Source organism: Saccostrea echinata, unplaced genomic scaffold (genome assembly GCF_033153115.1).
Source record: "Saccostrea echinata isolate AGI-Se365-2 ecotype Australia unplaced genomic scaffold, CSIRO_AGI_Sech_v1 ptg000009l, whole genome shotgun sequence".
NCBI classification, from domain to species: domain Eukaryota; kingdom Metazoa; phylum Mollusca; class Bivalvia; order Ostreida; family Ostreidae; genus Saccostrea; species Saccostrea echinata.
Genome location: NW_026889758.1, coordinates 16748825 through 16850000, shown reverse-complemented (window position 1 = coordinate 16850000; position 101176 = coordinate 16748825). Strand labels below are relative to the sequence as shown.

Genomic DNA, 101176 nt, shown 5'->3' with positions numbered 1-101176 from the left:
CCGGACTGTGGACATTCCGTTCCAAGAGAGGGTTGTTTTTCATACATGATCCAGCTGAAAATTTGTTTTCACTTTTGGGTGTAAATACACCAAGGGTTGTTAAACAGTGATCCAATTCGTGGTATAACACTTCTGAAGTCTAAATGAAAATTATCGACAAACTATCTTGACCCAGGGTAAATATACCTGGAACATTGGAGGTATAAGATAACGCCCCCTTTATGCAAATTCAGACATGTCCTGTATAACGATTATGACGGTGCTCGCCAGGCCCCGCCTACTATCGACCGGAAATGAAAAGTCTATCCTTTCTTGATTGAGCGCCAGTGTCGATCACGTTCCAGTACAAACAAACCCCTTCTATTTAGACCTAAAGCAAATACCATTACGGCGAAATTGAGCTTGGTTTTCTCATTCAAAAACTTTGAAAATAAACAAATTTCTACTACAGGTCCTACTACTGATGTCAACTGTCGCATTAACGGTATTCTGGCTACTTCTAGCTTCGGACACATCTAAATTTCAAATGTTGCAAAATATCCTTAATGTTAAATGACACTATTTATGAAAGTAAATTTTATCCCACTGGTTTAAAAAAAATCTTAAAGGCGAATGTCTAAAAGGAAAGCGTGAGATTTTTATCTGTAGAACCTTGCACTTTTCTGCGGGTGAAAGGGACAGGGTTGAAGTTTTATATTACATTGGTGTCGTTCTTCTGATTCAAAGGATCTGATTTGTAAATCCGGAATGAAAAATCCAAATCTGATCACTGTGTAAAATATAATTAAAAAGTTTGTACCATGTATATGTTGGTGGTTCATTCATTTTCATGGATGCGCGGGTCTAGCAAATAACGTCTTACAGTCAAAAACATAAATATTTAACAACAAATGCCCATATCAAGTATCAATTTATTGTATTTATTTATCGAGTGTGTATCTTAAATTAATAAAAGTGTGAATGAATATGTGCAGAGCTATCGTTTTATGCCAATATTTGAGTTTATTTTTACAGTTGAGTTATCTGTGACAAAATTTGTTTTTACTATCTCAAAATATTTACCGCGCTTAATATTTACTCTCCGATATTAACGTGTTAAATAACTGTCCTACAGATAACGGTATAAATGGCCGATCTTGTTTGGTAAATATTCTGTGTTTGTCTAGCATTAAAAACGACTCTCCATCTTAGCCTTACATATCTGTTTTTGCACAATTTTGAACGGTAATACCAGCATACAAGATCTTTGTACTGAATTTAAATGGCATGGAAAAGTGTCCGATTAGCGATAAGATTTAATCTAAGGTACAATACGGAACCGTCAGAGGGGCTTAATTGTTCCCGAGTTTTTACTGATTTATTTTGATGATATTCCTAATAATTAAAGAACGATTAAGAAGTGGTTCAGGGACTAAACATTAAAGAAAAAATATCTAGTCTGATGTTCTTTAAAGTTTAAATGAATGTTGTATATAAAAATAACTAAAGTAAAATTGACTAATTTTGTTTTTTTTCCTTTAAATTACACATTTTTTTTTCGATATGTATATATTTTAAATTTGCATTACATTTGTTCGATTTTTTTTTACTATACATTTCCTCGTACAGTTTTCATTCCCAGATATTTGTATCTTTGAAAATGCTTTACAAGGAAACATTTCAATGTATCGAAGATCACTTTTTGAAACCAGTTATAACATTTTATCTTACAGTCAATGCGGCGGCTCATTATCCACTCATTTTTCAGGTGGTATTGACAAACTGCAGCATTACTAATTCTGGTACATCGAACAGTTTAGATTTCTACTGTAATTCGCCAGATCACGATTCTCAGAAATTTTTTTTTTTTTAAACATGATAGTCACAATGTAACCGATATTTATATATTCCTACTGATTGTATCAAATTACCAAGACTTTTAATTAGCATACGCGTATTAACATTATAAACATGACAAAAGTCAATTCAGTGAAATTTATCTGCAAGTTGTAGAATCTATATATAACCATAAAAACCAGAGGAACCGTAATAACTGTAGAAGGTTGGGGAAAATTGAATTTATTACAGAATAATATCAGACTTGGGACCCGCTAACGGGCTAAGTACGAGCGATTGGTGGGACTAGTTCTGTGATAGGCGATCGGTCTTATCGTTTTATCTTGTCATTTTTTGTAGAGCACATTGGAAAATCGATGCAAATCGCTCACCTTCGTTCGTAATTAGTTTTCGATGTCGTACAGGTGTGGTCCCTTACATGGTCTTGTCATTGCAATTTTGATTAAATTAAAAGAAATCAAATTCAATTCGGGCAACGTCAAAGTCTTGTCATTTTTCTTCTTTTCTTTTTTGAACCCATTTATCGCTCTTAAGCGGAAAACCGTACCTGTCAAAAATATCTGAAAAAAGCGAACGAACCGGTGATTTTGTCCTCTCAATAACGTTAAATAGCCCAATGCTTTGTTAAACGCCAAATTGTAATCATTATTTTGATAAACCATGAAAAGCCTTTTATTCCTATTAATAGTCTCCTTTTGGTTATGGAGAAGGACATTCAGGTGTTTAGAGAGATGTATTTTTAATTGAAAGATAAAATAGTTATTTTTGTGACCGTTACATACACAACCAGCCGGGGGGGGGGGGGGGAGGCGGTGACCTGCTGAGATGAGCGAAACGGTCATTGTAGAATGCCTTTACTCACCAGCAGAATGACACTTCCTACCCAGAAACACGTCCATCTAAACAAGGAATGCACATAGGCTGTACTTATTTTTTTTTTATTACGGTTCGCTTAATTAAAAAATTAACTGTAAACGAATTATATTTATTACTATTGAAATTTATTATTTTATAACTAAAAGACAAACAAACTTTGAAAAAAATAATATTACATTCAGGCACATTTTCAAACCGCAGAAGGACTATAACTCTACTGTATAAAATAGTAAAAAAAAAATGAAACATCAAATATAAGTACATCATTAGTTTAAACCATATTTTATTTGAAAATAACAAGCAGAAAATACAGACAAGAAAGTACATTATTGGAGAGGCACCCCAAATATCTGCGTTCTACTTCTAGTCGGTAGACTCCCACATCTCTACCTGCTAATTAGGACCACAACACGACTCTTAAACTCTATTAACATATCTAAGATTAAAATGCATAATGTTCCGAAGAAATCATTTCTCTGTTTTTTCAAGATGTTGGTTGAAAAGTTGTATAAACATTGCTGAAGTTATTCCATTGAGTTATAAACTGTATGAGTTTAAACATTTCACGCTTTCGTCACCTCGAGTTTCTGTTTGTACCATGTGTTAAGTAATGTAAAGGGATTAATCTTGCTGATAGAAATGAAATAAAAAGAATTGAACCTCTGTGTTTTTCTAATCATTATCAACATATATTTGAAAGATCTCTACAGAATAACTCGTCACACGAACCAACCCCCAAAAGTGGGGAGCACGCTTTTGATTACGGTGTTTCATTAATGCCTTGTTTCCGCCTAGTGGAGATAAATATCGCAGTTACCCGCAAAACTCTTACCTGACTTAATTAATTATCATTGCAAGGTTTCGACTCGAGCTTTTTATAAAATTTTTTTTATCGAAATACCTTCCTCATAATTTCATCTCTGGGGCCCATGTTTTGTACAATTAACGGTTATGTGACCAATAACTCGACAGAAAATGAAAAACGAAATTTAAAAGGGAAATTTCCCAAGGGGTTTTGTGGGACCGATGGTTTAACTTTGTTATTCTTTAATTCTAGGATGTAATAATCATTGCATTAAACACAAAGAAATCCAATCAAGATCGTAAAGCATCTAGACACGTTAGGTGACGTCTCTAGATAGAGTTTGAAAAGGGTGATAAAGAATAAACGTGATTCCTCTCGATTTGTGAAGTTAAATTGCGGATAGAAATTGTTGCTTGACATGAAATTGAACTGGTAAGCTACTACAGGTTTCAACAAACCAAAGTTCTTTCTCATAGCGACATAGCAAGCAAGCGAATAAACCTCTAAGAAAATATACACTTACAGAGGCGTAGTCACAAACTTAAAAGTGTGTGTGTGTGGGGGGGGGGGGGGCTCAAATCAAAGAAAGATCTAAAACGTAAAAAAAAAAAAAAAAGAAAAAAGAAAAAAAGGTCATCAGACGTTATTATTGAGGGGGCACAATGATATAGTAGCTATGTTTTCTATAGTATTCTATATATATATATATATATATATATATATATATATATATATATATATATATATATATATATATATATATATATATATATATATATATATATACATGTATATATATATATATATATATAAAATAATTATCGGAGGGCACGTATAAAGTATATTACATTACTATTACTTCAAGAGAAATGCTTACTCAGTTGTTGCTGGAAATAAAATAAATTTGCCATAAAATGAGGTTTACTATAATTTCAACATAGCTGTGATTTTGTTCTACATTAAGTGGGGGAGGGCACGGACATACTCTTGCCCCCCCCCATATCTGAAAGTGGGGGGCTAGTGCCCCCGCTGCCCCCCCCCCCTGTGACTACGCCTATGACATATTTTCTACACTTATCGGGTCAATTGTTTGCCTCAAACGAAAAAATCTCTGGCTTGTATAGAAGGGAAAATACTACAAGACAGTCGACTCACTAGAGACAAGAATTCAAACCTATAGATAGACTTAATAAAAGATTAGCAAAAATAACAGGAGTATAAAAAAGATGTAAACTTTCCCTCCACATATTTTACATTGATTTGTGAAAAAAAATATATTTACACCTGCTTAAACAAATATTTGGGAATACTGTAAGTAAAGTTAACACGTGCACATATTGTTTGTATCGATTATTAAACGAGTACCACATTTCAAAAAAAAAAATAAATTTCAGAGTATTTTGGATTTTGGGTAAAGGGACATTTTGATCTTGCATCCCGGGTTCTGCAGGTGTTTCTGTTCCGGTTAACTTAATCGCCATGGAAACGACAATCTGTGATAAGGAACGATAGCGGACGAGGATCAATCTTTTTCTCGGCGACTCTTAGACATTTTTTATATTCATCAACCAGGTGTATAACCTAGAGAATGTTTTGTGGTCAATTTGACCATTGCAAGAAAATCATCAAGTTCTTCAACCATTCATGAATTTGTAGTCTTCATCAATGAAGGGTTTCGTTTTCAGAAATTAAATTCGGATTTTTTAAACTTAATTTTAACTTTTTTTGAAGCACTCGTGACTCAAATCTGGTTGCAGAAAAAAAGTTATATTTCAAATGTTAAACTACATTATCCCATCGTTATAACAGTGTTATAATTGGTAATTTCTGGGTACGAAATTTGTAGTCAATTTATCCGTTTAAAAATTATTTATTCTGCATGATAAATAAGAGACAAGATTAGAATAATATAAGATCATAATGTGCTAATGTATGGAGAAAGCATATTTCAAAGTTGTGACAGCTTTGAGGTCCATGTTGTGAAAATAAACAGGAAGTTGCTACAAACTCGGATTCGGACAGTTAACGCCTCAGGTCTGTTTTCTCAAACTATTTCCGTCTTTTTCCGTGTAAGGTTGTAAAAATATCTAAAAAACGTGTCGTAATCAACATTTTTCCGGTATCGCTGTCAACACCTGTGTCTTCGGGTACAGCAGATTCAGCGTGTCGCTCACGGAAATGGCCCGTAAAAAGTGCTATCCATTGGAAAAGGGTTTACCTCAGTTGGTTGATCGTGATATCGTTCGGCTCTGTCATGTTATATGGGGGACTGTTTTAATGAAATTTTATCGTTTTTAATCAATATCTTATTAAATATTCACAACAGCATGTTTTATTTACTGATTATCGAACAGAAAAGGCAAATTATAGGAAAGTGAAATAAATAAGCTCTTTACATAATTTTTAATAATTAAGTTCCACTCAACAGTTGCGAGTTGCAAAAATCTATATATTTAAACAGATTTGTTTGAATGAATCTTTGGTATTTCTTTATATACAAACAATAGATTTTTAATTCATCTTTAGCTTGAATCAGAGAAGTAGATTGATTTAAAGGTGATGGAAGATTATTGATACCTGTCAGGTACATGAAACAGACAAGACAATAAAGAGTGCCAAAAGTCTAAGTGACCCTTTCAATGTCCGTTATCTATGGCGCTAAAATGTAACAGAATGACACGCGCAGTCGCTAAGTTAAAGTCGCGCGGTCGAACAATGGGGAGCAGAAATTGACCATCAATGTCCCGTCTTTAAAAAGTAAACAAGTAAATATTATGTGACAATGATGACACTGGATTTAATTGTGCCTAGATGACAGGGATTTCACAAGGGGTGTAAATGTTTGCTAAAAAGATTTTTGTTGACTTGTGATTGTTTGTGAAGGAGATGGACCGTGTGTGGGTAGTGTAATGGATCTTTCACCTTTATCATCCTACCTTACAATAGTGAAAGTTAATTTTAAAAAGATTGAATATCTAATGATTTGCAAATAAATCATCAACATATGTAATTATCATGTAATTTTACTTACTAGTTTGTAAAATATGAATTTTCGATAAGACTGTATACATATTTTGAAATGTATTTTGACCAATGTTATGAAATAGAACTGTTGTTTCTATCTAAGCTTAATATATGCATATGATTTAAATGTTTAGAAGTTTTACTAAATCTAAGAAGCGGAATAAGTTTATGTTATGCACTTTAAAGTATCGATTTGTAAATCTGTGATGGTTTTTTGGAGGGGGGGGGTGGTGGTGGTAAATAATTGAAGCATTGACAAATTATGACAATTTTAATCAAATTAGTACTATCGATTTAATTCATGTCTTTTTTTTAAAAGTAATTTTCTTTTATGTGAATCGCTATTTGTACACATTTATGTCAAGTCAATCGTGAAACGGTAAAAACATAGCGGAATTTTATTACAGTTACCAGACTCGTATATTGAGTTCATTTCATCTAATATATAAGAAGTCTTTATTTCCATCAAAGTAGAAAACAGAGAAAAATGACTCATAAGACAGTAATACCCGCACGGAAGTATTTGTCTCTGAAATTCCTGGGAAGAAGTGAAGAAGCAACTATGGTTATTCCATAATTTACGTAAAAATATATATTTCAAATTGAGCATGAATGACTAGGTGAATATGATCCCCATGGACCTCTTACTGGTATTTCATACAATAAATTCATAACCAGTGTGAAACTTAATTTAACGAAGCAAAAATTCTGTTTTAGAAGTAGTTTTGGAAGTTTTTTTCGTGAAAAAAAGAAATTTTCAAACCCCAATTATAGCCTCCTGGTTGTAAATGAAAATACGTAAACCTTACTGCATTTCTACAGGATACCATCAATCATATGAAAATGCCTAAACCTTTCTGAATTTCTACAGGACACCATCAGTCATATGAAAATTCTAAACCTAGCTGCATTTCTACAGGACACCAGCGATCATGTGAAAATGAAATGAAATATGAAATAAATCATATGAAAATACATAAACCTTTCTGAATTTCTATAGGACACCATCAATCATATGAAAATTCTAAACCTAACGGCATTTCTACAAGACACCATCAATCATATAAAAAGTTGATTTGACTTATGTGTAAAATGTACAAAGAGTTTTTTGGCCCCCATTTGGCCTTCTTTATAAAAATGAAAATTCCAAAACATTATAAATTGGACTCCATTTTGAAAATGTAAAAAATGTATATATATAAAAAATCTTATTGCATATCTACAGGGCACCACCAAACTGAGAGCGAAAATCATTTTTCGACCGTAAATTGGTCCCCTTGTTGAAAATGAAAATTCCAAAATCTTATTGCACATCTACAGAACTCCAAGAATCGTATTGCAAAAGTTGCATGGATTTGCTAAGCGAAAAAATTAAGAGGAGTTCTGGAAACCAGGTTTTGTTGAAAAATGTCGATTTTCGATACACCCTTTCCCTCTAGGATGAAAATTTATAAAATCTTTTCAGATCCAGAGGGTACCACCAATTAAATTCCATATGTTGTATCGCCTGCAAAATGTAAAAGGAGCTATGGGAAGCAGGTTGTTTTCGACCTCTAATTGGTTCCTAGTGTGAAAATCAAAAATTTTAAACCTCATTGGATATCTACAGGACACCTTCTATTATATTCCGAAAGATAAATTGGCTATTGTATTAATTGTAAGAGAAGTTTGAGAAAGAAGAAAGTATGAGAGACGGATGGACGGACCAGGATAACTAAAATGTACTCGAACTTTCCTTAAAACGTTCGGGTAATAATTACGGTATATTAATGTATTTCAATTTGTGTTAATTTCTTTTCTTCGGGAAAATCAAGTTATACTGACCTTTATTTTCTTTTTTTTTTTTTGCGGTCGTTTAACATTTCACATGAAAGAAAATATTTGGTGATTAAATATAATATCATGGTTATATTTTACATCTAATCTGGAATCCTTATTTATCATAATAAATATGTTGAAGTTTTATCTCTGTTGAGTGCCTCTCATTTGGTGTAGCACTTTTCTACTCTGATTTTACAAGCTACATCAATTTTCTCTAGAATATTGGAAATTTCTGATATCGTTAAGAGTAAAGTACCAATAATTTCTCATTTTGGCACACTTGGCTATCGCTTGGTCGCATGCCGCTAGGCCGAAAGTTCTTCACTAAACGGTAATTCCCTGCTTACTATCAGACTCGGCAACTGTTCGTGCCCACTCGCCTATTTTTACCTTTTTCCATTTTTTCTTCAGTTCTACTCATAAACAGATGGGACAAGGAGCTCTGATAGATTGAAGTGCATAAGAAGAAGTGTAAAAATGGATTAAGGAATGGGAGTTGAAATAAAGTGATTATATTAGAAACACAAAAGAGAAATTAATGTTTCAGTCGTCCATCTGTAGAGAATGATCGACAATAGAACTTCGTGTTTTATTCAAACCCTCCAAAGATTAACCGGCTTCTATTGTACCCCTATTTTAGAGATGGAATTCTAATTTATTTCTTGAAAAACTGCACTTTATTGTTCTTTTTGGCAAGTAAAAATGGACAAGAAAGAAACGTTTTCATTGCAGTTTGAGAAATTCTTTCACGAGCAGAGTGTGATGAAAACTCGCCAGCCCACACTCATCAGTTGACAAAAGAGCGAACTCTCGAGTTGCAAATTACATGCTCCATTTGACCAGGTGACACCCTCAATAGCAGGCTCTTTTGATATCTTTATAAAAGTGCTTGGTATGATTTGCCTGGGAATAGGTGTGCTCAATTGAGCGCATACATTGTCATATATAGCGTAAAATTTGATGCTCTCCCTGAAATGATGTACTGATACCCGATACCGATGCTCTCGTGTCTAAATTTTGTCAAATCTGTGCTCAGGTGCAAAGTATTTATTTATTCTGAAAAAAAAAATACAGTTATGTTTGCAATAACTGAAAGTAAAAGACAAGTGACTGTGAATTTACTACATTTTAAACTCGAATTAATTTGTGGAATATCTGTTTGACAGCAATTTTATCAAACCTAGAGAATGCATATGTACACTGATTTTTAAAATTAATTTTTGGAGGGGGGGATGAAGCTCATCAGATGATTAAGGTAGACTTGGAGTAATCCATTGATTTTTTGAAAAAAAGTTTCTACTTTTTGTGTTTAAAAAATGTTGAATTGATTAATGTATTAATAATAAAACTGTTTAATTTTCCAATAAAATCGAAACGGAATCTGACAAATAAGAAAAGAATTTTCATTTCAAACTGATGAAAATTTTATTTAAAAAAATTACGATACTATAAACAAACGCATGGGAAATGCTGTTATAATGGTTAACAAAAATGCATGTACAAACAAAGAATGGTATCAATATAATTACATACATGATCATTAAAAATGGACTAGGCTCTGTAATTGTTGTGACTGCGTAATGCAGACTTTTATTTCGATTTTCTTCATTTTTTCTTGTCATAATCTTGGCAGATCCTTTTTAAATTTTTAATAACAAAACCTGTTACTTTACAATATTATGCCTCAGTAACCACTAGCTCATTTCAATAAATATCTGTTACAGAGAGTGAAAACTGATGCCTGCGTCAATAATCAGTACATTCATAACATCAGAGTTTTTTTTCTACCATCCAGTATTCGGGGCCCATTTTCATTCTTGGTTTTTGCAGGTTCTGATTGACGTTACTATTGTGTGAGAGCGTTAGTGCAGAAAATCACTAGGACATTTTATGTACAAAGTTTTTCAGAAACATATTTGCCAACAACTCGCGCACAAAATAGAGGACAAACAACCTATGTTTGACTTGGTTAGCAAGCGAGAATGTTATAGTTAATCAAGAGATGCCGAAAACACTCTTTGCTGTTATTTTATTGTCAGGTTTTTGTCTGTGTAAATATTCGGGTTCATAGAATTGAATTCAACAAATTTACATGTCTGTAAAAAATGTCTTGAAGAAATGCCCATTGAGTCTAGCCGAGTGCTTTTTAAAACAACTTAATTTTTTTATGCACTATCTTTCTATCTATACTTGCTGTCAAAGACGCAAAGTGTATATTCATGAATCAATTATGTTTAATATTGCAGTATTTTTATGGTAGATTATTTCTAAGCATATTTGTTTTGGATAGTGCAAATAAAGTATTTTTTGCTGAGAAACAAACTAGGGAATTATAATAAATGGATAAATATAATAAATGCACGCAGAAAATACACACAAAAGTGAAACTGTGTTCACCAAGTGTGAACAAATCAAAGTCGATATTACATGTAGGTCAAAAAAAAAATTAACAGGGCATTATAAAGCCAAGGAAATCAACAGTCAACGAATAATAAATTTGTTGTTGTAAACATCTCTTATAAGTGAAATGTGTGTTTAATGTCATTCATATATCAATTCATTTTAATTCACTGTGCTAATTTCATTATTATTATTATTATTTTTTTTACAGAAAATAAAATTCGATAAAATCTTTTTTGGCAATTTTTTTTCCCAAAGATTTGCAAACAAAAAGTAAAAAGGGTGTTTTAATAGCAAATGAACAAATGAATAACACATGAATAAAGATTAAAAATCAAAACAAAGTCTTTGTAATTTAAATTTCTTTAAAGCTATAGAAATGTGATTGACTCTTTTTATCTTCAGACCAGACAGCACAAGATTGACAATTATGGGTATAAAATGTCTTGTGTCCACTGAAAAAATACTGATTATAGAGGAATAAGTCAGATTGATGTGTACGGATTTCCATAAGTTATCCAGAATTCAAATAAAAGAAAAAAAAATCCGGGGGAATTCTGCAGAGAAGATCAGCTGAGGGCATATACTTTACATGATCAATTCAGTCATTTCTGCAATATAAGAGGCTTAGTTTTCAAAGAAAAGGGGAAGGAATATTAAATTTTAATATGATTTTAAGATCTTGTAAATCTTTTTTATTAGTTTTTTTTAATTCATTCAGCGAAGTAGAATAAGTATTGGTTTATAAAAATTATTTCCGAATATTAACCTTTTTTTTTTTTATTTGTTTACTATCATAGAAATATAATAAATATCAATATAGATATCTTGATGATGTTTTTCTACTAATTAAATATTGTATATACAAAAGAACGAAGAACAAATTTTTTCAGCTTAAACTGAGTAGTTTTGATTTTTCAGAGAAGACAAAAAGGCCCTAAGTGAATCTTGTTCTTTGGCAATACAATTTTTCCTGGTCAAAAAAGAGGAATACGGGTTCATTTAACTGTCTTCAAAGAATTAAGATATGAGCCCAACTCTCGATCCAAAAAATAAGATATGGATTACAATCTTCTGAAACAGTTCATTCATTATATAATTGTACATTTTGGATCAATTTACAAGCCGATGTTCGTCATAGTTGATATATATTTATTTTTCAAAGGATATTTCAGAAACATTTTGATTTCAAGAATTTTAAAACTTAAGAATTTGACAATATGAGTATATTGACCTGATAGTATTTTCTTGAGTGCAAAAGCATTGCAATATCATATTTTTATATCTGGATTGATGGTGAATCTGTTTGAGAGAACAGTTAAAAAAATCTCTTGTGAAGTAAAATTAAACTAAGATTTTTTTTTTAAATATCTTTGCAACTAGAAAATAGCAGAAAAGCAGTACACCTTAAAATATTTTTAATAATCTATACAACTTACTACTATATACAGAGCCTTGGATATGATATCAGACAGATTGGAAAACATGAAAATTGTATAATCCTTTCATTTCGAAGCACAAAATATTGAGTTATTATGTATTACAAAAATGCACAAAATTTGACGTCATTAACTGACAATCATAGGGTTAGTTGCAATTATTTATCCTTGAAGAGCGTCCTGAGAGGATTATAAAAAAGGGACCATATATCTAGGTCACCAGAAAATTCATATTCAATAATTTCCTTGTAATATGCAGCACATCTCGAAGCAAAAAATAACTTGCTTTTTTCCGATGTAAAAAAAATTGTTTTTCAGCTGGTAATTATATAAAATGTCGTGAATATAGAGAGAGAGAGAGAGAGAGAGAGAGAGAGAGAGAGAGAGAGAGAGAGAGAGGATATTCAATGTTTTGTAGTTGGATGTGGAATTTATTTCACGAGTGGGACAGGATTTTTTGATATTTTGAAAATATCAAAAAATCCTGTCTCACGAGTGAAATAAATTCCATATCCAACTACAAAACATTGAATTTTCTGTTTATTACATTTTCTTTGATTTTCCCTTTGCCTCTGTCTTTCCTTAATATAGTGTCATTGGCTGTGACATCATAGTTGAGCAGTTGAGAGGTCATGGCTTAGTAGTTGTAATGCCCTGTTCACACGGAGAGTTTAATTCGAATTAAACGTAAGTTACTGCGAATTAAATTTGATCCGCGTTCACACGGAGAATTTAATGCGAATTAGTTTAATTCGAATTAGTTTACTGCGCATTAAAAATTTAATTCGCATTATGCCCTGTTCACACGGAGAGTTTAATTCGAATTAAACGTAAGTTACTGCGAATTAAATTTGATCCGCGTTCACACGGAGAATTTAATGCGAATTAGTTTAATTCGAATTAGTTTACTGCGCATTAAATTACTTCGCATTAGCTCCGTGTGAACGCTAAGCGAAGCTAATTCGAATTAAATTCTGACGCATGCGTAAGGGCAGAATTAAGTCACAGGCCACATGCCGATGGTCAAATATAGGTACTTGTGCTATTTTTGAGTGGAAAACAAAGGAAAATTATGTTAATCACTAAAATGTGTACAGACACTATGACATTATGTCAAATGTATACCTGCTCTGCACAATATGACGTGATTTGTAAATGACGTCATAATAGCCTCACCGAAAAGCCTTGTTGTAGAAATAAAATTATAATTCGCATTAGTTTACTTCGCATTAGCTGTCGTGTGAACGCAATTTAATTCGCATTAGTTTAATTCGCATCATTTTACTTCGCATTAATTTACTGCGAATTAAACTCTCCGTGTGAACAGGGCATAAGATTGAAAACATAACATGGATTTTAGCAACACATTTGGCAGTTTGGCAGTTTTAATCTCTATCAAGATGTTTTAGTTACTATCTCTATCTTATTACAGGCCAGAAATTATTTTTTCCTTACTTTGATATCCTTTCACACTGTAAGAGAATATCACTTTGGTATCCTTTCACACTGTGAGAGAACATCGCTTTTATTCAATAAATAAATCACAGTATTTCACTGTAGAAAATGTTATACATATATATATATATATATATATATATATATATATATATATATATATATATATATATATATATATATATATATATATATATCCCTTAGAGATTAATACTTTAAAAAACATTACTTATACATGTATATACACCGATTTTTTGTTCACATTGTCTTAATTTTGAATTACTGTTCTACTGTTCTTTGATATAATTAGCGTTCTAGTTGCTAGTCGGTGATAATTTATTTGTATTTGCTCAGATAGATGTGTGCTGTATTTTATTAGAAAGTATGTAATAAATATTATAATACACACCGTTCGGTCCTCTGGCCGATATTGATGTCTCAGAATGTGATATGGAAAAGGGTATGTATTATTCATTGAGAGTCTTAAGTTTTGTTATACATGTATATGTTATTATTATAAGCTATTTTTGTAAACTGATGGGCCGTATTGTCCAAAGTTATATCCCCAATAAATTTGAATTTATTCTCTCTCTCTCTCTCTGCAATTATATATATATATATATATATATATATATATATATATATATATATATATATATATATATATATATATATATATATATATATGCAATTTAATTACTTTTAAAATAGGCATTTCCAAACTAAATGAGAATTGTCAAGCATTATCTTGAATATCAAAAAGTTTAGAATTCACTTTTTTAATTTCTAGAGTATAGAGAATAAATACTCTCTCTCTCTCTCTCTCTCTCTCTCTCTCTCTCTCTCTCTCTGTTTAAAATGAATAAAAATGGTTTTATTAAAATCATAAAAGGTAACATTTTGGGGATAAGAAGGTACTGTCGGGGTGGGACACGTTTGAGAGCACATATTTTAGCTACAAAACCTCAAAGAACAAGAAAATATTAGTAAGCTTCTCTTAAATGACTCATTGAAAAGTGCATTTAGATGAGACGGGAACTTAAAGTCAGGGACTGGATTTCTTGTTCAGTAAATGAGTAAAACATGAAAGAAGCCAATCAACACTAGAACTAAAGTAACGGAATGTTTTCAATAAACTCCCATCAATTACTCCAAAATCAAAAACGACTTCTAGTAAAAAAAGAAATTTCATCGAGAAACTTGAAAGGTTTTCCTCCTAATTTATCCCAGCCTAATTTAAAAGTCCAATATAAAAATATGATAGGTAATTACAGATCCGTTTGATATCAAAGCAACACTGTGTAAAAAGACCTGAGAAAAGTAGACTTGCGGTAGGTCAAGACTAGTGGTACCTTTTGTGCATATTTTAAAAATTCCGACTCTTTTTGTAACTGACAACACTCTTTTCCTTTTCACTATGCCTATTGTGTATTACAATCCGCACTTAATGATACCTAGACCTTGCAATATGATAGCATACTTCTCATAAAAGACATGTAATATCAGCTACAAAAATCACCAACGACAAAAGTGCCGCGGCCCCTGATAGTTTTTTTGGTTCAAGAATGGATGAATTAATTCAACATCTTTCCAAGGAAAAAAATGCACTCAACGAAACCCGTCAAAATACATATTAGTATTGTAAAAAAAAAAAAAATATGGGCATGAAATCATTTGCATTATTTATTTCATTCCTTCAAAGTACTCCTCTTTAACGCATATGCATTTTTTCAGACGAGAAATCCACCCCTGAAATGCTTTTCTGTATTTCTCTTTAGGCAGACCCTTCACAACCAAATGAATTGCGGATCCAAGTAATGATCTGGGGTTATAGCGTCTTCATGTTTTCGGAAACGAAAAAGTCATAGGGGGAAAGATCTGGAGACTAAGTAGAGTGAGGGATGACAATGACCCCCTCTTTTCTAAAAATATCTGTGACTAATTTTGACTTTTGGGCTGGGGCATGCAATAAGAGACCATTGATACCAGTTTTTGGACGTCTGTTTTTGTATTGCTGTTTAGGTTTCTGCAACATTTTACATTTGTATATCTTTCCAGTAACACTCTTCTTCTTGGGAATAGGAAATTGCAATTTAACACAACACCCTCCTATCAAAGAAAATAGCACAGGGAATCTTTTTGTGCTCTGACAGCGTTTGGCTATAACTGGACGCTTTCCATGTGTTTTCATCCACACTTTATTATATTATTAAACTTTCTTTGCGGCTGAAAATAATGCACTTCTGTGTCATCCCCTGTTACTACATGTATGTCTGAAAAAAGTGTATTTTTCCTCTTTTTGAATACTTTAGTTAAACACGGTTAGCTTTCTGTTTCTCAGTAAATAGTAAATATGGCATCCATCTTGCAGAGATCCTCCTGTATCCGAGGTTTTTGTTAGAATTACTCCCATTATTATCCTTACCAGTGTACCTTTCTTCTCTCTCTACCAACTCTTTGATTTTCATCTTTTTTGGGGGGCATTACTAACCGTCTTTGATCTCCCAGATAGCGCATCATCTTAAACACTTTCTTTTCCATGTTTGATTTTTTCAAACACCTGGAAATTGTTCTATATCACGGTTGTTAGTCAACATATAAATTGTGTACTTCAAATGTTTCTTTTGCTTATTTTTTTTAGTCTAGCACAGGCTTTTATGTAGTTTCGCATTTCCACTGTTGTACTTACTTTCTTCTCCATGACAAAGCAACAGAGTATCACGTGTAGGGTATTTCAGAACTTCATGAATCTTCAAAAACTCAAACGATTCTTTTTCTGCAAGAACAATGTGGTAGATAAGGAATTAAATGAACCGTTACAAGTGTGTTTGAGGTAATCTACAGATAAGGAATTCAATGAACCATTACAAGTGTGTTTGAAGTGATCTACATTTAATTTTTGATGGAGGACTGGAGAGGACAAAACTATTTGAATGACCCTCGTATAGTGTGCGAGGGTGTGTGTGTGTACAACAACAATTTTACGTTGAATACATGAACATGCATAAATAATCTTGTTGAAAGTTTTCAGATAACCATGCAGTAAAAAAAGTAATGTAAAATAAAAGTAAATGGAACTTTTAATTCAATTTACATTCATATTAAATTCTTTTGTCATTTAAAAGGAGACCGTGGCTAAAGACTTAAGCCATCGTCGAGAATGGACCTTAACATATAAAAATTAAAATGTGACCATAACACACCAGCAGTCAGGACTAAGTATTTTAAATGTATACAAGTGTACAGGTCTTAATGCTGTTCCTTGATGTATTTCTTATGTATTTGAATAAATAACATGCCTGCAAAAACCCGTATAAAAAGAAGCAAACTTTGCTATGTGTTACATTACAAAATTAACGAAGAAACAAAATAGAACTCTGATCATTTGGTATCTATTTCTTTTATCAATAGGTTTCAAGACTTCGAGCATTTTTTATTTATTTATTTTTTAATTTTTTTTGAGAAATGACATTGTTAATAAATTAAATAACATTGGGTATTCTAAATAAAGTAATAAACAGAAAAAAATAAATTAAAAAAAAAAAGGGAGAGAGAGCAACAATCAAATCCAAACCTAAACTGAAAATGATAGCAATGATAATATCAAACATAAAGTATAGATTGGCAACTGTATTTGAAAAAAAAATTCGTTGGAAAAACTTTTTAGAAATTCTGATTGAAACAAAATTACATTCTTGTCGCCCTGTACAAAAATTGTAAAATAAAATATTATACATTCCATAGTGCAGAAATCGATCTTCTGATATATTGTTGTATACATACCAGTAGATGTATGCATAGTCTATACTAGTTTCTATTAAAAAAATCAAAAACAGATTATAGCATAAAACGGTAAAGATTTCCATGTAATGAAATGTTTCAGTGAATTAAAATTATTCATTCAAAGTTAGCAAACTATATTTTGAATTATGAATGTACAGATTTATGTACAAATTGTACATAAATACAATATACAAAATTTAAACTGTCCTAATGCTACAGAAAGAAAGCTATAACTCGATGTTTAATCACTTTATCTAATGAATGAAATTAACTCATGATATTTATCATGTTGTAAATGTCTAATGTACTGGGTGGAAGTAAAGGCAAAATTTATAACATGATAACATTTTGTATTTACCTCCACGCAATAAATTCAAAATTTACAACATAATAATATACATGAAATCTTTATTTAGGATGATTGACAACGAGAATATTATTTAAAATTGTAGAAAAATCTAGAATACATAAAGAATGATTTAAAAAATATTAATACATATTTTAAGATGACAGTTGAATATCTGTACTGGTACAGTCATAATGCTGATAATGTAAAGCAATTGCAATAAATAATTGAATAAATAAATAAATAAATTTAAAAAATTAAAATATTTATAAATAGTTGGAAGAAGACCTTCCAGTTTTATATGCCGACTTTTTACTTTTTTTTCAATTAAATACGTCCAATCCTCTAAGAAATACTAGTTTTCGTAATGTACTTATTTATTTCAACGTTGTGGATTTTTGACACCTCTTGGTATATACATACGAATTATGCATTGAAAAAAAACTAGTTTTCATAAGTTTTTATCCCATCTGTCGGTCATATTTATTTACTTGCCTATATTTAGAGAACTTCTATTTAATGAGGTGTGTAATATTATGTCAGAACTATTATTTTTAGAGATTCAAGAATCTAAAGTTTTCCGAAATATATAGTGTAAGAAGATTTTTGAAATATATTTTTGAATCTTTTTTTATTTGAAGAATTTTAATCATTAGAATAATAAAAATAGCATGAAAGTAAAAATAGCATGACAATAATAATAATAATAATAAAAACATGACAATTGCATATTTCCTCATATTTATTTCATCGGAAAATAATCATCTCTATTTATACTTAAGACGATAGCAAGAGAATGCCTCACTTTATAAACACTGACAAATGAAATTGTTTTGTTAAGACATGTAAAAAAAAATCTGTGCCCTTAATGAAAAAATTAAAAAAAAAAAACCCAAAAAGGTTTTATAATCTAATAAAAAAGTATTGGTAATTGTTTGAATATCAATGAAAATAAAGGTTCGTATTTCATTGTTCTATAAATTATGTTATTGGCACATGATCGTTTAAATATTTGATTTGTTAATCTTAGCAATGTTGATCTTTAAAATAACCCTTACAAATATGTGCGTGGTTTTCTGTTTTCCGTTTAAAAACTTAAAAAACCGTTAAAGGAGATTTTACTTTTTGTTTTATGATAGACGTATGCTAAACTTAGAATTGATTGCTTTTAGAATTGATCAATTTGATTTACAAAATTATATTATTCAATCATTAATGATAAACCTTCTTCTTTATATCCTAATGTTATACTCTAAATAAATAAAACAAAAAAAAAAATGCCAAATCGCAAAGCATATGTCCAAAATACTATCCCCCTTTTTAAAATTCAAACTTATAAATTTATTTAAGTTATTGGTGTAATTTTCTTTACGGTAATTTACATGCTAAACTTTAATGTTTGGACACCATCACATGTTCTCGGAGAAAAATGAGATCTAATCGACTCTCCGTGGTTTGCCCTTAATTGTAAATAATTTATTTTCTGATAATATAGACTGTAAATATTATTTACTGGAATACTTCGAGAAAGACTGTTTAATTTAGGAATGTAGAATTTCAATGCTTTCGTTTTTGTATATCATTATTTACGTGATCAAATACCTAAAAAATGGATAAATGAAATAGAAATATAAAAGGATTTATAGTTCTAAGTGGAACATCTTTGGAGTAGAGAGTAGCAGCTATTAGAGTCGATTTTGAGAGAATATTTTGCTAAAAAGAAGGGTTGTTTTTTTTTTATCTGAAGAGAATTTAGCTTTGTAATTGAAATTTGAATTTTGAAGCATGCATGTAATTTAATGAATATTTTATTCCACAGACCTGGAATGAACAGGAAATCCACCTATGAGAGTTCTCTTTTTTCATACCGTGCAAGGTCAGTTACATATTTAATTTGAAAAAAAAAATGGATTTGCACTATAAATATTATTTTACTTCTAGTATTATTTCAAAGTACTTATCCTATTAATAAATAACCAAAAGGAATATATAAAATGAATTTCCTTCAAAGAACTTTTTGACAATACCATCACCTTTTGTACATTCCTAAACATAAATAAAACATGCAAATCGAACCATTTCGATTAAAGTCTGCAAATTTGAAAGCAGAACAACTTAAGTAAAATAGTTTTTGTAGTACAGTGTGTACTTCTGGCATGCACTGGTTACCTTATCAATAATTATAATTACAGATCCATAATTCTTATTCATAAGCCCCAAATACCCATCACCTTCTGTTATTCAACCGATCTCACGTGTTCTGTTTCAATTAAAACTAAATATAGCATCCGTATTTAGGTCTAATTCAGCACGTAGGCCATATTCTTCAACTGCTTTGCCAGAAAACTTCCAAATGAGTCTCCGAAATTATCCACGAGTACAAGGGTTTTATCCACAAGTAAGAAATCTAAGGTGAAATGTAATAGAATCTCAAACTTCGTCCATATATCCACTTCCATTTTTGCTATAAATAGTTCTCCTCCCATAGCGCTGACTTAACAATCTTTTTTTCTGAATTAAAAGCAGCATATTCATATTTCGTCCTCTGTTTTTATAATTAGAAACCTGGAGGAACAGAACGAATTCATGCTGAGGCGAACTGAATGAAGAATAATGTAAAATAAATCTGTTTTATATTCTCAGAAAGTTTGATTTAGATGCAGTGTTGTTTGAAAAATGGAAGGGACAACTGCTCCTCAAAGCCAAAGTGGCAGCCGTTCAAATATTATAACAACAAAAACAAATAACAAACATTGAATTAGCAGACGTTTTCATTAAACAGGGTGAGGACAGACAATTTCGCGCTATTTGTTGTCAATATTTGAAGTAACATTACGTTCAACCATCTGAAATATATAAAAAGTACCGCAAGTGATAACTTAATTTCAGTTTAAATATATTTCTCAATACCTAATCGAGTTTTTATAGTTTGTTCAGTCATAAAGAAGATGAAAGATGTTTGTAGATCAAAGAGGAGTTCTCAAGAGAATTTTAAAATCGCTTTCTGTTTTGAATGATAGATTCTCTATGGTATATTTCAAAAATATAGGTTTATTCCTTTTCTTTCGTCAATTTTAAAAAGTGCTCTCAAGCAAAGGAAGGATTTCTCTCTTTACTCAATCAGTTTTCAAAAGTTGGAAAGGATTTTTTTTTCGTTTTTGTTTTGTACAGTATTTCATAGTCAGCGTCGAGGGAACAATAGGAAAAAGTATCGTCCTCTATAAATTGTGCCATCAACAAAATGCAGATATTGCTGCTATAGCTATGCTACCAGAATTTCATAAAAGGGTTCCCTGTTAGAATGTAAAAAGTGAAGATAATTCCACAATTCCAGTAAAGAATCGTGTCAGGGAAAAAAAAAAGGACCTCAGGCCCCAAGACCATAAACTGAGAACAGACCTAAGTCAAAATTTCAAATCACTTTAACTTTTTAATTAATTTTGATAATGATGAAATATTTTCAACATATGTATGAATTTGAATAATATACAAACCTGCAGATTTTTATGCAGATATGTTAAATAGAACTCAAGATATTCAAAATCGAAATTTTGACTTAAGTTTGTTTTCAGTTTATGGACTTGAGGCCAGGAAAAACCAGAGGTGGGATCAGGCGCCTAGGAGGAGTAAGCATCCCATGTCGACCGGCCACACCAGCCGTGAGCCATTTGTGTTGATCAGGTAAACGGAGTAATTCGTCGTCAAAGGGGAGTAAAAACAATCAACGATTCAACGATAGATTGTTTTTGCAAACAATGTCATTACAACGACCATAGAATGTGCGAAATTCTGACTCTAAAAGATGTAGTTGAAAGCCTTGTTACATCAACTTATTTGTCAGTAGCCTGTCTCTGTTTAAAATTGATCGTACTTAGAACATGTTCTTGATTATCAAATCAATTGGGAGACAAAAACACCATATAAAACGGGACTGTTGACGATGGAAAAGCTGATGTGATCCCCTTTATCAGTTTAGTTGTTGGTTGGTCATTAACGTCTATTGTAGGTACAGTATCCAAGTACGAAGTAGATGTGGCAGTTTTTTTTACTTCGAGTTCACTGAGATATATTGAGTTCATAACTATTGTTATTTGATAAAACGACGCTTATTCCTCCGGATTCTCGGCTCTTTATCCACCTCTGATGTTTCTCAGCAGTTTGTGTTTTTGCCCTGTTCACGATTTGTATTTGTTACTGGGTTTTTTTTTAGTTTGATCTTTGTTCTTTATCTTTACCTTCTTCATAAGTCTGTCTTTGCTTATTTAATCTAATAATACTCGAATAAACAAAAATATGAAATTATAAGTAATTTTGTAAAAGCATTCATTCTTTGGCGATGAGAAAGTATTGCTATTGGTGTAAACAAAAACTATTCTGTCTACTCCGAATTCTCAATCAATATATATCAATTAACGAATACAAAAAATTGCATGAAATCTGTGCACGTTAAACTTATCTGAATAAAGGCAAAATTACATTAACAAATACACCTCAGATTGTAAAAATCTAGAAACTGTAATATATTTTTACTTTGTCAATAAAATGTGGTGTTGAACGTACGTACAATTTGTAGAAAAGACAAAGAAAGGGGTAGGACTGAAGGTTCACGTGTGAGTGCTGAAAAGACTGATATTGACACAGCGGTGTTACTTTACAAATACTTTCAAATACTTCATTATATTTTTCGCATTTCGTTCGGGCACGAAGATCCATTGTCATTGGAGTTAGGGTCTGTTTGCTTATCTGTACGGATTGGGCATTTTCTTGTGTTCATCCGTTCATAGCCCTGTGCGGTGGTTCTCATTTTTGGAGACCAATCCAAATACTACCGAAAGCGACCTGAAACGGGATTCAAAAGAATTATATAAGACAATTTTGTACAAATATTTGTCTACTAAACAGTCGTGCAAAATTTAATGAACTAAGCCTTTAGGAATTGTTTGCTCAGGACTGACCGACGACATCCAATAGAAAGTCGGAAATTTGTTCTGTGTCCGAGATGTCGAAAAAGTCAAATATTTGCTTGTTGTCAGGGTTATTTTTCTCTAAATTCCGTTTTTACTATTCATATGAGTATGAGAATCTGTCCATTCGGGCCTATATTATTGTTTGTTTAACTTGTACGTATACACGGGAGAGCAAAACAAATAGATCCATGTCCGTAAACGTATTATTTCAAATTTCTCCAAACTGTCTCTGAAAGTGGACAGCATGGTAATTTTTCATATAAATCAATTCGAAGATTTTGCACTGTTTATTGTACATAAACAGAAAGATCCATTATTTAGCGGATAAACTCTGAAAGACCAGGGAGACCAGTAGCAATTTGTGTTTATTTCTAGGTACATAATTTGTATCAAGGGGGTAAAATTAAGGATCATCAAATTAAATTAAGCATTGCATTTACGATCTGCGCTTTTCTTCCCAATTATTACACTTTAAAGTAATTTAACTTTTAAGCTTACTGAATGATGATTAAAATATTGAAGGCTTAAAAGGCTTTTTGGACCAGTTCTCAAGGTGGTTTTGTTTGTCGCAAATATGCACTGAATTTTGATTTTTCTTTCGAAAATTTTAGGTTCGGATTGAAATACTAGTGTTAATGCTGAGTGGTTCTAATACGAACACTTCTTTATATTTACATCCACTAAATATTATTTCCTTTATTTCTTATAAAAATCATTGCCATTAATCAGTCAGTAAACAACACTAAGCAAGACAGATTTCTTAAGCAACGCTGTTCCATCAATTATGCATACAATGACATATACATCTATAATACAATATTTAACATATTTAATTTCCTTTGAATGTTTTTTTATTAAGATATAAATATAAACAATAAAATGTCTTTCTTTTTTTGTTAGTACGGGAATTAACGTCGCAGCAATTGCAGAAAAAATTCAGATAACCCGCTTACGCGGGTTATGTATTTTTTCTGCAACAGCTGCACCATTAATTCCCGAACTAACAACCGAAGAAAGCATTTTATTGTTTAAATGAATGGATATGATAGTCTTGCGTTTTCTATCTTAGAGCCTTTGGCGAGGGGATAGAAACACATAATGGGTTTGGTAAGCTTTTCTAGACGCTAAGAGTGAAGATTGAAAATAGTTTGAACAGTATTTAATGGAATTTATAAACCCAAACTTTTAGATTTTTTTGGTTAGATACAAACATATGAATTATTTATGCTGCATGCTTTAAGATATCATCTTGTCAAATCTTTTATCGAACCTGAAATTCTCACCAATTACCTTCCGACTAAAGAGTATTATTTTCAAGGTTACTGCACATGTTTTATCGGTTAAACAGCCAATCAGAAGGTGGACTCTCGCTGTATTCTTGTAAATGGTACTTTAGCTGCTTTGTCTCGGACAAATCATTACATGGTTTTAATTGAGGGTTAACTTTTCAGGAAAATTTGAATTTTACCCATGTTGCGCCTTATTTAAAAAAAGAAAGACATTTCTTGAAATAAATGCTACCACAGAGGTATCTCCAGGTATTTTTGCCGTCGGTCATTGGTGGCTTCACTGAACAAGACAAATAAATATGATGCGCCAAGTCAAAAGATACATTTTTTCTTGCACACTAAGAATATAATGTAATTAAAACAATTACAGTGTTTTACTGTACACACTATACGATTATAAATATCGATAAATTATGTTGTTCATGTAGAAAATCTCAAACCTTTAGGTACACATTATATAGATTATTAAAGTTTTCTTCGAAAACTTATGACAGACATTTTAAAGTTCTCAGCATCTGTATAATTTGTTTGTTTTCACTTATTTTTTTCATGCAAACTATATGGTGAAAAAGGGAAGTTCCTTATATATTATTTCCGAAAGGGCGAAAAAGTGTGTTGACTTAGTTTGATGTTCATGTACCATCATTAGATCTCAACATAATGTGTTAAATGCACCCCTTCTATACCCAAGCATTAAACGTCAGTTACACTAAAGGCATAAATATTTGAATCTGGCATTATGGTATGGAAGTTCTGTAAAATCATATACATTGTAGCAGTTTTAGATTTTTCAACATTCCCAGCAACCAAATTGAATATGAACTATATCTATACTGGATTCTAAAACTTCATAAGAATCCTTACAAACAAAGATACAAATAGGGAGGGGGGGGATCTAGTAAATGTTCTACCAAGCCTCTCTCTTTACTCTCTTACGAAAACATGAGCAGGTAGCAGTGAAGGGAGAACTTTAGAAGAACTTGTGAAACAACATATTCGAGAAGTGGAGTTAACTGAAAAACTCCAAAGAACTTTTAGAAAAAAATTGAAATCACAAAAATTAATTTTACCAAATTCAATGGCATCAAAACATATGTCTTTTCAATTCTCTATTCAACCATTCCGCACGATAAATCAAAGACTATATTTTTGGGCATTTAGAAAACTACATCTTTATAGAAATGGCACTAGAAAATTTTCATCTTTTGATTGGTCATCTACAAATTAACTTTGTTACAAATCATTCTGATACTACACACAAGTACTCTGAAATTGATATTTTATAATATGTTTGAGTTCCTATATCTATGTTTTCAGCCATCTGTTGAAATGCCCTCAGATACTAATTGAGCCCCTTTATTAGCAGATCTGTTTTTGTATTCTTATAAAGCAGAATTTCTTCAAAAAAGTGTACATGAAAAGACGAAGTCTATTGCCATAGCCTTCAATTCGACATTTAAGAAATACATATATCGGGATATGAATATGGGTTGGTAGCGTGATCAAATTCCATAAAGCCCGAATAAAAATATGTTAACTTGATAACAACCAACTTATCGAAATTATATTATAACGTTATGAAGGGGGAATACCATACTGGTTGTAAATACAGGGGGGTTAACTCTAGAGTAGGATTCCCTTCCCCTCTGGTTAAAATCCTACTCTATAGTAGAATTTGGGGGTGGAGGAATCCTACTTTGGGGGAAAACCTGAAAACACGGAACGTTTTATCTTCATGCATATGTTAATTCGATATATCCTAGTGAATTCGAAATAAAAGACACCGCAGAGTCTGACATATCTGTTTTCATGTTTGATTTTTTCAAAAGAAAAACATTGATGGAAAACTAAAAACTAAACATGATAAATGAGATGACTTCAACTTTTCTATCGTCAACTCCACCTCTGTATGGAGCAATATACCATTATCATCTGTGTATTGTGTTTATTTCCTCAGCTGATTCGATATGCAAGAACAACGTTAACTTATATATACGAACTATTTCTAACCCGAGGCAGACTACTGACAAATAAGTTGATAATATAAAGTATCGACAATCTCGTTTAAAGTCTAAATTTTATGGTCGTTTCAGTGACCTTGTTTGCAAAAACATTCTGCCGTTTGGTAGAATGTCGACTGACGTTATTGTGTATAGATTACTATTTTTACCCGATCAAAACAAAGGGCTCGCAGAGAGTGTGGCAGGTCGACAGGGGATGCTTACTCCTCCATGGCACCTGATCCCACCTCTGATGTTTTCAGGATTCGTGTCTGCTCTGCTGTCAATTTGCATTGTTTAATTTGACTTTTGAGCATGATTACTGATCGTTATCTTCCCATTTCATGTTTCCAACTTTAAAGTTGGTAACTCCAATTTGAGCTTTTCTAGCCCTTTTCCTTAGCTTTTTTCCTTTATCCAACTTTAAAGTTGGTAACTCCAATTTGAGCTTTTCTAGCCCTTTTCCTTAATTAGCTTTTTTCCTTTATCCAACTTTAAAGTTGGTAACTCCAATTTGAGCTTTTCTAGCCCTTTTCCTTAGCTTTTTTCCTTTATCCAACTTTAAAGTTGGTAACTCCAATATGAGCTTTTCTAGCCCTTTTCCTTAGCTTTTTTCCTTTATCCAACTTTAAAGTTGGTAACTCCAATTTGAGCTTTTCTAGCCCTTTTCCTTAGCTTTTTTCCTTTATCCAACTTTAAAGTTGGTAACTCCAATTTGAGCTTTTCTAGCCCTTTTCCTTAGCTTTTTTCCTTTATCCAACTTTAAAGTTGGTAACTTCAATATGAGCTTTTCTAGCCCTTTTCCCTAGCTTTTTTCCTTTATCCAACTTTAAAGTTGGTAACTCCAATTTGAGCTTTTCTAGCCCTTTTCCTTAACTTTTTTCCTTTATCCAACTTTAAAGTTGGTAACTCCAATTTGAGCTTTTCTAGCCCTTTTCCTTAGCTTTTTTCCTTTATTTTAAATTATTACCAACTTTATTAATGCAAAATTAATACACTGAAATAGACTGGTAAGCAATTAATCTGTCAATTATTTTTTACCTTGACCTTCCCCTATGACCTAACATATAACTTCCAACTTTATAAATCCTTATCCCTATCAAAAATTTACTTTCGTTAACTTTAGTAAAAACTTTAATACTTTGATTAACTTTGATGAAACTTTACTCTGGAACTTCTTTTGAGATTTCAAAGCTTAAAATCTCTTAAATTCGATAACAGTTATGTAAAATTTGGAAATATGTGATTGATTGATTGATTGATTGTGTGTTGTTTTACGTCCCGTTTGAGAATTTTTCAATCATTTAGAGAAGAGACGATATACCGGTGATGGGCTTCAAATTTATACCTTTACTCGGCACGCATGACAATTGAGCAGTGAGGGTTCTTTATCGTGCCAACGCCTACCGTGACACGGGGCCTTGGTTTTTAAGGTCCCATCCGAAAGACCCGCAACTTTCACCCCAAAGTGCCGAGCGCTTGGCGAAGGTTGCTACCTATTTTATATCGACTACAAATTTGTATGGTATGTCAAGGATTTTTTGAAAAGTATATTTTAGATATGTACATGTACTCCTATAGCATGAATCAAAATCGCAAAGAAAATTGGGGGTCAGTGTGCATCTTACTGAGCAACGGTACAATTAATTTGACATTTTTGCATTTGAATTATATCTCTTATGTTAATCACTTTAATCTTTATCATATTTTATCAGATGTTATTATGGCAATAAATATAATCCTGTGTTAGGATGCTACAAATACAACTGAACTAAAAGTATCAATTCTGTAAATGAAATTATAAAATTCCTTCTTTCATCATGATTTCATAATTAAATACACTGTAGTTTCTTTCCATATTTCATATGAATATTTTTTTTTTAAAAATATATTCATATTTCATTTGCAGAAATTTCTGTAAAAATATTGCACGTATCTATTTCATAGAAAGATTTTTTTGTAAAAATATTGCACGTATCTTTTTCATATGAAGAATTTTCTAACCCGAACTCTTGATTATGGAAAAATAATAACATTTTCAGAAAATTTTGATAAGTTTCAGAATATTTTTTTCTTCACTGGGTTTGGGGGGGGGGGGGGGGTGTTGTAGAATGAAAATGAAAGTCATGTTTATTAACGCGATGAGACAGTTTTGAGAAATAACTTTTTGTAATTCCATCCCTCCATTTTTTCTCTTTGCAGAAACAGAGGACAAACAGAAGCATTTTATTTTTCTAGGCGATGAACGCGTGATATTTCTCTATTCTTATATATAAATAGATTTTGAATAGATACAGTGGATCACGGATTTAATCTTTTTTAACATTTGTGAGAGAAGAGAGATAACCTCATATATGGTTGTACATTTTTGTAATTTTCATTGTTCGATTACTGAGGACCATCTATAAACATTAACATAGGGAAAATTATACTGCATAAAAGTGTAAATATTGAGCTTTATATCTATTTCACTTTCAATATAGGGTGCCTGGCATTTATCCCAGGTAACAAATGTTCGAATACTACGAAGTATTGATGAACAGACTGTTATTTACTTAAGTGGAAAAAACACATCCAAACAAAGTGTTCAGTCAATTTTATCTTAGCCTATTTAACTTGGACTATACTTGAATTGATTACATACTGAGTAATACATTGTAAATTTTATTTTATTTGATAGTAGATCTAAGGGCAGATTACTCTATAAATGCATAAAAATACCACAAAATCAGAACTCTTTAGTGAACAGTACTTTGAGTTGTTATTTGCATAATCCGTTACATTGATTTCTAAATATAAGACTTATTACGCTATAACAATAAAATATCCCATAATACCTACATGAAAAAAATAACTCCATACTCGTTATTCTAACGAGAGAGAGAGAGAGAGAGAGTCAATGACCATTAATTAATACAGAAAAGACATTCACATTTCATTCATATAAAATTCTTGTAATTAGTTTTTACAAAAATAAATGACATGTATATGTTGATCTTTTAACCCTACATGAACAAGACAACACGTGTACTATTCAAGGGTCTCTTTATCAGGAAAGAAAATTTCAGCTCTTCTATACATATGCAGATGACCTTGCTTTCAAATCTGACAACCAAATAGTAAGCTAAAGAACTATTATTCAAAAAAAGCATTGAAAGCCTCCTTCAAACTCCACAAAGTTATGAAATCATCATATTAGATTATCCATCTAATAAAGCTCAGCTACACCTATTTTGACCACTTAATCAAACCAATACATGTATCACTATACAGTTGGGAAGTTTTGGGCATGCTATCTAAATGCAACCTTGGAAAAAAAGAAAGACATATATGATATACATAAAGACTGGGATGTAGAGAAATTGAATAGCAAATAAATATTGGTTTGATTAAGTGATCGAATAACTAGGTGTCGGTAAAAGGAGTAGGTATGCATCTTTTGTAATTTAAATTAAACTGAGGATGAAAATGATTTCCTCACAATTTTTAATTACAAGATAGGGAAACTTTCTGCCAATTCCTAAGCGATACTAATAAAAATTTCACCACATTATCCAATGATAAAATTTTTTTTATGGATTATGACAAATGAAGATCCAAATCCTTCATTAAGAGAAAAAAAAGGAAAAATGTTAGAAAAATACATCCTCTTTTGATTCATGTCTCTACTACAATGTACATAAGTTTAAGAATTATTTATATCTATACTAAATAAGAAGCATTTAAAAGTTTTCAAGATGTACGCATTGTCATTGTGGTAATACCCCTTCCCACAATATATACAAGTGTCATATGTTTACATGTACATGTTTTATAGATATGTACATGTACGTAAATGCCTCTTTTCACCTATATTTTACTTTTAAATAGCCCTTTTCTTTCTTATGTTTGTTCTCTTTATGTCCTGAATCATTCGCGGATCTAGAGAGAGAGAGGGGGGGGGGTCCGAGTTATCTAAAGTATATACTGAAGCAAATGAAAAATGACTTTGGATCCCACCCCTTGAAAATGTGGACCCCACCATCACCACCACGAAAGAAGTGGGTTTTTTTTTTCACTTTTAGGAAATTGGTTTTAGATTTATTTTTTTTTCATTTTTCTTGTCAAAAAAAATTTTGAGTTGGAAATTTTTTTGACTAAGGTGCCCCCTCCCCTGGAAAAATTGATTTTTTGACTGGAGTCAGTGGAGTGGACCCCTCCCCCCCCCCCCCAGAAAAAAACCTGGATCCGCACCTATGAATCAGTATCTAAACTTATTTGTATTATCTTATCTATATCCGTACGAAAATCAAGTAAAATATTTCGTTAATGATAATCTAGAATTCTTAATTCAAACAGGTAGGTTTATCTTTTTGTAATTTCTTTCGAAACATAATATTGTTGTAAACTGGAATCCGGAAAATTATTTTCTTTCGCGCATTTTCTATATTCTAGTTTAAAGATGGCTGCACTTTCAGGATTTCTTCTGTTCGCTACATTTAGTTTTGCGTTTTCTGTTCCAGTGGACACTAAGCTGCAGGCTTTGACAGATACATTGTCAGCGATAGAACGCCTTGTTCGGTACTACAAGTCAACTTATCGTGAGCTCAACATTGATGGCCTCTATGGTCTCCGAGTTTTGGAAGGTAAGTGAAGCGATTGGTATTGGTACCACCTCAGCATGCAGTCTGCTCTCTGTAGAGTTAGGGCTTTGGGGAATCCGAGAAGTAAATATCAGGGTTCTCTGAATCTGTATTTCTTTTCGGGAAGCGGAATATTATTTCTGTGATGGAGACATATGTTTCTCTGCATTTTTCTTTTTTTTTTTTTTTTGGGGGGGGGGGGGTTATATATGTCTCCTGTTAAAATTATAATCTCAACATAGATCTGCAGCTAATCTTGGTAATAATTAGATAAATAAATATTATCATTATCATAATTATTATAAGATTCATGTTCCTATGGTTTGAATCACTAGAATTAAAATCAAATATACAGCTGTGCATGCATAAATCAGCAGTATGTACATAAACTGAAATATGAAAATGACCCACCTCAGGCCACCTGTTATAGTAAATGATATTGGAGATCAATAGTTTTCTGTATTTAAATGTATTTGTGATGAATGAATATGTACATGTCAACATGTTGCTTGTCATTATTATAAATCTTTGCAGGATTGAATTTTAATATTTTACAGTGATTCATTTTGAAAATGGTTATCATGGGTCCAAAGGACCCCTCTTAATGACAACAATGAGTCCCATGCCAAAACCAATGCGTCCAAATCCAAGGGTATTCATGGTACCATATATTAGATATTACAGAGGAAATTCTGGTGAAATAGAAAAGGGTTTTGTCCGAAAGTGCAATTGTTTTATTGAAGCTGTGAGTGGTTTATACTATAATTACTATCAATTGGAAGTAAGAATAAATAATTTTGTGGCATGTAAATAATATATTGTCAACTGTGCACCTTGGTTCTATTTTTAGATCGTACATACGATTTCACACATAATTTGTATCTGTCATAAAATGCACAGAAGCAGACCAGTTGTTCTACTGAATGAAGTAAATAAAGTTTTCTTAAAAAAAAAATATCCAGAAAGAAGAATGATCAAATACTTATTAGCTTTAAGGAAAAAATTAAAATGATTCAGGTTACAGCTCAAATACAAATGTATACGCTACAGAAATGTTCCCCAGCAGGCAAAATTGAACTTTCTTTTTCTGATAATTGTTTCATTGTTAACTGCAATGTAACAGTGAAGTGTGAAATCTGACCTGTTGTTGGCAACCTTGTGTTAAAATCGCTCATGCATATCGCTAAACACGTGGATATGATGCAATCAGCTAAGTTTTGAAGCATACTATACCGAAATAATTTAAAATGATAACTTTCACTTTATAAATTTAATGCGTCCATTGGGATGCACATTTATTGAAATAATGCGTCCTGAGCAAAATTCATGCGTAATTTACGCAGGACGCACACCAAAATGAATCACTGATTTTATAAATCAATATTACAGTTATAAAATTTTGAATAATTTTCTCATATTAGATCAAATCAATTAAAATTTTTTAAGGTCTTCCAATTTCCCTCATAAGACCTTGTTCATGTTTGGTTTCCTATTATTATTCCCACTTCATGCTACACCATACCTGTCAACATGGCCAAAACTTTTTGGGGGAGAAAACGCGTGACGACCTTTTGCAAATACAAAAAGTCACGCATTTCACTGTATTATAAAACAAAAATAAACAACTTACAAGATAAAACTTTTTTATTAATATTATTATTATCATTTATTCATAAAATTTACTTTTATTCATACATTGTTTAGAAACTTGTACAATGTGATTTTTGAAATTATTAAAATACATTTTCTTCAATGTATATTCTGCCTGTCCATAAGAGTGTCTTTTGAATAATATTCATGGCAAATGTCAAAGTTTAACTTGGCAATTAGAAAAATTAATAAGGTTCTGCAGACAGCCTGAGTTTCCAGCTTTTAATAGATGGATGAATGGATTTTTCTCACTAAGTCTTTATGTGATGCATCATTTTGATCATCTCTGAAAAAAAATATTGACATTAGTCCACGCATCCTTGAGAAATTTTTTTTACCATGACCTTTAATTTAACCTTGACCTCACTTTAAAAAAAAAATATGTATAGCTCAGTTTCAAATAAACTAATCAAGATATTTTATTAAACCTTTTATGCTGATAAATATTGGTGAGAGCAATTCAACTGCATCAACATTTTTTGACATTTTGAGAAAACATGTTTTCCATGTTTTCTCAAAAAGGACTCAAGATATAATCATTATAATAAATTATATTTTTAGAGATGATAGAATGTCTCATTGGGTTTTGTATTATGCCTTTTGTTTTTACGTCTGACACTTCAGGTTAGTTACCCAAAATTTTACTGAAATTTGTTTAAAAAAAATTTAAATGAATAACCACAGAACTGTTAAACAAGAACTTACTAACAAAAAAGAAGTAACAAATAAACATGACTTGAACAGTGAGGGGACATTAAACTGAGCATGGTGGGTAGATTGGTTATTTGAATTCTGATCATATTTTTGTCCACTTTATTTATGTATGATTTGAATTGTTGTAAAGCTGTATGCAATATTATTCCAGAAAGGTACTGTTTTGACTAATAACAAAAGTATCACAATATTGTACAGATGATACATTATATGTATCACTGGGACTCATGATCAGTCAATATGTCACTGTATCATAATAACATTACATCTATACCTCTATCACTTCTGGTTGAAGTTCCTGCATAGATGGGAAATATTTCCAGTTTGAACTAGAAGTTGTTGAAAATGAATCTATTAAGTTTTTTCTATGTACTTGTAGGTTTTAAGAATGACATTTGATTTTTTGAACATGAGAATGACATCTCTTAAAACATTATTTTCAGTGGCCCTCATCTAAGACCTATAATACTTGTTATTTTGCAATGAGCTTTGCTCTACCTTTTCAACTTATTGTTTTGATTTTAGCTTAAATGGTTTGATGAAATGAAGATTGCAGATATTTTTCAAAATTCTAGTTTAATTGGCAAATCTTTTGTATGAAATTTATAAAAAATGTTGCTTTGAAAAATCAAAGAATAAAAATTTACATGTAACTCTCACTCTAGGAGTCTATTTTTTATCAAGAAAGGGTAAAAGTAATAAACATACAAGTAGTAATAAAATTTGTAAATTATTATTATTAATAATTAATATAATAATATTAATATATTAATATAATTATTAATAATAATGTAATAAACATACAAGTATAGTCATAAAATTTGTAAATTATTAATTAATATAATAATATTAATATAATTGTAAAATTTGTCAATTAATATTATATGAAATTTGATTACAAAGAATAACTGATCTCCAAAAAAAAAAAAAAATAAAATAAATAAATAGAATAAAATAAAAATTGGGGCTATGGTGGGAGTCCATAAATTTATATAGAAACAGTAAAAAAATGAAACCATTGTAAAACTCTCAATAAAAACTGCATGTCTGAATAATACTTCTTTAAAACACTCATGCAGTATAGGTTCTTTTTCTAAATGGCCGATGATGGCTCACAGACAAGTATTGGGACCTTTGATATAAATTCCACACAAAAAGGGGATCCAAAGGTTTGTGTAAAATATGTTTGGAAAAATCTTTAAAAATCATCTTCAGAATTACAAGGGTACAGGCTATTCTTATGTGGTGAAGATTCAGGTTTTGTTATTTTTAGCAACATGATATCTGACGAACCTGTGAAATAAACAGAAACACTGAACAACCTTATTTTCAAAATTTTACTTGCTAGAGATACTGGATTTTGAGGGATCTTGTTTAAATAAAAATTGTTATGTATTAATTCCAGGTCAGTTGGGTGTTTTGCTGGAGGAGTTTAATAAAGCTGGAACTGACGGCCTTCCAAATGACATCACTGCGAGAATACGACACCTTCAGGTGGAAGCCACCAACATAAGCGAGGAGGCAGTGAGCTTTGTTAGGAAAGGAGATGAAGAATACTACAAGGCACTCCACTTTGTTGTTGGTCGACCTTGGAAACTTTGGAAAAATCAGAGGTCACTTAACTTCAGCAGTCAATGGAACCGTGGTGTTTATCTGAAAAATAAAGGTACCGTCAACTTGGGTATCACCAAGCAAATGTTCAGCTCCTTTACTTTAACAGACATAATATAGTGAGTAGCAAAGTTATTGAAATATGTATTATGCCAAAAGGCTATTTCATTTATCTTTCTATTTACGTCACCTGAGCCACTCAGATGAGCTATTGCTCTCTGTTTTGGCCGTCATTTGTCATCCATTGGTCGTAAACTTTTGAACATTTTCAGCTTCTTCTCATAACCCGCTGAACTAATTTCAATTAATATTAGTATAGAGCATCTTGGGGCAAAGGAGGGAAAAAAAATTCAAATTTCAGAGTCCCTGCCCTCTGGGACCTGAGGGAGGGGCAAAAACCATCAAAATTAATGCATTTTTCAAAAATCTTTTTTTAACTCCTGGACATCAAGCAGTTACACTGTTGGTGTGATAACAGCAAACAAAGAGTCCTTAACCAAAATTATGAAGTTCATGTCCATAGGGTCTGTTAGGAGTTAGGATGGGCTCTATTGATCATATAGTGAAAATGCACTGATTCTTTGAAAATCATCTTCTCTCACTGTGTATACATGTATTTAGGAGACAAACTACATGTAAGTGCATGGTTATGATGATTCCAAAATTGTGAATTTCATGGCCCATGGGTCAGGAGCTCTGATGGCTCTATTGATTATATAGTGAAAAAACATTAATTCTTTGAATATCTTCTTCTCTGATCCTGGGTATTAAGCAAACAAAGTTAGTGCATAGCTATGATGAACAAGGGTTCCTCTTCCCAAATTGTGAAATTCATGGCACAAGCATCGGGGTTTCTGTAGTTTGTGTTGGGCTCTATTTATTATACAGTAAAAATGCATTACTGCTTTGTAATTCTTCTCTGCTCTTGGGTATTTAGCAGATAAACTAAGTGTATAGCCATAATGAGCAAGGGTGCCTCTAAAATTGTGAAATTCATGACCCTTTCGTATCGGGTTCTGGTGTTTTGGTGGGACTTTATTGATTTTACAGTGAAAATGCATTATTTCTTTGAAAGTCTTCTTCTCTGCCCTTGGGTATTAATCATAAATAAAAATGCATCATTATGCTGAGCAAGAGTGCTTATTCTAAGATTGTGAATTTCATGGCTCCTGGATCATGGGCTCCTGTGTTAGAGCAGGACTCTGTTTATTTAGTGAAAATGCATTAATTCTTTGAAAATTTTCTCTGCTTCTAGGCATTTAGCAGAAAAACTAAGTGCATAGTTTTGATGAGCAAGGGTGTCTCTTCTAAATTGTGAATTATTTTCCAGATTTGTGAAATTCTGGGCCACTGAATCAAGTGTTCTGGTGCTGGGCAGGGCTCTATTGATCCTATAATTAAATTTGTACCCAAGTGATAGAAGTTACTCCCCTTTGCTATTTACTTATGAAAATTAATTGCTGTAATTAATGTATCTGATGGGTCAATTGAATAAAAGAATTATACAAGAATTTTTAATGTATAATACATTATGTACTTTTAGTTTTTAATGGTAAGACAGACTTGTTAATAATAGATTAATAACAAAAACACCTTTATCTTTATATTAAATATTCTTCAAAGATCTAGAGAGGCCAAGGTGAGAGGGATTGAGTTTAGTACAAGTGCTTAAGTACTTTAATTTTGTTTAGTCTTTATGATGATAGTGACAATTGGGAGTGTATTAGCACTGGTAAGTACAGGCAAGTAGATCTACTTTATGATTTGTTACTGAGTACTAGACTAATTATTTATTTTGTTGATCATCATATTTCTCTTGCTAATGGGTAACATATCTTCATCTTTCAGTTTTGTTTTATTTTTTTCTTCTATGGATCCTTTACAGTGTTGTATTTATACTCAGATGACCATTAAGGCCCTTGGGCCTCTTGTGGTATGTTGAAGGGGAATGAGGGATCCGGGTCATTCTATACTCTAAATTATCAGAACTTGATGTATCACATTATCACCAAAATCATCAATCTTGATGGAATTCAAAGCATTCATATATGTCATGACAATACTTTTTTTTTAAAAATGTACTCTGTGTACTCGCACAATGACTCAACCAGATACAGTTAAACTTTGGTATCTCAAACACTGACATCTCGAGTACCATAGATATGTCGTGTGTAAGTGATTTGGAAGTCCCAAGCACTTATTCTTTAACTATTTTACCCCTGATATATGGAATACTCGGATATCTCAGAAGTTTTTTCTCGGTCCTATTGAATTTGAGATAACAAGGTTTGAATGTATTTATAATTCATAACAAGCATGAACACCACAATTAAAGCCAATTTTTTTTTTTATAGTTTCTCTTATCATTATTTACATGTTGATGTCTTTTACAGAGAGATTAACAGAGAGCCGGTCTGATCGATGTATGACCCAGTTAACAGGGAGTTTGGGGAACAGATCAACATCATGTCAGGTTACTCAGGACTGTGTCCAACTCATGACAAGTCGGGGATTAACGGGGTACGGAATCACCCACCAGATTCTGTGGACAATGTTAGCTGAACAGGTAAGTGAAAATCTGTCTGATTAGGATTGCTATCTGAGCTGATGTCATACTTTTCTACATCAATTCTTTTGTACCATACAAATAGAGAATAATACATACCCTTTTCCAAATCACACCAAGTATCAGCCCGACACTAATAATTTAAACACTCTTGTTTAAAGGTTTAATCTACAAGGGCTGTAATATACATCCGTATCAGCCCTGGCTGTAATATACATCCGTATCAGCCCTGGAAGCTAGTATGACTATTGTGACATCAGGCATATTGCATACACAGAAAACCTGTATTCATTACAAAATATGTAATTAATCAGCATATAGAAGTAGAAATTAATTTAAACAGATGTCATTTCAAAGGATTACCAATATTTTGTCTGCAGGGAAAATTAAAACAACAAAAGTTTTCATGCATTGGTTGTTTGATACATGTAGCAGTTTTCTGAGAGAATCAAACAGTGTTTATATTATTCATATGGTCAGTGTAAGTGAGTAAAACCATTCTCTACACCTAACTATTTTGTAAAAAAAATGTACCATTACAATATATATTCAGGCTTACATTTGTAAATTCTGCAAGTACAGTGCTACCTCGGTATATTACCCTCCGTTATATTGCCACCCTTGCTTATTGCCAGGAATTCTCGAAGAACGGATTTCCCCCTGTGTTAATACACCCGTTATATTGCCACCCCCGCTTATTGCCATCCGCCACTGCTTTTGTGAAACAAAAGCTCAAATTAAATAAGGAAAACCCATGGTAACAATGCCAATTATCTAGCAGGTGTTGATAATTTGGACACCACACCCGTGCTTTGACAGTGGTTGTGGTGAAGTGTGACTGGCTGGACAAGGAATTCAACTAAATAAAAGATAATTGTTGTATAAAACTCAAAATTAGCAATGTCTTTGGTGTGTGTTTATAAGATAGAAGAATAATTTCGTCACAATAATGGAAACGTCAGACGAGAGAAACCGTACAAATTTAGATTATGAAAAAAAAAAGATCAACATTCGATCTATTTGATTGTAAATAGCCAATTATTGCTTATCATGGATATTGGCATAAAACCATAATAAATGCAAAAATTCATTTGTGTCCCCTTAGATTAAGAAGCCATTCTATCGATCAAAAAGGAAACCCCATATCTATTATTAGACTACTATAATTCTGCTGGTGAAAATATCAGGGATTCCGTTAGCCCTGAAATTTTCTTTAATTGTCGGGCATATATTGGTTTGATTGATAAATATCAAAACAGAATCGGAAGAGAAGTACACAGGTACTAGCAAACATAAGAAATATAACGGCCACTGACATCTTTGTCATCGGGTTATTAAATTCTTAGAGCATGACGAAAGGAAATTGGTGTGTTCAATATTCTGATATTTTATTTCTTTTCAGTCAAAATATTGTAAAACAAATATAAATAAAAAATATTATTATATAGTCTATTTATAGTCTCTATATAATCTATACAAACGCAAACAGTTCATAACAGTACATATTCACTGGTTTGAAACCGTATTCACCGGAGGGTCGGTGCGCATGCAGCGGCATTGTGACATCACAATCAACACCTCAAACAACGTTGTAAACAGTGGTTGCAACAGCCAGAGCCAGCTGTGTTTCTGAGCAGGAAAAACATTAGCCAAGCCTATCGCAGGGTTATCTTCTAAACATTACGATGTCTTACAAACAGCAAAAGGAAAATACAGAAGTTATAATTTGTAATCTGGAAATTGTTTTTTTTAATTTTTTCTACAACAGAAGTTTGTAAATGGAAGTGGTATCATCATGCAGCCTTCAATGTCTTATTTATTCAAATCTAGACTGTATAATAAAACAATTATGGACTCTTTCGGTGGTGAATATGGTTTGCTATTCACCAGAAAAATATCAATATTGACCTCGGCTTCGCCTCGGTCAATATTGATATTTTTCTGGTGAATAACAAACCATAATTCACCACCGAAAGAGTCCATAATTGTATAATAATGACTTTTTTTTTTCAAAAAGAAATGAGAGCTGTCCTTGTACACATGTGACATAAATAGATTGTAACTGAAATAAATAACGTATAATCTATTTATTTTGTTTTGATTACCCACTGAATTGTAATTTATGGCAGAATTCATAATAATTCAATTCACTTTATTGACAATTACCATGTCGGCATACAGTCATGACATAAAACGAATTAACAAGAATAATACATACATATACAAAATGACAAATGTGAGTTGAACAAAATAATGTAGAGTATATTCACATATTTCTAAGTATTCATTGCTGACTTTCTTTTCTGGTGTCAAAGCACTTTTTCAAAAAACAACATATCCTTCTAGCAGTTGTAATATTTGTAGGATTGACAATTTTTCTAATGGGATTATCACTAGTATATGTGTTTACATTAAATATATCAGTATAATTGCATCTAAATTGGTCATACTTTGAACAGTATAGAACAAAATGTTTTTCATCTTCAATAAATAATTTACATGAATAGCATAAACGTTTTTCTCTAGGAATAGGGGGTTTACAGTATCTGCCCGTTTCAATATACAATGGATGGGCACTGATCCTTAATTTTGTTAATACAGATCTAAAACTTTTCTTTAAAGGCAGCTTTAAATAACTTTGCAATTTGTATTCATTTTGAATTACAATTTTACTATAAAAAGCTAACTTTCCAGAGTTTGATTTGCTTATATTTTTCAGTTGTTCATGTATCTTGTTTTGGTAATGCTCTTGTAATTTGTTTTTCAAGGTTGTGTGAGAAATATCCAAAGAAGTGATATTTAATTTTTGTAGTAATGAAGACAGTTTTCTTTGCCAAGATATTCTAGATACAAGTTTTTTGTCTTCTTTAAATGCAGAAATCACTAAATAATTATTATAATCATGTTTGTTTTCCATTTCCTTAAGTCTCTTAAAATATTTAAACATATATTCATAACATAAATAGTACAAAGGAAAACGACCCAATTCACATAAAACAGCAATATTTGATGCCTTTCTATGTACCCCTAGTATGTCTTTAAATATTAAGTGTTGTGTTTTTTCAAAAGGAAATTGGTCTGAAGACATTAAATCACATTTGAAGTCAGTTATCCATACTTCAGATCCATATGTAATAATTGGTATTATCATTGACTGGTATAATTTTAACATAATTTCAGCTGAAAAATTAATATTTGCAGGAAAATTTGATTTAATAGCATAATATGCTTTCCTAGCACGTTCTGATAGTTGTTCAGCTGCAAATTTCATTTTTCCATCAGATCTGAACACAACACCCAAATATTTATATTCATTCGTTATGTTAATCATTTGGTGATTGTAATAAAATCTAAATGATGTTTCATCATCTGTTTTTCTTGAAAAAATCATAACATCTGTTTTATCCATATTAACACACAATTTCCAGTCTGAACAATATTTTCCTAAAACATCTATACAGTTTTGTAGACCAACTTCTGATTCTGATACAAGGACCAGATCATCAGCAAAAAACATATGATTTATTGGCATAGTATCTAGATATGCAGGATTTGTGCTTACATTTTTAAGATAATTCACAAAATCATCAACAAAGATATTGAAAAGTGTTGGACTTAAATTATCACTTTGTTTGACTCCTCTATTAGCTTTAAATTTTTCACTCATTTGATTGTCCTTTTTACAAGAATAGTATGTATTTGTATACATGTCTGTCAAAAGTTTGAGAAAGTTACCACCAATACCCTTTTTATTCAATTTGTATAAAAGTGCAGATCTCCACACAGTATCAAATGCTTTTGAAAAATCTACAAAGCACACATATAAATTCTGTTTCTTTGTATAAAGATATTTGTTTACAAGTGTTTTTAGTACAAATATATTGTCAGTGGTCCTATGACCTTTTCTAAATCCAGATTGATATTGACTTAGTAGGTTATTTGACTCAAGATAATTATCTAAGCGTTTCTGTAGAAGGCCTGTAAAAAGTTTTCCTAAACAACTTGTAACACTGAGACCCCTATAATTGTTTGTATTATTAGGATCACCATTTTTGTATAATGATGTTCCATTCTTTGGGCATTTTTCCATTTTTAAGTAGAATATTAAACAGTTTTGTAAGGACAGGTAAAAGGGTAGTATTGTTTGTTTTAATAAACTCATTTAAAATTAAGTCAGGCCCAGCACTTTTACCATTTTTCAGCTTTAAAATGCTTTGTTCTATTTCATCTTGAGTAAACAAAAAGTCTAATGGATTTGGTTCAGTATTTAGTTCAGTGTACTTGTATTTCAAGCTCTCTTCATCAGTATATTGAATGTTCAGTAAGGATTTGTAGTGGTCAACGAATTCTGAAATTCCAATTGTTTCTGCATTAGTTTTCTTTGATTTATTTTCTTTTATCTTATTCCAAAATTTACTGGAGTTTTGTGGCGAAAGTGTGTTAATTTGTTCTGCAATACTATTGTAAAAATTAGATTTAAGACTTTTTCGTAGTTTATTATAATCTTTTCTACATTTTGCAAAGGCATGTTTTAGTTCACAGTTGTTTGGATATTTGTGTACTTTCTTCCCTAAATTTCTAACTTCTTTTCGTAGGAGTAAGCAATCTGTAGTCATCCATTTTGGTCTTTGTTTATTTTTTCGTTGTGATTTTGTAAATTTTGCAGGTTTAAATGGAACACTTTTATAATATTGCCACTCTCGCTTTAATGCCAAAATGTGTCTTGGACAAAAGTTGGCAATATACCGAAGTAGCACTGTATAGTAGAAATAAAACACATGGCAAATATACTGTGTCTTTTTAATAAGAAAGAACTAGGTTCACTTTATCCATAAAATGGCCCTGTCCATATACCAATTACTACAGTAAAACTCAGTTATAACAAAGTTCTGGGGACCTGGTAATATACTTCGCTATATCCATAATTTGTTATTTCTGTATAACAAAATTCCTTCAAGTATATATAGCAAATTTTCAAGAAAGATTTTTTCATTCAAGTATGTCTATAAAGTATATTTAGGGAAGTTTAAGGTACAGAGTTTACCTTGGAGCTAGAGATGGGAAATTTGGAATTTTTCATATTAATGGATTATCGAATATAATCGAAAGTATATAATCGATTAAATAATCCAAAAGATTGAAAACTTCTTCATAATATAAATCATCTTTTTCTAAACAAAATCTGAGGTTGTTTAAAAAAAACTATTAATATTTTTTCAAACACAACTTGAAAACTGCGTAAGATATGTCTACATTTTCCTTTATTGCTTGGCCCTCCTTTTTTCTTAACAAACCCAAAATATTTCCTAATGTCAGTTCAATATTTTAAAAATTTTGATCTTTGAAAATTTGCTATAAAAGATGTATTTTTTAACTTTTAGGAACATAATATCAGTTCGCTATAACTGTAAATTCGCTATATCTGAGTTCGTTATTTCCATAAGTTTTTTCAAGGAATTGTTAAGCATTTAGTCAAGGATGGGGAAAAACTTTGCCATATCCGTAAATTCGCTATATCTGTCTGTACTAAACAAGTTTTACTGTAGTAACTTATCAAGTTCCAATGTCCCATTTCTGAATCAAATATCTATAAAAAGTAGTCTAGAGACTTGGTGCTTTTATTTCCTACAAAAAAGTTTCTTCCTGAGCATCCAGGTATTACAAAATGTGAAATTGCTTTGCGAAATTGCAGTGATCTTCAGTTTTTCAGAAAATGGGGTGTATTTGAGTACTTTTAACAAACAAATAAAATATGAGCCCACCCGTTGATCCAAAAAATAAATAATGCTTTATATCCTTCATTCATTACATAATTGCAGCTTTTTGGATCAGAGGTTGGGTTCCATGCAAAAAATTGAAAAACACCATAAACTTTTTGCCATTTTTGAAGAAATTTTCAGGACTTCAGGATTCATGACATCATAATAAATGAACCAGCAAGAAAATTACATCATTTTTAATAGATATTCAGCCACTAAGGGTTGAAGTGAAATTTAATGTCTTGTCAACTTAAACTAAGCAGTTTTGATTTTTCAGAAATTCACAGGGCCACAAAAGGCCCTGAGTAAACCTTGATCTTTTCAATGGGTTCCAAGTAGAGGAAATTAGTTACCCATATCGATTCACAGTATTTTTTATACTGTGCACCTTCAAGATACATTGATATACATGTACTCTAACTTGTAGCTTAGTTTCCTTTTGTTTTATAGGCAGGATGTACACACACAGTAAATGCTCTGTTTAAGAAGCAGGGCAGTTCACTAGAAGACTTCCAGACAGAGTTCTGTACCAATAACTTTCTGGAGATGATTCAGACAGTCCATGTAGTACTCAAAGAAAATATTCGCCCTCGATTTCAAGATCTCTTTCTGGAGCAACGTAGGTAGCTTTTTTGTGCATCTTTATTCTGTCAATAGAATCTATAATTTTATATCTGTACCAACATTTTAAACATAAATTGTAGAAATAAAACAGATTAAGAAATATTAAACATACATGTAAATTTAACTGAAAGGCAGAAAAAGAAAAGTCTTAATGAGTTCAGCTGCATTTCCTGCACACAGCAGCATTTTATGTCAGTAATGTTTCCTCATTTAAAGCCCTAATAAAAGTTTATCATTAATGTTTCTCCATTAAAGGCCTGATAAAAATTTTATCAGAAATGCTGTGTACTTTCAGAATTTGTCTGTCCAAACATTGGTTTCCATGAGTTCCTGTCAAGCACATACCTAAGACAGATCTTAAATTGGCAGAAAGAAAATGGCTGCTTTGGCACAATGCCAAGAAGTGGGGATAAGAAAGACCCTGATTATGAGTATGAAGAAAACTCCACAAAAGGAAATGTTAATGTTCACAAACCAAGTCCTGGGAACCTTAAGTTTATGCCACAGAATCATCCTAATATCTCACAGAGAGGCGTGGTAGTGCAAAGAGGTCAAAAACTAGTGCAACAGTTCTCTAACCAGGACAGTATGAAACACAAGTTGATGCCTCCAGTGTTTGGTTCTCAAGGTTACAAAGCTAAACCCTTACAGAGGGGCTTGTTGTCATTGTCTTCTTCAAAAACATTTAAAAGTAGGAAGCTTCTGGCTGAGAAGGCACTCTCAGGTAAAGAATCATTTAATTTAATCATCTGATTTTGAATATACACAGTTACCAAATTATTTGTAAATAACAGAACTGTTATTCTCTTGCTCATAGAACAGATGGATTTAGAATTAAATGTAATATTTCTGTTGGGGGGAGGGGGTGTCTATCTAGTTTTGGACTACTGGATAATCAAAGTTGTAAAAAACTTTTTCAGATAGCCAGTCAATCGGACTGGCAAGAACACAAAATAAGCCAGTCTGAAGTGATTTTAGCCAGTCCAAAATCTTTTGCAAAAATACAAACAAACAAAAATACATAAAATTTATTTACTCATTACACATCTTTTTACGTCATAATAATATAACATTTACTCAGTCTCCATTTCTAAGTCTTCATTCGTTTTTGGTTTTTGCATTTATAACACATTACTAGATTTACCTCTTTTGAACAGGTGACAATGCTTATCCAGCATAGTATACATAATTTTGTTGAAACATTTATGCATTGGGGAATTTATATCAACCTAGAAAATGTATCTGAGAAATTCTGTGCATCGATAATAAAGATATCAACATGATCGATGAAAAACCAAAATCTGGGAGAGTTAGAGTACTTGATTTATCACTTGCCCCAATTGTGTTTGAATTCTTTCTGTTGAGATTTTTCATATTTAGCTTTGGCTTCATCTTGTTTTTACCTGGTTTCTTGTATAAAGAAAAAGTATTGTGCAATTGCACTTAATATTTTCTACGGTAATGGGGCTGGAAAGTGCGCCGATGATAACAGGAGAAGTACACAAAACTTAACAAAAAAAAAAAAGGATGGTCATTTGGACTGACATCGATGGCAATTTTACCGGTCACATGGATTTTTAATCAGTTTTGCCAGCATGACTGGCAGTTTTCCACAACTCTGGGATAATACCATCAAATAAAAGAACCTTTAAATCAACCAAACCATAAGCACATTGCTTTGCATTTTCAATCATTTTTGTTCAAAATGCATGTTATCTTCCTGAAAATGAATATCTCCCCCCCCCCCCCCTTTTAAATTTTAGATCTATACTAGTCGGTGAGAGTTTCCTTTCAGCATAGATAAAGAAGCTGCAGATCACCCAGAACACAATGAAAATATATTTGTTGTTATTAGCTCACCTGAGCCAAAGGCTCAAGTGAGCTTTTCTGATCAGAATTTGTCCATTGTCTGTCATCGTTGTGGTAAACTTTTTACAATCTCATTTTATTCTGGAGAACCACTGGGCCAATTTCTACCAAACTTGGCACAGATTATCTTTGGGTAAATGGGATTCAAGTTTGAACAAATGAAGGGCCACACCCTCTTCCAAGGGGAGATAATTAAGAAAAAGTAGAAATTGGGTGCAGTCATTTAAAATCTTCTCTCAAGAACTACTGGGCCGGAAAAGATTAAACTTATGTGAAAGCTTCCTGACATAGTGTAAATTCAAGTTTGTTCAAATCATGACCCAATGGGGTAGGGTGGGCAACAATTTGAATGTTTTACATAAGAAGACATACAAAATTTTTATACCCCACGCAACTAGTTGCGGGGGGTATAATGTTTTTGACCCGTCCGTCAGTCAGTCAGCCAGTCCTGTTTTTTTGTCAGCGCAACTCCTCCTAAACCGCTGCACAGAATTTCGTCAAACTTTGCAGATATTTAAGGCACAATGTGTAGATGTGCATATTACCAGGAAATTCCGATTCCTTTATTTTTTCTGGGAATTTAGGCACTTTTTAGCTTAGATTTTTGGCCATATCTTGAATATAAAGACGAACAGTTTGTCAGAGCAACTCCTTTTAAACCGCCGCACAGAATTTCGTCAAACTTTGCAGATATTTAGGACACAGTGTGTAGATGTGCATATTACCAGGAAATTCCGATTCCATTATTTTTGCCCTAAGAGTTTTGCCTATTATTGAAGAAATTTTCCAGCTAGGTAATAAAGGAAATCCACACTGGAATCAGCCTTTGTAATGACATTTTATGTGAAATATTTTATGACCTTAAAAGACCGCTATTGATTTTGAGATCAAAATATTAATGATTTAACACACACACAAAATCTTGAATCTTGGATAGTTCTCTCTCCCCCCCCCCCCCCCCCCCCCCCGTCAAATTGGTACTGTGCCTTAAATAATTTCATATGTACAGTATATAAAAAATTCATATGACTACATCATAATTTTGTTTCCATCAATTATTTAAATGTGTGAGTTGTCATGTGTTGGACATGGACTTACACTCATTAACAAATCGAAATCACTGAGGAATTTAAATAACAGTTTGTCAGCATAACTCCTGCACTGAATTTCCTGAAACTTTGTAGGTATTTCAGACATAAAGTATAGATTTGTATATTACCAAGAAATTTTTATTCCATTATTTATCTAGAAACTTCAGCCCAATTAAATTTGTAACGTACAAAGATTTAAATGTCCTTATATGCAAGAAGTTTTGATGTGATGATTTTTTGCAAGTAATGCTCCTTTTTGAATTATACTGTGTATTTAAAATGCACTGTGCTATTCAGTACATGTTGCATTGTCGAGTTTTGGGGGAGCGTGGGGTATGTGAGCTTGCTCACTTTTTCTTTCATTTTTAAATATCTTCTTCTCAAGAACAGCAAAGTCATGATTAGTCATATTTATATGGAAGCATCTTTAAGTAGTGAAGATTCAAATTTGACCCCCAGGAGTAGGGAGGGGCCACAATAGGTGATCAAATTTTTACATGGGAATTCATTTGATAAATGTTTAAAAATCTTATGATGGAGGACAGCAAAATCATGATTGGTCATATTTATATGAAAGCATACTCAAGTAGTATAGATTCAGATTTGTTCAAATATGACCCCTGGGTGTAGGGTAGGGCCTCACCACAATGGGCAATCAAATTTTTACATAGGAATTTATAAGAAAAATTTTCTTCTCAAGAACAGCAAAGCTATGATCAGTTATATTTATATGGAAGCATCCTCAGGTAATGTTGACTCAGTTTTTCAAAACATGACCCCACAGGGTAGGGTGGGGCAACAATGGGCATTCAAAGTTTTACATTGGAATGTATGGGAAATACCTTGAAAAATCTTCTTCCCAAGAACAGCAAATCCATAATTAGTCATATTAATTCAGAAGCATCCTTAGGTCATGCAGATTCAAGTTTGTTCAAATCATGTTCCCAAGGGGTAGGGCGGGGCCACAATAGAAGATCAAACATTAAAAAAAAATCTTCTAAAGAAATATGGAAGCATCCTCAGCGTGAAATCATGCCCCCCTTTCCCGGGGGGGGGGGGGGGGGTGTATTTGCAATCACAAATACATTTAATATTTTCAATACTGAACCAATTTCTGCTTTTTCCTAGCCAATGTGCTTAGGTGAGCATAGTGGTCCATGGGCCTCTTGAAGGCCTCCATGGGCATTTTGGATCAAGATGAATATCCCTGGATAGGATGACTTGGCCACCAATGAATTGCAAGCTGACTAAAGTTAATAAGAAGTGTATTTGTTAGAGTAAATGACATGACTACTTGCTATTCACTCAGATGCTATTTAGTGTCTGTCTCTCTCTGACAAGACTGGTCTATTTTAAAGTGTCATTATTGTAAATGACTGGCCAAAGTAAGATAAAATTTTGCTCACCGAAATATTTTGATTTATATTCCATGGGTGTGAGTGTGTGTTTGTGGTGGGGGTGGGGTATGCTATACAGATATACTTATAATTTATAGTCACATTCCCTTGTTATTCAGATTTACTTGTATTAATTATTTACATAATGATTTTAACAGGTGGATGTTTGGCCCACAAGACTGCTGTAGCAGCAGGTGCCCTTGTGATGTATCTTAGATACCTCATCTACCCAGGACAGCCTGATATGTTCAACAACCAGGCCATCATTAAATCTAGACTGTCTGCTATTACACCACTCACTGATAATGAAGATGTTGCCTACGCATTATCTATGGGTCAGTCCCTTAAAGACATTCCTAATGGTATGGAAAAATCTCCTCTCAAGAAGGACAATTCAGTCACAGCAAACCGAACCTTGCTGAAAAAGGATTACAACCAACCAAATGCATTAAATAACAATGTGTTGGCAGCCCAGCTGTATGGTAAAAATGACAAAGATGATTATTATTCAAATCAGAAATTGAAGGAGGATTATTATGATGATAAAAACGAGTCTCCAGAATACCCCAAACGAGATCGCAGGAAGTTAAATCCAGACCAGAAAATGGTGCATTTTGACAACGGCAATCAGGATAAAGATAACTATGCAGATGAAGATTACAAAGATGATGATTATAAAGATGAAGAGAGAGAAGAAGAGGACAAAAATGATGAAAGAGATTACCCATACTACGATAACAACCAGAGAAAACAAAGGGAAGAGGCAGATAGAATAGAGAGAGAGGACAAGGACCAGTATCTTAACAAACAGGACAAAGGGGATCATCCAAACACTGTGGCGGCCATAGAGGGAGGGGAAAACCCCCCAGGCAGGTCAGAGAGCCCCTCCCTAGGGACTGTCTTGTTAGGGTTCACTGTTATTTTCTGTGTGCTGTTATTCATTGTCTATCGTTTTATTAGGACAAGACGAGTACATATACGTTATAACCTTAGATCTTTGATGCGACTCTAGAACATTTAAACCTACTTGAAAAAGGTTGAAAAATGTGATTTGAGATCAGATTAATCAAAAACCTGAACTCGGTTCATTGATAATAACTTGATAGTGATCCTTGCCAGTAATTGCCATTTATAATGTTTTTATTTATTGATATAAAAATATATATATTATAGTTTGATGAGTTTGGTTTTTTTCCTAGGGTCTATTTTTTTTTTTTTTCTGAAGATAAGAATGCAATTTACTTAATCAGATTTTATATTCAAATTAATAAAGACTGCCTAAGAGCTTGATGCCAAAATGTGAGAATAGAGAAGCATCCGGATGTAGTATTCCAAGTATTTTATTAATTTTTTTGTTTCATACGATGAGTGTTTTTTACTCAGTGCAATGCATACATACATAAAAAAAAATAGCAGGGTGTTGTTAATTTTAATTGGAGATTTTGTGTGATATTTTTAACTAATTGCTTGCAAATTTGTCATTCTTATAAACGTCCGAAATCATTGAACAGGACAATAAATGTTGTAAGATTTTTATGCTGAAGATATTATACTAGAATGAAAATTATATTGATGCATTTTTTTCATTAAATGACTTGAGTATTTTATGTAGGGGTTACATGAAACCTTTTTTGCATAAAGAGAGTTAATGCTCCTAAAAGTCACATTTGTATTAGTTTTGTTTTGTTCTTGACATGTCTTACATGTAGCATGAAGTTTTTTTTCATATAATTTATGTAATACCATCTGTGTGGAAATGTTTTCAAATGCACTGTATTGTTGTATTTTCACTAAGTCTTCCATAGTGTATAAGCTTATAATTATCTATGGCCTACTTTTTTCATTGTTTTAAAAATTTGTTGGAAACCATGGAGATGGTATATAGTTTTAGTCCACATCATTTCAGTTAGATCTTATCTGTTATTCAGACTCCCTGTTTCAATCTCTGGGGAGTAATTTACATTGGTTATTGAATTCTTACTTGTATTCATTCTGTGTACAACAATAATTCAGTAGCTGATATTAAATTTATAGGTATACATTCAAGCATTATAGGGTTTGTTAAGTATCTGTGATGTTCCCAAACTTAAACTATATTGTAACATTTCAGTACTGAAGTTTTTCTTCATTATGTTATAAACATAGCACTGTAGCTATTTTTTAAGAGTGAGAGTACTTCTACTATGAATTATCTGTAATCACTGTAACTACTTTTTAAGAGCGAGAGTACTTCTTCTATAAATTATCTTAAATGGAGACTTTTGTTAGACTTCTGTTTGTTTCCCCTCACCATTTGATGGACTGGTACAGGGTAAGGAAATTAAGGAGTTTAATTTTTAGTGTGCCTTTTTTTTTTCAAAGTCAGCCACACTGGGGAACAAATAGATTGTTTTAACGGTCATAGCAAGGTTTTTGAAAAGGCGTGCAATGGAAGGTCTTGCAGAGGTATCCCAAAATTAAAATTAGACAATTTTTCATGTATGATACTTTTTGGTTACATTTTACTTAAAAATAGTGAAGAAATTGTAGTAGTCGTACTTTAAACAGACAAATATTAGACTTTTTAAACGTAGAGGGGTGTGATTGCACTCGGTGCTACTGCCCCCCCTTTTCTGAAGGCCTTGTTTTAATATCGGCCTACTCACACAATTGTATTATTGCTGTTTTGTTCCTCTCTAATGAAATAATTGTGTATTTGTTACTGTTAGGTGAATCTCTCTGCTGCTGAATGTAAATTCTGTGATACAAAAGATTCAACAAACAATTCTTATAATTTTTTTTTCAAAACTGAATTATAGGTGAATTTATGAAGGCAGCTTATTAGATAGCTTTAAAGGTTTTACACAAAAGATGTAATCCATATTTGGTGCTTTTAAAACTGTGGGAATCATTGTCCAGTTTTATTTCATGTGTCTTTATGTGAAAGACTCAGGTGAACACATAGCAAGTTACTAAATGTATGTTATATTTGTAGACTAAAATATGTTTTGTTTTTCACATTTAGTGATACCATGTTACAATTTTTTTGGTACCTGGCATTTGAAAACATTTTTTTATTCTGTTATAAATTTTGCTCAAAATTTGAGCTAATGTATAGAATTTCGAAGTCAAAACTGTTTGAAAATTAAAAAAAAAAATTCTGATTCATACACCATTCTGTCATTGTCAAGTTATTTCTAATGATTTGAATGTATTCATTAGTGCCATAACTTAAAGCCATAGAATTTATTTAGTTTATAATGATTTAATGTATATTTTTACTTAGTATGGAAAGTTGATGATAAAATGTTAGTATATTGTTGTTTTGACAATGTGTACATGTTTGATATTTATATATACGTGTATGTGACCAATGGCATTATGGTTGTAGTATATCAAGGATATTGCATGCTGAATTGTGTTATTTTTTACTTCATACACATCATCAAACCTATCTATACACACCTTATACGCACACACAATTTGTTACTGATACTAAGTGTGTATATATTGTAGCCATTTACCATACCCACTGGTATGAGATTTTGTGGAAGAGCAGTTGTGAACATTTTGGGGTTTGGTTTATGGCCTATCATTGTTAATATTTCATTTTTATATGTATCATTATTTCTTCACAAAATGGTGAAATGGTTCATGAAATAATGTTGCAGTGAATACCTTTTGAAAACTACAATAAACGAAATCCAGCAATATGTGGCCATTCTTCTCTCTGTAGACCTTATGCACATTTGAAATATTTATGATAGAAATCATTTTTTGATTTACACCTGTCATAGTACATTACTTTCTTTTACTAAAAAAGCCATGCAAATGAAAGAAGATGGGCGATTAAGGCGAACACAATGCCTATAGTACAACAAACATGAAGGTGAAAAATTAAATCTCTATTATAACAAAATTTTCTTTGATATTTCATCTAAAATTAAAGTATACTTTATGTAAAATCTCCCCCATGTGCAAAAATCTCACTGAAATTGAAATTATTTGCCTATGAAATAGCATACACACACTAGAGAGGCAAAAAAGGATCATTTTCTCATACTAAAACAACTTTTTGATATGAGTGGGTCTTCGCTCCATATTTTTCAAAGTTTATCCTCAAAGTTTGCGAAAAAATATACATTTCTGGTCAACAAAGACCCACTATATCTTAAAAATGCACTTTAATGACATAATTATGCATCTTTCCGAGAAATAAGTCAAGGGTCATATCACAAACATGATTTAAATGCCACAATTCATCAAGATCTGTGTGGCTAATGGTTAGCGTGTTGGTCTCAAAGGAAAATGACACTCAAGATTTTTGTTGCTTTGAACCCTACGAATACCGCATTTTTTATTAACAGAATAATTTTTGGCGAGAAAATTTTCCTCGGAAAAGTTTTGTTTATCATAATTTCATAAATTTCAATAATGAGAATTTTAATCGAAATACTAAATTCACTAATTATGATTTTTATATATCTGAAGCTATAGGCAGTCTGTGCGCCTTGTTTCACCCTTCTCCTTTTTGTGAGGGTGTGTGTGTGTGCATGTATAAAGTACTAAAAAATACTAAACCACTTCATCCAGTGTTAAAGAGTATCAAAGAAATTCAATTGAAAACTTGCACATTTGAATTTTTAAAACATTTTTACATATAGCATGCTTTGAGCAATAAGTTTTTATTAGCAAATAAACATTTATTGAACTCTTTATTAACTATTGCCCCCACCCCACCTCACCCCGCCCACCTTTTCTTTTGTAATTTAAAACTGGCAAAGAAAACAAGAATTTTAAAAAAGTAGGCTAGTTTTTTTTTTTAACTATTTCAGTACTGATTTTGTGAATGTTGTTCTCTAGCTAAATGTACACTGAGGAAACAACGGTCCCTACAAAGTCAGTATTTTTTTCTGAACTTCAAAGGCGGAGTTTTAAGCATAAGAAAGTTTTTATTCCCTTCAAGTGAGTATATCTTTCTTGCTTTATCTAATATTGTTCACGCCGTCCATTCTTATCCTTTTAGCATTTATAAATATATTATATATACTTTTTCTTATGTAGATCTACAGTGCAAACGTCCAAGTCTCCTTGATTCAAGATTAATTCAGAATTTAGTTGATATAGTCCCTTAGTTGAGTACATCTTCCAACAGTTTTAAACACTCGCCCTAGTGTAGTAATTGTTTTATAAGCATGTCTGAGAAGGCAAAGTGAACAATTTTTGCAGAGCAAATCAATTTAGAAAAACAAAACCCATATCAAGATACACAAAATGTTGTTCTCCCAAGTTGAAAATACCAATATGACCTCGTGATTTGACAAATCAGTACTACCATGTCCTGTTTCATTAGGGGCCTTTTGCATAGTGAAACAATTTTTTTCATGTTGACGAATGAACATCAATGATACTTAAAAAAACAAAGCTTGGAAGAATGGGGGAAAATGTATTTTCCTTTAACTGCCATTCCTTGGTGAAAACTGAGTTTGCTCAGATTGATATCAAGAGGGTTGGTACTATATGATTAGTTTCTTTCATCTGTTTATTGTTCATCGTCCATAAGCATTTACAAAATGCTATTCTAGGAACAGTTTTGCCCGATTTTCGTAAAACTTGATACAAGTGTACAGCATATCAAGTAATCCGAAATATCCTACGTTTTCCAGGCTTTTTTACGATTTTGATATTTTACGTGCCAGGAAAACGGCGCCATTATGAAAACTGGGAATTCGCCGTCTCCATCCGGATGCGGCATTTTCGGGTTGATTTTCGATAGTTGTGAACCGAATAAAATGTCAAACTTACAGTTTATCAATAGTATAATACTTTTAGTACTCACCAACATCGTTTTAGGGTTCTTTTTAAAAAATGCAATCCGATGAAAACATTTTATCAGATTGTCGAGGTTTGTTTTCATTTCGTGCTTTTTTAAAATCTCGCAAGTCCTGTATCGAAATGTGGAGTGATCTTTTTTTTTCATCGATACTGGTGAGTACTAAAAGCATTGTGCTATTGATGAATCGTGAGTTTGGCATTTAATTCGGTTCGCAAGTATCGAAAATCAACTCCGGTTGGAGACGGCAAAATTTCCAGCTTTCGTAACGGCGCCGGTTCTGACGTTTTCCTGGCACGTAAAATATCAAAATCGTAAAAAAAAAAAGCCTGGAAAACGTCAGATATTTCGGAGTACATATCAAGATATACACTTATGTTTATTGATTTTGAATTTTTATTATCATTTGGACGTATTACTATGTGTAACCTCCATTCTTGTATGTTGGTAAAGTGTTGAATATTTTCACCTTCTCTGAATCTGCTGATTTTAATTTGATGTCTAACATCAGCGGTTAAACGTTTAGTGCAGGAATCCTGAGTTCAGAGCTCAGGTCCAGTTTAGGTCGTTGTATATGTACATGTCTATCTTTTATCATCACTCGGAGCAGTCAATCACGATGCAAAAGAGTTTTCTATCAATATCGCAAATTTGTGTACCGTTTGTGAGAAGTTCAAACCATAAGGTTGTTAGGTTGCCTTTTTAGGTCACTTGAGTTTACTCAGGTGTAAACTCAGGTGACCAATTGCTATCTGTTTTCGGCCGTCGTCGTGCGATGTGCGTCAACATTTGATTGATTGATTGATTGTATGTTGTTATACGTCCCATTCGAGAATTTTTCACTCATATAGAGACGTCACCATATACCGGTGAAGGCCTTCAATTTTTGACCTTTACTCGGCACTCAGAGTCATTGAGCAGTGAGGGATCTTTATCGTGCCAACGCCTGCCGTGACACGGGACCTCGGTTTTTAAGATCTCATCCGAAAGACCCGCAATTTTCACTTCAAAGTGCCGAGCGCATGGCGAAGAAGCAGTTGCTACCCATTTTTTATCGACTTAGGTCAGTCGCGGCCGAGATTCGAACTCACGACCTCCCGATCACGAAGCGAGCGCTCTACCGACTGAGCTACCTTGAACGGCTGTTAACATTTGAACATTTTCAGATTCTTCTCTGAAACCGCTGAACTAGTTTCAGCCAATTTTTGTATATAGCATCTATTGGTGAAGTGGAGGAAAAATTGTGAAATTCATGGCCCTTGCCCCGGGGGGGGGGGGGGGGGGGGCAGGGGGACTGAGGAGTAGGGCTTAAACCGTCAAGATTAATGCCATCTTTAAACATATGCTTCTTTACTCCTAGACATAAAGCAGTCAATCAGATGGCATGATTTTAATAAGAATTGAGACCTTGTACCAAAATTGTGAAATCATTGTCAGGGGTTCTGGTGTTAGGGTGGGACTCTGTTGAAAATGTAGTGAAAATGCATTATTTCTTTAAAAAAATCTTCTCTCAGCTCCTTTGTATTAAGCAAAAAAAAAATAAAAATAAATGCATAGTTATGACGAGGAAGGATGCCTCTTCCAAAATTGTGAACTTTATGGCAGGGTCAGTGGTTCTGTTGTCAGGGCGGGATTCTAATGATTACATAATGAAAATGCATTAATTCTTTGAAAATCTTCTCCTCTGCTCCTGGGTATTAAGCCGATGAACAAAGTACATAGTTATAATGAGGAAGGGTGCCTCTTCCAAAATTGTGAAAGATGTGGCCCTTGGGTCGGGGGTTCTGTGGGTGGGCTTATTTATTATATACTGAAAGTGAATTAATGCTTTGAAAATCTTCGCCTCTGCCCCTTGGTATTAAGCAAACAAACTAAATGCATGGTTTTGATCAGCAAAGGTGCTTCTTCCAAAATTGTTAATTTCATGGCCCTTGGATCAGGGGTTCTGGTGTTTAGACGGGATTCTATTGATTATTTAGCAAAAATGCATTAATACTTTGAAAATCTTATCCTCTGCCCCTGAGTATTAAGCAAACAGACTAAATGCAATAATATAAAAATAAATATATAAATATAAGTAACTGTGCCTTTTCTTTGCTCCTGGGTGTCTAGAAGGCAAACAGAGTACAAAAATGTACACAATTTTAATAAGTGACGCAAATGAGAGTTACTCCCCTTTGCTAAATTGTGTTCAATCAAGAAATCCTTGTATTTAACTTCATTAACATTTTATTTGATGGAATGAGAATACAAGAAAGAATGTTATACATATAGATCAGAGTTTAGTTGGCAAGAAACTGCAAAAAGTTGTTTTATACTTTATCAAAGTGAACAAGTGAACAGAGAACCAGGATGACTAGGGGACATGTTGTAGTTACTGGCAAGTGGCAAATAGCCATGTTGTATACTAAATCAAGTGGACAGTGCTGATATATATGCAAGTGTTGGTACCAGGTGTTGCCAAGTGGCAAGCAGCTAAGCTGTAGCACTAGGCAAGTGACAACAACATCTCTGTATATATTGGATACTTTACACACTAGGCAAGTGTTCATTGTAATTGTATTTGTATAATTTGCATTCATTATCATCCCTGTAAGACTTGGGGAAACCAAGTAGGCTCCCAAGGAGATCACTCGAATCTCGCACGTTACAATAAGCAAGAGTATTTTTACCAGATTTTTTAAATTCTTGGGCAACAAAGCTTCATCTATCAGTTAATTTTGTTTTATACTTCTATTGATTCTTTACACCCAGGTGACCGTTAAGGCCCTTGGGCCTCTTGTTCAACATTGTAAAATTAGTGACTGGCAATTATACGTGTGTATATTTCAAGTGATGGCTGGAAAATGTGAGATGTTAACATATATAATAGAATGTTGTCACAGGCGCTTGTTTCATACAGTATGCGAGTTTACTACTATACTGTGTATAATACGTGTTATTGTTTTAGTAAACTAGCATACTGTTTGAAACAAGCGTCTGTAAATGTTGCTTATGACTAAGAGATCTGTACATGCATTAGGGGTTCAAGGTCATGTTATTATTTAGTAACAGAGAAAGATGAGATCTTTGTTGACAAAAAGATTTTTTTTATTTAAAAATTATGATTTTGCTTTGAATTTTTAGGATAATTTCGAGGAACTTTTTCATGAAACAATCATTACTGCCACAGGTACTTTTTTCTGTAATAAAATAAATATAGGATATTCAATGTTTTGTTGTTGGATGTATGAAATTTATTTCACGAGTGGGACAGAATTTTTTTTTATAAATTTCACGAGTGCGAAGCACGAGTGAAAATATTATAAAAAAATCCTGTCTCACGAGTGAAATAAATTCCATATCCAACTAAAAAACATTGAATTTTCTGTTTATTGTAATTTCTTCGATTTCTTTTTGCCTCTGTCTTTTCATCAGTGTTATAGGCTGAGTTTAGCAGTTGTGAGATTGAAAACATTTTAACATGGATTTTAGCAATATATTTGGGAGGAAATTTAGTTTTAGTCTCTATGAAGATGGTTTAAGGTCAGATGATACGTTCCTCAAATATCTGTTTTGTATATCTTTGTATTGTATTGAAAATATTCCAAATTTTAATTACCTTCTAATTTCTTAACTTGTTTCAAATTGTATTTAAAAAATTGAAAGACTAAAAAAAATGTGATTTTGGCAAATCAAGTTCTTTCCAAAGGGATTTTATAGGTAAAAACATCCTCTGGTATCGTGCACAAATGCTTGGTAAGGTACCTCAATTTTTTGCGAGTAAACATGTCAAAGTAGCAATACTTCAATGAAAAATCTTAGAAAAAATTATATATTAGTGAGGAACGTATCGTCTGTCCTTAATTACTATCTCTATCTTATGACAGGCCAGAAATTATTTTACTTTCTTCGATATCCTTTCACACTGTGACAGAATATCATTTTTGTATCCTTTCAAACTGTGATAGAATATCACTTTTATTTAATAAATGAACCATAGTATTTCACTATTGAAAATATAATATTCTTTTAACCCATACAGTGTAGTATACTAGTAATTATAATAACAGTAAAAGAAAATAAAGACAAGCATGCAAAGTATGTTTTTGTAGATAAATTATCGTAGAAAAGAATGTTAATAAACGGGTTGCCAGTGCATTTTCTATAAAAGTGTAAATGTCCAAGTAATTTAGAATCAGAAACTTTGATATTATTATACCATGGGTAAAAAGAATTACAGAAAAAAGTGCTTGCTAATATTCTATGCGTTAAAAATGTTTTGGATAAACAAGTATCGATCAATGACTAAACCTTACACAGTAACATTCATAATTTTACCTAAAAAGGTCACTTGAACAGATGAATTTGTACTCGTTTTGGAACCAATGTCAAAGGGTCATTAAAGATTTCTGTGGTATTTCTGGCCCTAAATTCTATAACTAGAGTAACTATGGGATAACATAATTCAATCCCTGTTTCATGTTGTAAAGCAGCATTCTTTTGAGATTACATTTTGTATTTTATTTATGCCCTTCAAACTAATGTAGAATTTGTAAAAGATAGTGTATATGTACTTGTTTTTCAAATACATGTATGTATAATTATGTAAAATTATGTGTGTTTTGAAACACATCAATCTGTACATACATTAAGAGTTCAATGTACTGAACATCATCCAATTAATATCAATTAATATAAAACCTACATGTATTTATTTCTCGCTTAAGTAGTTTTCACAATGGCTATACACGGAGAAAGAAGCAGTTAGCGTTGCAAAACCTGCGACAACAGAAGCAGAGGTTGGCATATCACCAAATGTCAAGTTGTCAGCTCCAATATCGCGTTTGTTCTTTGAGAAGTTTTCTGCTGCGTCACATTGTAACAACACTCTCGGGAGGATAATGGCTGGCTGGGGCGCAGCTTCCATATCATTGAAAGTCGCCTTAATCGTTCTTTGTCTCGCATTCGTGATCTTTATTATTGGGTTCGCGACCAAAGGATGGGCCAAAACCGAGTACCCATCAGAGATAGTGGAAATCTCTCGCAGAATTCCTATCTATGTAGAACTGGAGCTGGGTCTTTGGCGGTATGAATATTGCAACAAGGCACGATATGACTATCGGTACAGGGATAATGATATCAGAAGGTACAATAGAAATAGACACTTCGTGTGTACTACCAATGACATCGACCTATTTATTGGAGGACTCAGATACTGTGCAGGTAACTTTTTAAAAAACAAAGTCTAAGATTTGTATTTTTAGCTCACTTGAGCTAACCAAATCCCCAGATTCGAATTTTTAGCTCACTGAGCTGAAAGCTCAAGTGAGCTTTTCTGATCACATTTTGTCCGTCGTTCGTCTTTCTAACTGTCCGTCCGTCTGTAAACTTTTCATATTTTCGACTTCTCCAAACTCACTGGGCTAATTTCAACCAGACTAACCACAAAGCATCCTTCGCTGAAAGGGATTAAGATTTGTTCAAATGAAGGGCCACACCCTCTTTCAAGGGTACATTTAAGAATTGGTGGAAATTTGGTGGCATCTTTAAAAAATCTTCTCAGGAACCACTCAGCCAAAAAAGTTGACACATATGAAAGTTTGTTCAAATGGGCAATCAAAGTTTTACATAGGAATATATAGGAAACAAAAATCTCTTTCTCAAGAACAGCAAAGCCATAATTGGTCATATTAATATGGAAACATTCTCAGGACCACTTAAACCTTTAAACTTTTCAATACTGAACTGATTTTTGCTTCTCTCAGGTGAACGATGTGGGCCATTGGCCTCTTGTTTATTTTCTTATCTGATGTTGTTCCATTTGGCATACATTAAATCAGGGCAATAGTTCACATAGATCTTAGATGTTTGTTGTCTAAAACAATTGATTTTCTCATTACATCGCAGGCCCGTAGTAAGCAATTTCAGTTGGGGGGACCGATTTTTTTAATTGGGGGGCGGCACTACCAAGAAAAAATTCCTTGACAAACGGGGAAAAAGAAATTAAGAAAAAAATGATAAAGTAATTATTGAGGGGGCTCACCAATAAAGAAGCTTTGTTTTCTATAGTATACTTTATATCGGCAGATTTGGGGGGTTGGGGTTGCCCCCGGTTCCTTTGGCTGTGAATCTGGATGAGGGCATGTCATTCACTAGCATCGCAACATCGACTCTGTTTCGATGGCAAGATGACGCAATGATGGATTACGATTAAATAATGGTGGGATACGATGGCACTACGTTGCAATAGCACGATGATGCTGCTGCGAGGCACGATTGAGCGATTGCACAATATAATACATGTAAGCATTGCGCCATTGCCACCGTGCCATCGCGCTATTGGTCTATCGCATTATTGCTATTGTCATCGCACCATTGACGATCAACCTAAAGGCGAATTAAGAATTGCGTTGCCCTATCCGATTTTGTCATTTTTCGTGGCATTACTGCGTTATTTCTCCCCTACAGACTGGTACCGGGCAGTGCAGGCGATGGAGTGCCTGGGGTTGATCCTGATGGCGGGAGCCTTAATTCTGCTCTTCCTCTATTTCTTTGTCGATTCTATTAAACAGAAGAAATACTTGTATATCATCATTGGATTAACATTTGGCGCAGGTGAGTGACAAATATTGCGCGTCTATTTTTCAACTGATGAAAGGACTTTATCAACATTATAGTTTAGAATAGAAATTAACAAGAACTTTGGTTATTCTGCAGCACTTCATAATCTATTGATAATTGCAATTCCCCTGATTATGATTCAGTCTGAACAAAATGAATGTCACGAATAATTTCAGCAAAAAAACTATATAGCTTAATGAAGATTTCATTCTTCTGATTTCAGTGGTATGCATTGTAATTGGTGTGGCGGTTTTCGGGTCTAAAATCAAGGAGACAACTTATGTGTTTTACTTGTACAAACTTGGCTGGTCCTTTGGTTTGGCGGTGGCTGGCGCCATTTTGGCATTTGTTGCGGGAATCGCAGAAATTGTAGAGCTCCGGAAGTGATTTGATTGTTGTTTGGAAGTTGTTTGATTTCCGGTTTTACAGATGGATCTTTCCTGTCTCAGCTGTTTAAAACAGATTTGAGTGCAGTTCCGATAAAAGACTTTATAATCAAACTCTAATTTGTCGCATGCCAGTGACTTATAGAATGACTATTGCATTTTCAGGTACTGAATTACGCTTTCAGAGTGCCTTTTTGACTTTCAGAGTGCCTTCGTTAACTTGAAAGCATCTTTTGATGTAGTGCTTTATCTAAAGGGTGTGTGCATATATTTATAAAAAAAAAATTTTATTGCATCCAAGAATTACAGAGAAATAAACAATTTTTAATAATTTCGGCCACATTTTGGCCTACCCTTTAATTTGTCAAATACTTGCAAAGATCTTCCAGGAATAAAACGAGCATCTTAATTAAATTGTTGATGTTACATACAATTGTATTATCATTACAATTTTAAAATATCAAACACATTATATTTATTTACGATCGCGTTCGTCTTTGCGTGGTATGTCATGCACATGTACAATGTATAGGGGTGAAGATGGGCTTTCACTATTAATTTTATTGTGTCTGATAAATGAAATGCCTTACAGAGATAAAATACAGTTTTTCTCTCCTTTCTGTCACCGTTGCTCAGAAATTCCTCCTTTGGAATCGGGGATTTTATGCGAAGATTTTCACTTGGACTTGAATATCTTGCACTTCACCCTGTATGGAATAATAATTAAAAGAGTTTTAAAATTTACCTGCAAAATTAGAACCTTTCTTTTTATTTCTTCGTTATACGATTCATGGAATATATTTCTCATTACATTTATTTGTTGCTTCTGCTGTTTACAGCGGTTAATATTGTCTTTCTGTTGAAAATGACGACTTGAAAGCAATCAATTGAAAAGGTAAGAATTCAAGGAATCCCAGTCTTTCAAATGGCGACAGAACTTCATTGAATTATGAATTCTGTAGAGGAATATGCCATATGGAAGACTAAATAAAGTAAATATGAAGGGGAAAATCCCGAAATTCTCAAAATAGATTAAGAGTTTTAGATTGCATTAGACAATTAACTAAAGGGCAAAATGGAAATCATTGATCCTTCCGCTTTCAGCAGAAGTGATTAAAAAAAATAAGAATGACTACAAAAAAAAAATATTTTATGGTTCTACCAAAGACAAAGCTTGTAACAATATAGTCTTTGTAAGGCTCATTTTAGAATAAACTTTGTTTTAACTCCACCCCAGGTAATCCAGCTTATACCCGTAGTTCCCTTTCAAACGATGAATTTCTTCAAAATCCCTTTTCAGTTTTAAATACGTTTAACATTCCAGTCAATGGAAGTGAGTTTTACTTATCGTGTAACGGATGCCAAAATCTCATAAAAATCCTACAAAAATACAAATATATACATGTACATTTAACATGGTACTGTAATTTTTTTTCAAGCTACTATCTTTACTCTTCACAAAAATATTAACTGCTGTAAACGAGAAATTTCAGACGTACTGTGCTACAACATATTCTAGAACATTTAAAAGATTTAAGATAATTTTTCTTAAAATCGAAACGTATGGATTTACAACGCTATATGTACATGCAACCATCCCTCGCGATAACTTAAAGACCAGTTTTTGACATCATAGAGAATTGCTTCTCCAATAAAAATGGAATTCGTAAATTGTCATACCCTGTGAATGGTCTTCAACAAAATTATATTGTTGAAAATCATTTTTATTCTTCACACAAGTAATCAGAAGTTGATGCTGGAGTTCCTTATTGACAGTACAGTATCTATATAAATGCTGGAGTTCCGTATTGACAATACAGTATCTATATAAATGCTCAATGGAGTTCCGTATTGACAATATCTATATATTCTTTGGAGACCAGGACTGTGTTCAAGATCCGAACAGCTAACCTTGCTGCTTGGTATCAAGGTCTGTTTGAACGCACTGTATGAATTAATGTTTGTTACTGCTAAGCTAGCAAATCTGTTAAGATCGTAGCGGCTGCGCAGAACTACGTAGCCTCTACGATCTTGAACGCAGCCCTGGTCTTCCAATAATCTGTTGAAAATTTTGACGGTCACTAACTGTGCTCTCTAATTAACCGACCTGTTTTATAATATTCTTTTGAAGCTGTCTTTATTGTTTTTAAAAATCTTCGGAAGAAAAAAAAACTATTTCTGTGACCTTCAATTCGGCATTTAGATAAATCGATGACGTTCTTTTAATTACCAACTAGATGAAATTGAATTTATACCACTACCGACAGAAAATATATTGTAGTTTCTACTGACAGCCTACAGGCTTATAGCAGGAAGAAATACTTTGTTCAAAATCCCGCATGAAGTAGATGTACGTCTCCACCACCACCCCCAACCCTTTTCGTAAATACTTGAAAAATAACAATTTCTTTAATTGACGTTTATTGTGAAACCTGTTATACTATGTTATAGATATTGTACGTCAGAAGCTCTTATTTCACTTCCGTCAAGGATAAAAGCAGCGAATATGCATATTTTACTGATGAATTGATTGGGAAGGGGGGGGGGGGAGGGTAAAATGCACAGGTACTTGGGTCTTGGTTTATAAATATGTATATACCCTATTGATATGTAAAAATATACTTTACTTTTTCACATATCAATAAGGTACATACATATTTATAAACCAAGACCCGTGCAAGTACAGGGTCTGTGTAAAAATTCTTTTAACGCCCTGTGAATAGGCCGAGTATTTGATACAAAAAAAATGTATTCAGAAAAAAAACCCTGAAAATGTGGGAAAAAGAAAGAAAGAAAAGAAACAAGAAATACAAAATACAAACAAACAAAATTGGTACTTTGCTATCAACGATAACAACAGCAGAAAACTCTGGCCAGCTGTCCACCAGGAGAGTTTTATCAGTCAGTAGTCCTCTCCTCAGCAATTTGAAGTGAGTGAAAGCCTTAAAAGAACATTATACTCGTATGCAATAAACGCAATAATATTTTTGCGTTTAAACGCAATAATATTGCGAGTAAACGCAATAATATTGCGATTAAACGCAATAATATAATAATATTGCGATTAAACGCAATACTTTTGCGATTAAACGCAATAATCTTTGCGTTTATACGCAATAATTTTGCGTTTAAATGCAATAATCCTTCCTTTTAAGGATTCGTTTTGCATTTAAACATAATGGTTCTGTAGTTTCAAAATTAGACATCAATAAGCCAAAGCTTATGATTACTAAGATCCGACACATCAAAGAACTGTTTGGTTCTGTGTCTTTTTGCAAAATTTTCCAATTTGTGAAAATTGTAATAAAACAATGGCATCCTAACAACCAGAATGTCTTTAACCTATTAGAACCCAACACTCTTAATGAAGCCTTTGATCAATTACTTACGTATCACAATTAAATTAAGAACGTTTCAGTGGTATTAATAAAAACTTGTCAATTTGGTATAGTACATATCGATCAATCTGTTTTCGTTTGATTTTGATCTCAAATGATTCCATCGCCTATGTTCTTGTGTTTACCTTATTCAATCGTAGGAAAGGTTGTGAATATACATTTAAGTCTAAATACTTCATGTTGTACGTAATTCCAACATTTCATTAGTCTTTTCCTGAACCCATTTATACATGAGTAAGAATTTGTGACCGCAACGTGGGGGGGGGGGGGGGGGGTAGATTTTTAATCAATTTTTCTTCTTTAGTCCTTTTTTTAGAAGATCCATTCTAATTGTTTGCAGAAATTGTTTCAAAGTAGAAAAAATAACAAAATAGAAAAGTGATTTATGATTGTAAGCAACTGACCAAATCTTCATTAAGAATATAGCGATAAAAAGACATGTTTCGTTCTTAGGTTGTCTTTGTTTTTACAACGCGACTTTTTTTTCTCCTCTATAAATTCACATCAGAGATTTATCCTTTCAGAGAGCGTTTGCTCGGAGGAATCTGATTCTATAAAGCTAGACATTACACAATTTCCTTATAAGTAAAAAAGAGAAAGAAATAAAAAATTTCATTTTATATGGGTCCGTTGTGTTCTGTAAGATTTAATACAAATGATTGCCTTTAATCACAAAGATTATTGCGTTTAAACGCAAAGATAATTGAAAGATTATTGCGTTTAATCGCAAAATTATTGCGTTTAAACGCAAAAAGTATTGCAATCTTTTGTGATTAAACGCAAAGTGTTTTGCGTTTAAACGCAATATACATTGCGATTAAACGCAATCTTGTGCGTTTAAACGCAATGATTATTGCGATTAAACGCAATGCCATAATTATTGCGTTTAAACGCAATAAAAAATATTTCTTTCTCTGAACTGGCCTCAACGGGCTTCCGTAGAAAGGGGCTTGTTAGAACATTTATTGGATCCTGCAGTTTGTTTGAAAATATTTTTTGGATATAGGTACTACCTTTACTTGATCCAAAGAATAAATATTTCTGTTAATTCCGCTGTTCCTATACGTATTTTGTGCTCTGCGTTATTTCTCTTTTTTGTTGTTCAGTGGTCATGGTATAGCCTTGTGGTGGGGCTATGGCTTCGTGATCGGGAGGTCGGGGTTCGATTCTCCTTCGCCGTGGCGACGCAAACATGGGTAGTGACTGTTCCTTCCCCAAGCCCAAGGTATCAGAAGTGAAAGTCACGCGTCTTTCAGATGAGATCATAAAACCGAGGTCTCTTGTCACGGTAGGGAGTAGCATGAGAGAGAACTCTCACTGCTCATTGGCCCTTAGAATGGCCCTGAGTGCCAAGTTTAAATCTAAATTTGAAGCTCTTCACCGGTATATTGTGACATCTCTATATGAGTGCAAAATTTTTAAACTGGGACAAAAAACAACATATTATCAATCAATCTGTCGTTCAAATATTTTCACAATTAAACTACAAATAGTAAACTGCAGAAGAATATTTGAATGGCAAGCGTATATAGCCATTATTTTCATGGAAAGTCACAGATGTTTCATTTCTCTCTTCTACACAAGCAAACACCAATTGTCCGTCCTTTACCAATTTCTGGGCCAGTATCCTTGTTACCACACTTCCCAGTTTGAGCCTTCTATACTCTGGCTCAACATGCAACATCCCGACTGCACCATATTCCTGCTGAAACTCCCAGGCAACAGGGCGTCCGTCCTCGGTTTCAATGCAGACTGTTGGAAAATTATCAATGTGATAACGTATCCATTGTCTCAGATCTGCGTATTGTTCAAATCCGTCCCTATAAGGCCATGCATTTCTTACATTTTCTACGTGAGTTTGCTGTAATTCGGATAGCTTGAATCCATCAGGAATTTTTCTGAAGTGACAAAACAGTTAAAACAAATACTGGTGTACCAGTAAGATAAAAATTTGCTCATTGTAAAACATATCAACTTTTGAAGTTTTTATCAAGGGCAGTAAATATTGTTCCTTTTATTAACTTAATTAACTAGAATAATTCTTACAAAGGAAGAATCTTATCAGGTGGAAATGTATAGACGTATGCACTTTCATCTCCTTTTCGAATGGGACTGGACTCTGCAGACTTGAATAAGTTAACCAAGGAATCCATCACATCTTCCGTACACCCTGTTAAATTATCGAGACAATCCATTACCATGTTGATATTTAATCTAAAGAATTGACATAAGTTTCATTAAAACAACAACGTTACACATGTGATGTAAATGTTGACCAGTCGCCAGGGGATGCTTATTCCTCCTAGGCACCTGATCCCTCCTCTTGCGTTTCGTATTGTTTACAAGATTTATGAGATTTACCACTGTTCCGTATTTTACATTAAAGTTAAAAGGCAATGTGCGAAACATCTATCCTTCTGTTTTCACTAAATTGGAGGTGATAAAAGAAATAGAAAGCCTTATAAACAGTGTTTTATGGTCCCAGCAGACAAAGCTTGTAATAATGTCCTCTTTGTTTGTAAGGCTAATTATTGTAATTGTATTTTTGTAAGAAAACTTGGTTTTAATTCTACGTCTGGAAATTCAACCTATACTCATAGTTCACTTTCTAAGGCTAAAATTCTTCAAAATCGCATTTCAGTGTTTGATACGGATGGCATTCCAGTCTTCCCTACCTATACTGGATTCCTAAACTTCATAAATTCATGATACAAAGATATATTGCCAGGTCCAGTAAATGCTCTACCAAGCCCCTTTCATTTTTTCTTTACAAAAATGTAAAAACTGCTGTGAAGGATGTACTGTGCTACAGCATATTCTAGATGTGGTGTAAATTTGATGCAAATTCTCGAAAACTCTAAACAACCTTCAGAAAATTTAAATCACCATTTTTTTTTTTCTAAAATCAATAACATCAAAACGTACAACTTTTAATTTCTGCAATTTATATAACCATTTCTTACGATAAATTAAAATGTATTTTTTATATGATAGACAACCGCTTCTGCAAAAAAAAATAAAAATTAAAAAATGGAACTGGGAAATTTTCGAATCTTGTGATTAGTCAAAAACAAAATTGCTTTGTTAAAATTCACTCTAAGTCTATATACAAGTACTCTGAGTTTCGTGATCGGGAGACCAGGCTTCGATTCTCGTTCGCCGCGCCGCGTCAAACCTAATACGTAAACATATGTGGTGACTGTATGTAAACATATGTGGTGACTGTATGTAAACATATGTGGTGACTGTTCCTTCGCCAAGCGCCCGGCAGTAGAGGTGATAGTCACGGGTCTTTCGGATGAGACCTTAAAGCCGAGGTCCCGTCTAGCGCTAGGAGTTGGCACGACAAAGAACCCTCTCTGCTCAATGGCCCTGAGTGTCGAGCATAGTTCTAAATTTGAAGCCCTTCACCGGCATACGGTGACTTCTCTATATCAGTGAAACATTCTCGAATGGGACGTTAAACAATATACAACCAATCAATCAATCTACATGAGACAAAGAAAACACTTGCTTTGGCCTTCAACTTGACATTCAGATATATCGACGACGTTTTATCAATTAACATTAGTTACTTCCATTCATATGTCGACTTGATATATTCCAGTGCAATGAAATTAAAGACATAATAGAGTCTGCCACATCTGTTTCATATTTGGATGTTTTACTGACTATATACGATATGGGCCTCCTTACAACTAAATTGTATGACAAAGAAATGCCCTCAACTTTTCCATCGTCAACTTTCTTTATTTATGTAGTACCATTCCGCTATCACTTGCATATGGTGTTTACGTCTCTGAACTCAAAAGCATACTTTGAGAACGATCAGTTTTTAAACTGAGGCAGGCTACTGACAGATAAGTTGATGTTACAGGGATTTCAACAACCTCGTTTAAAGTCAGCATTTTGTAAATTTTCTGGTCGTTATAGTGACTTTGATAGCAAATAAGACCTATCGTTTGGTTGTATTTTGGCTGACATGTTTTATTCCAATTGCTAGGCCTTTGTTTTTATACTCAATTTGACTACGGACTGTTCCGTCTACCTGATCAATATATGGGGCTCATGGCAGGTAGGGCTGTGTATTGGCTACAAATTTTTTTTATTGCGATATATTGCGATATTTTTTACTGTATTGTATTGCAAGATTTTCAACAGAAATTTAAATGAAATTTTCTTATTATATGAACTTCCTTTTACACGTAGAATGTACATAACTATGATAAATAACCAATAAAAGATATCTTGTTGATTGAATTACAGTTATGCAACTAAATACACCCATATGTTAACAGCTTTTGTCTTACTGTTTGGCATGATCGCAAACCTTTCTGACAAGTTTTCTTAAAATTTTATGTTAGGATTCCTGAGTCCAAGCATTTTGCCGGTATATCGGTATTACAAAAACGTATTGCAATACGATATTTTTGTCAACATACCGCAATATACCGGAATATCGGTTTTATTGCCCAGTCCTAATGACAGGTGTAACCGGTCAACAGGTGATGCTTACTCCTGTATTGTTTGTAGATTTTTTTAGATCGAGCACTGTTCATTATCTTCACCTTTTTCATATAACAAGCAGTCAAGGGGTACGGATTCGATTCTCTGCGATGCCCTGTTATACCATAAGTTCTACTTAGTATATTAGCTGCTGGGTAACAGTTGACAAGCAGAAAACTTCAAGAAATTAAAAATATTGAAATAAATGCTACCAAGGGAAGTTTGCATTCTGATAACAAATACAACCAATGTAAATGTCTCCACCCTTTAAATCCCTAAAGGATTTAATCGATCCTGTTGTTGCTTTAGAAATACCATAAAGAAGATTCATTAAGATAACTACTGAGAATTATTGAACGCATCAAATAAGTACTGTTGAACACATTAAATACATGTTATATCATGACATTAAGAGACTTTAAACTCAAGATTTTCAACTATCTCCGTTTAAAGTCGCCATTTCGCAAATACTATGTTCCTCATATTGACCTTGTTTGTATATACATCATATCGTGGGATCATATTTTGACTGACGTGTTTCCCACCAATAGTTAAGTCATTGTTTTTATACCATTTTGACTACAGATTACCTTATTCTGCAATACAGAACGGCAGGTGTATCCGGTTGATAGGGGATGCTTACTCCTCTTAGGTACCTGATCCCACTACTGGTGTGTCCAGGGTTCGTGTTTTTTCCCTGTTCATGATTCGCATTCTTCACTGGATTTATAGAATAATCACTGTTCGTTATCTTACCATTTACATCTTTAGGATTGACCAGACACTGATTCGTATTAATCACAGTTCGTTATCTTACCATTTACATCTTTAGGATTGATCAGACACTGATTCGTATTAATCACAGTTCGTTATCTTACCATTTACATCTTTAGGATTGACCAGACACTGATTCGTATTAATCACAGTTCGTTATCTTACCATTTACATCTTTAGGATTGATCAGACACTGATTCGTATTAATCACTATTCGTTATCTTACCATTTACATCTTTAGGATTGATCAGACACTGATTCGTATTTATCACTGTTCGTTATCATCTTTAGAATTGAGCAGACACTGATTCGTATTAATCACTATTCGTTATCTTACCATTTACATCTTTAGGATTGATCAGATACTGATTCGTATTAACCACTGTTCGTTATCATCTTTAGGATTGATCAGACGCTGATTCGTATTAATCACTGTTCATTATCTTACCATTTACATATTTAGGATTGATCAGACACTGAAGTTATGGTCTATCTGAAATTACAGTCATGAAAAAAAAATCACTGGGGTGTGATCTAGGTTGGTCATGTGGTCAAATCCTGTCAGTGAAGTTTGAAAGGCTTTCTGTTCTGCAATAAATAGAGTACCATATTTGTGACAGAAAAGGTCAATATCCACGAAAATTGAAACCGATATGCATTTTTTCTTTTAAAATACCTTATAAGATCTTGGTCAGATATCTTGCACAGGTACCTATTTGGTATAATACAAATCTACATATATAACCATTTTAACCTTAACCTGGGTTTCTCCGACACGGAAAAGATAACATGCATTGATTTAGACGTGACATGCTAGAAAATAACACAGTTTTAAAGAAACGACCTAAATATGGATTTATTGCTTTGACAGTTTGATGTCACAATAAACATTCACATTTGAAACTCTAACGTGATAAACCATATTATAGAACATTGAATATCAATTAATTGTTAGGGCACACTGGTACATTACTTTTTTTTTTATTTTGTCGGTCTCGTTACCTGCAATGATTAAAGGTGATGCTAGCACTTTGGAGGCATGGCGCAATAATTTTTCTAGGGATTGGCAAAAGTCTGGATCTTTACAGAAACCAATTGCCCAAGCCGTAGTCTCTTTTTTCTGTAAAAGAAGTTAAGATTCATTCAAGTTTAGGGGAAATTGAAACTAAACTATACATTATAAGACTTACCTTGCTGTCAACAATAACAAGAGCAGAAAACTCTGGCCAACTGTCCACCAGGACTGTTTTGTCAGTCAGTATTCCTCTCTTTAGTAATTTGAAGTGAGTGAAAGCCTTAAAAACACGATATTTTATATATGTATAAAAAAACTTCCTCCATCCAAGTAGATAACAAGGCGATAGAAACGAATAATGATAAAATATATATTGTATTATTGAATGATCGTCTTAATGGTCGTGTTCAGTCAACGGAAATAATGATTATGTCTGTCAAACTGCGTTAATCTATAAAAAATTGAAGATTTTTACAAAAATGTATTATGAAAATACATTATCCGGGAATTTCAAAAAGTCATGGAGATACTGAGTAACAAAATTTATTCACTGGGTTTCGGTAATTGATAAGAAGAACACATATATACAAAACTTTTATGGGCTATAAAATGAAGCAATGAAATGCAACAGTCATACATACAAACAAAGAAACAGGTAGGGCAGTCTCCAAGTCCTTCTCCAACTTGCCATACTCTGTTGGGTCCAACACTCGAACAGCCATTTTGTCCTATTATATCAGACCCGTGACTGGTATTCTGAATCTACGAGTACCTACTAGGCTATCTACATAGTATTAATTTTATCGCATCAGTCCACGAACTTTTTGATAACCCCCCGTATAGTTTACATAATATGAACCAAACTGAATATCTAATTGAATGTCTCCACATATGAATCACCTTTGCTAACCACCGTTCCAATCCGCTCTTGATCAAAGGAGCGGATCTAAACCTTTGGCTTGCCAAGCTGTACATGAATATATTAGTGATCCTTAGATAAAGAAATGCATCGTCTGGTGTTTCTTTGCATTTTAGTTTATGAGATTGCATAAAATATGTACCGTGTAAGTCTTATTTGTAAATTGAGAAAACGCCATGCATACGACATCATGAAAGTAACCTATATTCTTGCATCTTCTGAATTTTGACATGAATTCTGAAATGTCACCAAATTCAATGGTAAACAAACGTTTAAAAACAAATGATTAATTCGTGTTAAAAGTTAGGGATGGATTCTACAAAATCCAAATTGGCTGAGATAGTCAAAAGTTAACTGAAAGTTCTTTTGCACTAATTTGAATAATACATAACGTACTTTAATGTTTTAAATGAATAAATAAGGTATTTGATAAAAATTTTAAGTGTTTTGAAATTCTCATATTTTCTTTCCTCTTTTTGTTTTTTTTAAAGAATGCATTCAAAAGTTTAAAGTACACTAGTGTAACAATCACTATTATACTTGTACATATTATTTGAATTTCCCGCGTTTTGTCCCTATGCCCCATCTACCCATAAACCCTTGCAAAATAGCTTGGCCGACCAGAACAATTGAGGCCTGGTCATTCCCGGCAGAGTAGCGTAGCTACACGTTTCTACAATAGAAGCAGCTAGTGTACATGCAAATAGCTGCCATACAATCAGTATCTTGACTTTGGCACGGAGACGGGTCCGTGGTAAGTATTTACTTATAATATTATCAATATTTGTTATGTTTATAGTTTTTTTTAGGCAGATTTATTATTGAATACGTATTTGTTCTTATTTCTGAACTTGGCCAGCTCTCACCATTTTACCTGTTGTTCAGTCAGGTGTGACGGTTAGCGAGAGTGTTCGAATGGCTTTTGTATTATATCGATAGAGTTTAAAGGTGTTATTGTACGCAATTTTCTTGTATTCAGATTTGTTACATTATGTGAAATATTTTGTCCATTTAAATTTTGGTTTAAATGTCTGGGCGGAAGTGAATGACCGGAAGTCGAAAGTAAGGTGCGCCATGTTGGCAATAATTTGTTTTGACTTATGTTAACTGGTAACCATTTTAATTTATACGTATTGATTTATTTATTTATGAGAATGAATCGCCAAACATAGTAGTGTTGCCAAACATTATTTAGTGAGACATGTGACTTAAAAACATTCGTCATTGTAGCGTCAAGGACACTGGTATGACATGTGCTGGACACTTGCACTAAGCAGGTTGGGAACAATTCCCCTGTAGAGAGATCATCTCGCTAGAGCGCGATTATCCCTCTATAGCGGTATAATAAACATTACCATAAACAGGTGTTTTCTTGTTTTGATTACAAAATAATCAAAAATCTCGTGCTTTTTAAAAATCCGGGAGAACGCTGAATTGAAGCTTGAATTTCCTACATAAAACTGATAATCTGGGCTAGAAATTTAAGACAATCACTGCTGCATGTGAGAATAGGAGGCGAAAATCAAGTGTAAATCGTGCATTTTTTTGCAACGGTTTTAAATTTACAGTTATATATGTTTATGAAGCAATATAAAATATGAATAGATATCCAAATTATATTCGTTAAGGTTTTAGCTTTCCCTACGTGCACAGAAGGTAATAATTACGTTCTCCAGAAACCCATGACCATTGCTTAAATATTTGATCTTTGGTGGACTACAAGAAGTACGGAAGCGCAACAGGGTTGTAACATTTGTTTAAAAGTCATGATTAAAAAAAAAACTATCAATGACATATATACAAGCTGGATACCCCATTAAATAATTAAATATAATTGAAAACAAATCAATTTAAAAAAGTTTAAATTAAGTCTAACCGATATTGACATAGTACAAAATGTTGATATATAGTAACTCTTGGACTTGCAGTAAGCGTGATATTCTCGACGCATAATAACCGTCAAATGGTGATCTTGATTTTCATTGGTTGTCTTAGCTCATCAATATTCATAGGAACATAGTCAAGCATAACTGATGAACGGCACAAAACAGTTTAGTATGAATTATTTTTTTATAACACAGAGAAAACAAAAATGCGAAATTGTTGAGTGATCACTGCTTTCCACGTGCTGTGTTAGTTTGAAGAAGTATAGGCCCTAAGTGTTCGTACATGTACTTCAATGACAAATTCTTAACGTTTTTTTCCGGTAGCAATGAACAGTTCCACGTTTGAGGACACTTGCGCTGGAATCATGTTGGGATCCTGCATAACAAATGTAAATTTTAATATTGCATCAGATACTTTCCAATACAGAGATTGCATAGGAGAACCCAGGCCCGTAGATTTTTTTTTTCAAAAAGGAGGGGGGGGCTTCCAAAAAATTTGACCAAAATAATAAAGAAAAAGTGCCCAAGGGAATAAATGCTTTTAAGGTACGCATTTATTTAGAAAGAAGATTTACTAACACTATGTGAAATACTTCGTAATTAACATTTTATTATTCCTACAATGAAAATTATTATATTTTTATTGAGTTAACAAGGGGGGCCGTCACGTATAAGCGATGATTTGCAGGTTATATGGCTTCCTGTAAGTCGAGTCATACTTGAAGGTCACCCATAAGACTATTCAAATTAAATTGGCTGTGAATTGAAAATGGTTAATGTTGATAGCTTTTACCATGCATCTGTTTTTGAACTTCGGTATAAATCTAAAGAAATCTAGTCACATAACCTACCTACTGTATTTGTTCCTTGCAATTGTTACCCCCCCCCCTCCTCGCCGCCGAAAATTTGTGATTTTTTCAAAATAACATGTACAGTTATATTCTGAGAGCAATACAATAGTATGGCCTAATGTTTTTTTTTCTATTTTTTTTAAATTGAGTTATAAATGTAGGACGAGAAACTGAAAATTACACTGATGTTTTTTTTTTTCATTCACGGGTAAAATATACAAAAGAATAAATATATAGAAGATCCTGCAAACATTGACGAGTGTAACAATGAGCTCATGAAATGAAACTCCTGCTCCCACATGTGTATAATGATTAAGTCTATTTGTTTCTATGGGAAAGTCCAAATATCTGTCCGATAAAAAGATAAATTAGGAGGTCACAATTTAAAAGAGAATCTGTAAAAGTATCATTACATTTTATTTAGTGGTATGAGGAGTTGCTGATAAGAGATGGGTACCCCAAATCGTAATGGACGGACGGACAGCTTTATAGACAGACTAACTGACGGACACCTGATCACTATATACCCCCCCGCTTTTCAAACGGGGTAAAAAAAAAAATAAGTCGAAAGATATACGTACATCTGCAATAAGCAAGTTTACTCGTACTGATATTTATAATTATCACTTGTGGTCCTCCGTAGAAAGTCTATACAATTGTGCAAGATCTTATTCAAATTTCCAAGGTATGCAGCAATAGAGGCAATATTTTAAAGCAAATATATTGAGATGAGACAATAAATATTTAACAAATGGGTTGACATGCTTCCGGATTTTCCTTTTACGGTAGTTAACACGTTTACAGATGGAATCGGAATATAAATCTCGGGTTTCCGAGATGTATTTTCTCCCGCTAGAGAGGGATAATCGCGCTGTAGCGAGATGCATGATCTCTCTACAGGGGAATTGTTCCCAACCTGCTAAGCTGAGGGGATCGTCGAGACACAGCGAAAGGTTCCAGGACTAAGCCCGGAAGGATCCTGTGTGTGGATCAAGATTCAGTGATGGTGGATAGATACAGATAAGTCAATCCACGTAACATTGTGTAGCTCGATATAGGAACACTGACGTATTGGCAAACCTGACATGGTTTCGTTCATCCGATGATGCTGATGATGGTGATGATGACAATGATAATCACTGATATGGAGATGACGACTCCAGTGGGATATGTTTGGCATTGATACTTTGAGTGAAATCTATACCCGGGGTTAATTGGTTAAAAGGTTAATAGGTTAAATGGTTAATAGGTTAATAGGTTAATTGTCTGATTATTGGTAACCAATTGCTATTTTTTTTTTTTTTTTTTGTTTAATAGTGTGGAAGAGTGTGTGGATCAGAGTGTGGTTGTTTGTTTGAAATCTTCTTTATTATTATTTTTTTGTAAATAAATTTGTTAAAACTTAGTTGAATTTGTGTGATTTTTGGAGATAGCCAGCTTGACCACGTGACAATTAGACCCATTTATCTTGTTACTACATTTAATGAATTAAACACTAGAGTAATGGGCTATATAGTAGTTATCAATTATTGGACTATTATGAATGGGAAATTAAAATTTATTTCTTACAACATATATTATTATTGCGGTAGAACAAGGAATATTTTTTCCGAATATTCCATATTTATAGTGAGTGGTAAGGCTTGTAGAATATTTTAGCATTGCACTATTATTATGCAGAACTTTTTCAAAGTACTATATATAGATTTTAAAGAGGCTGGGGGGTTGTGGCCATTTTTAGACTAAATTGATCTCCTTTAGAAGAAGAGCTCCATATGAAGATATAGAAAATGATCAAATTTTAAAACTAAAATTTTTGAAATTTTTCTTTGCCAAATGATAGTTGACAGCTTAAGATATCATATCTAAAAAATTAAGTTAAATCTGGTGGTTAATTTGTGGTTAATTTGTTGACCCCCCAGCCTCCTTAATTTTGCCCAAAATTTTCGTTTGCAAAACACAAAATTACATGATTTCTTCTGCTCTATATATATATATATATTTACAGTGAGAAAGAATATCAAAGTCATATTTTGTCACAGTGTGAAAGACTAGCAAAACTCGATTTTCCTTCCCTTCGCGAAGAGTGTTGTAAAAGATACTCCCAGGCCTATCATAAGGTAGAAAGAGTAAATAATCTACCCTGACAGAGACTAGAATTGCCAATGTTTCTCCAAGAATTTTGTTGAAATCCATGTTTACAACGTTTTCAATCTTACAATCGTATGGAACGCCAAATTAACATAATGTATTCAAATAATTGCACCCACCCAGTATCTTCAAATATTTATACCTATCTTCAAATGATTGAACCTATCTTCAATAGAATTGAAGGTAGATACAATTGAATTAAAGATAGGTCTAAATTAATTAATGACAGGTGTACACAATTTACATCCATCTTAAAATAATTGGACCTAGCTTCAAATGAATTAAACCTATCTTTAATTCCATTATAGTGTAATGGGTAGCGTATTTGGCTATGCCTATCATCACTGAATCTGAGGGGATATTGGAAAATGGAGTCATCCAATAAGCTGATCACCCCTATGGTAGGTAGAATAAGCCAAGTGTATAAAAAGGAGACGCTGGCAGCTTCCTAGCTTGTGAGGACTGAGTTAGTAGAAGTGTTGACTGAGAGAAGAAAGCAGCTGCAGAAGACGAGAGGTAAAGAAAAAGCCCTCTTAAAGAAATATACATAAGAGAGCAAAGGTTGGAATTAAAGCACTAGTGGAAAGAGAGCAGTCTAGAGGAATTGTGTAAGGTACCGGGGCGAAGTAATTCTGAATGAGGGTGAAAGAACCTGGTACTTCACAAAACAATAGGAACTCTGGCTGTTCCAGGAACACAGTGCAGGTTACCTTGCTCTGGAACCACGGCCTACCATTCTAAATTATTTGTACATAGATCCAATCAATTACAATTCAGAAGAGTGGGAGAAAAGGTATTCAGAGAACCCTTGTCCCTTGTAGAACCCAGTAGTTTTACACGTTACAGTAGGTACATGTACTAGGTTTGATTCAATTACAGATAGGCTTATTTGAATTCTACCAGTCTCTAAGTCATTTTAAGATAGGTATACACTTGATTTAAAGATAGATACAGTGAAAAACCTACACAAATGATCAAAAGATTTGAAGATAGGTGCAAATCAATTATAGCTAGGTTCAATTCAATTACATTTATCTTCAAATTAATTACACTTCTTTTTAATTCTTGGTACTTGTACCTTTTTTCAATTTAACAATATCCATTTTCAAATCCATCTTCAAATACATTGTACATATCTCTAGTTGATAGATACCATCGGGGTAGCTGCAGAACTGTAGTCGTTATGGTTAAAATATATAGGGACCTATGTAGTATATAGGTCTCTGATATAATTGAATTAAACCTATTTTCAATTTATTTGGAGATAGGTAAAATTGATGTGAAGACAGGTACAAATATTTAAAAATAGGTACAAATGTTTGAATATATAATTATTAATTTTGCGACCGCGTTCCATACAATCGCTTAGCTACATGTCTCGAAAGCTCAGCTATGACGTCATAACCTATGACACTGTGTTACGGGAAGACGAAGCACTCGTGAAATTATCAAAGAAATCTGTCCCACTTCCACTCTTGAAATAAATTCCATATCCAACTACAAAACATTGAATATCCTTAATTATTTATTAGTGCTTGTATTTCATTATTTGATTCTGGCGCAGTGGTAAATAAGAGCGTCTGCTCTAGAGTCGCGGCGTCAGGAGTTGATCCTTACGTCGCGGGTTCAAATCCCACTGTGGGACGTGGAGACCGGTCTTTCGGATGAGACCTTAAAAACCGAGGTCCCGTGTTGCAGTAGATACCGGTGTAAAGACGAATAATGACCCCCATAGAATAATGACCAGGGGGTCATATATCAACGACAAAAAATGACCCCCTAGCCGTAGAAAAAATTAATTTTTTGTAGAAAAAGAGACCTAGGGGTCATTATTTTATGTGTGCGTCCTATAAAAAATTGACCCCCGTTGAAAAATGACACCCTTTCCAACAGAGTGCATGATACAAAATTTATAACGGGTGATTGATCCCAAGGTTTGAACCTCAATGTTTTGATATTCCTCTTTATGCCCTTTTTGACCAACACTGGACGAACGCGCAATTAAAATGCTATATAACCTGCATATTTCTATCTTTTAAGCCTATTGTGTTCTCAGCACATATTGAAAATTGCAAAATGGCTACTTTTGGTTATAACTGTTAACGTAATTTCCCTTTATGACTGTCTTCCATTTGTTTCATATTTGGATATTTGACTGATTATAGACATTCATAGCTAAATAACAGACAAGCGGGATGTTCTGGTTTTTCATTGGTAAACATGTCTCCAAAAATAATCAGCATGCTTTGAGTAGGGTCAACTTTTTGTTTAAAAATGAAGGGAAAAAAAGAATGAGACAAGTTTTCAGAAATAAATACGGAAAGTTATGCAATGTAATATATATGTATATTTTGAATGACATAAAAAGTCGTGCAAATGAGGTAGAATGTATCGAAAATGACGTAATAACTCGTGCGAACGACATACTGTGGATATATATACATTGTATTTCTTAATGAAAAAATGTTGAAGATAACGAACAGTGATGATTTTAAAATATCCACAAGCAGTACAATTTTGTTAACAGGGCATAAAAAAGGACCCCCGAAAACTGCAGAGGTGGGATCAGGTGCCTAGAAAGAGTAAACATCTCCTGTTGTCCCGTCACACCCGCCGTGAGCGCTATGAATAAATCAGCTAAACGGGAAATTCCGTTGTCGAATTTAGTATATAAACAAGGGCCAAACAATTGACCCAATTATAGGTTATATTTGTTGACAGGATCATTGATACGACCATTGAATCTATGAAATGCCGACTTTAAACGAGGTTGTTGAAATCCCTGTAACATCAACTTACATGTATCTGTCAGTAACCTGCCTCGATTTAAAAATTAATCGTGCTCTTGGGTATCGAATAAGTTGGTAGACGTAAACATTATATGCAAATGATTGCAGAATATTACTTAATCATAAATAAGGAAAATTGACAATAGAAAAGGCTGAAGTCATCCCTTTGTCAGATAATTTAGTTGTTAGTTGGTCTTTATCGTCGATAGTCAGTAGAACGTCCAAATATGAAGCAGACGTGACAAACATAAGAAGGACATAAAATTTCTGCATGTCTGAAATATATAATATCTTATAATGTGCTTTCAATTTTATTTATAAACAGTGGTCTACTCTATAGGAATTTCTTTTCAAGTATATAGAAGTAATACAGGAGAATCAAGTCTGTTAACATGGTCGTCTGAGAATAGGATACATACATGCAAGAGGAATATTAAAACAGTGATACATTTGTCAAATCACTATGGAAACATTTTCAATACAGTGTATATTGAAGTAGATTAATATTTTCAATTTATAATTAAAGACAGACTATTTTATTGACCTTCAAGGTGAATACATGTATAAGGATTTATTTTTCCTACATTGAACTAAAAATAGATTGAAAACAATTCTGAAAAATTATTTCACCTGCATCTGAATTCTACTCAAGTGAACATAATATTCAAGCACAAAGAATCGGAGAAGAGGGAGGTATTGTTCCCCCTTTTCTGAATGTAAATTTTAGCAATTTCTAATTTGAAAATGTTCATTGAAAGTCTTGTAACCACCCCCTCTTTCTTATACAGTCTCTCCTACTTGAGTGAACAAGATGAACATAACATTCAGGCACATAGAGTCAGGGATGGGATGTCCACCCCTTCCATGAATGTATTATTTTTTTATTTTTTCGCTTGAAAATGGTCATTGCAAGTCTGGTTGTCCTGCCCCCAACTTTTTAATACAGTAGTGTAAAAGAAAATCCCACTTACATCAATAAACTTTTTGAGGGGTTCATCAAAGATATTTTTAACTAAAGTATTTTTTTGCCTCTTAATATGCGCCATTTCCCCTTTCGATGCTATGCCTGACATTTATTTTTTCTACATTGCACCAAAACTAGATTTCAAATGCAAAATTAATACTGGTTATGCTTATGTTAACTCCTATTCTTTCACTGTGTTTGGTTAGGACTTGAGCAAATGTAAACAAGAAACTTGACATGTCTGCTTAATCAGTTTGTATCATTGTAATCGTTGAATCATATAATAAAACAATTATTGCTGTTTTTTCTGTCAGGACGATCAATGATTTTCCACCATCGAAAAACAATGCTCTCCTCGCCCTTTGGACTCGATAAATCTTTAACTCCACTAGATTCTGAATCATTAAATTGACCTTAAAAATATCAATGATTGTATAATGTAATGACATCAATATATCATCGATTTATTCCCAATGAAGCTCAAGTGAGCATTTTGGCCAACTGGTCTCTTGATTTATTATTTTTATTTTGCCCCTAAAAGTTTCAACTTTAATCCGATTTAATTCACAAGGGGTCATTATTCTACAGGGGTAATTTTTCTTCACGTGGGGTATGCATGTTTTTAGGGTGGTGACACTTTTTCTACGGGCAAAAGGGTCATTTTTCGACGTCGAATAATGACCGGGGGTCATTTTTCGCCGTTGAATAATGACCGGGGGTCATTATTCGACGTCGAAAAATGACCCTCGGTCATTATTCTATGGGGGTCATTATTCGTCTTTACACCGGCACGAAAAAGATCTCTCACTACTCAATTTCCCTGAGTGCCGAGTATAGGTCAAAATTTGTAGCCCTCCGCCGGCAAGTAGTGGCATCTCCATATGAGTGAAAAATTCTCGAGAGGGACGTTAAAAACAAACAAACAAACAAAAATTATTTGATTCTACTAAATAAATGTATAATACGATGCTCTATTGATAATGCCTATGTGGTAGTATGTACAATGTATAATTTTGAAATGATGTCTCCGTATTTCTTTCTTCTGTCCAATATATTGTAATGGTTTGGACCATGGATATCGGTCTTGGTAGCTCAGTCGGTATAGTAAACTGACTCTGACACTGACTAGTGATGCAAGGGTTCCGGGTTCGATTCCCGGTCCAGCCAAACATTTTTTCCTTTCCTGTTACATAATTTGGTGCCGTTGACTACCCCTGGACTAGCAGGTGAAAGTCTTGCCAGGGGCAATAAGAACTTGGGTTGTGTCTTCGAAAAAAATATCGAGTTAAGGGACACAGCAAGTGTTTTCTTTTTTCTCATGTATGAGATTTTGAATTAATTCTGCTTCATATGAGTAGTCTTATATAATAAAACCATTTCAAAAAATTGTCATACATCGGTGAACTACACCGATGTATTAATGCTGGATTGAGCAATGTTCATCATTTTGTTGTAAAGCACTGGTGTTGGTTCTATTCTTTATTTAATTGACAAAAATTGACACCCCCCCCCCCCTCAAAAAAAAAACAAACAAAAAAAAAACAAAAATTAAAAAAAAAAAAAAAAAAACTTACCGCCTATTTGAAATTGATTGCATACCAGGAAAAAAAATTACAAAAGGTTTGTGCTTCGAAAGTGACAAGTCTTTGAAGCAATTAGAAAGAACTGTAGAGCATACAATTTTAATGAAAAATATTTGCAATTAAAGCAAAATATTGCATTTACAGCTATCACCTTAACACATACATGTAGCTTCGTACAACATTGAAATCAACTCAGATCAGAGACACAAATAAATTGTTTTTTATGTCTCTGCTCAAATTTACCTGAAAAATCTTATTCTACACCTGCGTAACCTCATGACCTAGATTCAAACTTAATGTGGAACTTGTTTGCCAAATTGTATTGTATTTCGCTATCCAGCAAATTATTGAAAACTTTACCGTTTTTTGTAATTCGCTGTAATTGATTAACCGCCATCGATATATATCATAATGTCAAGCTGAAGAGTTTAAGCAAGAGTTTATTCATCTCAGCTAGGTATTGAGAATACAAAAACAGATATCAGCTAATAAAGGAGCACAATTTGCTCCCATAGAAATTCAAATATGTTGCTGGAAGATTGGTCTCTATAGACTATGAGTCAATGAGGAACTACAGCATCTTTTTGATATGAATTTCAGAGTTCTGGGTTAGGGTTAAAATCTGATTAATTTTTTTTTTACAAAGTTATTTTGTTGATGATTAATAATAACATGGTATATACATTTCCATAACCTTTTTTTCTCGAAGAAGCATTTGTCTATGACTTCAAATTGACTTCTCTCTAAGGTATCATGAGAAATATAAAGTGTTGCAGAAATATGATTTGATACTGTTAATTTTAGAAGAATTAGCGATTTTGAATTTTCTAGACGTTCCTTGGAGTTTTTTTTTTTTTTTTTTTTTTTTTTTTTTGAGAATTCACATTTGATTTCTTGAATATGTTGTCGTATAGTATGTTTAAAGTTTCTCCTTCACACCAGTTAATATTTTTATGAGGAGTAAAGAAAGGGGCTTGTTAGAACATTTACTGGATCCTGCAGTTTGTTTGAAAATATTTTTTGGATCAAGTATAGGTACTACCTTGACTTGATCCAAGGGATAAATATTTCTGTTAATTCCGCTGTTCCTATACGTTTTACGTGCTCTGCGTTATTTCTCTTTTCTGTTGTTCGGTGGTCATGGTAGCCTCGTGGTGGGGCTTTGGCTTCGTGATCGGGAGGTCGGGGTTCGATTCTCCTTCGCTGTGGCGAGTCAAACCTAAGACCTCTCTTGTCACGGTAAGGGGTGGCATGATAAAGAACTCTCACTGCTCAATGGCCCTGAGAATGGACCTGAGTGCCAAGTTTAGATCTAAATTTGAAGCCCTTCACCGGTATATTGTGACATCCCTATATGAGTGCAAAATTTTTAAACTGGGACAAAAAACAACACATTATCAATCAATCTGTCGATCAAATATTTTTACAGTTAAACTACAAGTGGTAAACTGCAAAAGAATATTTGAATGGCAAGCGTATATAGCCATTTTTTTCATGGAAAGTCACAGATGTTTCATTTCTGTCATCTACACAAGCAAACACCAATTGTCCGTCCTTTACCAATTTCTGGGCCAGTATCCTTGTTACCACACTTCCCAGTTTGAGCCTTCTATACTCTGGCTCAACATGCAACATCCCGACTGCACCATATTCCTGCTGAAACTCCCAGGCAACAGGGCGTCCGTCCTCGGTTTCAATGCAGACTGTTGGAAAATTATCAAAGTGATAACGTATCCATTGTCTCAGGTCTGTGTATTGTTCAAATTCGTCCCTATAAGGCCATGCATTTCTTACATTTTCTACGTGAGTTTGCTGTAATTCGGATAATTTGAATCCATCAGGAATTTTTCTGAAGTGACAAAACAGTTAAAACAAATACTGGTGTACCAGTAAGATAAAAATTTTGCTCATTGTAAAACTTTTGAAGTTTTTATCAAGGGCAGTAAATATTGTTCCTTTTATTAACTTAATTAACAAGAATAATTCTTACAAAGGCAGAATCATATCAGATGGAAATGTATAGACGTATGTTGTTCTGCACGCTTTTTTAATTGGACTGGACTCTGCAGACTTAATTAAGTTAACCAAGGAATCCATCACATCTTCCGTACACCCTGTAAATTATCGAGACAATCCGTTATCATGTTGATATTTAATTTAAAGAATTGACATAAGTTTCATTAAATCAACAACGTTACACATGTGATGTAAATGTTGACCGGTCGACAGGGGATGCCTATTCCTCCTAGGCACCTGATCCCTCTCTTGCGTTTCGTATTGTTTACAAGATTTATGAGATTTACCACTGTTCCCTATTTTACATTAAAGTTAAAAGGCAATGTGCGAAACATCTATCCTTCTGTTTTCACTAAATTGGAGGTGATAAAAGAAATAGAAACTTAAGACTTTATAAACATTGTTTTATGGTCCCAGCAGACAAAGCTTCTAATAATGTCCTCTTTGTTAATAAGGATAATTATTGTCATTGTATTTTTGTAAGAACATTTGTTTTTATTCCTACGTCTGGAAATCCAACCTATATTCATAGTTCACTTTCTAAGGCTAAAATTCTTCAAAATCGCATTTCAGTGTTTGATACGGATGGCATTCCAGTCATTCCTACCTATACTGGATTCCTAAACTTCATAAATTTATGATACAAAGATACATTGCCAGGTCCAATAACTGCTCTACCAAGCCCCTATCATTTTTTCTTTACAAAAATATGAAAACTGCTGTGAAGGATGTACTGTGCTACAGCATATTCTAGATGTGGTGTAAATTAGATGCGAATTCTCAAAAACTCGAAACAACCTTCAGAAAATTTAAATCACCAATTTTTTTTCTAAAATCAATAACATCAAAACGTACAACTTTTAATTTCTGCAATTTATATAACCATTTCTCACGATAAATCAAAATGAGAGACAACCGCTTCTGCAAAAAATAAAAATTAAAAAATGGAACTGGGAAATTTTCGAATCTTGTGATTAGAGAAAAACAAAATTGCTTTGTTAAAATTCACTCTAATTCTATATACAAGTACTCTCAGGTTTCGTGATCGGGAGACCATGGTTCGATTCACATTCGCCATGCCGCGTCAAACCTAATACGTAAACATATGTGGTGACTGTATGTAAACATATGTGGTGACTGTTCCTTCGCCAAGCGCCCGGCAATAGAGGTGATAGTCACGGGTCTTTCGGATGAGACCTTAAAGCCGAGGTCCCGTCTAGCGCTAGGAGTTGGCACGACAAAGAACCCTCTCTGCTCAATGGCCCTGAGTGTCGAGCATAGTTCTAAATTTGAAGCCCTTCACCGGCACACGGTGACGTCTCTATATCAGTGAAACATTCTCGAATGGGACGTTAAACAATATACAACCAATCAATCAATCTACATGAGACAAAGAAAACACTTGCTTTTGCCTTCAACTCGACATTCAGATATATCGACGACGTTTTATCAAATAACAATAGTTACTTCAATTCATATGTCGACTTGATATATCCCAGTGAACATGAAATTAAAGACATAATAGAGTCTGCCACATCTATTTCATATTTGGATGTTTTACCGACTACAGACGATATGGGCCTCCTTACAACTAAATGGTATGACAAAGAGATGACCTCAACTTTTCCATCGTCAACTTTTCTTATTTATGTAGTACCATTCAGCTATCGCCTGCATATGGTGTTTACGTCTCCGAACTCGGAACTTATTCGACACTCAAGAGCAAACTCTGAGAACGATAACTTTTTGAACTGAGGCAGGCTACTGATAGATAAGTTGAAGTTACAGGGATTTCAAAAACCTCGTTCAAAGTCAGCATTTTATAAATTTTCTGGTCTTTATAGTGACTTTGATAGCAAATAAAACCTATCGTTTGGTTGTATTTTGGCTGACGTGTTTTGTACCAATTGATAGACCTTTGTTTTTATACTCAATTTGACTACGGACTGTTCCGTCTACCTGATCAATATATGGGGCTAATGGCAGGTAGGGTTGGGTTTTGGCTAGAAATTTTGCATTGCAATATATTGCGATTTTTTTTTTTACTGTATTGTGATATGTATAGCAAGATTTACAACAAAAATTTAAATGAAATTTTCTTATTATATTAACTTCCTTTTACACATAGAATGTACATAACTATGATAATAACCAATAAAAGATATCTTGTTGATTGAATTACAGTTATGCAACTATATACACCCATGTGTTAACAGCTTCTGTCTTACTGTCTGGCATGATCGCAAACCTTTTTGACAGCTTTTCTTAAAATTTTATGTTAGAATTCCTACGTCCAAGCATTTTGCAGGTATATCGGTATTACAAAAGCGTATTGCAATACGATATTCTTCTCAACATACCGCAATATACCGGAATATCGGTTTTATTGCCCAGTCCTAATGACAGGTGTAACCGGTCAACAGGTGATGCTTACTCCTGTATTGTTTGTAGATTGTTTTTAGATCGAGCACTGTTCGTTATCTTCACCTTTTTCATATGACAAGCAGTCAAGGGGTACGGATTCGATTCTATGCAATACCCTGTTGTACCATAAGTTCTACTTAGTATGTTAGCTGCTGGGTAACAGTTGACAAGCAGAAAACTTCAAGAAATTAAAAATATTGAAATAAATGCTACCAAGGGAAGTTTGCATTCTGATTACAAATACAACCAATGTAAATGTCTCCACCCCTTAAATCCCTAAAGGATTTAATCGATCCTGTTGTTGCTTTAGAAATACCATAAAGGAGATTCATTAAGATAACTACTGAGAATTATTGAACGCATCAAATAAGTACTATTGAACACATTAAATACATGTCGTTATATCATGACAGTTAGAGACTTTAAACACAAGGTTTTCAACTATCTCCGTTTAAAGTTGCCATTTCGCAAATTCTATGTTCCTCATATTGACCTTGTTTGTATAGACATCATATCGTGGGATCATATTTTGACTGACGTGTTTCCCACCAAAAGTTAAGTCATTGTTTTTATACCATTTTGACTACAGATTACCTCGTTCTGCAATACAGAACGGCAAGTGTATCCGGCTGATAGGGGATGCTTACTCCTCTTAGTTACCTGATCCCACTACTGGTGTGTCCAGGGTTCGTGTTTTTCCCTGTTCATGATTCGCATTCTTCACTGGATTTATAGAATAATCACTGTTCGTTATCTTACCATTTACATCTTTAGGATTGACCAGACACTGATTCGTATTAATCACTGTTCGTTATCATCTTTAGGATTGATCAGACGCTGATTCGTATTAATCACTGTTTGTTATCTTACCATTTACATCTTTAGGATTGATCAGACGCTGATTCGTATTAATCACCGTTCGTTATCTTACCATTTACATCATTAGGATTGATCAGACACTGATTCGTATTAATCACTGTTCGTTATCATCTTTAGGATTGATCAGACGCTGATTCGTATTAATCACTGTTCGTTATCTTACCATTTACATCTTTAGGATTGACCAGACACTGATTCCTATTAATAACTATTCGTTATCTTACCATTTACATCTTTAGGTTGATCAGACACTGAAGTTATGGTCTATCTGAAACTGCAGTCATGAAAAAAAAAAATCACTGGGGTATGATCTAGGTTAGTCATGTGGTCAAATCCTGTCAATAAAGTTTGAAAGGCTTTCTGATCTGCAATTAATAAAGTACCATAATTGTGACAGAAAAAGGTCAATATCCACGAAACTTGAAACCGATATGCCTTTTTTCTTTTAAAATACTTTTTAAGATCTTGGTCAAATATCTTGCACAGGTACCTATTTGGTATAATACAAATCTATATATATATATATATATATATATATATATATATATATATATATATATATATATATATATATATATATATATATATATATATATATATATAACCATCTTATCCTTAACCTGGGTTTCTCCGACACGGAAAAGATAACATGCATTGATTTAGACGTGACATGCTAGAAAATGACACAGTTTTAAAGAAACGATCTAAATATGGTTTTATTGCTTTGACAGTTTGATGTCACAATAAACATTCACAATTAAAACTCTAACGTGATAAACCATTATATTATAGAACATTGGATATCAATTAATTGTTAGTGCACACAGGTACATTACTTTTTTTTTAACTTTGTCAGTCTCGTTACCTGCAATGATTAAAGGTGATGCTAGCACTGTGAAGGCATGGCGCAATAATTTTTCTAGGGCTTGGCAAAAGTCTGGATCTTTACAGAAACCAATTGCCCGAGCGGCAGTCTCTTTTTTCTGTAAAAGAAGTTAAGATTCATTCAAGTTTAGGGGAAATTGAAACTAAACTTATACATCACAAGACCTACCTTGCCATCAACGATAACAACAGCAGAAAACTCTGGCCAGCTGTCCACCAGGACTGTTTTATCAGTCAATAGTCCTCTCCTCAGCAATTTGAAGTGATTGTAAGCCTTAAAAACACGATATTTCATATACGAGCATGTATAAAAAAAAATTCTTCCATCCAAGTAGATAACAGGGCGATAGAAAAGAATAATAATAAATATATATTGTATTATTGAATGATCGTCTTAATCGTCGTGTTCAGTCAATGGAAATTATGATTATGTCAAACTGCTTTAATCTATAAAAATGGAAGATTTTTTACAAGAATGTATTATAGAAAGTAATTACCTGGGGATTTCTATAAGGTATGGAGATAGCAAAATTTATTCATCGGGTTTTGGTAATTGATTAGAACACATATTTACAAAACTTTATCTTTTATAGGCTATAAAATGAAGCAATAATAAGCAACAGTCATACATACACACAAAGAAACAGGTAGGGCAGTCTCCAAGTCCTTCTCTAATTTGCCATACTCTGTTGGGTCCAACACTCGAACCGCCATTTCAGACCCGTGACTGATATTCTGAATATACGAGTACCAAGATTATCTGTAGTTTACATAATATGAACCAAACTGAATATCTAATTGAATGTCTCCACATATGAATCACGCTCTTGAGCAGAGGAGCGGATCTAAACCTTTGGCTTGCCAAGCTGTATATGAATATATTAGCGATCCTTAGATAAAAAAAAAAAAATGCATTGTCTGGTGTTTCTTTGCATTTTAGTTTATGAGATTGCATAAAATATGTACCGTGTAATAGTCTTTTTTTATTTGTAAATTGAGAAAATGCTGTGCATACGACATCATGAAAATAACCTATTTTCTTACATGTTCTGAATTTTGACATGAATTCTGAAATGTCACCAAATTCAATGGTAAACAAACGTTTTAAAAAAATTATTAATTCGTGTGAAAAGTTAAGGGTGGATACTACAAAATCCAGATTGGCTGAGATAGTCAAAATTTAACTGAAAGTTCTTTTGCACTAGTTTGAATAATACATAACGTACTTTAATATTTTAAATGAAAAAATAAGGTATTTGATAAAAATTTTAAGTGTTTTGAAATTCTCATATTTTCTTTCCTCTTTTTATTTTTTCAAAGAATGCATTCAAAAGTGTAAAGTACATTAGACACATTTATCTTGTTACTACATTTAATGAATTAAACACTAGAGTAATGGGCTATATAGTAGTTATCAATTATTGGACTATTATGAATGGGAAATTAAAATTTATTTCTTACAACATATATTATTATTGCGGTAGTACAAGGAATATTTTTTCCGAATATTCCATATTTATAGTGAGTGGTAAGACTTGTAGAATATTTTAGCATTGCACTATTGTTATGCAGAATTTTTTCAAAGCACTATATATAGATTTTAATTTTGCCCAAACTTTTTGTTTGCAAAACAAAATTAGGCCCATCTAAAAAAAACCACAACAACAACATGATTTCTTCTGCTCTTCTTCTGCTTATCCACCCTGACAGCTGACAGATATATATATATATATATATATATATATAGGAAATTTATACCTATTATAATTTTTTCCGACTAACCGATTACAGATTTTCTAACCGATTACCATCGTTCCGACCGAGTAACCGGTTAACCGATTACAAATTGCCATCCCTAATATATATATATATATATATATATTCACAGTGAGAAAGAATATCAAAGTCATATTTTGTCACAGTGTGAAAGACTAGCAAAACTCTCGATTTTCCTTCCCTTCGCGAAGAGTGTTGTAAAAGATACTCCCTGGCCTGTCATAAGGTAGAAAGAGTAAATAATCCACCCTGACAGAGACTAGAACTGCCAATGTTTCTCCAAGAATTTTGTTGAAATCATGTTTACAATGTTTTCAATCTCACAATCGTATGGAACGCCAAATTAACATAATGTATTCAAATAATTGCACCTACCCAGTATCATCAAATATTTATACCTATCTTCAAAAGAATTGAAGATAGATACAATTGAATTAAAGATAGGTCTAAATTAATTAATGACAGGTGTAAACAATTTACATCTATTTTAAAATTATTGGACCTAGCTTCAAATGAATTAAACCTATCTTTAATTTCATTATAGAGTAATGGGTAGCGTATTTGGCTATGCCTATCATCACTGAATCTGAGGGGATATTAGAAAATGGACTCTTCCAATAAGCTGAACACCCCTATGGTTGGTAGAATAAGCCAAGTGTATAAAAAGGAGACGCTGGCAGCTTCCTAGCTTGTGAGGACTGAGTTAGTAGAAGTGTTGACTGAGAGAAGAAAGCAGCTGCAGAAGACGAGAGGTAAAGAAAAAGCCCTCTTAAAGAAATATACATAAGAGAGCAAAGGTTGGAATTAAAGCACTAGTGGAAAGAGAGCAGTCTAGAGGAATTGTGTGAGGTACCGGGGCGAAGTAATTCTGAATGAGGGTGAAAGAACCTGGTACTTCACAAAACAAAAGGAACTCTGGCTGTTCCAGGAACATAGTGCAGGTTACCTTGCTCCGGAACAACGGTCTACCATTCTAAATTATTTGTACATAGATCCAATCAATTACAATTCAGAAGAGTGAGAGACAAAATATAAAGAGAACCCTTGACCCTTGTAGAACCCAGTTTTCCACGTTACAGTAGGTACATGTAGTGATGTACTAGGATTGATTCAATTACAGATAGGCTTATTTGAATTCTACCAGACTCTAAGTCATTTTAAAATAGGTATACACTTGATTTAAAGATAGATACAGTTAAAAACCTACACAAATGATCAAATGATTTGAAGATAGGTGCAAATCAATTATATCTAGGTTCAATTCAATTGCATTTATCTTCAAATTAATTACACTTATTTTCAATTCTTGGTATACGTACTTGTACCTTTTTTCAATTTAACAATATCCATCTTCAAATCCATTGTACATATCTTTAGTTGATAGATACAATCGGGGTAGCTGCAGAACTGTAATCGTTATGGTTAAGATATTTGTCGCCCGCATGGCGCAGTGGCTAGAGGCGTTCGCTCTAGAGTCGAGGAGTAAGGAGTTGATCCTTACGTCGCGGGTTCGAATCCCACTGTGGGACGTGGAAACCGGTCCTTCGGATGAGACCGTATAAACTGAGGTCCTATGTCGCAGTAAATGCTGGCATGAAAAAGATCCCTCACTGCTCAATGGCCCTAAAGGTTAAATTTGCAGCTCTCCACCGGCAAGTGGTGGCGTCTCCATATGAGTGTAAAATTCTCGAAAGGGACGTTAAACAGTACACAAACAAACACATATATTAGTCTTTGACCATATAAAATGTAAAACCATAACGCTAAAGTTCCGCAACTACAATCAGGGACCTATGTAGTATATAGGTCTCTGATATAATTGAATTAAACCTATTTTCAATTTATTTGGAGAAAGGTAAAATTGATGTGAAGACAGGTACAAATAATTAAAAATAGGTACAAATGTTTGAATATATAATTATTAATTTTGCGGCCCGCGTTCCATACAATCGCTTAGCTACATGTACATATACTGATGTCTCAAAAGCTCAGCTATGACGTCATAACCTATGACACTGTGTTACGGAAAGACGAAGCACTCGTGAAATTATCAAAGAAATCTGTCCCACTTCCACTCTTGAAATAAATTCCATATCCAACTACGAAACATTGAATATCCTTAATTATTTATTAAAGCTTGTATTTCATAATTTGATTCCGGCGCAGTGGTTAATTAGAGCGTCTGCTCTAGAGTCGAGGAGTAAGGAGTTGATCCTTACTTCGCGGGTTCGAATCCTACTGTGGGACGTGGAGACCGGTCCTTCGGATGAGACCGTATAAACCGAGGTACCGTGTTGCAGTAGGTGCTGGCACGAAAAAGATCCCTCACTGCTCAATGGCCCTGAGTGCCGAGTATAGGTCAAAATTTGTAGCCCTCCGCCAAGTGGTGGCGTCTCCATATGAGTGAAAAATTCTCGAGAGGGACGTTTAACAGCAAACAAACAAACAAAAATTATTTGATTCTAGTAAATAAATGTATACCGGTAATACGATGCTCTATTGATAAAGCCTATGTGGTAGTATGTACAATGTATAACTTTGAAATGATGTCTCCGTATTTCTTTCTTCTGTCCAATATATTGTAATGGTTTGGACCATGGATATCGGCCTGGGTAGCTCTATCAGTCGGTATAGTAAACTGACTTTGACTCTGACACTGACAAGTGATGCATGGGTTCCGGGTTCGATTCCCGGTCCAGCCAAACATTTTCTCCTTTTCTGTTACATAATTTGGTGCCGTTGACTACCCCTGGACTAGCAGGTGAAAGTCCTTCCAGGGGCAATAAGAACTTGGGTTGTGTCTTCGAAAAAATATCGAGTTAAGGGCCACAGCAAGTGTTTTCTTTTTTCTCATGTATGGGATTTTGAATGAATTCTGCTTCATATGAGTAGTCTAATATAATAAAACCATTTCAAAAAATTGTCATACATCGGTGAACTACACCGATGTATTAATGCTGGATTGAGCAATGTTCATCATTTGTTCTAAAGCACTGGTGTTGGTTCTATTCTTTATTTAATTGACAAAAATTGACCCCCCCCCCCAAAAAAAAAAAAAAAAACTTTTGAAATTGATTGCATACCAGGAAAACAAATTACAAAAGGTTTGTGCTTCGAAAGTGACAAGTCTTTGAAGCAATTAGAAAGAACTGTAGAGCATACAATTTTAATGAAAAATATTTGCAATTAAAGCAAAATATTGCATTTACAGCTAGCACCTTAACACATACATGTAGCTTCGTACAACATTGAAATCAACTCAGATCAGAGACACAAATAAATTGTTTTTTTTTATGTCTCTGCTCAAATTTACCTGAAAAATCTTATTCTACACCTGAGTAACCTCATGACCTAGATTCAAACTTAATGTGGAACTTGTTTGCCAAATTGTATTGTATTTCGCTATCCAGCAAAAAACTTTACCGTTTTTTGTAATTCGCTGTAATTGATTAACCGCCATCGATATATCATAATGTCAAGCTGAAGAGTTTAAGCAAGAGTTTATTCATCTCAGCTAGGTATTGAGAATACAAAAACAGATATCAGCTAATAAAGGAGCACAATTTGCTCCCATAGAAATTCAGATATGTTGCTGGAAGATTGGTCTCTATAGACTATGAGTCAATGAGGAACTACAGCATCTTTTTGATATGAATTTCAGGGTTCTGGGTTAGGGTTAAAATCTGATTAATTTTTTTTTTACAAAGTCATTTTGTTGATGATTATTAATAACATGGTATAAACATTTCCATAACCTTTTTTTCTCGAAGAAGCATTTGTCTATGACTTCAAATTGACTTCTCTCTAAGGTATCATGAGAAATGTAAAGTGTTGCAGAAATATGTTTTGATACCCTTAATTTTAGAAGAATAAGCGATTTTGAATTTTCTAGACGTTCTTTGGAGTTTTTTTTTTTTTGTTTCTTTTTTTTTTTTGAGAATTCACATTTGATTTCTTGAATATGTTGTCGCATAGTATGTTTGAAGTTTCTCCTTCACACCGGTTAATATTTTTATGAGGAGTAAAGAAAGGGGCTTGTTAGAACATTTACTGGATCCTGCAGTTTGTTTGAAAATATTTTTTGGATCAAGTATAGGTACTACCTTGACTTGATCCAAAGGATAAATATTTCTTTTAATTCCGCTGTTCCTATACGTTTTACGTGCTCTGCGTTATTTCTCTTTTCTGTTGTTCGGTGGTCATGGTAGCCTCGTGGTGGGGCTTTGGCTTCGTGATCGGGAGGTCGGGGTTCGATTCTCCTTCGCTGTGGCGAGTCAAACCTAAGACCTCTCTTGACACGTAAGGGGTGGCATGATAAAGAACTCTCACTGCTCAATGGCCCTGAGAATGGACCCGAGTGCCAAGTTTAGATCTAAATTTGAAGCCCTTCACCGGTATATTGTGACATCCCTATATGAGTGCAAAATTTTTAAACTGGGACAAAAAAAAACAACATATACAACATATTATTAATCAATCTGTCGATGAAATATTTTTACAGTTAAACTACAAGTGGTAAACTGCAAAAGAATATTTGAATGGCAAGCGTATATAGAAAGTCACAGATGTTTCATTTCTGTCATCTACACAAGCAAACACCAATTGTCCGTCATTTACCAATTTCTGGGCCAGTATCCTTGTTACCACACTTCCCAGTTTGAGCCTTCTGTACTCTGGCTCGACATGTAACATGCCGACTGCACCATATTCCTGCTGAAACTCCCAGGCAACAGGGCGTCCGTCCTCGGTTTCAATGCAGACTGTTGGAAAATTATCAAAGTGATAACGTATCCATTGTCTCAGATCTGCGTATTGTTCAAATTCGTCCCTATAAGGCCATGCATTTCTTACATTTTCTACGTGAGTTTGCTGTAACTCGGATAGCTTGAATCCATCAGGAATTTTTCTGAAGTGACAAAACAGTTAAAACAAATACTGGTGTACCAGTAAGATAAAAATTTTGCTCATTGTAAAACTTTTGAAGTTTTTATCAAGGGCAGTAAATATTGTTCCTTTTATTAACTTAATTAACAAGAATAATTCTTACAAAGGCAGAATCATATCAGGTGGAAATGTATAGACGTATGTTGTTCCGCCCGCTTTTTTAATTGGACTGGACTCTGCAGACTTGAATAAGTTAACCAAGGAATCCACCACATCTTCCGTACACCCTGTAAATTATCGAGACAATCCGTTATCATGTTGATATTTAATCTAAAGAATTGACATAAGTTTCATTAAATCAACAACGTCACACATGTGATGTTGACCGGTCGACAGAGGATTCTTATTCCTCCTAGGCACCTGATCCCTCCTCTTGCGTTTCGTATTGTTTACAAGATTTATGAGATTTACCACTGTTCCGTATTTTACATTAAAGTTAAAAGGCAATGTGCGAAACATCTATCCTTCTGTTTTCACTAAATTGGAGGTGATAAAAGAAATAGAAACTTAAGACTTTATAAACAATGTTTTATGGTCCCAGCAGACAAAGCTTGTAATAATGTCCTATTTGTTTGTAAGGCTAATTATTGTAATTGTATTTTTGTAAGAAAACTTGGTTTTAATTCTACGTCTGGAAATCCAACCTATACTCATAGTTCACTTTCTAAGGCTAAAATTCTTCAAAATCGCATTTCAGTATTTGATACGGATGGCATTCCAGTCTTCCCTACCTACACTGGATTCCTAAACTTCATAAATTCATGATACAAAGATATATTGCCAGGTCCAGTAGCTGCTCTACCAAGCCCCTTTCATTTTTTCTTTACAAAAATATGAAAACTGCTGTGAAGGATGTACTGTGCTACAGCATATTCTAGATGTGGTGTAAATTAGATGCGAATTCTCAAAAACTCTAAACAACTTTCAGAAAAATTAAATCACCAATTTTTTTTCTAAAATCAATAACATCAAAACGTACAACTTTTAATTTCTGCAATTTATATAACCATTTCTCACGATAAATTAAAATGTATTTTTTTATGATAGACAACCGCTTCTGCAAAAAAAAAATAAAAATTAAAAAACGGAACTGGGAAATTTTCGAATCTTGTGATTAGTCAAAAACAAAATTGCTTTGTTAAAATTCACTCTAATTCTATATACAAGTACTCTGAGTTTCGTGGTCGGGAGACCATAGTTCGATTCTCAATCGCCGTGCCGCGTCAAACCTAATACGTAAACATATGTGGTGACTGTATGTAAACATATGTGGTGACTGTTCCTTCGCCAAGCGCCCGGCAGTAGATGTGATAGTCACGGGTCTTTCGGATGAGACCTTAAAGCCGAGGTCCCGTCTAGCGCTAGGAGTTGGCACGACAAAGAACCCTCTCTGCTCAATGGCCCAGTACCGAGAATAGTTCTAAATTTGAAGCCCTTCACCGGCACACGGTGACGTCTCTATATCAGTGAAACATTCTCGAATGGGACGTTAAACAATATACAACCAATCAATCAATCTACATGAGACAAAGAAAACACTTGCTTTTGCCATCAACTCGACATTCAGATATATCGACGACGTTTTATCAAATAACAGTAGTTACTTCCATTCATATGTCGACTTGATATATCCCAGTGAACATGAAATTAAGGACATAATAGCGTCTGCCACATCTGTTTCATATTTGGATGTTTTACCGACTATAGACGACATGGGCCTCCTTACAACTAAATGGTATGACAAAGAGATGACCTCAACTTTTCCATCGTCAACTTTTCTTATTTATGTAGTACCATTCAGCTATCGCCTGCATATGGTGTTTACGTCTCCGAACTCCGAACTTATTCGACACTCAAGAGCAAACTTTGAGAAGGATAACTTTTTGAACTGAGGCAGGCTACTGACAGATAAGTTGATGTTACAGGGATTTCAAAAACCTAGTTTAAAGTCAGCATTTTATAAATTTTCTGGTCTTTATAGTGACTTTGATAGCAAATAAAACCTATCGTTTGGTTGTATTTTGGCTGACCTGTTTTATACCAATTGCTAGGCCTTTGTTTTTATACTCAATTTGACTACGGACTGTTCCGTCTACCTGATCAATATATAGGGCTCATGGCAGGTAGGGCTGGGTTTTGGCTAGAAATTTTACATTGCAATATATTGCGATTTTTTTTTTACTGTATTGTGATATGTATAGCAAGATTTACAACAAAAATTTAAATGAAATTTTCTTATTATATTAACTTCCTTTTACACGTAGAATGTACATAACTATGATAAATAACCAATAAAAGGTATCTTGTTGATTGAGTTATGCAACTAAATACACCCATGTGTTAACAGCTTTTGTCTTAATGTCTGGCATGATCGCAAACCTTTTTGACAACTTTTCTTAAAGTTTCATGTTAGAATTCCTGATTCCAAGCATTTTGCCGGTATATTGGTATTACAAAAGCATATTGCAATACGATATTTTTGTCAACATACCGCAATATACCGGAATATCGGTTTTATTGCCCAGTCCTAATGACAGGTGTAACCGGTCAACAGGTGATGCTTACTCCTGTATTGTTTGTAGATTTTTTTTAGATCGAGCACTGTTCGTTATCTTCACCGTTTTCATATAACAAGCAGTCAAGGGGTACGGATTCGATTCTATGCAATGCCCTGTTATACCATAAGTTCTACTTAGTATATTAGCTGCTGGGTAACCGTTGACAAGCAGAAAACTTCAAGAAAATAAAAATATTGAAATAAATGCTACCAAGGGAAATTTGCATTCTGATAACAAATACAACCAATGTAAATGTCTCCACCCCTTAAATCCCTAAAGGATTTAATCGATCCTGTTGTTGCTTTAGAAATACCATAAAGGAGATTCATTAAGATAACTACTGAGAATTATTGGACGCATCAAATACTACTGAACACATTAAATACATGTTGTTATATCATGACATTAAGAGACTTCAACCTCAGGGTTTTCAACTATCTCCGTTTAAAGTCGCCATTTCGCAAATTCTATGTTCCTCATATTGACCTTGTTTGTATATAAATCATATCGTGGGATCATATTTTGACTGACGTGTTTCCCACCAATAGTTAAGTCATTGTTTTTATACCATTTTGACTACAGATTACCTCGTTCTGCAATACGGATGCTTTCTCCTCTTAGGTACCTGATCCCACCACTGCTATTTCCAGGGTTCGTGTTTTTCCCTGTTCATGATTCGCATTCTTCACTGGATTTATAGAATAATCACAGTTCGTAATCTTACCATTTACATCTTTAGGATTGATCAGACACTGATTCGTATTAATCACTGATCGTTATCATCTTTAAGATTGATCAGACACTGATTCGTATTAATCACTATTCGTTATCTTACCATTTACATCTTTAGGATTGATCAGACGCTGATTCGTATTAATCACTATTCGTTATCTTACCATTTACATCTTTACGATTGACCAGACGCTGATTCGTATTAATCACTGTTCGTTATCATTTTTAGGATTGATCAGACACTGATTTGTATAAATCACTGTTCGTTATCATCTTTAGGATTGATCAGACGCTGATTCGTATTAATCACTGTTCATTATCTTACCATTTACATCTTTAGGATTGATCAAACGCTGATTCGTATTAATCACTGTTCGTTATCATCTTTAGGATTGATCAGACACTGATTCGTATAAATCACTGTTCGTAATCTTACCATTTACATCTTCAGATTGATCAGACGCTGATTCGTATAAATCACTGTTCGTAATCTTACCATTTACATCTTCAGATTGATCAGACGCTGATTCATATTAATCACTATTCGTTATCTTACCATTTACATCTTTAGGATTGATCAGACGCTGATTCGTATAAATCACTGTTCGTAATCTTACCATTTACATCTTCAGATTGATCAGACACTGATTCGTATTAATCACTGTTCGTTATCATCTTTAGGATTGATTAGACGCTGATTCGTATTAATCACTGTTCATTATCTTACCATTTACATCTTTAGGATTGATTAGACGCTGATTCGTATTAATCACTGTTCATTATCTTACCATTTACATCTTTAGGATTGATCAAACGCTGATTCGTATTAATCACTGTTCGTTATCATCTTTAGGATTGATCAGACACTGATTCGTATAAATCACTGTTCGTAATCTTACCATTTACATCTTCAGATTGATCAGACGCTGATTCGTATAAATCACTGTTCGTAATCTTACCATTTACATCTTCAGATTGATCAGACGCTGATTCATATTAATCACTATTCGTTATCTTACCATTTACATCTTTAGGATTGATCAGACGCTGATTCGTATAAATCACTGTTCGTAATCTTACCATTTACATCTTCAGATTGATCAGACACTGATTCGTATTAATCACTGTTCGTTATCATCTTTAGGATTAATTAGACGCTGATTCGTATTAATCACTGTTCATTATCTTACCATTTACATCTTTAGGATTGATTAGACGCTGATTCGTATTAATCACTGTTCATTATCTTACCATTTACATCTTTAGGATTGATCAGACACTGATTCATATTAATCACTATTCGTTATCTTACCATTAACATCTTTAGGGTTGATCAGACACTGATTCGTATTAATCACTGTTCGTAATCTTACTATTTACATCTTCAGATTGATCAGACACTGATTCGTATTAATCACTGTTCGTTGTCATCTTTAGGATTGATCAGACACTGATTCGTAATAATCACTGTTCGTTATCTTACCATTTACATCTTCAGATTGATCAAACGCTGATTCGTATTAATCACTGTTCATTATCGTACCATTTACATCTTTAGGATTGATCAGACACTGAAGTTATGGTCTATCTGAAACTGCAGTCATGAAAAAAAATCGCTGGGGTATGATCTAGGTTAATCATGTGGTCAAATCCTGTCAGTAAAGTTTGAAAGGCTTTCTGCTCTTCAATAAATAAAGTACCATAATTGTGACCAAAAAAGTCAATATCCACGAAACTTGAAACCGATATGCCTTTTTTCTTTTGATCTTGGTCAAATATCTTGCACAGATACCTATTTGGTATAATACAAATCTATATATATAACCATTTTACCCTTAACCTGGGTTTCCCCGACACGGAAAAGATAACATGCATTGCTTTAGACGTGACATGCTAGAAAATGACACAGTTTTAAAGAAACGACCTAAATATGGATTTATTGCTTTGACAGTTTGATGTCACAATAAACATTCACATTTAAAACTCTAACGTGATAAACCATTATATTATAGAACATTGAATATCAATTAATTGTTAGGGCACACTGGTGCATTACTTTTTTTTTTAATTTTGTCGGTCTCGTTACCTGCAATGACTAAAGGTGATGCTAGCACTTTGGAGGCATGGCGCAATAATTTTTCTAGGGATTGGCAAAAGTCTGGATCTTTACAGAAACCAATTGCCCAAGCCGCAGTTTCTTTTTTCTATAAAAGAAGTTAAGATTCATTCAAGTTTAGGGGAAATTGAAAGTAAACTATACATTATAAGACTTACCTTGCTGTCAACAATAACAAGAGCAGAGAACTCTGGCCAACTGTCCACCAGGACTGTTTTGTCAGTCAGTATTCCTCTCTGTAGCAATTTGAAGTGAGTGAAAACCTTAAAAACACAATATTTCATATATGTATAAAAAAAACTTCCTCCATCCAAGTAGATAACAGGGCGATAGAAACGAATAATGATAAAATATATATTGTATTATTGAATGATCGTCTTAATGGTCGTGTTCAGTCAACGGAAATAATGAGTATGTCTGTCTAACTGCGTTAATCTATAAAAAATTGAAGATTTTTACAAAAATGTATTATGAAAATACATTATCCGGGAATTTCAAAAAGTCATGGAGATACTGAGTAACAAAATTTATTCATTGGGTTTCGGTAATTGATAAGAAGAACACATATATACAAAACTTTTATAGGCTATAAAATGAAGCAATGAAATGCAACAGTCATACATACCCCCAAAGAAACAGGTAGGGCAGTCTCCAAGTCCTTCTCCAACTTGCCATACTCTGTTGGGTCCAACACTCGAACAGCCATTTTGTCCTATTATATCAGACCCGTGACTGGTATTCTGAATCTACGAGTACCTACTAGGCTATCTAAAGTTTACGTAATATGAACTAAACTGAATATCTAATTCAATGTCTCCACATATGAATCACCTTTGCTAGCCACGGTTCCAATCCCCTCTTGAGCAGAGGAGCGGATCTAAACCTTTGGCTTGCCAAGCTGTACATGAATATATTAGTGATCCTTAGATAAAGAAATGCATCGTCTGGTGTTTCTTTGCATTTTAGTTTATGAGATTGCATAAAATATGTACCACGTAATAGTCTTATTTGTAAATTGAGAAAACGCCATGCATACGACATCATGAAAGTAACCTATATTCTTACATGTTCTGAATTTTGACATGAATTCTGAAATGTCACCAAATTCAATGATAAACAAGCGTTTAAACAAATGATTAATTCGTGTAAAAAGTTAGGGATGGATTCTACAAAATCCAAATTGGCTGAGATAGTCAAAAGTTAACTGAAAGTTCTTTTGCACTAGTTTGAATAATACATAACGTACTTTAATGTTTTAAATGAAT

At 33.4% G+C, this 101176-nt stretch overlaps 6 protein-coding genes across 7 annotated transcripts in view; 2 read left to right on the top strand and 4 right to left on the bottom strand.

Moving 5' to 3' along the window:
* LOC133181891 (forkhead box protein A2-like) overlaps window positions 1–157 on the bottom strand; it is a 2013-nt gene extending 1856 nt beyond the window's left edge. The window contains exon 1 of the mRNA XM_061316542.1: window positions 1–157. This exon is cut by the window's left edge and continues 1856 nt beyond it. Within this exon, the coding sequence (XP_061172526.1) occupies window positions 1–47 (47 nt within the window). The 5' untranslated portion in view covers window positions 48–157.
* Window positions 158–30477: 30320 nt separating this feature from the next.
* LOC133181890 (uncharacterized) lies at window positions 30478–51636 on the top strand. The gene is made up of 6 exons (XM_061316541.1): window positions 30478–30666; window positions 34433–34693; window positions 37032–37204; window positions 43414–43582; window positions 43883–44311; window positions 48103–51636. Exons 1-6 carry the CDS (start codon window positions 30483–30485, stop codon window positions 48954–48956), a joined length of 2070 nt encoding a protein of 689 aa, XP_061172525.1. The 5' UTR covers window positions 30478–30482; the 3' UTR covers window positions 48957–51636.
* Window positions 51637–58615: 6979 nt separating this feature from the next.
* On the top strand, window positions 58616–61159 carry LOC133181889 (uncharacterized). Its single transcript, XM_061316540.1, has 3 exons — window positions 58616–58961; window positions 60207–60353; window positions 60583–61159. The coding sequence occupies exons 1-3, from the start codon at window positions 58640–58642 to the stop codon at window positions 60744–60746; spliced, it is 633 nt and encodes a 210-aa protein (XP_061172524.1). The 5' UTR covers window positions 58616–58639; the 3' UTR covers window positions 60747–61159.
* A 4427-nt stretch (window positions 61160–65586) lies between these two features.
* On the bottom strand, window positions 65587–71305 carry LOC133183388 (glycine N-acyltransferase-like). 2 transcript variants are annotated; one of them, XM_061318351.1, is made up of 5 exons: window positions 71080–71305; window positions 70614–70718; window positions 70426–70543; window positions 66190–66313; window positions 65587–66041 (listed from the first exon to the last, which is right to left on the bottom strand). In XM_061318351.1, the coding sequence occupies exons 1-5, from the start codon at window positions 71158–71160 to the stop codon at window positions 65627–65629; spliced, it is 843 nt and encodes a 280-aa protein (XP_061174335.1). In that variant the 5' UTR covers window positions 71161–71305; the 3' UTR covers window positions 65587–65626. The 2 variants fall into 2 exon arrangements, with proteins under 2 accessions (XP_061174335.1, XP_061174336.1); XM_061318352.1 differs by lacking the exon at window positions 70614–70718 and having other exon boundaries at window positions 71080–71304.
* An 11677-nt stretch (window positions 71306–82982) lies between these two features.
* On the bottom strand, window positions 82983–88566 carry LOC133183387 (glycine N-acyltransferase-like). The gene is made up of 5 exons (XM_061318349.1): window positions 88419–88566; window positions 87955–88059; window positions 87766–87883; window positions 83572–83695; window positions 82983–83430 (listed from the first exon to the last, which is right to left on the bottom strand). Exons 1-5 carry the CDS (start codon window positions 88497–88499, stop codon window positions 83016–83018), a joined length of 843 nt encoding a protein of 280 aa, XP_061174333.1. The 5' UTR covers window positions 88500–88566; the 3' UTR covers window positions 82983–83015.
* Window positions 88567–93046: 4480 nt separating this feature from the next.
* LOC133183386 (glycine N-acyltransferase-like) lies at window positions 93047–100808 on the bottom strand. Its single transcript, XM_061318348.1, has 5 exons — window positions 100537–100808; window positions 100070–100174; window positions 99882–99999; window positions 94609–94732; window positions 93047–94467 (listed from the first exon to the last, which is right to left on the bottom strand). Exons 1-5 carry the CDS (start codon window positions 100615–100617, stop codon window positions 94068–94070), a joined length of 828 nt encoding a protein of 275 aa, XP_061174332.1. The 5' UTR covers window positions 100618–100808; the 3' UTR covers window positions 93047–94067.
* Between the last annotated feature and the right edge of the window lie 368 nt (window positions 100809–101176).

Coding starts and splice junctions, on each gene's coding strand:
- LOC133181890 (XM_061316541.1), top strand. CDS start 30,483: ATGGCTGCACTTTCAGGATTTCTTCTGTTCGCTACATTTAGTTTTGCG. Junction 34,694..37,031: donor TGTTTATCTGAAAAATAAAG/GTACCGTCAACT, acceptor TGTCTTTTACAG/AGAGATTAACAGAGAGCCGG. Junction 43,583..43,882: donor AGATCTCTTTCTGGAGCAAC/GTAGGTAGCTTT, acceptor GTGTACTTTCAG/AATTTGTCTGTCCAAACATT.
- LOC133181889 (XM_061316540.1), top strand. CDS start 58,640: ATGGCTGGCTGGGGCGCAGCTTCCATATCATTGAAAGTCGCCTTAATC. Junction 58,962..60,206: donor AGGACTCAGATACTGTGCAG/GTAACTTTTTAA, acceptor TCTCCCCTACAG/ACTGGTACCGGGCAGTGCAG. Junction 60,354..60,582: donor TGGATTAACATTTGGCGCAG/GTGAGTGACAAA, acceptor TTCTGATTTCAG/TGGTATGCATTGTAATTGGT.
- LOC133183388 (XM_061318351.1), bottom strand. CDS start 71,160: ATGGCTGTTCGAGTGTTGGACCCAACAGAGTATGGCAAGTTGGAGAAG. Junction 66,314..70,425: donor ATCACCTTTAATCATTGCAG/GTAACGAGACCG, acceptor ATAATTTAACAG/GGTGTACGGAAGATGTGATG. Junction 66,042..66,189: donor CCTGATAAGATTCTTCCTTT/GTAAGAATTATT, acceptor TTGTCACTTCAG/AAAAATTCCTGATGGATTCA.
- LOC133183387 (XM_061318349.1), bottom strand. CDS start 88,499: ATGGCGGTTCGAGTGTTGGACCCAACAGAGTATGGCAAATTAGAGAAG. Junction 88,060..88,418: donor CCCTACCTGTTTCTTTGTGT/GTATGTATGACT, acceptor CGTGTTTTTAAG/GCTTACAATCACTTCAAATT. Junction 83,696..87,765: donor ATCACCTTTAATCATTGCAG/GTAACGAGACTG, acceptor GATAATTTACAG/GGTGTACGGAAGATGTGATG.
- LOC133183386 (XM_061318348.1), bottom strand. CDS start 100,617: ATGGCTGTTCGAGTGTTGGACCCAACAGAGTATGGCAAGTTGGAGAAG. Junction 100,175..100,536: donor CCCTACCTGTTTCTTTGGGG/GTATGTATGACT, acceptor TGTGTTTTTAAG/GTTTTCACTCACTTCAAATT. Junction 100,000..100,069: donor TTGTTATTGTTGACAGCAAG/GTAAGTCTTATA, acceptor CTTCTTTTATAG/AAAAAAGAAACTGCGGCTTG.